The 141,648-nt window shown below is 48.1% G+C and overlaps 3 protein-coding genes across 6 annotated transcripts in view; 2 read left to right on the top strand and 1 right to left on the bottom strand.

Moving 5' to 3' along the window:
* The first annotated feature begins 45,662 nt into the window (after positions 1 to 45,662).
* Epn2 (epsin 2) lies at positions 45,663 to 111,717 on the top strand. Its single transcript, XM_059270848.1, has 11 exons — positions 45,663 to 45,804; positions 84,942 to 85,700; positions 87,546 to 87,716; positions 95,752 to 95,864; positions 96,502 to 96,537; positions 97,447 to 97,557; positions 98,477 to 98,651; positions 105,580 to 105,744; positions 106,214 to 106,300; positions 107,250 to 107,465; positions 109,246 to 111,717. Exons 2-11 carry the CDS (start codon positions 85,106 to 85,108, stop codon positions 109,533 to 109,535), a joined length of 1,959 nt encoding a protein of 652 aa, XP_059126831.1. The 5' UTR covers positions 45,663 to 45,804; positions 84,942 to 85,105; the 3' UTR covers positions 109,536 to 111,717.
* A 5,733-nt stretch (positions 111,718 to 117,450) lies between these two features.
* B9d1 (B9 domain containing 1) lies at positions 117,451 to 125,784 on the bottom strand. Its single transcript, XM_059270847.1, has 7 exons — positions 125,662 to 125,784; positions 124,483 to 124,551; positions 122,322 to 122,433; positions 120,887 to 120,983; positions 120,470 to 120,532; positions 117,956 to 118,023; positions 117,451 to 117,730 (listed from the first exon to the last, which is right to left on the bottom strand). Exons 1-7 carry the CDS (start codon positions 125,722 to 125,724, stop codon positions 117,588 to 117,590), a joined length of 615 nt encoding a protein of 204 aa, XP_059126830.1. The 5' UTR covers positions 125,725 to 125,784; the 3' UTR covers positions 117,451 to 117,587.
* An 11,908-nt stretch (positions 125,785 to 137,692) lies between these two features.
* Positions 137,693 to 141,648, top strand: part of Mapk7 (mitogen-activated protein kinase 7) — a 5,329-nt gene continuing 1,373 nt past the window's right edge. The window contains exons 1-5 of one of the 4 annotated variants that reach the window (XM_059270845.1): positions 137,693 to 137,882; positions 138,369 to 138,447; positions 138,899 to 139,064; positions 140,147 to 141,225; positions 141,329 to 141,648. The exon at positions 141,329 to 141,648 is cut by the window's right edge and continues 336 nt beyond it. In XM_059270845.1, the coding sequence (XP_059126828.1) occupies positions 140,166 to 141,225; positions 141,329 to 141,648 (1,380 nt within the window). In that variant the 5' untranslated portion in view covers positions 137,693 to 137,882; positions 138,369 to 138,447; positions 138,899 to 139,064; positions 140,147 to 140,165. Of the gene's footprint in view, positions 138,448 to 138,898; positions 139,065 to 140,146; positions 141,226 to 141,328 lie in introns of all 4 variants that reach the window. The other 3 variants (XM_059270842.1, XM_059270843.1, XM_059270844.1) reach the window with 3 other exon arrangements.

The raw sequence follows: 141,648 nt of genomic DNA, 5'->3' as shown, positions 1-141,648 counted from the left end.
GCTAGCCACCTTTGAAAGAAAAAGGAAAACTTTCTCATAATTTCCTTCTCGTCGTTATACATTTTCATTTTTTACCCCCTTTGAACTTAGCCAGCATGTGCCCACTTTCTGATGTCTGTAGTAACACTAAGTGACGAGAGTTTATTTGGTGAAAGCACATTCCGTGATCCCTCGGAGTAGACCTGAATGCCGGGATTAATTACCTCACCTACCTCTTTAGCATGACTTAAGGAGAGCCTGCCTTTCTATTGGTGGCCCCTTGGCCAGGCGATGGACCTTCCCCAACTGGAAAGTTAAGTCTCCACCCAGGCCAGGGTTCTATTCTCTTGACCAGAAGTTTTCTCTTAATAGCCCTTCATTGCTACTTTATCATCTCTAAAGAGGTAACCCTGGAATCATTTAGGAGGCAGATCAGACATCAGAGCCCCCCTCCCCCCAACAACACTTTTGGCATCTCTGGCTTCTAGTAAGACCAAGCTGCCAAGAAGCTTTTACCCACGAGAGAAACTGATACTTTTCTTTGGAGGTTTTTTTTTTTTTTTTTTTTTTTTGTGTGTGTGTGTGTGTGTGTGTGTGTGTGTGTGTGGTTTTTTGTGTGTGTTTTTGTGGTTTGTTTTGTTTTGTTTTTGCCCCAGGCTGCCTATCCAAATCTTTACTTCCTTCCTGTTTCCCCAGATGTCATTACTCATCTGGCATCTTCCAGCTGAATAGGGCATTGGGTCTGGTAGTCAGGGTAGTGCTCCAGTGGACCTATCTAAAAGACCCAGAAGTACGTCAATAGTTCCATTTATTGTAGCCATGTGTAGAGGTGAACGGAAGTCCTTGACTGATGCCTGGAAAGAGGTAAGAGAGAGGGACAAAGGTTGAGAGTCATTGGCATTATGAGCCCTAGACAGGGAGCCAGACAGAGGACACTTTTATTCATTTATGTATTTTGTTTTTACTTACTTTATTTTATGTGTATGGGTATGTTGCCTGCATGCATATATATGTGTACCATATGCATACCATGGATCCCATGGGACTGGAGTTATAGACAGTGGGAATTGAACCTGGGTCCTCTAGAGGAGCAGCCAGTGCTCCCAGCTGCTGAGTCATCTCTCCAGTCCTGAATCCATGGTTTTTTTTTTTTTTTGTTTTTTCGAGACAGGGTTTATCTGTGTAGTTTGCGCCTTTCCTGGAACTAGCTTTGCAGACCAGGCTAGCCTCAGACTCACAGAGATCCGCCTGCCTCTGCCTCCCGAGTACTGGGATTAAAAGCATGTGCCACCACCACCCAGCTTGAATCCATGTTTTTAAAAAACTTTTAAAATTGAAAACGAAGTCTCTGGTCGTTGTTGGTGGTGGTACATGCCTTAAATCCCAGCACTTGGGAGGTGGAAGCAGGCAGATCTCTGAGTTCCAGAGCTACACAGAGAAACCCAATCTCAAAAGGAAAAAAAAAAAGAAGAAGAAAAACAAATCATGCAATATATTTTGCATTTTGATCATGTTTTCCCCTTCCTCAATTCCTCACAGATCCTACCCACCTCTCTCTTCACTCTCTCTCTAAAATAAATAAAAAACAACAAATACCCAGAAACACAATACAGCCATAAAAGCAAAAAACAAAATAAACAAGCTAAAGATAAAACAAAACAAAACAAAAAATGCCTGAACAAAGCAAGATGAAACAATCTACAAAAACACAATTGCGTTTGTTTTATGTTGGCTAACTACTCCTGGGCATGGGGCTTGCCCTGAGGTGTGGATAATATATCATTGGAGAAGACTGATAGCTTCTTGGTTAGGGGTGGGAGCCCGTGTCCACCTCCCTTCTCAGCTCAGGGACCTCGTCCGGCTTGAACAGCCCTGTGCATGCTGCCACAGTCTTTGTGGGTTCGTATGTGCATCAGTCCTGTTGGGTCTAAATGACACCGCTTCCTTGGTCATCTGACGGCCTCTGACTCTTACATTCTTTCCACCTCTTCTGCATAGCTTCCTGAGCCTTGGGGGAAGGGTTTGATGAGGGCATCCCATTTAGGACTGAGTGCTCCAAAATCTCACTCTGCACGTTGTCCAGTCGTTGGTCTCTGTGTTAGTTCCCGTCTACTGTAAGAAGCAGCTTCTCTGATGAGGGCTGAGTGATGCACTGATCTAAGGATATAGCACTATGTCATTAGGAGTCATTTCATGGCTGTGTTCCGGTCCTTTATGTCAGCTTGACACAGCTAGAGTTATCTGAAGGGAGGGAACCTCAACTGAGAAAATTCCTCCATAAGATCCGGCTGTAAGGCATTTTCTTAATTAGTGATCAATGGGGGAGTGCCCAGCTCCATGTGGGTGGCGCCATCCCTGCCTGGGCTGGTGGTCCTGGGTTAGCAGGCTGAGCAAGCCATGTGGAGTAAGCCAGTAAGCAGCATCCTCCTCTCCCACGGCCTCTGCATCAGCTCCTGCCTCTAGGTTCCTGATCTGTTTGAATTCTTGTCATGACTACCTTTGATGACGAACAGTGATAGAGAAGGGTAAACCAAATAAACCCTTTCCTCCCCAACTTGTTTTTTGGTCATGGAGTTTCATCACAGCAATAGAAACCCTAACTAAGACCTTTAGCAGAATAATAGTATTAGGTTTTCCCCTAGGTCTATGACTTAGTTATCTGTTCTTGACCACGTTCACAGTGTCGGGTTATGGGTTCCATCTTGTAGAGTGGTCCTCAAATCCAAGCAGAAAGTGGTGGATTACTCCTTAAACGTTTGTGCCACTATTACACCAGTATATCTTGCAGGCAGTAGAGAATGTCCAAAACAAAGTCTGTAAGACTCTCTTGATGGTCTCACAGGAATATTAATTCTTCTATTCATTCTTCTTCCTTTTTCCTTTGGCCTCCAAGTCCAGTCTGCTTTCAGGCATTTTCAAAGCTATTAGAGTGGCTAAAGTCAGTGTGAGGTCCCTTCCAGACGGCTTCTAGAGAGAGAGAAAAGAAAGTTAGCCATCATTTAATTTTTAGGTCAAAACAGTAGTGGGTTTGTCCAGCTTGGCTGTAGGTAGGTGCTGCAGTGAGCCAAGACCTGAAGTCTTCATCTGTGTAGCATTTTTTTTTTTTTTAATCAAGACAGAAATCATTTGTGAGAAATAGTTGGCAAAATAGCATCAAACATGGGTTTGTTTTGTTTTGTTTTGTTTTGTTTGAGACAGGGTTTCTCTGTGTTGTTTTGGTGCCTGTCCTGGATCTCACTCTGTAGACCAGTCTGGCCTCGAACTCAAAGAGATCCACCTGGCTCTGCCTCCCAAGTGCTGGGATTAAAGGCATGCGCCACCACTGCCCAGATCAAACATGGATTTAAGACTCATGTCTGGGGAGTCTGATCCCTTGTACTTCTAGAGAAACATACCAATCATCTTCATCTTTGGTATACTTTCCTGATATGTGTTTAAGACTTACACAGTTTTGCACTGTCAAGACCAGTTGAAAATCTAGTTTTCTGGGGTCCCTTGACTAGAGAGGAACCTCTGGCTCCTCTCTCCTCCTTTTACCTGTTGTTCCAGCTGTGTGGGGATAAGTCAAAAGCCTTCTTTGACCATGGCTTCATTTGGAAGTCGTGAGCAAAGTTCTTCCTCTGTATTGACTTTCCTCTTAGTGGACTGGATGCTGGTTAGCATTCTCTGGGTGGAGTCTCCATAATTTCCCTGAAAAGAGAACCAGTGATTCCCCACAGTGACAGGCCATTTTTGAGAGAGATGCAACAGTCACCAGGAACCTAGCTGACCTTAGAAAAAGTCAACTTTTTAAATTCCTGTCCTTTTTAAGTTCCTTTGGCCACATCAGTATAAGCCTCCATGTACGGTTATTGAACACCCAGAATGTCAGCTCCACGACTCGGGTGCTTTTCGTTGCTTTGTAATATTCCAATAAATAAGATGAGGCAAAAGCCAACCAAATAACCAAAAACCCCAAAATGAAACAACAAAAAACCACATTAAAATAAACTTTGATTAGCCACACATTTTTGTCCTTGTGATTGTTATGAAGAGCAAACCTATAATAACTCCATTGGTTTAAGCAGAAGTTTGACACCAATGTGTTGACCTTTGACCTTAGAAAGTTTAACTTCATATGTACAAGGTCTCATCTTTTACGTACTTTATACAGCTTGCTCAGACCTTTGTAACTTGCTTACGTTTTCCAGCTTTCTTTTCCATTGTGGAAAAATATCTACTCATCTTAATATTCATATAGAAGCCCTCTTTTCCTAAAAATATTCTTACTTTTCTTGCTCACAGGGCATGGGTGAGGGGTTATTGAAGGAGTGCAGGTGCCCTTAAAGTAGCTGTTCTGGGAAGTCTTCTTCCGGCATGGATGATGGCTTCCCCAGTATGGATGATGTTCTCCCCAGTATGGATGATGGCTTCCCCAGTATGGATGATGGCTTCCCCAGTATAAATGATGGCTTCCTCAGTATGGATCATGGCTTCCCTGTAGCTGCTTGGGTGGCCTTCCCTTTTCCTAGTCTTCCCCAGCCTGGAGGAATGTAATCATGTGTAATCATGGTAGACTTTCACACAACTGATTGGGAAGAGCGGCTGGATACACCAGTGAGCGTCCTTACTCTGTCCTTCTATACAACCAACAAGCCCAACAGACCAGCTGGTCTTATGCAGATGGCCGTTGTTTGGCTTAAAGGATAGTTTTCTTCAATACCACATTAATAAAAGAAGGCTAAATCCAAGGTAAATACACAGGATAATGTCTCAAGTTAATATCACCTGTGCACATACTTAAACTCTGTAAGTGTCAGCCGCGTGGTAGTGTCTCGTGCCTTTAATCCTAGCAACTTTCGAGACAGAGGCAGGTGAATCTCTGTGAGTTCGAGGCCAGCCTGGTCTACAGAGTGGGTTCCAGGATAGCTAGGGGTGTTACACAGAGAAACTCTGTCTAAAAAAAAACCAAACCAAAACAAAACAAAACTTTGCAAGTGTCAAGGTATATCACAAGGCAGTCAAAATCCTTTTGGGGGCATGGATTACTGGAGAAACTGCATACTGCTCTTGAGAGAACTTGACCATCCATATCCAATGACTCACAATTGCCTGTAACTCCAGATCCAGAGGATCTGACACCCTCTTCTGGACTCTGAAGGCACCTACACTCACACATGCACATCCCCCACACAAACCACACATATACACATACTTTAAAATAAAATAAATCTTTCCAAAGTCTTTTCCCCCATTTGTACAACCCAGAGAATGATCTACTGTAGCTGTGCTTTTGGTTTTGAATGAATATAAGTCACTCATAGGAAAGAAAGAAAGCACCAGCACACTGTAGGACATTATCAGATTGGTGTTAAAAGATCCTGTGGAACTCAACTAAGAAAGCCCTGTTAAAACTATGATGCCGGAGTTACTATTGAGATACTTTCAGTCAGAGGACCCTCTCTATCCTCTCAATGGACTGGCAACAGTCTTTTACTTCATCATCAACAACATCATCGTCATCGTCATCATCATCGTCATCATCAGCAGCAGCAGCAGCACTAATTTACTACCTGTAATCCAGAGAATATGAAACACAGAACAGAGTAACATCCAAAAGAACCCGGGAAAGGATAACATCGGCCTGCTCTTGTTCTCATCTATCTGTGTCACTGTAACTGCAAAGTGGTACCCAGGGCTGAGTGTGGCAGGGACAAAAACAGACAAGACTGGAGCAAAGGCGTGTCAAGAAGGGAGAGGACTTTCTACCGCAATTAGAGAAAAAATGGTCTCGGAGACACTGGGCAGAAAGCGCTGCTCTTCGGACCCAGCGGAGCCTGGGTCCCCAGCCTCCCACACAACACAGGCAGGCGGATTTCTCTTTGCCTCTGGCTGTCGTAGCTGCCTATTGGCAGCAACTTGTCTAGCCCTTGGCTGCTGCCGCTGTGTGACTGGGTCCTGGAAACCTGACTGGGAGTGCCGGGCGGTTAGGAAAGACAGACACAAATAAGGTAAAGCTGGGTTGAATGCTCAGTGAATTTGTTATAAAATATCATTAATGAGGAGGCAAGTTACTCATTCAGTAGGGCGTCTCTGTAGGGGGTTAACCTGGGGTGAAGGCCTGATCATGCAGTCATCTGAAACAGCTGTGGTCCAAATACTTTGTGCAAGAACTGTTTTTAGCTAAAGGTCAACCTGTAGTCAACATCCATACTGGACCAGAGGAAGCCCTTGCCCTTCTCCTGAGCCTGACCCAGGGAAAACCTTGCCCATTTCCTTAAGTGCCAGACATTGGCATTCATTTGTTTGTTTGTTTGTTTTTTTGTATTTTCCAGACACGGTTTCTCTGTATATCCTTGGCTGTCCTGGAACTTGCTCTGTAGACCAGGCTGGCCTTGAACTCACAGAGATCTGCCTGCCTTTGCCTCCCGAGTGCTGGGACTAAAGGTATGTGCCACCTCGCTCTGTAGACCAGGCTCCAAAGCTACACAGAGAAACCCTGTCTCAAAAAAACAGAAACAAAAACAAAAACAAAAGAAACCAATGCACATAAAATAAAAATAAATAAATTATTTTATTTTTGGTTGTGAGCCCAGCTTTTAATGGCTGAGCCATCTCTCCAGCCCTAAATAAATGAAAAAAAAAAATTCACTCAGGACTGTTTTTCATACCTAGTAATCAATCCTTTGGGTCTCAGTTCAGGTCTGTGCTTTCCCAGATCTGTGCTTATCCTGGCCCACTGTAAGCTCACACAAACTTCCCAGGTCTCCCATCTCAAAGTGTTAGCAGCTCCTACTAACACTTTGTAGCCCCCACTCTGGCCAGTGCTGGAGGCCCATGGCTGGGAAAACTCTTTACTCCACTCTAGAAACCAGTAAATATATTATGCAAAACAAAACGTCAAAAGTCCAAAAAGCCAATGAAGGTCGGGTATTACCTCTTAGTTTGGTATAGAAAATATATCAAGTTGCTGGGTGGTGGTGGAAGCAGGCAGATCTCCGTGAGTTCAAAGTCAGCCTGGTCTACAGAGCTAGTTCCAGGACAACCAAGGCTACAGGAAAAAAAAAAAAATCCCTATCTGGAAAAAATAAGACAAAGGGGAAAAAAAAGCATCAGGTTGATTACAAGACAATATAACTCATGCTGGAGTTTCCTCTGGGTCTCCCATTTCCATGATCCCATTAGACACCCAGGAAGGTGAAAACTCAAAAGGAGAGAGTTGGGGGATGTAACTGAATGCCTGTGGTGCTGGAAATTCTAGGGTTATGGTGATCTTCTGGGGGCTCGATGGTTTTGGAAAGTTTTACGGATGCTGCAATTTTGATACCATGATCCACAGTGATGGTAAAGTCACAAGGCTCTCAATGTCTTGATGATGTCATTGGTAACAAAATGTCAACAAACCACATAAGAACTTTGTGTATGGTGAACTCAGCCCAACAATAAAATGAGGCCATCCCCCAACAGGGCATGAGTTGACGTGGGATCCACACATCATACAGATTAAATGTGGACAATCACTATTTTTTTTCCAAACAAGCATTCATACTAGATTAGTTTGAATATAACAGAAGAAATTACCCTTGTGTATGTAGGCACAAAATAGACAAGTCAAGAAACAGAGGAAGGAATTCCATGGTCTCAAACCAAGGAAGTAGAGAGTCCATATGCCTTACATAGTTGTAACTGTGAGCACCTGGGATGTTATCTGGAACTTATTGCGATCTCCTCTGGGCTCCTCAGTACAAGCTCTTGTTGGGAACAGGAACCCATGAGAGAAGCAGAAGGAATGGGGAGGTGTGCCCACCTCCTATACATGGTGCTGTTACTCTGAGAACATAGCTTGGACTGAGGTCAGATTGATCTGTGACCCTCCGTGTTGGCTGGATTCTAAGTTCCTTAGAAACCAACTTGTTAAAAATAGCCCTTTGGGATGAGGTACCTGGGGGCAGGGCTTCTGCCCAGACAATTTCCTCTTCCATAGTCACTGCTGCCCCCGCATACCTGGTGCCATCCTTGATGAAGCTATTGCCATCCATGTACCGGGCCTCCTTTAAAGGTGAGTCACCGAGGTCATGTTCCTTGTAGGTGGCTAAAGATTTCCTGGCAGTCATGTAGAGGGCCACCCAGGTCTGGGTCTGGGAGCAGGATGGCTGGGTTGAGAGCACTATTGGAGGTAAATTGGACTCAAGGGGGAATTTAAGAGCAAAGCCTGGTAGTGAGTCAGACTGGTGTTGGTCAGCCATGTATCAGATGGATGTTTGAGGACTCCTTCTATAGCATGTAGAGTGGTTACTATGAGGGATTAGACAAGGGTCAGTTTGTCTGAGTCTTTGACCAGCAAGGCTGTGGCCGCTATTATGTGGAGACATGGGGGCCATCCCATTGCCACTGGATCTAGCCTCTTTGACAAATAGGCCACTGGCCTCTTCTAGGATCCGAAAGTCTGAGTTATGACTCCTTTGGCTATCCCTTTCTGTTCGTCCACGTATAGGTGAAGCGGCTTCATGACATCTGGCAAGGCCAACACTGGGGCCTCTAGCAAGGCTGTTTGACTTTGTCAAAAGCCCCTTCCATATGCTCAGTCCATTCTAGGGGAGTCCTTCGCCCCCTGGTTGCTTGGTGTAATGGTCTAGCCAATTCAGCAAACCCAAGTATCCAAAGCCTACAGAATCCAGCTGACACCAAGAATTCTCTCAACTTCAAGCAGTTGGTGGGCTGGGGGATTCCTAAAACGGTCTCTTTTCTTGCCCTTGACAGCCATCTTTTTTTTTTTTTTTTTTTTTTTTTTGAGACAAGGTTTCTCTGTGTAGCTTTGCAACTTTCCTGGAACTCACTCTGTAGCCCAGGCTGACCTTGAACTCACAGAGATCTGCCTGCCTCTGCCTCCCAAGTGCTGGGATTAAAGGAGTCTGCCACCACTGCCCGGACAGTCATCTTTTACCCTCCTTGAGTATGTACCCCAGGTAGGCTACCTCAGTCTGGCAGAGTTGAGCTTTCCTTGCAGATACATGGTAACCCAGAGTCCCCAGAGTTTTAAGCAATCCCTCAGTAGCTGTCTCAAGGCCTCTAGAGAGTCTACACAATCAGCAAGTCATCTACGTACTGTAACAGACTGACATTTGGGTGGGCCTGTCTGTACTCACCCAAATCTTCATGAAGGGCTTCACTGAAGATAATGGGGAATTCTTGAATCCTTGGGGAAGCCTTGTCCAGGTCAGTTGTCCATTTAATCCATTGTTCAGATCTGACCATTCAAAGGTAAACAGGTGCTGACTGGCTGGCACCAAAGGCAAGCTGAAGAAGGCATCCTTGAGGTGTAGCACTGTATAGACAACCCGTTCAGGTAGCAGGGTGCTAAGAAGGGTATATGGGTTGAAGACAGTGGGATAAATGCTTGTTTACTTCTCTGAGGTCCCATACAGGCCTATAGTCAGTGAAGTTGGGCTTTTTGACCAATGCATTCCAGGTGGACTGGCAGGGGACAAGTATGCCTAGGTCCCTCAGGCATCTGATGTGGGCGACAATCCCTTGCTTAGCATCTGTGGGCATTGGGTATTGTCTGATGCGGGCTGGCATAGCATTGGCCTTCAGTTGTACCACCACAGGGGCCAGTATTTGGCCAGTCTTGACCCTCCAATCTCTGCCCAGGCTTGGGGAGTTTCCTGGATCCATTGTTATAGCAAGTTTCTTGCCTCTTTATCTCTTTTCCACTCTGGGAGCTCTGTGAACAGTTTGTATTCATCTACGAGGACCATAGTGAGGACATGTAGGGGTTCCCCCTTTTGGTCAGTCACCATCATCCCAGCCTGGGCAAAGTGGATGTGGGCCCGCATTTTGGTCAGGAGATCCCTCCCCAGCAAGGGGTATGGGCATCCAGGAATGACCATGAAGGAGTGGGTTACCCGTCCCTTCCCTATGTCTACCAATCTTTGGGTAATCCATGAATATCGGCTCATTCCTGTGGCTCCTTGTAACCAGGATTGCTTTTGGGACATTTGGCCCAGATGTTGTTGTAGGATGGAGTGTTGTGCTTCTGTGACCACCAGGAAGTCAGGGCCTCCCCTCCACTTTTAGGGTTACCCAAGGCTCAGGGAGGGGTACCAAGCCTTGTCCTCTTCAATCATTCAGTTCTCCTAACTCCAGTACCTCTGTCTCCAAGCCCTATTGTTCAGGGCATTTATTTTTCTAGTGTCCCAGCTTTTTGCAGTAGATGCATTGGTCTTTTTGTAGACGGGGCGTATTGACCATCTCTGCTTCACATCCTTCCCCCTATATGCTGAATCCTCAAAAGCCAGTTTCCTTAGATCCTGTCTTTTTGCTTCAGGGTTGACTGAAGCTGCTGGCAGGATCTTAACCAGCCCCCAAGTCTGCCTATCTTCAGGAGTCTCCCTATTGTTGTATACTTTCTCAGCCATGACTATGAATTCTGCCCGTCTCTTACCTCCGAATCCCTCCAGCCTTTGTAACTTATGGCAGATGTCCAGAGTGGACTGGTTGACAAACACCAGACTAACTATGGACCGGTTCTTCATTGCCTCTGGGTCCAAGGGCATATAGGTCTGATAAGCCTCCATGAGTCTCTCCAGAAAGGCCCCTGGCGATTCCTCTGGTTCCTGACACACCTGAGTTACTTTGGATAAATTTTTAAGCCACCTTGTAGTTGCCCAGAGATCCCTCATTAGAGTCTGGTGGTAGACCTTCAACCTCTCCCTACCTTCCTCGGTGTTGAAGTTCCATTCAGGCCGGATCAGGGGAAACTCAGCATTGATGAATTCCAGGTTTGTGGTAAGTCTCTCGTTGGTGCCCAGGACCAATTTCCAGGCCTCGGCCAGGATTCATTCCCTTTCCTCCATGGTAAAGAGGACCTGGAGTAACTGAAAATAATCATACCACGTTGGCTGATGGGTAAAGAGAACAGAATCTAACAGGTCAATTAGTTTGGTAGACTTGTCAGAGAACTTAGGGTTCTTCCAATTGTAGAGGATTCTAGTGGTGACGGGCCAGTGGACCAGCTGCTGCCTGCCATCGGCATTGGGGGGAGCACCGCTCACAGTGGAAGTGCTGTTGAATCAACTTGCCCTGGTGGCTCCTCCCTCCATGCATGGGTGTGCATGTGAGGAGGACTCCTGACCCCTCTGGGGGGGTCTCCCCTGGCCTCCCCCTCATGCTCCTCAAGTTGATAGGGGGTGGTGTTTAGAAAATTTCTTCTTCCAGGTCTCCTCCTGAGGTGGGTAAGATAGGGTAAAGAGGGCCGAGGATTGGGATTCCCTGTCTGGTTTCAGTTTCTTTTCTGTCTCTACTGCAGCTATTGTCCAGGTGGCAGCAGAAAGGGTTTTAGTCATTTAGGGGACTTCTCTACCAACATTTGCCAGCTAGTGATATAAGGAACCTGATCCAGGTGCCCTCACGACCCACAGACTATGTCCTTCACCCAATAGATAGTGGGGAGATTGAACATCCCCTCCTCAGGCCATCTTACATTGAGAGGAAGTACATTGGCCATTCATTTCTGCAAAAGATAGAGAGAGCCAGGTGGTGGTGGTGTGTAGCTAGAGTTTTCCTGCCTGACCCACAGTCAGAACAAATCTCTCTCACCTGCCAGTCCCACAGCCTCTCAGACCCAACCAAGTAAACACAGAGACTTATATTGCTTACAAACTGTATGGCCGTGGCAGGCTTCTTGCTAACTGTTTTTACAGCTTAAATTAATCCATTTCTATTAATCTATACCTTGCCACGTGGCTCGTGGCTTACCGGCATCTTCACACACAGCTTGTCATCGTGGTGGCTGGCAGTGTCTCTCTGACTCAGCCTTCCACTTCCCAGCTTTATTCTCCTCCTTGTCCCGCCTACACTTCCTGCCTAGCCAATGGCCAATCAGTGTTTTATTTATCGACTAATTAGCAACACATTTGCCATACAGAACTTCCCACAGTACTTCCCCCTTTTTTTTTTCAAAAAGGAAGGTTTTAACCTTAACAAAGTAAAATTACATATAATTTGGGAATTTGGGCGTAGCTTCTCTTACTACTTCCTGCTGGAGGGGGGCGCTGCATCTTATGGGGATACAAAGAAAATTTTAGAATTATGGAATAGTCCGTGAGGGTGTATTATCTGAGCCAGTTGCCTTCAAACCATTCTGGATGTTGGATCATCTGGGCCATGGTGTCATCGGAGATCTTTCAGGGGGTCTTGGCTGGTCAAACCTGATGTATCTTAATCTGGAACAATTCCATAGCCTTTGGCTTTCTGTGGAAACAAAAGAGACTCTTTTCCAAAGCAACATATCCTTATATCCAAATTTTGAAGTCAAGGTATCTTTAAAATATACATTTTGGCATAACTCAACAGCTTTTACAATCAAATGTTTTTCTGCAGTTAAAAGTCCCAAAGACAACACAATCCAGATTCTCTGTGTAATATTCATCTTCACGTGGCTTATTTTTTATATTAATTTTACTGTCTCTTTAAAGACTTTATTTTTTAAAACTATGTATTTGTTTCTATAACTGTATACATCACCTTTTTTTGTCTCTTTCAAGCCTACGTATCTTTTACACACATTGTAAACTATTACATCTGAATCTGTCTTATTGTAAATCTATTGCTTTAAACTGCAGCAGCTGTGGCTGCTGGCTCCACCCACCTCAGCTTCCCAACATGGCGGTGGTATGTACGTTTACCTCCAGCTCTGGGAGCTATCGTGGGTCTATGCTTTTATCCAAGCAGTGTGTAGTCCAGAAACCTTTTTTTTGTTTGTTTGTTTTGTACCTGCAAAGTCTAAATCCACCATGCAGCTTAATGTGCCACTTGCAGAGGCCTCATTTCCGCCCTACTGCAGATCAAGCACACACGCTAGGAACCCGCCAATAGCTCAAACCAGCAGCTGCCGCTCATTTGAGAGAGACAATTAGGAAGCTGTTTTTAGCTCCATTTTAGAATCTTTTTTCAGGTTTTAGGTGGAAACTCTTGCCACCACGTTGGACGCCATTTGTAGCTAGAGTTTTCCTGCCTGGCCCACAGTCAGAACAAATCTCTCTCACCTGCCAGTCCCACAGCCTCTCAGACCCAACCAAGTAAACACAGAGACTTATATTGGTTACAAACTGTATGGCCGTGGCAGGCTTCTTGCTAACTGTTCTTATAGCTTAAATTAATCCATTTCTATTAATCTAAACCTTGCCACATGGCTCGTGGCTTACCGGCATCTTCACACGCAGCTTGTCATCGTGGTGGCTGGCAGTGTCTCTCTGACTCAGCCTTCCACTTCCCAGCTTTATTCTCCTCCTTGTCCCGCCTACACTTCCTGCCTAGCCAATGGCCAATCAGTGTTTTATTTATCAACTAATTAGCAACACATTTGCCATACAGAACTTCCCACAGCAGTGGTGCACACCTTTAATCCCAGCACTCGGGAGGCAGAGGCAGGCAGATTTCTGTGAGTTCGAGGCCAGCCTGGTCTACAGAGTGAGATCCAGGAAAAGTGCAAAGCTACACAGAGACATCCTGCCTCGAAAAACCAAAAAAAAAAAAAAAGATAGAGTTCCTTTCTAGGCAACAAGTCCCAGGTTAGTGGCCTGAGGTCTGGAAGTTCTTATAATGGTTCAGCAAAAGGCTCAAAGGGGTCAAGGTTGTCTATCCCATCTCTTCTAGAAGATAAAAGTAGTTAAAAGACAAAAATACAGAAAGACAACACAACATACCAGACAATGTACTGGTACGGTGCACAAAAAAAAGAACCAAAATTGGGATGATGGTCTCTCTTGCTATAAGTGAGCCCTGGCTGACAGGAACAACCTGCTCTGTCCCACCTCAGTTTCCAACAGGACCCAGTCCCACTCTGGTGGGTCCAAGACATCTCTTGACCCACCTGGCGTGGGAGTCACTAGTGTCTGCCTGGCTCACCCGGGCCTCCAGGATCAGCTCAAGCCTTACAAAGTCACATATAACAGAGACAAACAAAGACAGAGAGCTCTCACTTACCAGCTGGGTTCCTTAAATGTCCAACATGTGTGTGTGTGTGTGTGTGTGTGTGTGTGTGTGTGTGTGTGTGTGTGTGTTTTGGGGGGCTATCCTGGATGAGCCCCCAAATGTTAGGGTCTGTAGATTACCCCACAATTCATGTGTGCAAAGACAAGAGCATTTATTTCTTGAGAGAAGAATTCCTGCATGCAGGGGTCAGCCACACAACAAAATGGCGATGACCCCCAGAGATGCTCGCAGGCTCCTTTTATAGACAGCCAGGAGGGGATTAGGTCATCCTAAACATGATTGGCCGAGTGAGCAGCAGCCACACTGGATGGTGTGGATAATGTGGAGTGCTGAGAATAAAGCTTACAGTGAATATAGTACACAACCCCTCTATGCTGGACTTAAGTCAACTGACTGACTTTGGTCAACGAATGGTAACAGAAGACGTGATGGAACTACAAGCTCCAGTATGCTGACTTGGCAGGTACCTTCTTGAAGAAGGATGTCCCTCTACCCAGCCATCAGCTATTTATCCAGGCTCTAGAGTAAGACATGTGGGACATCCACACCCCTGCATACAGTCTGTATCAAAGTACTCCCTGAAGCAGAGGTACCCAGACACACCAGTCAAGACCAGTGACTCTCAGTCCCCCTACAGTGCATCGGAGAGAATTAAGTATCTGTGTATTAAGCTGCTGAACTAGCATGGTGTGTGTGTGTGTGTGTGTGTGTGTGTGTGTGTGTGTGTGTGTAGGTCCTGTTACATAACAACATGGTAGCCATAGTGGGTGCAAATTCTGTATCACTTGAGCTCTTTTTTTCTTTTTTTTAGCCAGTGTCTTACCTGGTCTAAAATGTACTGTGTAGTCCAAACTGGCCTCAAACACATAGCAATCCCTCTGCTTGGTCCTCTTAAGTGCTAGTCATACAGGTATGCATGACCATGGCCACACTCTTGAGCTCTTAGGTCTTGAAACCTATTGCAACATTGAGTCTTGCTCATTTTCTTTTCTTTCTTTCTTTTTTTTTCCTTCCTTCTTTTTCTGTTTTTTAAGACAGGTTATGGTGGTTTGAATGAGAAATGTCCCCCACTGGCTCATAGACTTGAATACTTGATCCCCAGTTGGTGGCACTGTTTGGATAGGATTAGGAGTACAGGGAAAGGGGACCAGGGAGAGAACACTCTGCCCCTAACTTGACCCCAAGCCCAAAACTAGGGCCAAGGGAAAAACACCCTGCCCCTGGCTTGACCTGGAGCTCCTGAGACTTGGAAATCCCCTTTCCTGTGACTCAGTGTTATTAGCCAGACAAGACTCCCAGCCCCTAGCCATGCTGTTTTTCCAATAGCTCACTCACTGCACTGCACATGCTTCAAAAAAAAAAAAAAAACTATAAAAGCCCTCCCCTTCACCTGACCCCCCATTCAGAGGCAGCTGCCATTCTGTTCTTCTCTCCAATAAATCTCTTTTTGTGAGGTTTGTTGTGTGGTGTGACTTTGTGGTATTCCTTGGCTCCTGGCTGCCAAGATGCTCTTGCTCAGGAAAAACCCTTACAAGGAGGTAGAATCTTGATGGAGAAGGTGTGTTGCTGGGGGTGGACTTTGAGGTTTTAATCCACATGTCATTCCCAGTTCTGCTCTCTGCCTCATGCTGTGGATCAAGATGTGGTCAGATCTCAGCTGTTCCTGCCACCATGCCTTTGCCCACCAAAGCCCGCTATGGACTCTAACCCTTTGAAACTGTAATGTCAATTAAACGTTTTCTTTCTTTTCTTTTTCTATTCCTCTTTTTTGTACTTTTTGTTTGTTTGTTTGTGGGTTGTTTTTTTTTTGAGACAGAGTTTCTCTGTGTAGTCCTGACCATCTTGGAACTCCTTCTGTGGACCAGGCTGGCTTCAAACTCAGAGATCAGCCTGCCTCTGCCTCTCAAGTGCTAGGATTAATGGCGTGAGCCACCACTGCCTGGTGGATGTTTTCTTTTATATGTTGCCTTGGTCAAGCTGTTTTGTCACAATAGAAAAGAAAAATAGAAGTTGGCCAGACGGTGGTGGCGCACGCCTTTAATCCCAGCACTTGGGAGGCAGAGGCAGGTGGATCTTTGTGAGTTTGAGGCCAGCCTGGTCTACAGAGCGAGATCCAGGAAAGGCTCCAAAGCTACACAGAGAAACCCTGTCTCGAAAAAACAAAAAAGAAGTTGATACTAAGAAGTGGGTTATTGTATGACAGACCTGACCATGTGTTTGTTTGTTTGTTATTTTATTTTTTAGGAATGTGGAAGGCTTTGGAACTTTCGACTAGGAATGTGGTCAAATGTTATAAACAGAATTTAATGGACCATCATTCTAGGAACTTAGAAGATGGTGCTAAGAGCAACATGAACTATGGGGGCCCAACTCAAAAAGCTTCAGAGGACAATGATATTAGCAAATTGGCTAGAGACTGTTCTCGTGATATTTTGGCAAAGAATGTGGCTGTCTTCTGCCCCTGTCTTAAGAATTTGCCTGACACTAAACTGAAAAGTAATGCACTAATTTCCTTAGTGGGGGAGATTTTAAGACAGCCTAATGTTAACTATGTTGTGTGGTTATTAGTAACCACTCATATGCAGGTCTACAATGAAAAACAGCAGGTAGGACAAAAAGAAATACAAAATGAAGGGGAAAAAAATAGCACCAGGAAATTGAATGTTGGAGCCAAGGCTTGTGCTGAGAGTGTTAAGACCGTCAAGGAGAGGCTTGACACTCAGTGGAATATAAGGGAGGGGTGCCCTCAGGTCAACTTCACCCAGCTAAGCTTCCAACTTGTGAAAGGAAAAGGCCTGAGGAATTTTCTGCTCCTAAAAAGCAACAACAAAGGAAAGCTGATAAAAATGTGGGTAGATGGTGGGGGGCAGTCTCCAGCCCAAGCAGACAGCTGAACACGGCAATTTCACCCATGTGGTTCTAGGTTTAGAGCTATGAAGTGTACAGGAGAAAGGGAGTTGTGAAATCTTCCTCTGCAGTTAAGGAGAGCCACTGAGGCCAGGCATGTGGCAGGAGAGTCCCTGAAGGCCATTGAGTGAAGCTGTGAAGGTGAAGCCTGGACTGCATTGGAGACCCTAAAATGTTGGAGATGCCAGAGCCGTGAGACATCTGCCAAGGAGAGCTGAGCACAGGGAGTGGAACCAGCGAAGGGGAAGAGCCATCTAAACTTTGACTTCTGTCGTGGAGCTAGAGGAGTTTGCGTTGCTGGGTTTCAATCTTGCTATGGCCCAATATTTCCTCACCATATCCCCACCCCCCAAACCCCCAACCCCGCTTTGGAATGGTAATGTATATTCTATGCCATTGTATGTTGGAAGTATGTATTTTTTTCAGTTATTATAATTATGAGGTTGCCTTGAGTCTCAGAAGAGATTTTGACTGTTGGACTCTTTTTAAATTAATTTATTTAGGGCTGGAGAGATGGCTCAGAGGTCAAGAGCACTGACTGCTCTTCCAGAGGTCCCCAGTTTGATTCCCAGTAACCACATGGTGGCTCACAACCATCTATAATGAGATCTGGTGCCCTCTTCTGGTGTGCAGACATACATACAAACAGAACACTGTATACATAATAAATAAATAAATCTTTAAAAAAATTAATTTATTTATTTTATGTACATTGGTGTCTTGCCTAGATGTATGTCTGTATGAGGACGTTGGATTCCTTGTAACTGGAGTCATAGATGGTTGTGAACTGCTATGTGGGTACTGAAAACCTAGGTCCTCTGGAAGAGCAGCCAGTGCCCCCAACCACTGAGCTATCTCTCCAGCACCTGAATGTTAGTTATTGTTATGCAGCTCTGTGTTATTCATTAAGCAGCGCTGTTTACCATGTGAGAAAAGTCATGAGGCACAAAAAAACCCACTATAAGAGTTTATTAGCCGGGCGGTGGTGGCGCACGCCTTTAATCCCAGCACTCGGGAGGCAGAGCCAGGCGGATCTCTGTGAGTTCAAGGCCAGCCTGGTCTCCAAAGCGAGTTCCAGGAAAGGCGCAAAGCTATACAGAGAAACCCTGTCTCGAAAAACCACAAAAAAAAAAAAAAAAAGAGTTTATTAGGAGAAGGAACAGAGGGGAATGTGCTTAGGCCTATGGAAGATTGTGCATGGAGTCTGTGACCCACTTTTTATGCATTCCCCTGCACATGCGCATATGGGTTTACATAGCTACACCACGCATGTGCATAGATTACATGACCATGCTGCGTGAAAATTATATGATCATGCAGTGCACAGATTACGTAGGACATAAAGCCCTGGAATGACTAAACATCTTGCTTGGCTATTGGACAGTGCATGTGTGGTCATGTAGCAGCACTGAATGTTGTACTTTTAAACAGTGTTGAGACTAAAAGACTATGGGGACTTTTGAAATTGAACTAAATGCATTTTGCATTATCATGTGGCCAAGAACCTATGGGGGCAGGGAATAGAATGTGGTGGATTGAATGAGAATGTCCTCCAATAGGTTTAGATACTTGGTTCTAGTTGGTGAAATTGGGAAAGATGAGGAATTGTGGCATTGCTGGAAGAGGTGTGTCACTGCGGGGGTGGGGGGGGTGGGGGGGTGGACTCTGAGGTTTCAAAGGACTCACTTTATTCCTTGTGTGCCTCTCTCTGCTTTTGTGTCAGGATGTGAGGTCTCAGCTGCTCCAGTGCCTGCCTGCCTGCTGCCTGCTGCCTGCCTGCTGCCTGCTGCCTGCTGCCTGCCTGCTGCCTGCTGCCTGCTGCCTGCTGCCTGCCTGCTGCCTGCTGCCTGCTGCCTGCTGCCTGCCTGCTGCCTGCTGCCTGCCTGCCTGCCTGCCTGCTGCCTGCTGCCTGCTGCCTGCCTGCCTGCTGCCTGCCTGCCTGCTGCCTGCTGTCTGCCTGCTGCCTGCTGCCTGCCTGCTGCATGCCTGCTGCATGCCTGCTGCCTGCTGCCTGCTGCCTGCCTGCTGCATGCCTGCTGCCTGCCTGCTGCCTGCCTGCTGCCTGCTGCCTGCCTGCCTGCCGCCTGCTGTCTGCCTGCTGCCTGCTGCCTGCCTGCTGCCTGCTGCCTGCTGCCTGCCTGCCTGCCTGCTGCCTGCTGCCTGCTGCCTGCTGCCTGCCGCCTGCTGTCTGCCTGCTGCCTGCTGCCTGCCTGCTGCCTGCTGCCTGCTGCCTGCCTGCCTGCCTGCTGCCTGCTGCCTGCTGCCTGCCTGCTGCCTGCTGCCTGCTGCCTGCTGCCTGCTGCCTGCCTGCCTGCCTGCTGCCTGCTGCCTGCTGCCTGCTGCCTGCCTGCCTGCCTGCTGCCTGCTGCCTGCTGCCTGCCTGCTGCCTGCTGCCTGCTGCCTGCTGCCTGCTGCCTGCTGCCTGCTGCCTGCCTGCCTGCCGCCTGCTGTCTGCCTGCTGCCTGCTGCCTGCCTGCTGCCTGCTGCCTGCTGCCTGCCTGCCTGCCTGCTGCCTGCTGCCTGCTGCCTGCTGCCTGCCGCCTGCTGTCTGCCTGCTGCCTGCTGCCTGCCTGCTGCCTGCTGCCTGCTGCCTGCTGCCTGCCTGCCTGCCTGCTGCCTGCTGCCTGCTGCCTGCTGCCTGCCTGCCTGCCTGCTGCCTGCTGCCTGCTGCCTGCTGCCTGCTGCCTGCTGCCTGCCTGCCTGCTGCCTGCTGCCTGCTGCCTGCTGCCTGCCTGCTGCCTGCTGCATACTATATGCCTGCCTGCTGCTTGCTGCCTGATGCCTGCCTGCCTGATGCCTGCCTGCCTGCTGCCTGCTGCATGCCTGCTGCATGCCTGCCGCTGTGTTCCCTGACATGATGGTGACGGACTCCTAGCCCTCCGGAACTGTAATCCCCAATAGAGTCTTCCTTCTATAAGTTGCCTTGGTCATCAAGTTTTGTCACAGCCATAGACAAGTAACCAAGACATAGGGTCTCACTATGTAGCCGTGGCTGCTGGGGGGAAAATTATTTGTTTATTTATTTATTTATTTACTTACTTACTTATTTTATTAAGAGATTTTCTATTCAGTTTACATATCAACCTCAGATTCCCCTGTCCTCCCACCTCCCACGCCCCCTCCCCCGAAAAATTCTTAATGTCACACACAAAGTGAAAGTAACCCAGAAAGGCAATATTTTTTTTTTTTTTAAAGCATGAGCATGACCCAAACAGGGGTTACTCCTGAGTGGGAAGTTTACTTAGTTTTTACTCTAGCTCAGAGTAATGACTCTGTTTCACCCCACTGGTGGGAGCTCAACCTCAAATCTGGTACCACTGGCTAATTATTCATTGATACCCAAGGGAAGGGTGTGATAGAGAGTCAAGTCTCAAGATTGTTCAGAGCCGGGCGGTGGTGGTGCACATCTTTAATCCCAGCACTCAGGAGGCAGAGGCAAGCAGATCTGTGAGTCTGAGGCCAGCCTGGTCTACAAAGCAAGCTCCAGGGCAGCTAGGGCTGTTAAACAGAGAAACCTTGTCTTGAAAAACCAAATAAATAAATAAGTAAATAAAATAAAAACAAAACAAAGCTGTTTCTAACAAGCTTGGCCTGACACTCACTTTGTAGACCTCTTGCTCCTCCTAGAATTAAGGGTATGGACCTCTATATCTGGCTTGAGTCAACTCTTTATGAATACAACTGTCATCGTTTTACTAACAGCCTAGTATGTGACGCATACCTATAATTCCAGCCCTCAAGAGACTGAGGAAGGAGAATTGCTGTTTGAGGCCCATCTTGGCTGCAGAGTGAGTTCCAGGCTGGCCTAGGCTACGGATGAAACCATGTCAAAACCAAACAAACAAACAAGGAGCCAGGAAGGTGGCTCCCCTGGTAAAGCACTTACGGTCAAGCCTGATAACCTAAATTCAGTCCCCTGACCCCACATGATGGAAGAAGAGAACCAAATCCAGCAAATGTCTTCTGATCTACCCACATAGGCACACAGACACAGAACACACACATACACACACACACATGCACACAGAGGAAGAGAGGGGAAGAGGGGGGAGGGATGGAGGGAGAGGGAGGGAGGGAGGGAGGAATCACCCCCTTCAAGACAGGGCTTCTTTCTGTAACAGCCTTGACTGTCCTGGAACTTGCTTCGTAGACCAGGTTGGCCTTGAACTCAGCGATCCACCTACCTCTGAGTGCTGGGATTGAAGATGGGTGCCACTATGCCTGGCTCCAAGATAGAATTTTTTAAATGAGAGCCAGAGAGCGTAAGAGCCAAGGATTTTAAGCCACACAACACGGGCAACTGCTGAGCCACTGGTCAAGAACAATTCCAAGTGCCGTCCACCAAGCTGAGCTTTGAATTTCTTAGCAGCCAGAACAGAGAAAGATGAGCTAGCTGCTCACGTGCTGGGAGCAGGAGGGCTGCATGGGCTTTATCCCACAGGCCCCCTCACACCTCCGTTGATCCTAGCACACACTTCTCCACTTTCCTCTTCCTAGGTCACATTGCCTCCAACAGACAACCTTCCTGACTGCTACATGCTCAGCACCTTGCCTCAGCTGCTCACGGTCATAGAAGTAGCCATTCTTTCCACATCACTGTTAGGTGAATGAATGAGGAAATGAATTAACAGATGAACAAATGACTCAATGAATTTCAAAGTAAGTAAAGGAATCAATGGAATCAAAGGAGAATGGGCTTGGGCACGGCTCAGTGGTGGAGCCGTCGCTCAGCATGCATAAAGGGCCTGGTTCTACCCCGGCACTGCAAAGCAAAACAAAGCTGTAACACAAAGAAGTGGACAGAGAGGGTGAAGGGAAAGCATTACATCAAAATCTCGCTGTGTGCTGGGCCCTAAAGACTGTAGATATGGTCCCTGCTTATGAGGAGCGTGGCTCTAACAGGGAAGGCAGATCCACACCTGCCTAGTCATGGCCCAAGATAATCAATGCTCTAAAAAGTCCTAAAAGGTGGGGCTGCAGAGATGGCTTAGTAGTTAAGAGCGCTGACTGCTCTTCCAGAGGACCTGAGTTTGATTCCTAACACCTACATGGCCGTGGCAGCTAACAACCACGTGTAACTGCAGTATCAGATAATCTGATGCCCTCTTCTGGCCACTGTTGGCACTGCATACATGTGGTGCACAGACAAGCATGCAGGCAAACAACCATACACACAAAATAAAAGTACTGAAGAAAAAAAAAAAGTCCAAAAGGCCAGAAAGAGAGAAACCTAAGGGGGCTCCTAGTACAAGAGGTCAGGGGAAGATTCCTGGAGGTTAAAATAAATGGGCAGCAAAGGGATTAGCAGGGAAGAAACTGGCACCTGAAGGGGGACCAATTGAACCAACTGGAACAAAAACATAGTAGAACATCTAGAAAGCGAGCACACAGCAATCGAAACCAGCACAATGGACAGTTTTAGTAGCAGATTGGACAAAGCCAGGCTGGGCATAGTGGCCCAGGCCTGTGATCCTAACTCTCAGGAGGCTGAGGCACCAAGACCCTCAATTTGAAGGTATCTAGCCCAGGCTATGTGAAACCCTGTCTCAAAGAAAGAAAAGAAGGGGCCGGAGAGATGGCTCAGCAGTTAGGAGCATACTGCTCTTACAGAGGACCCACGTTCAGTTCCCAGCACCCACCTTGGGTAGCTCAAGACTGCTATAACTCTAGCTCCAGGAAATCTCTGGGCCTATGTGGGTACCTGCTCTCATGTGCACAACGTATACATAGACACAATCACACACATAACCAAAACAAACAAATACTTAAAAGGGGGCTGGAGAGAGGGCTCAATGGTTAAGAGCACTGACTGTTCTTTTAGAGGACCCAGGTTCGATTCCCAGCAGCCACATGGTGGCTCACTACCTTCTGTAACTCAAGTCTGAAGAGATCCAGTGTCTTCTTCTGGCCTCTTCCAGCACCAGGCACCTACAGGTAGACAGAACTCGCTTTGTTGTTGTTGTTTTGTTTTTTGTTTGTTTTTCATTTTTCTTTATTAAGAAATTTTCTACTCACTCCACATACCATCCACAGATCCCCCCTCTTCCTTCCTCCCATCCCCCAGCCCTCTTTCCCAAGCCACCCCGCATCCCCACATCCCCCAAATCGAGGTCTCCCATGGGGAGTCAGCAGAGCCCAGCACACTGAGCCTAGGCAGGCCCAAGCTCCTTCCCACTGCACCAAGGCTGTGCAAAGCGTCACACCACAGGCACTGGATTCCCAGAAGCCTACCCATAGACCAGGGACAGATCTGATCCCCCTGCCTGGGTGCCCTCCAAACAGTTCGAGCCAAAACAACTGTCTTCCATATCCAGAGGGCCTAGTCCAGTCCCATGGGGGCTCCACAGCCACCAGACCACAGTTCATGGGCTTCCACTAGTGTGGCCAGTCAATCCCTCCTCTCTCTCATCAATTGGATTCCTGGAGCTCAGCCTGGTGCCTGGCCATGGATCTCTGCATCTGCCTCCATCAGTCACTGGACAAAGGCTCTATGATGACAGCTAGGTTATTTGCTAGGCTAGTCACCAGAGTAGACCAGTCCAGGCACCCTCAGGACCACTGCCAGCAGACCAAGGTGGGGTCATCCTTGTGAATTCCTGAGAGCCTCCCCAGCACCCTGCCTCTTCCTATTCCCATGATGTCCTCATCTATCATGGTACCTTCCTCCCTCCCCTCCCACTCTGTCCCTGTTCCAGGTTGACCCTCCCATCTCCCTATGTTCTCGTGCCCCACTCCTCGCCCTCTGCCACCCCCCCCCCCCCGACAGAACTCTCATACATAAGATAATCAACAACAGCAGCAGCAACAATAAAGACACTTGGGAGGAACAATCCATAGCACTCAAACTAGCTCTGAGGACTGGGGCAGAAGGGGTGATATGCAAATGAAATCCTGAATTTGTCCTGCAGAGCTTGGTCCATAGTCACCAATTACACTCAGCAAGGTTCTCCATTAGACACCTGTGTGTTGGAAAACAGTCTAACTACAGTGACAGGGGGTGGTGGGGAGACACTGCATGGTGAAATCCCTCCATGGACAGGAAAAGGAGCAGTCTCTGTGTACAGATAAGAAATAACCTCCAGCTGGGCGGTGGTGGCGCACGCCTTTAATCCCAGCACTCGGGAGGCAGAGCCAGGCGGATCTCTGTGAGTTCGAGGCCAGCCTGGGCTACCAAGTGAGTTCCAGGAAAACGCGCAAAGCTACACAGAGAAACCCTGTCTTGAAAAAACAAAAACAAAAACAAAAACAAAAAACAAAAAAAAAAAAAAAAAAAAAAGAAATAACCTCCAGCCTGGTGGTGATGGCGTATGCCTTTAATCCCAGCACTCAGGAGGCAGAGGCAGGCAGATCTCTGTGGATTTTGCAGTGGAGGAAGGGGAAGATGGGCATGGGATTAGGCTATCGGGAAAGAGTTTCAGGTGTGAGGGAAGGGTTATGTTGTCCCAGTGTGACTAGTCAGGGCTTCCTTTCCCTAAGAGCAACTGGAACAACCAAAGAGGTGTTGCTCAAGCAGAAAGGGAAGGGCTGGAAGGAGATCCTGGAGCAGCAGGTACCGGGGTCTGAATGGGGAGGGATGCAGGATGTGCAGTTGTTGGTCGACTGAGTGCTAGCCTAAGATCACAAATGACACAGGGATTTGTCTCTGTAATACAGGAGTGTGCTCTAAGAACCACAGGAACAGGAGCCCGCGTGGCTTTCGAGCGGAACGGGGAACAGCCTCCGCTGACAGCCACAGGGGTACATCAGCGAGGCAGTCTGTGGAGACCTTTGCCTGGGAGAGGCAGCAGCGGAAGTCTCTGTGGGCGGGTGGGGCTGTGGTGGCCCTGATGTGGTTTCTGTAGGGCTCCTGTGGTTCTCCTCTGGGCACTGAGCCTGACTTCTGTGGCTTCTTCACCCACATAGTGCTCACTGGCCCGTGTTCTGCTTCCTGTGGATGGGCTGGGGCTGAAAGTGTCACCCTTCTCATTTCTGGGCCCCACCCTTTGTCTCTTGTGAGGGTAGGGCTAGCATTCTGCTTTACTGAAGAAGAAATATGGTTCACAGAGGGATGATGACTGCTCCAGCGTCACACAATTAGAAGGGCTGGGTCTGCCCAATGCTTGGAGATGCCTGGATTGTTCATAATACTCCGTATTGTCATTCATTCATTCATGCATTCATTCATTAATTCATTCATTTATTCACCATGAGAAGCTCACTTATCCAGGTACATTGACCCAAAGACTTCCAGCCACGAGCCTGGGGGCTTTAGCAAGAAGCTGGCTGGAGTCCCCTGCCCCAAAATTTGGCCCTGCTTTCCCAGCACTCCCACAACTAAGAGTGACCTTCAGCTCAGGCCTCTGTCATCCTGAGTGCCAAAGCTGAGTGCCAGGTGCCTGAAGTTTGTTTAAGACGACCCTGCATACTCCATCATGGACTCCTTCCCTTTTCTAAGTTCTTCCCGAGATCATATCCAGGAGCTGGCACTGAGGCCATTGTTTCAAGGTAGGCTCCCAAGGGCACCAGTGAAGACTGTCGTTCATTCAGCCAGGCTTTGCTCCCCTGAGCCTGGCCTGGGGAGGCCGTGGGGGCCTCAGTCCTAGGCTGCTGTAGCCTCCAGACCCCTTTGCTGGTGGAGGAGGCAGGAGCAGCAGAAGCTTGGAACCTAGCGTGGTTGGTGTGGAGCAGATACCTGGTGGTAGAAAGGAAGAATAATTTTGGTGTCCACAAAGGAACATGTAAAGTTGTTTGGCAAGGAACTTCCTTTTTGTATAAAAGGCAGCACCAGAATTGGAACAGTGCTAGTGAGCACCAGAATTCGAACAGTGCTAGGGAGCACCAGAATTTGAACAGTGCTAGGGAGCACCAGAATTCGAACGGTGCTAGGGAGCACCAGAATTCGAACGGTGCTAGGGAGCACCAGAATTCGAACGGTGCTAGGGAGCACCAGGAGCGAGACGTTCACTCGGTTTGTTGTTGTGGCTTGTTTGTCACTAATGAAGGTGGTGACTGTGTCTTCACCAGCTGGGTCTCACCGCACAGTCTTTGAGGCCTGGCTGGTTTAAAAAGAGTCAGGGCACAGACAATGGAGGAAAGGGGGAAGGGGCCTGTGCTACAGACCATCAAGTTTCAGGAATGCCGCGGGGGCCTTTACTTGAACAAAAATCTTACCAGGTGGGGGGATTTATGGCATATTGGCCCTTAGTGGGCTAGGTACCTTTGCCAGAACAACAGCAACAGAAACCATTTCTCACACTGAAATCTGCCTCCTTTGGGGGGATGTTGCACTTCTTTGACTTTGAAGACTCTGTAGGCATTTCCCAGCAGGATGGTGGCTAGGGTAAGGTCTCCTCTTTGGCACACACAACAGCCTGGGAAGACCTGGGGTGGAAATAAGGAAGGACTGATGGATGGCGGCCCTAGGGATATGGGTGGGATCCTATGCCTTGACCTTGAACTTGAGGTGAGGGTGGGGTGACCCTCAAAGTGTCGTGTAGCCACTGAACCTTTTTGAACAAGAGCAGAATTTGATTTGAGGGAACATGCTTCAGAGGCTTAATATTCTTCCCTCTCAGGCTGGAGAGATGGCTCAGAGGTTAAGAGCACTGGCTGTTCTTCCAGAGGTCCTGAGTTCAATTTCTGGCACCCACATGGATGGCTCACAACCATCTATAGTGAGATCTGATGCCTTCTTCTGGCCTGCAGACATACATGCAGGCAGATCACTGTATACATAATGAATAAATAAATCTTTTAAAAAAATATTCTCCCCTCCCTTGCCAGAGCCCCCAGAAAATGGGGCTAGCCCACCCTGGACAGCTAGAACAGTAGCCCTTGGTGGCATGGAGCTTGCTTGTCCTCCACAGATTGCCGCGCCCTGAAGACCTCTGTAAACAGAGACATGGGTCTCCGTACAGCTAGTAGGTAATGGCACTGGAGTTAGAGGCTAAGTTTCTTCAGTTGCCAAGTCTAGTCTCTAAATTGCTCTTCTAGAACAGGGCCTCAGAATCTGCTTTTGCTAAGAAACACTGGCTTCTCACTTGGGCCCCCAGGGTAACAAAACACGGAGGAAAGCCTGGGTCTCCGTCTTGGCTTCGGGCTCCTTTACTTGAGCTCAGACTCCCACTCGACCCCGCGGAGGTGCGCTCGTCACCGACAGACGCCTCTCTAACCCTGTCTTCCATGTCCGCCTTTTCAGCCTGAAAGCAAGGAGATAAGTCATTGCCATAAATTGGTGCTCACTTGGGATTCCAAACACAGCAGGGTCACTCAGGACAGACTGTCCTCCGTCCTCTGGATGAGGAGGATGACCTAGGATGGAGAGGCTGCACCCTGGACAAGATCACCCTGAACCGGGTTAGTCCCATCAAGGGATGACAGTGATGAGCAGACTAACAATTCACTGGATCACCTTGCAGGACCACAGCGCTGAGATGATAGACCAGACCACACCTTGAGCAGGCTGTTTAGTTATGCATACCTTTTGCCCTCCCAATTCCTTCTCTGCTTTAACACAAGTCAGTACACTGAGGATGAACTGGGGCGGGGGAGGTCACTGGACCCCTTTATTTATTCCCAACACATCTCTCTCCCCTCTCTCTCTCTCTCTCTCTCTCTCTCTCTCTCTCTCTCTCTCTCTCTCGGTTTTTTGAGACAGGGTTTCTCTGTCTCTGTGTAGTTTTGGTGCCTGTCCTGGATCTCACTCTGTAGACCAGGCTGGCCTCGATCTCACAGAGATCCGCATATCTCTGCTTCTCGAGTGCTGGGATTAAAGGTGTGCGCCACCAACACCCAGCCATAACATGTCTCTTTAACTGGCCTATTGGGACAGATGGCCGAGCCCAGGCTTTTGCCCTAACACTGTGGTTGTACCCTGGCCTGGCCCTGCTCCTTGGAGTCTGGGATGCTCCAAGTGATACCTCTCTTCCCTAACACAGCCAGGGGCTGAGGCAGAGAACACCCCAAATCATAACTAGGGACAGAGCCAAGTATATGGCTTCTCTGAGGGATTAAGAGCTGTCCTTCTGGGTCAGGGTGGAAGATGAGAAGGAATTCTGATTGTGACAGTAGCCACGTAACCTGTGACATGTCAGGTCCTCTACATTCTGCTTCCTGTTGATACAGCAGGACATCAGAGACTGGGAAGCTATGAAGAACATAGATGCATTGGCTCATGGTTCTGGGGACTGGGAAGTTCACGGTCAACAGTGCCTGGTGCTGCCTCAGCCAGTGCCAAGAGGTAGAGGACCAGGGTTTAAGGTAGAAGAGGCAAAGTGGCCTCACTCACTCAATGACAACTCTCTCCCTCCCTCCCCCTCCTTTTATCTCCCTCTCCTCCTCCCCCTCCCCTCTACTGTTGAGGAAGGATTCTATGGCTCCCTGAGGATTAACCCCATCCGTTGATAGGCACCGTTCCCCTTAGTGACCAAAGCCCACCTTAGATACTTTACCCCTGACAGGGCCACACGGCAGTCAGATTTTAGCACGGAGGGACCACGGTGGTTCACACAGGTGGGTACCCTTGTGTAAAGTGGGTCCATCATCATCTTCCCCTCTCTGGGCTGATCCGAAGATCAGGTAAAAAGCTGAGGACAGGGTTCCCAGTGTCTTGGGTGCGAGCTCTGAGGAATGTGGAGGGTGTGAATGGAACATGGCCTCTAGTTTCTATCTTTAGTTTATCGGCCGTCTTGTGACCAGTGGTGAGTGACTTCACTTTCCTGTGACTCAGTTTCTCCTGTATTGCTCTGAAGCATGATGGCATTGTCAAGTCCAACAAAAGCTAACTGCGGTTGGCGCCTGTTCGCATACCAAAGTGTCTGCTGGCCTCCAGGCTCACCGGGTACCTGTGGCTCCCCTCAGCAGTTCTCACTCAGCTCCCTGCCTTAACCTCCAGCTCATGGATTTCCCTTCTCCCAGCTTCATATTCCTATATAATCCTGCCATTTTGACCGTGCACTCTCTTGGTCCCCTTGCCTCCCTCCCTCCCTCCCTCCCCCCCCCCTCTCTCTCTCTCTCTCTCTCTCTCTCTCTCTCTCTCTCTCTCTCTCTCGTTTCCTCTCTCACTCTCCCCCTCTCTCCTCTCATGGCCTGATTCAGTCTACTGGTCATGTTTAGTCTACTACTTTCTCCCCCTGCTCTGGAATCTTCCAGATGCCTCTGGCTGTCCTCTCCCTCATATTTAAAATGAAAACCTTCCCCTCAACCATACCTTGGAGCAGTCATGTTTTCACTCTATACAGGCATGGGAGTGCTAAGGAGCAGGGCTGCCGCAGTGGCCTCTGAGTGGACAATGTTGTTGGTCCTGGTTGCCATGCTGTGACTCTATGTGGGGGAGTGGGACCCCTCCCCCTTCACTGTCATTGGGTCACTCCATGAGGCTGGCACTTTTGCATCTACATGTCATTCATGAACAGAGGTGGAAAGCAGTTTGGAGACTTCCTCTGGGTACAGGGTGTGGTAGCTTTAGGGGTGGGATTGAGACTGGAACCCTAGCCAGACTGACTCAGACAGGGTAGCTGTGACTCAGGTTTTCAAGAACAGAACATGGTGTGTGGGGTGAGCTGAGGGGAAGCCCTGGCTCTGTTTCTCAGGAACAGAAGTCAGATCTGCATCCCTCGTGGCTGGTGGCCAGGACTGGCAGAGTGAGAAGTTGGATGTGGCCCATTCCACAAAGCCCAGGGGAGCGACTCTCCACATAGGCAGCTGGATTTCCGCCTGCACTTCTCACCATTGCTTCGCCATATCCTCCTGACTGAGTATCCCTGATCTGGTTCTGGGGACACTGCCTGTCTTAGTTAGGGTTTCTGATGCTGTGAAGCGACACCATGACCGCAGCAATTCCTATAAAGGAAAACATTGAATTGAGGCTGGCTTACAGTTCAGAGGTTTAGTCCATTGTCTTCATGGCAGGTGGCATGCAGACAGACATGAAGCTAGAGACGAAGCTGAGAGTTTGACGTCTTGATCTGCAGGCAACAGGAAGTGAACTGAGTGCCACGCTGTGTGTAGCTTGAGCATAGGAGACCTCAAAGCCCACCCCCACAGTGACGCACTTCCTCCAACCACACCTCCTAGTGGTGCCACATCCTATAGGGGCCATTTTCTTTCAAACCACCACACTGCCCTCAGCGACCCGGAATGTACCTAGTCTCAGGGACTAAGCAGGGTCAGGCCTGGTTAGTGCTCAGATGGCAGAGTGAGCCTGTGACATGCTGCCAGGGATAATGGATTCTGTAAAGCTAAGGTCAGGCCAGGGCACTGTTTTAGTGAGCCTGTGTCCTGAGGTTGGCCGAAAGGGAACGGAGGCTGGGTGGCAGGAATCTGAGGGCAGGGCAGAGGGAACAGCAAGGGACAGCAGAGTCATGGAGTCAAGTCATGGATCAAGTAGCGGGGGAGAGTGAAGCTTTTTTGCTATGAAAACAGGTGGTGGGAATTTTTCAAAAGATGTATTTGGGGCTGGAGAGATGGTTCAGCAGTTAAGAGCACTTGTTGCTCTGGCAGAGGACCTGGGTTCTCATGGTGATTCACAAACATCCTAAACTCCAGCTCAAGGGATCTGATGACCTCTTCTGACTTTTAGACACTGAGCATACATATGGTACATATACATGCATACAGGCAAAACACCCACAATATATAAATTAAAATCAATACATCTAATATTTTTTGAAATTAAGAAATACGTGTTTACTTTTATGGACATGTGGGTGTCGGAACCTAGAAGAGGGAGTGAGACCTCTGGAGCTAGAGTTATGGGTGGTTGTGACTGTCGGATGTGGGGGCTGAAGACTAAAATTCTCCAGTCTTCTGCAAGAATAGCAGCTTTAGGGGCTGGGGAGATGGCTCAGTGGTTATGAGCACTCTCTGCTGTTCCAAAGGTCCTTAGTTCAATTCCCAGCACCCACATGGCAACTCACAACTGCCTGATGCTCTCTTCTGGTGTGCAGATGTATATGCTGACAAAGTACCCATATGAATGAATGAATAAATGAATAAATCTTTAAAAAAATAGCAGCTCTAGGCCGAGGTGGTGCCACGCCTTTAATCTCAGTACTTGGGAGGCAGAGGCAGGCAGATCTCTGAGTTTGAGGCCAGCCTGGTCTACAGAGTGAGTTCCAGGACAGCCAAAGTTTTTTTTGTTTTTATTTTTGTTTTTGGTTTTTGTTTTGTTTTGTTTTGAGACAGGGTTTCTCTATGTAGTTTTGCGCCTTTCCTGGATCTCTCTCTGTAGACCAGGCTGCCTCGACTCATAAAGATCCGCCTGCTCTTGCCTCCCAAGTGCTCGGATTAAAGGCGTGCGCCACCACTGACTGCCCGGCAACAGCCCGAAGTTGTTATACAGAGAAACCCTGTCTTGAAAAACTAAACTAAGCTGAGGGAGAGAGAGAGAGAGAGAGAGAGAGAAGAGAGAGAGAGAGAGAGAGAGAGAGAGAGAATAGCAGCTCTTATATTCTTACGTGCAGAGCTGTGGCCCCCACCATCTGTTGCTGTTTTTGAGACAGGATCTTGCTACTACATAGGTGTTGTTCTAACGTTTCCTTCAAAGATTGAAATGTTCCAGTGGGAAGGGGAGGCACAGGGGGAGGACTGGGGGGGGGGGGAACAGGGCTGGAGAGATGGCTTGGCAGTTAAGAGCACTGACTGCTCTTCTAAGAGTACCTGGGTTCAATTCCCAGCACCGACCATGGCAGCTCACAGCTGTCTGTAACTTCAGCTCCAGGGGACCCGACACCCATGGCAAAATACCAATGCACATGAAAATTAAAAAAAAAAAAAAATTGAAATGTTTGGTTCTGCAGGGAAGCTCTTTTAATAGAAAGGTAAACACCTCAAATCTCTTCAGGAAGTCCCCTGTAACTGACCAAATTCACTAGGCCCCTCCCTGCCAGAGTAAACAGTAAAAGCTAAGAGTCCCTCAAAGACAAGATAAGCTGCAAAGATTCTCAGTCTAGCAAAGCTATACAAAAGACAAGCCCGGCTTCCTGAAGATGTTCAGACCAACTGAGGCCCCTGGGAAGGACACTCTCCAGCCTGGTGAGCTGCCTGCAGGCTGTGCCTCGTGCTCCAGGTTCCCAGCTTTGTGAGCCGTCACCGTCCTGGGGTGGACCTTGGTGATGCAGCTGTCTTTGAGTCATTTCTGCTCCTGAAAGTGACCGCAATAAAACTCATTGGTTCACCAAATGGGACTTTGGTGGTATCTGTACTCTGGTCTGTGTGGGTTCTTTATCTGGGATGAGTAGATGTGTATGCCGCCGCATTTCCCCAGGAAAAGTTCTGTCACACAACACCAATGCCAATAAAACTTGTTGGTTTACTAAGTTGGATTTTGGTGATATCTGTCCTTTGGTCTGTTGTGAGCTCTCTATCTGAGGTGAGTAGATGTTTGTGTTGCGTCTTTCTAGGAAAAGTTTGTCAAACAATAGTGGGCTAGGCTCCATCCTCCTGCCTCAGCCTCTCAAGCACTGGGGTTGTGGGCATGTACAAGCCTACTCAGCCCCAGGCAGCAGATTTGATTCTTACTGCCATGGCCCTTGTGGAGCAGGCTGTGTAGAGCCATTTCCAGTACGTGGTCTGAACTTCTCAGCTCTACCACCCCTAGCCACGCATGCGCAGACCTTGCTTCCATTTCTGGGAAACAGAGCCAAAGGCTTTCTCTCAGTCCAGACATGTGTGTAAATGCACTCTGAGCTTCAGTTTCCTTACACATTTGGGGGCTCTGTCCCCGGCTGACAGGGGATCACAAGAAGACCAACTGCCACCCCCTTCCAAACCTATCACCAACCTGACAGAGAACTCAGTTTATAATGTCTCACTAGACAGCAGAAGTAGTCCCAGCCTCCCCACATCCAGACACAACTCATGGACCAGCTTCACTGGGGCATCTGGTCTCTTCTCTCTTGGCCCAACAAATCTACCCAGGCATTGAGGCCTGTGACCAGGACCTCACACAAGTCAGAACCACAAGTAAACAAGAACTGTCCCACAGATTACAACCTAAACAGGATGTCACCATCTGGAGGACTTGTGAAAGCAGGATGAACAGCAGGAGAAGGACCCCAGGGCAGGGTGACCCCTGACCCCCCAACCCTGCTAGCATTGGCCAGACCAAACATGAGAAGGGTGTGCGTGGGGTGGACCATACACATTTGTGGTTGGAAGTGGTGGGGTAGACATCTCAGGGTCCACAGATGCTTAAGAAACCGTGGTGTGAGATGCCTGAAGAACAGGGCCAGGGGATGAGCAGAAGGCAGTCCTGTCCCATGCGCGAGCTTAGTGTCCCCATCTGTGCAATGGGTAGCCACAGAGATGTGGAAACAGGGCTGGGTGGGGGCTGACAGGTGCCAGCTGGTTAACCTGCCCCTCTGCCTTTGCCTGGGGTGTGTGTGGGAGGCTTGTGCTTAGCAGCCCAGATGGAGAGAATGGGAGTGCAATTTATCATGTTTCTGTTCAGAGCCTCTCAGCTAAGTGCCTTCATAAAAAAGTGTTAATTATTAGTGATCGTTGTCGTATATTTTCAATTTACCTTTCTTTCTTTTTTTAAAGAAATGGAGTATGTAGCCAAGGATAACCTTGAACTCCTGATTCCTGATTCTCCTGCTTCACCTCCCCAACCCCTACCTTTTTTTTTTTTTGGAGACAGAGTCTCTAGTTCCAGCTGTCCTGACCCTCCCTATGTGGACAGCTTCTGGAGTGTTGGGATCAGAGGCGCCTCCTCCTGCCCCCTCCCACCTGGTTCACCTTCCCCTCAAGAGACAGGGTTACAGCATGTGCCACCACTCCAGATTTCAACTTGAACTTCTTTTGGATTAAAGGAGAGAAGAAAGGAAGAGGGAATGAGCTAAGGAAGGAAGGAGAGAGAGGAAAAAAAACCCTAGAATTGAGAAAGAGGCAAAAGAAAAAAAAGTTGGGGGAGAGGTGGGGATGTGGCTCAGCTAAGGAGTGCTTCCCAGCAGGCATGGTGGCTTGGGTTTTGTCTCCTGCACTTCATAAGCTGGTTCTGAAGCAATAATCACAGCGCTCAGGAGGTAGAGGCAAGCAGATTTCTGTGAGTTTGAGGCCAGCTTGGTTTCTATGGTGAGACCCTGTCTCAAAAAGGCAAAAATGGATTAAACAAAGAGCCATCAATCTGGAATATTCTAGTTTAATCCCTGGCACCCATGTGGTAGACAGAAATGACTTCCACACATTGTCCTCTGGCTTCCACTCCGGCACCCTGGCATGTGTAAACACATGCACGCACGCACGCACGCCGGGGGATATGTTTGTGTGTGTGGCTAAGTTTGCATTTTCCTGCTCTATGGGGCCCTGATCTTCCGTCCTCTTTCTGGACTGTCACATCTTGACTTTTCATTGGTCTGTGTCTGTGTCACTTTCCTCCCTGAAGGCCTGGGGACAGACCTTCCGCCTCCCTCGTACTGCAAAGGAGAAGCTAGGCAGGGCCAAGACGGCAGGAGAGCTGCCCTGCAGCTTTCGGAGGTTTCTAGATCACCTCTGTCAGCCTGACTTTGAGCTGCTTCCTGTACATAGTCTAGCCCTCTGGCCAGTTCTCTGAGTTGGCAGAGGCAAGAGGCAGTTCAAAGCTCAGAAAGCAACAATGACCTATTCCCAGCCACGCAGCATCGGTGGGACTGGGCCTCCTCGTGGCCAGGAACTGTGTTTTCAGCAGATGCTTATGGAACCAGGGTGGTGTCTAGACAGGTTGTGTCTAGATATGGGGGACAGTTTCCACATGGTAAGGCTGGAGAGATGGAATAGTCCCTCCATCCTACTCCATAGCTTTCGCTTTTCCCACCAGTGACAAGGTACAGCCACCCACCTGGCCCCGTCCTGCTTGGTCTGTGTGATAACATTTTGGGTAAGGTTTGGTCTCAGGGTGGGGGTGGCTTCTCATGCTTTTCTGGGGATCAGGATTGGGGGCTCTTCTCAAAGCAGCACTGTCTAGTTGGGGCAGTCCCAAATGACGTACATTTCCTTGTATTCTCAGCACTTCAGATCTTAGGTGTAATACGAGTCTCCTGTCCAACAGGTAATGCAAATGAAGCAGGGGTTCGTCTGTCCGTTTTACAGCTGAGCAAAATGAAGTTGAGACAGGAAACTGAGAAAGCAGAGTGTGGAAGCATTCTGACCTGACCCCCTCAGGGGACCCTGGCAGAAATCTCAGGATGGTAACATCGTGGCTGTTAGCGCTCTCGAACAGGTTGAAAAGTGTAGGCAATGGGGGGGGGGGGGCAACATTAGCTCTTTAGAGGCAGAGCTAGGCTTTGGACCATGGCATTGGAGGAGACCACACATCCAGAGAACTCATCTCAGTCTTGATTTGGACGTTTTGTTCCAAATGATCAGCTGATGCTGGCATAGACTGTGGTACAGGCTAGGAGCCATCAGACTACTGGGGACAGTTCCCAGCTTGGTGACAAGTCTTTTCTCTTTACAATGTTTTCTGAATACAAGCAGGAAGTGATTTGTTACTGCGTATAAAACACGGTTGGAAGGGCCTGGGGTAAAAACCAACTAGATTTAAGCACGAACTCAGTGAGTATTCTGAGCCGATTCAATCTTAAGAAGTAAGGGAGGCATGAGCGGGAGCAGAGGATTAGCACAGCTCATGGTCTTTCATGAATGTTGTAAATGAGCCACGGCACTGGGACAGCTGCTTATTAATTTTTGTGCATGATTAACCCACAGTTGGAGAAGGAAGGCGTCAAGTAAAGTTCTTTGGTCTGGAGGAACAGAAATTGATTTTAGTTAGGCAATGGGAGAGAGGAATATGTACTATGCAATGCACACCCCTGTCCAAACAGTGCATCTGGTCCTCAGAGCCCCACCTATGTGGGGCTGCACATGCACCTCTCTCTAAACAACAGTATACGAGAGGAAGAGAAAGAGAGGAGTTTGTAGAAAGAAATAGAACAGCTCAGAGACTCTCAGGCAAGGCAGGGAAAGATCATCAGCCCAGACCGCTCCTGTACCTCAGAAATGAAACTTGACAGGCAAGTACTTTTTTGCTTGTTTGTTTTGAAAAAGGATCGATCTATTACTTAGAGCTAACCTGGAACTCACTATGTAAACCAGGCTAGCCTTAAGCATGCAGAGACCCACCTGCTTCTGCCTCCCACACCTGACTGGCAAGCATCTTGACACGATGGACAGATGTCACAGTTAACCCAATGAAGGACACCCACATGGGTAGGTTGTCTGAAAGCACACGAGCTGCCGTTGGTGCCTGGCACAAATCCTACCTTTGAGTCTGAGAATTCAGTGTAAGTTCCTGCCTAGCAGGAACCTAGAGATAACTATGAAATTGCTCCTTTCTGCTCCTCAGCAGGAGTTTCCAGGCCCTTGGCCGCTCACACCGATCTACAAAAGAAGCAAGTTCAGAAATGATCCTACAGATTAAAAGAGGAATCTACTGATGGAGGATCACGTGAGTGAGCGTAGTGAGTGAGTGTAGAAGGGGCTTCCTCTTCCGGAGTTCAAGAGAAGGAGGAGTAAGGTGGCCAAAGGCTGTAGTTTGTGTTTCCCTTTTGTTGTTCCTACTGAGCATGTTCCTTTCCATGCTAGTTTTTTTCCAAGCTGGTTTACCTGCTTAGGCATGTGCAAGACTCTAGGTTCCATACCCAGGACTAAAGAAAAAAACAAAAAGGCAAGGCCAGAAATTGAGGTGATGCTTACACTGATGCACCGGTGCAGAAAAGCTCTGAGATGCACTTTTTTTTTTTTTGGTTTTTCAAGACAGGGTTTCTCTGTGTAGTTTTGGTGCCTGTCCTGGAACTCACTCTATAGCCCAGGCTGGCCTCGAACTCACAGAGATCCGCCTGGCTCTGCCTCCCGAGTGCTGGGATTAAAGGCATGTGCCACCACCGCCTGGCGAGATGCACTTTCAGAAGCAGGAGGCTGCACCCACAGAGCACTGCTCCAAATGTGTGGAGGGCAGACCATGCAGTCATCCTGACTCCAGCCACACCACATATAGGACCGTGGCCTTGTAGGATTGTTGCACCAGGTGACATATTAGTCTCACACCCTTCCTAGCTTATATGAGCATGTGCTGTGATGTTTATACCGGCTTGACCAGACAGAGTATTGCTTATCTGTGTGAGGCCTGTGTTCAAATCCCAGCAAACAAACAAAATGAGAGGGGGTGGGAAACACACACACACACACACACACACACACACACACACACACACACAGAGGCGGGCGTGGGGTGGGGATGGGGGTGGGCAGGCAGGCTCTCCTAGAGTCGCTGGGAAGAGGGTTCCAGGAGGAAGACTGTTTCTCAATTACATGCTGATGCACTGTTGGCAACTTTTTCTGGGCGGGAGTTGTTTTTGTTTATTTTATTTGCCCTTGTTTTCTTTTTGAGACAAACTCTTATTACCTCATCCAAGATAGCCTGAAACTCCTGGGTTTAGGTATCCTCGTACCACAATTTCCACAGTAGTTAAGGCCAAAGGCATAACATGCCACTGTGTCCAGCTTTGTGTGTATATATTTTAAAAACCCTTTGGCTTGGAATGATTTGATGTTTACAGGAAAGTCACAAGCAGCACAGGGAGCCTTTCTTACCCTCGTCTCCCCCATAATGGCCTTATATCACTAGTGTCCTTTTGCTGTGTGGTGCAGGAGACCAAACCTGTGCCTCAAGCATGTGAGACAAGTGTTCTACCCCTGAGCCCCAACCCCACCCTACTATGGTAACCTTTGGTGGGATAACACTGCCCCAAACGTAGAAATCATCTGGGTTATGGGTGTCTTTGTTTTTCTGTGCTGGGATCCGACCACCATACCACCCAGCAGAGTGTCACCCTATTTTCTTAGACTCTTCCCGTCTATGGGACTTTCTTAGTCTTGTGTTTTGTGATCTACATAATTCTTGTTTTGTTTGTTTGTGACAGGGTCTCAGTACCCCTGGCTACCCTGGATGCCCTGGAATTCACTCTGTAGACCAGGCTGGCCTCAGGCTCACAGAGATCCTCCTGCTTCTGTCTTCTGAGTGCTGGATTAAAGGTTATGAGCCACCACTCCTGGCTATGTTTTTGAATCAAGGTTTTGATGTTCAGCTCAGGCTGACCTTGAACTTGTGATTCTCCTGCCTCATTGTCCCAGTGTTGGGATGATGGCATGCACCACCACACCTGGAGACCTAGACAGGTTGAAGATGTGAGCACAAATCATTACAGTGTCTCAGGCCTGTAATCCCAGCACTCGAGAAGCTCCTTGGGCCTCTGCAGGGCCTAGTCTTTCCCTGCTTAGTAAGAGCCATGGATAGCCTCTCAGATTTAGTTTCCAAAGTACTTCCTCCTCTGCTTTTGACCCTGATGCAGAATGCAATCTCCATGACAGGAAAGATTTTATTTTGCCTGAAGTTCTTTTGGGGGGACATTTTTTTAAAAATTTTTTGTTATTTCCAAAAAGATTTATTTTTATTTTATTTGTGAGTGTTTCTCTGTCTATACCACATGTATGCCCTTGGAGCCCAGAAGAGGACATTGGGCAGGGTGGCAGTGCCACACGCCTTTAATCCCAGCACTAGGGAGGCAGGGCCGGGCGGATCTCTGTGAGTTTGAGGCCAGCCTGGGCTACAGAGCACCAAAAACTACACAGAGAAACCCTGTAATGAAAAACAAAAACAAAAAAGGACATTGGATCCCTGGATCTAGAGTTTTAGGCTGTTGTGGGCTGCCGAGCTGCTGAAGTGGGTGCTAGGAACCAAACTGTGGTCCCCTGGAAGAACAGGAAGTGCTCTTAACTGCTAAGCCGTTTTTCCAGCCCTTTCTTCAGTTATTTTAGTGGTTCTGGGTAGAGCCCAGAGCACTCAGTACTTTAGGCAGGTACTCCAGGGTTGAGCTTTGCCCACTAGGCCCGGAACAATGATTTTAAGCGTAGTGTTCCAATCTTTGGAAACTGGGAATGGTGACTTTCACTTGTAATCCCAGCACCTAAGAGGCTGAGGCAGGAGGACCGCCACAAGTTTGAGCTGAGCCTGATCTATATGGTGAGTTCAATGTGGGCTATAGAGTGAGGCCCTTTTCCAAAAACAGTAACCACAGACCCTTTGGTGAAGTCACTGAGTTTACAGCATTCCCTGTCCGCAGGCTCTCAATCTTTCCCTTACTCCCAGAGTAATCTGGGGTCATGGTGCTCGTGATCCTGGTTTTCCTCTTCTGCAAAGCAGGAATGCCACTGCTGACCCCAAAGTATTGTCACGAAGATGACTTTAGGAAAGAAACTTGAAGGAGGGTGGTCTGCTTCCAAATGGGGTTGGGCAGGAAGAATGGCATGGACTTATACAATACCTTGTATATGATAGGGAGGGCCTCCCCCATCTCCTCAACACTTCCCGATCTCCTGCAGGGTAGCAGGTCACATCTTTATCTGTGTCCAGTTCTCTTTCCAAGCCTGCCTCAGGCCAGCAGGATGGCCCATCAGGTAATGGTGCTTGCTGCCAAGTGTAACAAGCTGCGTTCCTTCCCTGGTCCCACAGAGTGGAAGGGAGAGAGCTGACTCCCATAAGTTGTCCTTTGACCTCCAAGTACAGACCTACACACACAAATAAACGTAATTAAAAAAAAAAAAAAAAGGATGTGGAAAATGTCAAACTCTTCTAAGGTGTCAGGGCTACAGCTGCTCAGTGTTGTGGCATCTGACTGTAGCTAATTCCTTTATTAAGTCTCAGCACATAACTCAGGCTGGCCATGAATTTAAGATGTTCCAGTCTCAGCTTCCCAGTGGTATGATTACAGGTCTGGGCCATCATTCCTGGCTTCCTAATTAAAAATAAAAAAAAAAATAGTTTTTTAAAAGATTTATGTATTTGAGCTGGGTGGTGGTGGCACATGCCTTTAATCCCAGCACTTGGGAGGCAGAGGCAGGTAGATCTCTGTGAGTTCGAGGCCAACTTGGTCTACAAATCGAGTTCCAGGACAGCTAAGAGCTGTTACACAGAGAAACCCTGTCTCGAAAAACAAAACAAAACAACAAAAAGATTTATTTGAATGTTTTGCTTGTATATATGTAAGCAAAATGTACCACATGCATACCTAATTTAGAGGAAAGTGCTAGATTCCCTGGAACTGGAGTTACGGATGGTTGTGAGTCAACAAGTGAGTGCTGGGAACTGAACCTGGGTCCTCTGCTGAAGCAGCAAGTGGTCTTAACCATTGAGCCATCTCTTCATCCTCAGAAAGGTAAAATTTAATAACTTTATTATTTATCTTTCATTCATGTAAATGTAGGGGCTTCAGAGATGGCTAAGGGCACTTGCTGCTCTTGCAGTGGCCTGGGTTTGATTCTCGGCAACTGCATGATGGCTCACAACAGTCTATAACTCAGGTTCCACGTGATCTGATGCCTTCTTCTGACCTCTGTAGATACCAGCCACACTTATGGCACATGCACATACATGAGGCCAAAATCTCATACAAATAATTTTTTTTTTAAAATTTACCTTCTTAGTTATAATTGATGCCTGTCTGGTGTGTCCTGAAGAAGACTCCTGGGCTTTTCAGAGGTGGTGGTATAATTCTTTTTTTTTTTTTTAATTCAAAGGTAGCTTAGCCTACCAAGGACCAAAATTCCATAAATCTCTCCCACCTTATTAAACTTTTATACAAAGGAATGCAAATCTGTTAGTGTCCCTTACCTGGTAAAAATTGTATGCAAACCTCCTACCTCCATTCCAGGAACTTGATGACTCTTTTCCTCCTTTCTTCCTTTCCTTTGTCCTTTTAAAATTAAAATCTGAAATATTGTGATGCTGGGCGCCAGCCAATGGGGGAAAGGTCACAGCCACCACTCGAATAAAGACTAAAGCCTGGTTTGGACTCTGTCGTACTCCTCTTTTAAGAATGAAATTGTCTTGCTGAGTCATTTTTGCCCCGAGAATATTTGTTTCTAACAGCAGGGACAGAAGCACAGCTCCACTCGGTCACCATATAAGGCAGCAACAGAAAGCTGGGAAGTGGTGGTGCACACCTTTAATCCCAGCACCTGGGAGGCAGAGGCAGGAGGATCTTGAGGAGCTCAAGGCTAGCCTGGTCTACAGAACGATTTCCAGGATAGCCAGGGATACACAGAGAAACCCTGTCTTGGAAAACAAAACAAAACAAAACAAAACAAAACAAAACAAAACAAAACAAAACAAAACAAAACAGAGCACAGATAGGGACATTCCCCTCATTGAAAAAAAAAAATTCCAGGATGGAGGGAACGTTCCCATTGTTGAAGAAAATTCTTGGATGGAGGATGGAGCTGGGGGAGCATTTGCCTAGCATCTACAAGAGCCTGGGCTCGATCTCCAGCATTTCCCCAGACTTCCAAAAATCAGAAGATTTAGACAGTAATGTCGTCTATGCCTGGGTAATGATGTTACAGTTCATCCTGAGACAGGATAGAAAGACAGGAGAAATGAGCCCCTCACTCAAGAGTCTGGTAGATATCCGTCACCAGGACAGGCTACTTGCTAGACTTGGTGGCACAGGCTTTTAATCTCAGTACTTGGGAGGCAGAGGCAAAAGCAGGCAGATCTCCGAGTTTGAGGTCAGCCTGGTCTACATAGCTGAATGAAAACATGAGATAAAAGGAAGCCATGACTGCTCTCAAAGGGTGGAGAAGATTTTTATTGTAGCTGTAAGGGAGAAAGCAGGCAGAGGGGAGAGTCCAGGCTGAACATGGCTGGCAGGCTAAACCCGACCATGAGAGGGGAGACGGGGAGGAGGAGCAAGAGAGGAGCTGTTGACCCAGAGAGGTGGCCAAGGCCAAAAGGCCCGGCCAGAGACCATAGGAAAAAATGGCTGGGTTGTATAGGACTCAGGCTGGCGAGGGGAGGGGGGGGAGGGGAGAAGCCCAGTTCCTGGGAGGGAGAGGTTTAGGGTAGGGGGCGGGGTGAGAAGTGCTAGGAGGAGACACAGATACTGAAGGATGCTGGGCGAGCCAGCCAGCATCTGATTTGATATGTTAATAGACAACTCAGCCTTTTGTCCTGGGCTTCTGAGACCTAATAACAGTGAGTTCCAGGCCAGCCACAACTCTGTAGTGAGAATCTGTCTTAAAACAAGCCAACTTCTTCATAAACTCCAACTCTGCTTCACACTGGCTCACCCTCAAATTATTTTCTGCTGGGAAGAATCCTGGCTTCAGAGTTAGCAGGGATGGAGGCACAGCTCTGTTCTGTCACCTACAGCAACTGCAGATATTCCCTCATCATCATCATCATCATCATCATCCCCCCACCACCACCCGTGTAGCCTTGGCTATCCTGTTGACCAGGCTGGCCTCAAATTTACAGAGATCCTCCTGCTTCTTGTCCCCTGAGTGCTGGGATCCAAGGCGTGTACCACCACAGCCTGGTCATTCTCTCAGTCTTTTAGGATGCTTGACTCAGATAAACCAGTCCCTTGGCTGGGTGTGGTGACACACACCTTTAATCCCAGCTCTTGGTAGGCAGAGGCAGGGGGATCTCTGTGAGTTCCAGGCAAGTCTGGTCTACAGAGTGAGTTCAGGGACAGCCAGAGCTACATAGTGTATCCAAAACAAAGTATATCCAAAACAAACGAAAACCCAATCAACCAACGAAACAAACCAAAACCCCCCAAACCAAAACCAGACCCTTGGCTTTGGACCAGAAAAGAATTTCTCGACAAGTCAGCATGAAGTCTAGGTTAGAGATCACCCCCCCACACACACACACACACAGGGTTTCTGTGTGCAGCCTTAACTGTCCTGGAACTCACTCTGTAGATCTTGCTGGCCTCGAACTCACAGAGATCCACCTACTTTTGCTTCCCAAGTGCTGGGATTACAGGCATGGGCCACCACTCCTAGTCTTATTTGACATTTGTGTTTGCCTATATTTCTTTTTTTTTTATTTGTTTATTTTTTTTCTATTATCAGCTTGATACAGTACAAATTCTTATCCTAATAGTGAAATGTTTCACTGAGGCATGCCCAGTGATTGAGTAAAACCAAAACTTATTATAAGCCACAGTCATCCTAGGGTCCCCCCTGCTATATAGCCTCCCTGGTTCTGTGGGTTGCAGTCTGATTGTTCTTTGCTTTATATCTAGAATCCACATGTGAGTGAGTACATACCATGTTTGTCCTTCTGGGTTTGGGTTACCTCACTCAGGATGATATTTTCTAGTTCCATCCATTTGCCTGCAAATTTCATGCTGTCATTGTTTTTCTCTGCTGAGTAGTACTCCATTGTGTATATGTACCACATTTTCTTAATCCATTCTTCAGTTGACGGGCATCTAGGCTGTTTCCAGGTTCTGGCTATTACCAATAGTGCTGCTATGAACATAGTTGAGCATGTATCTTTGTGGTATGATTGAGCATTCCTTGGGTATATGCCCAAGAGTGGTAAGGCCTATATTTCTTTATAAAATAAATACTATGTAGCGAACCTTCACAACAAATGTTATTATTAATTGTGGTGGAATTCTTGGTTCTCAGCTGGCAAAAGGTTTCATCCAGACTCTGGAGTGAGGGCCTCTTCTTTCCCCTTTGTTCCAGAACTTTCGCTTTCTCACATGTCTCAGCTTCACCTTGATGGAAACCCATGAAGAGAATCCCCCCACCCCACCCCAGACAGAGTGCTGGGATTACAGGTGTGCATCACACCGCCCAGGCCCCTGAAGAGAATCTTTTAGGTTGTCTCAGAGTGTGGAGCTGTCTCCATCCTTGTCCACTGCCCCTGTCAGTCTGGGGTTGTAATCATTTTAATGTCGAGTTCTTTTGTCCTCTAAGCTCCTTTCTCCATAATAAAGTTTTTGGGATTGAGAAAACTGACACCCACAGTGTGGCATTTGACATGCCCAGTACTTTGAAGAGAGGGACATTAGAAAGTTGTCAGGGCAAAGCGTCTTTCTGATCCTTTTCTAGCCTGCTTTCTCCTACTCCCTGCTACCCTCCAAGGCAAGCCATAGAGACTAGAATTCCTCTTCACCAACGCCATAAATCCCAGACAAATCTCATCCTGAGAGCTGGTCATGGAGAACTTCTCTGACCTAGCCTGTAGGTCCTGAGACCTTACATTCAAATGCAAGCACAGAGGCAGACAATTTTCTCTGGGTTCTTTGAGTCTTCAATGCTGAAGAGAGCCTGCCACACACATGATCAAATATGCTTTTTTCCCCTCCACCTCTGGTTAATTGGCCTTTTGTTAGAGGGCAGTTGGCTGTTACCTTGTGATAGGGAGGGAAGGAATCACAGACACATCTTTCTCTACCAGATGGACCAGTTCAAAATGGAACTGTAGTTCTCATGGCAAGGCAGGCACATAATATATGATTCATTCATCAATCCAGGGAGACACAGTAGCAGTAAATTATGGGGAGGGGCTTCCAGCATCCAGAACTTTCTCAAGTTAGACTTTCAGGAGAAAAGTGACCATGTGAGCTTGCAAATGTGTTGGGGTGGTCCCCAGCTTTATTATATTTTGGGAAATGGAGAAAAGGACTCTAGATTCTCCGCTTTTTTTTTTTTTTTTTTTGAGACAGTGTCTCTGTGTAACTCCAGCTGTTCTGGAATTTGCTCTGTAGACTAGACTGACCTTGACTTTAGGGATCATTCTGCCTCTGCCTCCCTCCCAAGTACTCCCAAGGTGTGGCCACCACTGCCCAGTGATTCCCTGCTTTTGAGGCCCGTGAGATTTTTTTTTTTTTTTTAATTTCCACATGGGTTCTTTATGGGGAAAATGAATTTATGGCTCAGAGGAGTACAATGACCTGTGAACTGTCCTTCAGTGAACAAAAGCAGAATAAGGTTTCTGGGCACAGACTGGCACCACTGATTGGGCGGTGGTCCACAAGCCCTTAATCCAGCACTGGGGAGGTAGAGGTGGAATGACCCCTGAGTCTGAGGCCAATCCTGTCTAGAGAGTGAGTTCCAGGACAGTCGGGCTACACAGAGAAACCCTGTCTCGAAAAACAAAATAAAACAAAAAAGTAGTGCCCTCTGCCCTCCTCTTGAGCTCTGATTTATCCTAGGCCCTGTTATGAGTGCTATCTGCTTATCTGCTTTGAGGTCTAGCCTCTAGTTCTGGCCTTCCCAGAACCTCCCTCAGGGAAGGCGGGGCCCTGCTTGCCTCCTTGTGGTAGGCTCTCCTCTCCTCTCCGGCCTGTAGGCCTGTCTCTGTGTGAAGCTCATAGCTTTCCTTACCAAGAAGTGCTTCACGTTGCTTTGCTGGGTGCTTAAGAGTGAGCCTGCAGGCCTGCACTTGGGGTTGCTAAGTCTCAGGGTCCTGGTGAGCCGTGGGCGACTCAGGGGGCCGTAGATTCTACTTGTTCAGAGTGTTCAGTCACCTGGGCTGCCTACTGAAGGTTCTGGACTCAATATTTTTATTGAAATACAACGTACACACGGAAAAGCACACAAATCCGAAGTATGTGTAAGTGAATCCTCATGAACACATTTGTAGCTAAATAAATCAACCCTGTCAGGCGCCTGGCCTTCTTCCGGTCGTTGCTTCACAACAATATTTTCCACATGCTAGTGGAAAGACTAAGAGGCCTTGGTTCTGAGCAGGCTAGGCGGGGTTCAGTGCTTGCGGACTCAAGGAAGGAGTGTGGATTGAGGGTTAGGATAGTATGTATGCCCTGGGGAATTGCTGAGGTGGGGGTGTGTGTGCAGGGCTCTGATTTAGGGCTGCATAAATTTGCTTGGGTTTGTGTGATAGCAGGAGCTATTTAGAGGAGGCCTTAGGGGCACATGTGGGCGGGGCGGACAGGGTTGGAGGCGGGGCCTAGGGCTTAGGAAGGGCGGGGCCAATGATTACGGGGCGGAGCCTCGGAGCTCGGAGGGGAGGGGCTTGCGCGCGCGCGCTCGCCGCCGGCGCGCCCCCTCTCGGCCGCCATGTTGGCTGGCGTGTGGGTGTCAAACGCTGCACGGGCTCGGGTCGCTCCCGCCTCTCCAGCGTTGCCGGCGGCTGCAGCCTTGCACTCGCGCGGGCCGGGAACGGAGGTGAGCCGAGACTCGCGGGGCTTGGGGGAGGGGGTAGCTCGGGAGCCGGGGTGGGGCGGGGCGCGGACCTTCCTTCTCTCCAGTGCGTGGACGCCCCTAGAGCACCGGCTTCCCGGTCGCCGGCCGGGGCGTGCACCGTGCGGCCAGCCGGACCCCACCCGACTGGACTGCTCCACCAGGCTCCGCCCCACCTGAGCCCGCTCTGGGCTGGGAGGACGTCAGCCTCTCTCCCGGCTTGGCCGCCTGTCCTTGCCTCACACCTCAGCTCCGGAGCCTTCAGTTTGGGGCAACCCCGCCCCTCCCCAGAGTGTGATCGTCCCCCGGCTCTCCCCTCGCCCGGGACTGGCCCCCTTCAGGGGGTCGAGGGAGGGCTCCCCTTATCCACGTCCTTCTCGCCCCGGGGACTGGGTTCCCCTCCCCGGCCCCCACTCCACAGCACAGCGGGGACGGGGGCGGCGGAGCCAGGCTCCAGCTGCCTTTTGTTCCGCGTGGGATGGCAGAGACCCGGCGGCCCTGTTGGGCGAGTCCGGGTGGGCGAACCGCGCGTGGGGCCGGCCTCTTCCGGGAGACCCTCGTTCTCCTGTGTGCCGGCTCCCTCGGAGCGCGAGCCGAGCGCGTTGGGAGAGGCAGGCCATTCCTAGAGGAGTCCCGGCCAACAGGTTTTTGTTTGCAACCTGAAGTTGGCCCAGTGGCTTTGCAGGGGGGCTGGCCGCCGGAGCTCCCTAGAAACCCCAGCACCGAAGGTGTAAGTCCGTTCCTCCGTCTCGGCCCTCAGTCTCTCCCGGCAGCCTCTTCACTTTAGTACTGCCTTGGGGCGCATTTGAAGTCTGTTTCAGAAAGGATAGGGTTTAACCATTCCTATGATTTTTGACAAGGGGAACTGAGGCCCAAAGGTGCGTTAGTTTGCCCAAGGTCATCCAGTGATAGGGTGTCAGCGTCATAGATGGAAGTCCCATCTCCAGGACACTCCACAGCACTTAAGAATTTCTTTAAAGATACGATGAGAATTCCAAATTGCTTGCCTGTTATTTTTAACATTCACACAAGAAAATGGGCAGGGACAGATGAGGAAGACGTGTGAATTCTTTTGCACACTCGAGAAAATACCCTGTGAAATGATTAAGTAAGGTGAATCGACGTCCCCATTATTATGTAATATAATAAAGACTTAGCAGGAACTTTGTGGTCTTGTAACTCTGGATAGTGATAGCGGTAGATTCTGGATCCAGAAGGCAGTGATAGGCTGTGCGGTAGATTCTGGATCCACAAGGCAGTGATAGGCTGTGCGTTGGTAATTAAGCTTTCCATCTATATTTCCTTGGTAATGAAGCTCTCATCTGTATTTAAATGAGCATGGGAGGAACTGCAGTTTGCTTCTGAAGGGTGTTTGTGACTAATGATTGTTGGGGAAGCACCTGTAGGTCTCATCTTTTATTTGTATGTTTGCTTGCTTTTGTTATAGTTTGTGACGGGGTCTCCCTAGATAGTCCAGTCTGGCCTTGAACCCACAGAGACCCACCTGCCTCTGTCTCCTGGGTGGAGGGATTAAAGGTGTGGGCCACCACACCCAGGCTGCTTTTACGTCTTTAAAGTTTGTTTTCCTAGCTTTAAAATTAGGCTAATTATCTGTAACTGCCTGACTGGACTCTTGTTTTGTAAACATGAGTTGCAAAGTACTATACCACATGGGTTGCTGGATCAGGAGCAACTTTGAGTCATTTTGTGGGGTATTTGGATTTCTGAGCCCTGAGATGGAAGGATTGGGGGGGGGGGGACTCTTTTGAGATCTCTCTTCCCTAAAGGGTATGTGGTGCCAAACATCTGAGTTACAAAGAAATGTGAAACTTAAAAAATTGTGTGTGTGTGTGTGTGTGTGTGTGCACCTGTTAAGTGTAGGTGCCCCCTGAGTGCAGAAGAGGCCGTCAGATCCTCTGGAGCTGGAGTTACATTTGGTTGTGAGCTGTATTTCTGGTTCTTTGGGAAAAAACAAAAACAAAAACAAAAAAAACAAACAAACTGTATGTGCTCTTAATCGTTGAGCATTCTTTCCAGCCTATATATTTGAAAGTTTGAAGTGACTATACCTGGCATGGTGTTTAGAGTCTTAAAAAATGGCCCATCCTTTGTAGAAACCCTCTGTTGAAATATGGCCGCCTCTTATGTAATCTTTCATCATGAGTGGATTTCCCAAGAGTGGAGATTCTGATAAGAGTCCTGTGAAAGTAGTTGAAAAGTTTTGGAGACTCTGATTTATTTGAATGGCTTGTTTTTCTGGAAATTAAAGGAACTTTGTGGTAACTTTCAGTTCCTTGTGGATTAAAGCATGAAAAGAATGAATTTCATTCAACTGCACACTGGTGGTGGTAGAGCTTCCTGTCTTGTTGATAGGGTGTGATTGACTTGAGTGAGCCCTAGCTGACCCTGAGTGCTGAATTCGGAGGATTCCCCACCACCACCACCACCAAAAGGGTCTCACTGTGTAATCCAGGTTGGCCTGGAATTTAATTCTCCTGCTTCACCCTTCGCCAGTGATGGGCTACCATGCTTGGTCCTTGGTCTGGTGGTCTTTGAACTTAAGTGTATTTGGGTTTAAGCAAACTTCTCTGTCAAGCCTTGGCCAGCTACCAATGTTTGGGCCTGTCTTCCTCTGCTCTCCCAGCCTCCCCACCACACACAGTCTGTGAGAGTACTCTGGGCATTTTGAGACTGTGATACTTTGAGGCTAGTAGTTACCCTGTCTTTCTTTACTTTTCCAAGGCCCAGTTCAGTCTGTGACATACAATAGTGTTCAGTAAAGGTCTTTAATAAGTAGTCCTTCGGCCAGGACAGAGTTTTTATGATTCTGTACCACAGGCTCCACTGTTTAGCCTTGCTCTGCATAAACCACTACTGTTGGCCCAGCTGTATCATGAAATGACTGTCCAGCTGATTTCTTTTTTCTTTGTTTTTCCCTGCAGTGTTGGGAATTGAACTTAAGGCCTTACACATGCCAGACAAAGTACTCTGCCACTGAGTCATATTCCCAGCCCTCCAGCTGATTGAGTTTTTGAAAATTGATAAACTTGCTGATAAGTCAGTCAGTGGATATGTAGCTTTGGCTGGCCTGGAATGCAATATGTAAACCGGGTTGGCTTGGTGCTGGGATTAAAGACATTTGCCACCATGACCAGCTTTCTTAGTTTAAAAAGAGAGATTTATTTCTTTTTTTTATTTTTTATTTTTATTTTTTGGTTTTTTCGAGACAGGGTTTCTCTGTGTAGCTTTGCGCCTTTCCTGGAACTCACTTGGTAGCCCAGGCTGGCCTCGAACTCACAGAGATCCACCTGGCTCTGCCTCCCGAGTGCTGGGATTAAAGGCGTGCGCCACCACCGCCCGGCTGAGAGATTTATTTCATTGTTTATTATGTTATTACTTGTGTGTGTTTCTATGTATGTGCATGTGGGTGCAGTGCTCTCAGAGGCTAGAGGGAGTGTGGGATACTCTGGAGCTGGAGTAAGGGGCAGCCATGAGCTTCTGGACATGGGTACTAGGGACTGGTCTTGGATCCTCCGAAAGAGCAACACATGCTCTTAATTTAGCCATATCCTCAACCCCAAAATTTTATTTTCTTTTTTTGGGGGCGGGGACTTGGTCTCTATGTAGCCCTCAGGCTGGGCCTGAAATCACAAATCTCTGCCTCCCAAGTATGGAGATTAAAGGTATGTGCCACCATGCCTGGCCTAGAATTTTCTGTCTTAGTTTGTTTATAGTGCCTAAAAATAAAAACTTAGAAAAACAAGTGTAGAGAAACAAATGTCTGCCGTTAAGTGTGTATCCAGCCACTTTATCTAAAGGTATGTTTGACCATACCTGTTTTCAGTCTGATGATTGAGGAAGCTCAGGTCCCAAAGTCTTGAATAGCCACTTTCATTAGAGCCTAGGACTGGGATTAACACCTCTGTGTCAGTGGAAACCCTGAGATCTACTAGGTTAAGCTGCAGGACTCAGGTAGTTGGTATTTACACTGGTTTGAGTCCCAGTCCTGGGTTCGTTCCATTTACTCTAGCTACTCTAGTAAAACATCCTGTAGAGGAGGTTACCTTCCTGATTCCTTGAAAGGCTGAGAATTGTGAATGAGTTAAAGTTCCTGGCTTTCTTTCTCCAAACCTTAGGATCTGTGGAAGTACTGTGATGTCAGTATTTGATGGGCTACTTTATATGATAGATGTTTTATTTAGGTTTGATTAAAAAAAAAGCATGCTTTTTTTGAGCTAGAGCTCTACTTCCCTAGAGTGTATTGGATTCTTCTGGTGACTCTCCCCGCACTGTTGGGTATTCGATTGGGCTTTGTTCCTGGATTTGGAAAGGCCTTTTCCTGATTCCTCTTCCTGTGGATCTTAGTCCAGGCAGTGTGCATTTAAGGGTGTTCTAAAGAGAGAACAGGTAACTCAAGCTCTCTCTCTTTGTTCAAAGCAGTGCAAGGAGCTGGTCCTTAGGGACTCTAGCTTTTGGTCATGTAACTCAGCTGACAAATGGAATTGGGAGAAACAAGCTCTTCCTAAGGGATGGCTGGCCATCTAGGGCTAATGCATGATGTGAATTTAAAAGCATTTATAATTAATCACTTCTGAATGCAGGCTGCATCCTTCTCTGCTCTCACCCTTCTTTGATAATGTCATTGTCACATTGCTCTCATAGTGGCTGAGAGAACCTAATGGCATAGTTTGGCTGCCACAGCCTGGTGGCAGATTGCTTTGAAGTTGGGCATGGGGTCTAGTGGGCCTTCTGGCTGGTTGGGGTAGGGCCCGTCCATTATTGAGCTTTGATTTGCTCTACCCCTAAAGGGAGACCAACAAGGAATACTTCATGGAAAAGATGCTCATCGACTCTCTAATTTGCTGTGCATCACTATTCCCTAGAGGGTTGGTTTCAGCTGGTTGCCAGACTCCACCCCGGAGTTTCCAATTCAGTAGATAAAGCCTAACAACACTTTGTGTGTGTGTGTGTGTGTGTGTGTGTGTGTGTGTGTGTGTGTGTGTTTTTCTTTGATAGGGTCCTGTGTAGCCTAGGGTGGCTTGAATTTGCTGTGTAGTTAAGGATGACTTTGAAATTAGTCTGGAGTTACAGGTGGTTGTGAGCTACCAGACATGGGTACTGGGATCCAAACTCACATCCTCTAGGAGAGCATCAAGTGGTGCCCTTAACTGCTAAGGCATCTCTGCAGCCTCTGTCTTGTCTGTCTGTCTGTCTATCATCTATCATCTATCTGTTTGTGTGCACATACCATAGTGTGTGTGTGTGTGTGTGTGTGTGTGTGTGTGTGTGTGTGTAGGTCAGAGGACAACTTGGGAGTCAGTTCTCTTCCACCATGTGGGTTCTAGGGCTACAACTCAGGTTGTCAGGCTTCGTGGCAAGTGTCTTTACCTCCTGAGTCATCTCGTTAGCTCAGAGAATGTACATTTTTAACCAGTTTCTATATGTTACTGGTGCTGGCAGTTCGGGGACTAGTCTTTGGAATCCTGGCCTGAGGACTCAGAGAGAAGGCGTGTGAGGTGTCTAGCACCAGCTGGCGGTGCAGAGGAAACTCAGAATGTTTCTAAATATTGCTCTGAAGATGGCGGTGTGGTATTTGGAAAGGAATTTGGGTTCACTGAGCACTGTTCTTTGTTTTTTCTGATTATGATTTGGACTATGGTCACAGGCATTTTTCTTCTGTGAGTTAGTTGGATCATTTTCTTTAAAAAGACAGTTATGTGAGATGGCGGTAAATCCCAGATCCTGTTGGAAAAGCAGGTTCACCATCCTTACATGGCTGGCATGGTGCTGTTTAGGCCTTTTAGGAATGCACCTTGGAGAGGTTGTGGTTGGTCTTTGTGGGCAGAAGCCCTCAGGGTCATTAGCCATCAGTCCCCGTGTTAATGAAAGAAAGTCACTTCTCCATTCAGATTGATTTAATATTCTTTGGTGTTTAGAGTTTGAGGAAAAAAATTAATTTTTCCTCCTATCACCATTTCTCTTGCATTTTGAAAAAAAAAAAACCAAAACTGTGACTCGGAAGGGTTTGGCAACCTGTACCAGGCCTCTCAGTGAGTGTATTTTGTTGTGTGTGTGGAGTGTGTGTTGTCTATGGTGTGTGTGGGGGGTGACTGTGGTATGTATGGTGGTGTGGTGTGGCACATGCATGTGATATACTCCTGGGAGTGCATATAGAGGCCAGAGCAGGACTTTTCAAGTGTCTCTTGCTCTACACTTTGTCTTGAGAAAGAGTCTTTGAACTGAACTCACAGCTTATCATTTTGGCTGGGCTGGCTGGCCAGGGAATTCTTGGGATCTGCCTGTCTTCTCCCACCCGTGCTGGGGTTCCAGGCCTGTGCTGCTGTGCTCAGCTTTTTACATGGCTTCTGGGATTCGAGTTCTCATCCTAGAGTAGAGCTTGTGTTCTTACCCACTGAGCCATCCCTCCAGCGACTATCTTACAGCCACTTGAGTCAAACTGAGAACCATATTGTTTGCTCTCCCTCACCCTGAGGTGTGCTGTGTGTTTCTGTGGCCTGGCTGTCCCCTCATGGCAGTCCTAAGCGTGGCTTTTTCACAGATTAAGTGCTCTCAGTCTGGGAGAGGGAGCTTGGCAATGTGCTTGAATTCAGTCTGACACTAGTCTGATTTTGAAATTTTATGAAGTCATTTCTGTGACAATAGCTCACCTCATCACACCACTCAGGAAAAACAAAAACAAAAAAACTATACTACCTCTGAGTAGCAACCAGGCGGTGCAGAGGTATGAATATTTGAAAGTTTGTGACAGTAGGCAGGATATTTGAGGTCTGGGGTCAGATTGATGAGTGTAAATGATATGTTTTTTGCTGACACACTTCGTCTGACCAGGAGGACAAAGTTAACAAATGTGAGAAAGTTAGAAGCCAGCAGTGTGTGAACTGTGGTTTTTATTTTTGTCGGGAGGCTAAGACTATAGAATAAGGGGCTGGAGAGATGGCTCAGTGGTTAAGAGCACTGACTTCTCTTCAAGAGGACCTGGGTTCAATTCCCAGCATCCATATGGGAGCTCACAACTGTTTGTAACTCCTCTTCCAGGGGATCCAACATCCTCACACGTATTTTCATGCATGCAGGCAAAACATCAATTAACATAAAATAAAAATAAATTGTTATTTTTAAAGATGTTTATTTATTTATTTATTTATTATGAATACAGTATCCTACCTGCATATACACCTGCAGACCAGAAGAGGACACCAGATCTCATTATAGATAGTTGTGAACCACCACGTGGTTGCTGGGAATTGAACTCAGGACCTCTGGAAGAGCAAGCAGCCAGTGCTTTCTAAATCTCTGAGCCATTTCTCCAGCCCCCAAATAAATAAATTAAAAAAAAAAAAAAGAAGGAATAAAAAAAATCTAGAAGTGTCAGAGAGAAGGTAGGGTTGAGCTGGACCTTGAAGGACAAGGAACATTATGAAGTAAATAGGAAGACATTTCCCATGGGGGCAGCAGGATTGGATTCCTGAGGTGAGGTTGAGTGTGGTGCCCTGTGTATGCATCTTGGTTGTGTGCTCTGTTACATCTGTGTTGCTGTGGAAGGAGGGCGCTTTGTGGCTAAAGAGTTTGGATTTGATGTCCCAGGAGATCTTATTCCTGGTACACCTACAAGTCATGAAGTCTGGGGAGCTTTTTTCTCTCTCTTTAAAAAATGTATCTGATGGGGCTTCTTCCCAGACCAATCATGGAGGGACCATTGATTTTTAGAAGTGCTCGGACAGTTCTAATTGTGTGGATAGAGAGCTGAGCTCTGTCTGTGTTCAGGGCATCCTCTGGGAGTATCAGGGCCTGGGAGATTCCAGGAAGTGGGAGCTAGAGAGAAGAGGAAGCCTGTGTGTTAAAGGAGGTGTGAGTAGTGAGCCCTGAGCTCTCTTAGTCCCAGGCTACAGAGAGGTGGTGGAGCAGATGGAGAAGGAAGATGGTCTCTACCTCGGAGAAGTGGGTAGTTTAGCAAAGGGTAAAGAAAGTAAGTGCCAGAGGAGGGAGAGGGTGTGATTTGTTGTGTAATCCTTACCACCCAGCCCCAGGCAAGGAGCAGGTAGAGCAGGTTCTTATCTCCCCATCAAGGGTTCTTTCTCATACTCCAGATTTTTTTTTTTAACGATTTCAGTAGGCAATATTTGCAAAATTTGTTATTTTATATATTATGGGTGTTTTGCCTGCTTCCGTATTTATGTACCTTGTGCCTGCCTGGTGCCCCTGGAGGCCAGAAGAGGTCATCAGATCCCTGGAGCTGTCTGTAGCTAGAAGTTGTGAGCTGTCATGTGAGTGGTGGGATTGAACCTGGGTCCTCTGGAAGCGCAGCCAGTTCTCTTAATCACTGAGCCACCTCTCCAGGCCCAGTATTTGCAAAACGTAAACTGCAATTCTTTTAATCCACCCCCCACCCCCGCTTTTTTTTGAGATAAAGTCTTACTATATTATATATAGCTTAGATTGGCCTAAAACTTGTGAGCTTGTGATCCTCTTGCTTCAGTCTTGAAAGTGCAGAGTTTAGAGGTGTGTGCTATCATTCTCAGCAAAATCACATGTATTTTTAAAATTTATGTGCATTGGTGTTTTTGCCTGCATGTGTGTCTGTATGAGGGTGTTAGGTACCCTTAGAACTGGAGTTACAGACAGTTGGGAACTGCTGTGTGGGTGCTGGGAATTGAACCCTGGTCCTCTGGGAGAGTGGCCAGTGCTCTTAACCTCTGAGCCATCTCTCCAGCTTCCAAATCATGTATTTTTAAAAGTAAGTTTGTTCAAGACAGTTGTGCTAAAGAGTTTATAACTCTGACATTTAAAGTTACTAGTCAAAAATAACAAGTTTTTACCTAATGTATTTAATGAATGTCATATCACTTACGATGTTTTGGAGAAGAAGTTTATGCCCTTATTTGATGCTTATTACACACATGTACTATGTTTCCTGGTCTGGGATACATGACTGAGTGACTCAAATTTAAGTCCCTGCCTCCATATCTTTGGATCTAAGATGTTGGCTCCTGACAGGGAGAAGTAATGTTGACTCTGGGCATATCAGCAGGTAGAGGAGTAAAAAGTGGTGGTAGTCATTGGTGGAATCCGAGGGTCAGAGCAGGCGTCAGAGGAAGCCATCTGGAAGTTGAATCTTAAAAGTATGGCATTATGGGGAGAGAGGAGAGGAGCAGAGCCCATGGTGCTGTGTTGTGCAGAGGGCTGGTGACCTGGTGTCCAGTTGTGGAGAATGGAAGAGGAAGGCCTAGGCAGGCCTGGCAAAAACTGGATGAGATTGGACTGGTATGGTTTTCAGTCTTTGGGTGTGGTGAGTGGGCAGTGCTGTAGGCCCTCCACCCCATTCCTTACCCGAACAGCCCTCTCTGCTGAAAGCAACAGAGCTTATTTGAAATGGGTTGCTGTGTTATTAAGATCAGCCAGAGTGCCATCTTTTTACAAGTGCTGGGGAGCCAGGTGGCAACAGGGACAGGGCCCAAGGACCTGACAGTGACACTCTGTTCAGTGGCAGTGGGAAGGGTGGGGCTGAAAGAGTTCCTGTCCCACCCTGTTTTCCAGGCCAAAATGGTAGTTTTATCATAGGCTGGTGCTGACATGACATGAATGGTCCTTTGGGACTAGAATGCCTGCCGGAGAATTTTATGGCCATGTGGTGAAGATAAGGAACTTTCTGGTAAGCTTGAGACAAGTGTCAGAGAGATACTATTCCTGACTGGGTACAGGGTATCAGGGAGATGAGATGATCCTGGCCTGCAGTTCTTGGTATGGACAAGAGGAAAGCTGTTGGGGAGGATTGAACCACAGGACAATCTGGCTTGACTTCTATGTATGGTGTTTTTTTTGGGTGCTACCTCAGTTTGTTGGCTGTCTTGGGGGTTTAGGCCACAGTGTTGATGGTTCTGATGTGAACTGGGCAGCCAAGGAGGAGAACCCACTTCCTTCCTTTTACTGGCTTTTTAGACCTTCCATATTTCTTTGCTCATGGCCTGCTCTCAGCCAGCTGTGATGGTTCTGACCATCTCACAGCATCAGTGTGACATTGCCTCACCTGCCTCTCACCTCCACTCTAAAGGACCCTTGTGTTTCTATTTGACCCGCTGGGTGATTCAGTGTCTTTCCCTCTCTAGAGTTAGGGGAGAATGCTGCTCTTTGCCCTGTAGTCTGGCATGTTCACAGGTTCTTGGACTAGGCTGTGGATGTCTTTGGGATTAGGCCTTAGGGAGGCCATTCATTGTCCACTATACTTGCCAACATCAAAATCAGATCCTGTGCAGCTTTCCACACTTGCAGCCTCATGGACAAATCAGAACACTTAGCAGTTGGAGGCTGCACTGTTGCTTGGCAACAATGGGTCAGAGCCAGTGTGGGCGCCATCTCTAGATGGGGCTTGTGAGTGCCAGTTCTCTGTAGGCTCCAGCTCTCCCCTGGTGCCCACTCCTTTTCTTCCTCTGCTTGCTCTCCCACTCTGGGAGCACTAGGACTTACCAGGTCCAGTTAGGACAGTGTTCTCTGGTCGGGGTGGATGAGCTGCCACCACCTCGTTTCAGCTCTTCTCTTCACCTCCCACACTTTACCTCATTTCCTGTCCCTAGACTCTTGTCCCAAAGTCTCTCCTTCTGTTTCTACCTGGCACCCACTGTTCCACATCCTCCTGACCCAAGGCCCTGTGTTCTGTACTATCTCTGATGCTATTTTAGGGGTTATTGTTTGTGCTGTGACTCTTGGTTTCCCATCCCCTCCTTTTTTTGGCATCCAGTTGTAGTCTGTAGTATATTCTGGTACCTTCCTCTGGGTATCATGCTTAGAGTTCATGAAAAGCGAGTCCTTATAAGGTCCTTTTGGAGCCGTTTCCATCAGAAGTCAAAATTACACAACAAGCCTGTGGTCAGGCATCTTGATGCCAAGCACTCTCCGAGATCCTGGGAATGCGACAGGAATCTAGTAGACTGCCCTCCATGTAAGACCAGTTCTAAAAGAGGAAGGAAGATAACCAAGAGAAGGGGCAATGACAGTATCAGGGTGCTACTGCCTGTGGGGGTGGGGTCTGCTTCCTGCAGTCCCGAGGCTGGAGGTCCCATCTGTTTACATTGTTTTTAAAGGGTTGTTTCTGGAGCTCTTGTTAAAGGCATTTCCGGCAAAGATCCCCTTGTGTCCAGACATTGCCTGGACCTAGCTGATAACTGAAATTTCAACAGGCCTCTAGAGGGTTTAAGCTAGCCACTTCCTTGTACTCCTGTTTGGCAATCTGAACTGGGACTCAGATTTTCTTTTGAAGGGTCTTCTGTAGAGGGACATGTGTTAAGTAACTCTGAACTCTTGGTTCAGGGTGGGGACATTTGGCAAGAGCTCTTGGCATTTGACAGCTAAGGGCACTTGATGCTTTTATCTATTTAGAGTATAATCCAGAAACTTGGTTATAAATTTGATTTCATTATGGAGGATTCAACAAATAAAAACAGCATAATTTAGTGAAACTCATTAATCAGCTTCAATATTTTATTTTTAAACCCCCTCACCCCCCCAAGACCGGGTTTCTCTGTGAAACAGTCCTGGCTGTCCTGGAACTCAATCTGTAGACCAGGCTGGCCTTGAACTCACAGAGATCTGCCTGCCTCTACCTTCCAAGTGCTGGGATTAAAGGCGTGCGCCACCAATGCCAGGCTTCGAATTCTTGCTTATTCATTTATTTCGTTTTATTTTTTTTTTTCTCTATGTAGTTCTGGCTGTTAGAACTCAATATGTACATCAGATTGGCCTCAAATTCATAGAGATTCACCTTTCTTGGTGTCTATAGTCCTGAGATTAAAGGCATATGCTCATGGCCAGTTCTATTTATTTATTTATTATTATTATTTTAGATTTTTATTTTATTATTTTGTGTGTATGGGTATTTTGCTTGCATATATGTCTGTGCATCACGCGTGCAGTGCCCCTGGAAGTCAGAAGAGGTGTCAGATCTTGGACTCCAGTCCCAGATGATTGTGAGCTGACTGAACCAGGGTCCTCTGGAAGAAAAGCTAACGTTCTTAGTCACTACGCCATCACTCCAGCCACTTTTTTTTTTTTTAATTTAATTTTGAGACAGGGTCTTACTGTGGTAGCTCCTCTGGCTGGCCTGGAACTCACAGAAATTCATTGGTGTGCCTCTGCCTCTGGTTTGGCAAATGCCTTTAATCCCAGCACTCAGGAAGCAGAGGTAGACAAATCTCTGAGAGTTTTGGGCTAGCTTGGTATACATAGTGAGACCTAGATGTACAGAGCCTAGGACAGCCAGGGCTCTGTAGAGAAATCCTGTCTCAAAATAATCATAAAGAAATAAAACAAAAATTTAAAAAGTTATATGCCACCATGCCTAGCTAACGCTGGGTTTTTTGTTTTTTGAGACAGTGTTTCATTGTATAGCCCTGGCATTGCTGGTGCTTACAAAACTTAGACCAGAGTTGGTAGACCTCAAACTCAGAGATCCTTGCAGTGATTAAAGGCATGTGCCACCACACCTGGCTCTAATGTAGGTTTTTATATGCTTCGTGTTCAAAGATGACCTTTTCCAGTTGTGAAATAATGATTATCTCTATACAAAAATAATTGATTTGGGTTGATTTTTTTTTTTTTCATTTTGGTTTTTTGAGACAAGGTTTCTCTGTAGTTTTGGAGCCTGTCCTGGACTAGCCCTATAGACCAGGCTGGCCTCGAACTCACAGAGATCCACCTGCCTCTGCCTCTGCCTCCCGAGTGCAGGATTACAGGCTTGCGCCACCACCACCCAGCTTGGGTTGAATTTTGTTATCACTTCTATTAAGGCAAAACATTAATAAGAATATTGCTGTTTTAATTTTGTTACTGCAAAGTATGTATAAAATTTACCATTGTAACCATATTTGACTGGGGATAGAGGCTTGCACCATCCTGCCTAATCACTGAGCTGTTTTCTAACTCTGGTTTGCCTGATTCAGACATTCCCTGTGCCTGGCATCTTACATCATGTGGCCTTTTGGTTGGCCTCTTTCCAGTTTTCTTCGTATTGTAGCATGGATCAGCACTTTATTTCTTATTATTATTAATTTATGTATGGGTAGCTCTGACAACTTGTTTACCTTCCTATTGATAGTCACTTGAGGTTTTAATTTTGGTTATTGTAAATAGTTGCTATTTTAATTGAACTACATGTTTCTTCATTTGAAATGTGTTGATAGGATGCATGATCAAGAAGAAGGTGTCACATATGAAAGAGTGGGGAGTGGTTTGTTGCTGTTTGTTTCAACAAATACATTTTGGAGGAACTCATGTCTGAAGTGCAGTGTGCATAAAAATGCATGACCGTGCGTGGGGCTCAGGCTTCCTTGGGCTGTCCTTTGTAGATGAGGACTACTGAAGATGCTGCTCTTCTGCCGTAGCTGTGGGGTTAGGATGCGTAAAGGACCTTCTCAGCACTGGGTGGAGAACATGCTATGCAGTCTGAGACTTTGCTCTGCTCTTGAGTTTTCATGAGATCCTGTGAAAGAAAGATTTGCTTTCCTAGGTACCAAGACAGTGCTTTTATTTATATATCTCACAAGGTTTTAGGCTTGTGTTTTTCTGGTCTGTATACTGGGTCCTAGAGATAGGTCAGATCTGTCCTTGTCAACTCAGTGTGGGCTGAGTGGGTGTGATGGGATGGTCTGCATGCTGGGCACTTGTTTCTCATAGGAGGTATTGGGCAGCAGTGTGCTGATAGTAGGCACCCTTCTCAAGGGCTGCTTCTGAGTACTGTCTCTGGGGACTCAGCTCCATTCATAAAGTTGGGGAGCACATCAGACCATGTGTCTAGTTTTGGAGAGTTCAATGGATCATTTATCTCAGGTCCCAGGATAAGGAAAGTCACCCGTGAATCTAACTGGTTTTTCACTTGTCCGTAGAGTGAATCCACTTGACTTGAGGCTTCTAGGAAGCTCATTTTGGAGTCAGTCATTTGTCATTTGGCCTTCACTTTGATTTCTAACCTGTCTTTTTGGTACAGTCTGTCTTTCCCTTCCATTTTTGTTAGCCTGTTTTTTCCTTTGCTCGTTTCTTCTGTTCTATAGTATTCTTTTACCTTTTGGTTAGTGCTTCTGTTGGATTTAGTCAGAGAAGCTGGGCTGGGGAGATTGTGTTTTGTAAGTGCTAATGCTCATCCTCAACTTTAAAAAAACAAAAAAGTATATATTTTACTTTTTGGCTTTTCAAGGTAGCTATTTTGTAGTCCAGGATAACTTTGAACTTGTAGCTGAGACTGGCCTTGAACTTCTAATTCTCTTGCTTCTGCTTTCCAAGTGCTGGGATTATAGATTTGTGCCACCATGCCTTGTTGTGTGTGTGTGGTTTTTTTTTTTGTTTTGTTTTTGTTTTGTTTTTTTTTTGGTTTTTCGAGACAAGGTTTCCCTGTGTAGCTTTGTGCCTTTCCTGGAACTCACTTGGTAGCCCAGGCTGGCCTCGAACTCACAGAGATCCGCCTGCCTCTGCCTCCCGAGTGCTGGGATTAAAGGCATGCGCCACCACCGCCCGGCGTTGTGTGTGTTTTGAGACAGGAACTCATTATGTAGCTGGCTTGAATTCATTGTGTTGATCAGGTTGGACTTGAACTTGTTGCAATTCTCCTGCCTCAGATTCCTGAGTGTTAGGATTAGACTGGAGCCACTTCCCAGCTGCCATATCCTGTTTCAGTGTTCCTGAGGTGGGTCTGAGCAGCAGTGTTTCCAGAGCTCCCCAGAGACATATGCCAGCCTGATTGAGATCTGCTCCTTATGCCAGCAAGGCCCCTTGCTGCTTCTCAGGGACAGAGATAAACAAATTAAGAGTGGCTTTGGGGGACAGTGATGGGACTGGAGGACAGTGGTCTGAGCTGAGAAGCTGGGGAAAGAGGATTGTAATTTCCAGGCTGTGGCTCAGTGGGGCTGCTCTAAGAGTTGTCTGCTTGACAGCATAGGAGGCCCAGCTCCTTCTCAGTGGTTGGCTGCATGTCATTTCTGAGGTCCTTGGGTCCTTGCTGAGTGGTAGCATGCTTTTGTGCCAAGACCTTCCTGCTCATTCAGGACCCATGAGTTGTACTTGGAGCCTAATTTGTGCTTAGTAGAGAATTGCTGGTATGTAAAGGACATTTAAAACACGGCGGCACACCATCTGTAACCTTCACACCTGTAATCTCAGCAGGATGAGGCAGGAGACCAGTTAAAGGTCATTTTTCATTACTAATTTTTGAGGCTCGTCTGCATCTTTTTTTTTTTAATTAAAAGATTTATCTACTTTTGCTTCATATGTATGGATGTTTTGCCTGTGTGTTTGTCTGTGTACTGCACGTGTATCTGGTACCCAAGGAGGCCAGAAGAGGATGTTGGATCTGCAGGAACTGGAGTCAAGGACAGTTGTGAGCTGCCATGTGGGTGCTGGGGCCCTCTGTAAGAGCAGCCAGAGCTCTTAACTGCAGAGCCATCTCTCCAGCCCCACCCCCTTTGGGGGGGGTAGGGGAGACACAAGGTTCTAGCTGGCCTGAAACTCACTATGTAGACCAGGTTGGCCAGAAATCTGCCTGCCTATGCTGGATTAAAAGCATGTGCCACCACACCCAGCTTCATATCAATTCTGAGACCTGTCTAGGCCACAGAAGATCAAGTCTCAAAAAAAAAAAAACAAAATAAAACGACCTTTTAAACAGAACAAGAACAAAAATCCCTTTAGAAACTCATGATGTTTGCAACTAATTGGATCCCTTTTGTGCAGAGGGAAAACAAAAAACAAAAAAACTCAGAAATCCCTCATTTTCTTTTATTTCCTTTTTCTTTTCTTTTTTCTTTTTTCTTTTTTTTTTTTTCCCCCAGCTTTTTCAAGACAGGGTTTCCTTGTGTAACAGCTCTGGCTGTTCTGGAACTGCTCTGTAGACCAGGCTGGTCTCAAACTCAGAGAAATCTACCTGCCTCTGCCTCCCAAGTGCTGAGATTAAAGGTGTGTGCCACCACTGCCCAGGTCATTTTCTTTTCTTTAAAGAAAAATAAATTATTAAAGAAAACACTTTGTTGGTTAAAAAAAATTATATTGGTATAAGAGAAAGCAAGAAACATAATTAACTGTAACCTGACTATAATGTAGATGTTAAACTTTAAAGAAAGAGAAGTAAATATATGTTTAAACCAATACCCCCCACATTCTTTCTCTTCCTGCCAAAACCCAGATTATTGTTTTCATTTAGTTCTTTTTATTATTTATTTATTTATTTATTTATTCCTCTTTCTCTGTGAGACAGGGTCTCTTTTTGTAGCCCTGGCTGTCCTGGAACTCACTGTATAGACCATGTGGCCTTGAACTCAGATCTGCCTGCCTCCCAAGCACTGGGATTAAAGGCATGCGCCACCACACCAGGCCTTAATTTATTTCCTTTGCCTTTGAACAGATATCTTGCTTTATTCCTTCTCTGCTGTCTGATGATGACCAGTTGTTTCCGAAGACCAATTAAAGTCAGCAGTGCTGAAGTAGGCTTTATTCATTCTATACTCAATATGTTTTTTCCAGTCCCCTCTCCCTCACCTCTGTCTCTCCCTTTGCCTCGCTTCTCTCCCCCTAGCCCCACCTTGTCCTACCCTTTCCATTACTATACTAGAGATTGAACCCAGGGCCTTGTGCATGGCAGATGGCCACTCTCCCACTGAGCTATATCCCTAGCTCAAGGTACTGTTGTTTTGTACAAAGTCCCCTAAGATTATTAAGGGTGTAGGGGCCAAGTCTTCCTATATAGGGCTATAACTGACATCCCCATAATGAGACATACAAGAGAAAAGTGTAGCTGACTTCTGCAGTCATCATTTTAAGTGCCAAAGAGCTTTCAGAATGACTGGGGTGTGTCTGTTTTAGCAGACCTGGGGGTCAGATAGAAAGGGTATGGACTTTGTAGTAAAGACCTAGGTGAAGACAATGAGACCCGTCTCTGCTTTCCCTTGGTCTCTCAGTCATGGTGTTTCTTGGTCCAAGGTTTGGGACAGGACTCTGATTTTACATGTCTTAGGACCCTCTGTTGAATAAGGTAAATCAGATTGACTGTGGCTAGCTCCTTGACAGAATAGGGAGTGGGTCAGAGCAGTTGTGGCCTCCTGGTTGATGTATGGCTGATTGGGAAGAAGGGATCTATCTGTTTTGTGACCTGACTTGGGAAAGAGGATCCTAGTTTCCATAACCTGCTCTGGGAAAGAGACAACAGACAGGAGGGTAGGAGAAAGTCAGACGGCTCTTGGTTCTGAGGTCATCCACTGCTCTTCAATTCAAAGTGCTCTGCATGCCAAAGCACCATATTTTGTGGTATCATTTTATGACCTCCAACAGTGATCATTAGAGAAATTTGGAAGTACATACTGTAAGGAAGGCTGAAGTAGAACCTGACCTGAAGGCCTGTCAGCTATGACAGCTGTCAGCTGTGACTACTGTTAACTGAGTTCTGGCTTATTCTGTCAGTCTATTTATTATCACCACCCTCCCACTCTCTTACCCTTGGTCCTGGTGGCTCACTGTCTGTGAGGAGGCCTTCATTGCTTTTCTTCTTTCCTGGGGAGCTGACGTGTGCCCCATTGCTCCCTTGTAGTGGGGTTAGCAAGCCCTGAGAGGCCTGGGGCAGACGGGAGAAAGGTTTTGTGAGACACAGAGGACTTGGTAGCCACCTTTTTAAGAGTTGTGGTAGGAATGAACAGCAATTTGGGGTACTGTGGTACTGTTGCTAGTTGTAGGGTGTGCAGAAAGAGCAGCAGGGTAGGAAGATTAAGGAAGAGTTGTAGAACCAAACTGTTGGCACTGCTGCATGCTTTTTGGAGGCTTCCAAAGGCACACTGGCTCTTTGGGCAAGGTGACTGATGGTCAGTGAGTGTCACTTTTTCTGTCTCCATGGTGTGAAGGAAAGGGTTACTTGCCACGTACTTCCTAGTGCATCCAAAGACTTCCAGTCCCAAGTAAGAGCAGCACTGGGTCAGAAATATCTCCTGGGTATGTCTTCTCCCTTCAGTAGGGTGGATTGGCTTAATGATGGGTCAGCCCTTTCTACTCAATTCTGTTGCCTTTGGTCTTGTTTTTTAAAACAGGAGTCCCCAGAAGAAAACAGGCCTGTTCTTTAGGAAATGTGTTTGCCGGAGGCTAACTCTGGTGCAAGCAGGGAGCTGGAGCAGGCTCTGGGCTAACCAGGCCTCTCCATGACATGCTGTGCCTAGTCATTTCCTTCTGGGGTCCTTGGCATTCATTCTGCATGTGGATAGACAGAATTTTGTGAATTCCTGTGAATAGCCTTTGTGGTGGGAAAATCCTGGGTTTACCATGCAGTGGTGCTAGACTCACTGGAGTCACAGAACCGCCTCCAGTGTAGAGATGCTGATCTTCCCCAAGACTGACCACCAGGAAGCCAGCAGGCACCCGTGGACAGTGTAGTGTGTCCAGCAAAAGGTGCATTTGGAAGCCACATTACCTATTTAAAAACTCTTTTGTTAGACATATAAAAGCTATAATAAAATGTTTATGAAAGTTTATTTAGAAGAAAAACATTCAGTTTAGAGCCCAGAAAGGGGAAGTAAATATCCTCTGTAGCAGGAAAGTTCAGCCTGTGGTTACTCTGTGCCCTCTGAGGCCCTCGGAAACAGTTTGGAATAGTTTGGTCTGAGGTTTTCTCCTTCTGGTGGGTGATGTGGAGACATGATTTTTGTTGTGGCTTATGGTGACTAGGAACAGTAGCTTGATGACGGGCCATCCTGTAAGCCTTAGGCCACTGAGGTCTGTGTGCTGATCTAGGGAAAGCTAAAGGGTGCCTGAGGTGGGGATGGCTTTGTATCCACAGATAAGCCCTTGGGGTAGCAGCCCCTCCCCAGGGTCTGCACAAAGGAAGGATAAGCTGGTTGTCCCGTCTGCTCCCTGTGTATTGTGTCTACAGAGCTCTTGGAGAGGGAGGCAGTGTCTGTTTGGTCTGCATCCTCCAGTTTTGTGCCCAGGCCTGATAGGTGCTAGGTAAGGCCTGGTACACGAATGGCTAAGCCTGATGTGACCTTGTGACATAGACCTGCTTAGGATACACACTGGGTAGAGTTTATACATGGGCTGCAGGTGGGCCCACCCGAGGGAGGGCTTGGCCTATAGTGGACTTCGAGGAAGCCACTGAATTCAGTGAGGCTGGAAGGGCTTGGAGGGGAGCCTCACCGAGGGAGGACAGGCTTAGGAAGGCCTGGGTTCCTTGCTCTAGCTGGTCATTGTCGGTGTCTAGCTCCCTCCTCCCAACAGACTACAGAGGTCACAGTGGGGTCTGGGCTGGCATCTAGGTTTGTTAGCTGGAGGGTTTGGTGTAAATTAAAAAAAAAAATGGAGTGGCGCACGCCTTTAATCCCAGCACTGAGGAGGCAGAGGCAGGCGGATCTCTTGAGTTCATGACCAGCCTGGTCTACAGAGCCAGTTCCAGGACAACCAGGGCTACACAAAGAAACCCTGTCCCAAAAACAAACAAACAAAAAAAAGGATAGAGCTTTTAATTTTTTTTTTAATGAAATGCTCAGTTCTAAAATGAAAGGTTATTAAAATGTCAGGAGGCTGGTAAGATGGCTGAGTGGGTGAAAGCACGTGTAAGTGGTACTGTGACTTCTGCATATGCACTGTGGCATGTGTGCCTGCCAAATGAGTAAATAAATGTCATAAAAAAGTATATTTTAAAAAGTATTTCCCTTCACTCCCGATCACCTGTGTTCTGCCTGCCTACCATTTTCCTTGGTAACTATTTGGTAGTGTAGTATTCTTCCAATAGTGTCCATGTAACTATAACACGATTGTGTGGGTTCCCTCTTCCTTATTCTTTTCTCTTTTTTGGAGACAGGATCTCACTAAGTAGCCCTGGCTGCCTCAATCTCACAGAGATCTTCTTGCCTCTCTGCCTCCTGAGTGTTAGGGTTAAAGGTGTGTGCCACTAAGTCCAGCTCTTTCCCTCCTTTTATTAAATAAAGGTGGTATATTGTTTATAAACCTCCGCATTCTCATTTTCTCTCTAGCCCTGGATAGCCTGGAACTCACAGAGATGAGATAGAACCAAAGGGTGGGTGTAGTTTTGTGTGCGTGCGTGCGTGCGTGCGTGCGTGCGTGCGTGCACGCCTGTGCATTCGTGGAATTTGCTGATGTACTTTCTCACGTGCTTAGGAAGGCTAGAGATCAACACCTGGTATTTTTCTCTCACTCTCCATCTTTATTTCTTTTATTATTATTAATGTTATTATTTTATTTATTTATTTTTACACTTATTGATTGTATCTCTGGAGGTCAGAAGACAGCTTGGGAGTTGCTTCTCTTCTTGAACTGTATGGGTTCTAGGAATTTAATTCAGAGAAAATCAAGCCTGGTGGCAGGCATCTTTACCTACTGAGTCATTGGACAGATTGCCCCGTTTTTCTCCAGAGTGTCCACATTGCCTTCCCACCAGCAGCGTGGCTGTTCATTTCCCCACAGCCTTGCCATCCTCGGTGTAGTCACCTGTTGAGATTCCTACTTACAACAGTGTAAACAGTAGCCCAAGATCGTTTTAATTCGAGTTTTTCTGAAATTGAGCTGATATACCATCACATGTTGAAGGACTATGTGTGTATATATTTTTAATTTTTAAAGATTTATTTATTTTTTCCTTTTGTTCTTTTTGGAGACGGGCTCACTATATAGCTCTGGCTGTCCTGGAACTCACTACATAAACTAGACTGGCTCAATCTCACAAAGATCTGTTTGTCTCTGTTTCCCAAGTGCTGGGATTAAAGGAGTAAGCCACCACTATGCCAGGCTAAGATCTATCTATCTATCTATCTATCTTTCTATCTATTCATTAATTCTTTGGTGTTTTTTTTTTTTGAAGCAGGGTTTCTTTGTGTAGTCTTGGCTGACCTGGATCTCACTCTGTAGACGAGGCTGGCCTCAAACTCAGATATCTGCCTGCCCCTGCCTCCCAAGTGCTGGAAGGCATGCTCCACCACCGCCTGGCAAGATTTATTTTTTTGTGTATATGTGTGTGTGTCTGTGGAGTCCAGAAGAGGCCATTGGGCATTAGAGTTCCTTGGAGGTGGAGTTAAATGTGGTTGTGGGTCACCCAATGTGGGTGTAGAGAATTGAATCTGGGTCCCCTAGAAGAAAAACCATTTTTTCTACTGCTGAGGCGTTTCTCCAGACCCTTGGATTTCTGATCCTAACACTTTTACCGTACCCAGTTTATGCTTCATGCGTGCTAGGTACCAATTAAGCCATATCTGCAGCCTTTAGTTTTCCCTCTCCACTGTGGCTGGCTGTGTTATGAGTTGCAGATCTTGATCAACACTGGACTGGAGTTGAGGACTGGTGGTCCCATATGTAGCTCATTAGTGAGAGCACAGAGCCTCGTCCAGCTCAGTGGCTCCATTTAGTCCACGAAGTGCTTCCCCAGCAGAGTTTCAGACTCAGTGCTGTGGGCTGCTTGAGTCAGCTCCGGGCACATGGTGCTTAGCACTCAGACAGGTAAGTGCGTGAGAACAGAGGGGCTGTGGCTTTGCTGCAGACCGTGGAGGCCTTGGGCTTGGGTTTTCGTAGGAGGCATATGAAGATACATCAGGACAGCCCAGTTCTCAGGGCCCTGTTCTCCCAGCAAGCTGCAAGGGGAGAGGGAGCTGGAGTGAGAGGCGGGTGTGCAGCTGTCCACATTTTGAGGATAAGTCGCCGTTCTTGGTTGGCTTCACTGCTGGAGTTTCTAAAGCAGAGTGTTTTTTTGTTTTTTTCTGGGCATGGGTAGAAGCCACTGAGCATGGAGATCTGAGTAACTTGCAGTTGTCAGTGCTGGAAATGCACCCTAGATTATTACTTTTCCAAACAAAGCCGGACAGTAGCAGTGTAAACACTGAATAGAAACATTTGGCCAATGGATATAAAACCAAAAGGAAAATAACAATTTTCATTTCCTTCTGGTACTTTTGTTTTGACATTTGGCAGCATACTTCTAATCTTTTAAGAATTAAAAAAAATTACAGTATGCAAACTTCTGTTTGTTTATGCTTGTTAAATTTAGTGTGAAATAGACTAAAAAATTCTCCTCCTGTTCCATGTTAGCCTGCTCTGTTTTGCTTTTCCTCTGGAGGAGGTGTGGTCAAGTGACAGAAGAGGCCAATCAGAATCCTTCAGGGTGCTGGGGATCCCTGTAGCTGAAGCAGATGCTGTTAGCCTTTCCCCCCATAGCACCCAAGCCCCTTAACCTTGCTGATGCTTGAGGACTGGTCCCATTTTATAAATTAGGTTCCTGTTGTTGACTAGTGGTGTGTAGACAGTAATCCTGAGTTGTTTTAAAACTGCAACAATATCCGTATACCATGGTAGACTTTTTTGTTTTGTTTTTGAGACAAGATCTGTATCTTAGACTAGACTGGCCTGGAGTTGCATATGTAGAGCAGACTGGCCTCACACTCATGACAATAGTACATAAGCCTCCTGAGTGATGGGATTATAGATGTGCACATCCCCCCCCCCTTTTTTTTTTAAAATAGACACTGCTTTATACTCGGTGTGGGCTTTTAATGGGCCTTGCTTTGGATGTTTGGTGAGGGTTTGGAGGATTAGTAAGCTCATAGGAGGGAGGATGGGAAGCATGTAAGTAGGTAGGCTGGATCCATTGCCTTGAGGTGTCATTCATTCTTGTAGCAGATGTGTGCCAGACACTTTGACAGGCCTGGTTTGAATCAGTGTGGAGGTTGTCCCCTAAGAGTCTCAGTTCTGAGTTGCAGGGGGAAAGAGGGAGGGTGCAGTGCTGGACGTCTAGGCAAGTTCCTGGGCTTCTCAAGCCTTGGCTCAGACTAAATGGGCAGCAGGTGGTAGATTCCAGGCTGAGAATCTCTGGTGGTATTGGTGCTGTCAGGGAGGGATAATGGCTACAGTTTTGCTGTGGGGTGGGTGTGCATGTGTACAGGGCACCTGCACTGTTTTGGGGGGTCCTTAATAGAAGGCAGGTCTTCTCATCCATGTTTTGCTGTGTGTAAGCATAAAGTGTGTCCCTCTGCACTCCACATCCTGGTGCCTTACTCTCTTGGTCCTCCCCTGTTTCTCCCAGGTGAACATGCTGTCCCCAGGCTCCTCTCTCACCTCTTCCAGTGCCAACTGCCACTTGCTACCTCTGTTTTCAGACCTGCCATTGCTAGCAGGTCTGATGTGAAAACTAAGCTTCTGCTTCCTCTGAAACCTGTTAGGGGACTTGGACCTTACTATGTATGGTTGTCAGGAGTCTTTCCTCACCATCTTGATACCTTCCCTGCCTTTTCTCACTTTTTGCCCCATCCAGTTATTTTCATTGTGGTGTTCGAGTGGCGTCCTGTCTTCATCCTCCCCACCTGGTCTCTGTCTACACCCTGATGAAAATTTCAGAAATACCATTCTGACTAAACCAAACAAACCCAGCTTTAGTAGCTCTGTCTTTGGCAGTATTTCCTAAAATACTTTTTAGTGTTGTGCAGTTCAGTGTAGTTTTAATAGTTCTCTTATTTTATTTTATTTTATTTTTTTTTGGTTTTTCCAGAAGGATAGTTTTGTGCCTTTTCTGGAACTCTCTCTGTAGCACAGGCTGGCCTTGAACTCACAGAGATCCTCCTGCCTCTGCCCCCTAGTGCTGGGATTAAAGGTGTGTGCCACCACCACCCAGCTAGTTTTGTATCTTAAAAATGCATTAGTACTTCGGTATTTCTCAGAGGTAAATAGTAAACATGGGGACCCAGCAGTTCTGCCCTTTAGAATATACTCAGAAGGGAGAAAATGTAGATGTTCATAGCAGCATTATTCATAGTAGCCCCAAATGATTATCAGCTGGTGGTACATCCATGCAGTGGCAAATCATTTAGCCATAATATAGAATGACTCACTGATGCAGCATGGATGAGTATTAATTAATTTATTTTTTGTGGGGGATGAGGTCTCTGTAGTCCTGGCTGTACTGGAACTTGTGGACCAGGCTGGCCTCAAAGGCACAGAGATCCTGCTGCCTCTGTCTCCCAAGTTCTGAGATTAAAGGTGTGTACCACCACACCTGACTGCATGAGTCTTGGAAAATAGGATGCTAAGTGAAAAAAGCCAGACATAAAAGGCCATATATTGTCTGATTCCATTTATATATATGAAATAAAGAACCAGAATAAATAAATCTATAGAGACAGGAAATAGAATTGTAGTTGCTAGGGATTCTAGAGGGAGCAGCGGGCAATGGCTAGTAATGATTATAGGAGATTTGAGGAAGATGAAAATTATCTGAAATTAGATAGTGTTGCTTGCACAAAGTTGTGAATAATCTAGAAACAAATATGAATTGTGTGCTTTAGGGTTGTGAGTTTTCTGCTATGTGAGTAATATCTCAATAAACACACCACCTCCCTATACCATAGTGATGATAACCGATTTGTTATAGTGATGATAACATGTATGTTGTTATTCAAAATGGGCATCTGAATTTAAAAGCAAGTTATTTAATAAAGAAAACCACAATTGGAAAGATAGCTTGGTGATTAAGAACACTTTGCTGCAGAGGACCTGGCTTCAGTTCCTAGCATCCACATGGCGGCTCAGAACTGTCTGTAACTTTAGTTTCAGATTACCTGATGTTTTCTCTGGCCCTTGAGAGCACTGTGTTTGTGATACATGTATGTACATGTATTATGTACATGTAGGCAAGCACTTCTACATATAAAAGAAATCTTTTTTAAAAAATCCCTCGAATATTAAGCAGTAATGGGTTTTCATTCCTAAGAAGGTCTAGTGCTGAGTAAGACTGACATTGTTAGCCATTGGCACCATTAGAGGAGAAAATGGCAAGTGTCTTGAAGGTGAATAGCAGGCTGGTAAGCCCTCACTGGTTAGCCTGCTTGGTGGGACCCTGGTGTGCCAGGACCATCGTGTTACAAGAAAGCATCGGCAAAGGTCAGTTTGGAAAAGTTTGGCAAGACAAATGGTGGAGAGAAATTGCTGTGAAGATTTTCTGTTCTAGGGAAGAATGTTCATGGTTCCGAGAGACAGACATTTATCAGACTGCGATTGCTCCAAACCACAGAGGAGCCACAAAAAAAAAAAAAAAAAAAAAAAAAAAAAATCTGCAGGGAACTATGACCACGCCTAACAGTGACTTTAAAATCTTCAAAAAGGTGACAGGACTCCACAAAGATGATTCCACATGGACTATGGTAAAGCCATTAAGCTGATTAACACCAAGGAAAGATCGACTTTGGACTACAAATTGGTCAGGACAATTTCGAGGTAACTAGCTGAGATGATCCAGCCTGACAGACTACTTGAGCAAGGACTTATGACAAGCCCTGAACTTTCCTATTATGCAGAGACTGGACAAATGATACAGGACTTGACAATTAACCCAAAAATTTTCTTTTCAAGATTCCCTAAAGATACCTTCACCCCTAGAAAGCAAAAAGAAAAAGAGAATAAGATATGAGATAGATAATTGAATCTACTCTGAGAGAAAAGATAAAGAAATAATAGGATAAATAGGTAGATCACTGAATCTACAATGAAGAAAAAGGGGAAGATATAAAAATGACAAAAGGTAGACTACTGAATGTATTATGAAAAGAAAAAAGAGAATATGGTTATGATAAGATAAAAAGGGAGATTATGGAATCTACTTTTAAAAAGGAGCTACTTGTTTTAAATAAGATAAGTAATGAAAAAATTTTGGTCTGAGTTTATCAGATGTTACTGGACTGGACATTGTTAATATATATAATGGAGTTTTTATCTGAATTTGTCAAATGTTACTGGACTGGACATTGTTATATATAATGGCATGCTTGACCTGCAGTATGGCGGGAATGAGGCCTCTGCAAGTGGCACATTAAGCTGTGTGGTGGATTTAGCCTTTGCTAGTACAAAAAAAAAAAAAGATGTTTCTGGGCTACACGCTGCTTTGATAGAAGCATAGACCCACTATTTCTGAGAGTTGATGGCTCCCAGGGCTGGCGGAAAACGTACCACCGCCATGTTGGGAAGCTGAAGTGGGCAGATCCAACAGCCATAGCGCCAGCGCCATTTCAGGCTTAGAAGGCTGCAGTTTAAAGCAATAGGCGCAAGCTAATATAAAATAATAAGCCACGTAAAGATGGCTACCACACAGAGAATCTGGATTATGTTCTCTTTGATATTCGTAACTGAAGAAAAACATTTGATTACAAAAGCTGTTGAGTTATGCCAAAATGTATATTTTATAGGTACCTTGACTTCAAAATTTGGATGTAAGGATATGTTGCTTTGGAAAGGAGGCTCTGCTTTTGTTTCCACAGAAAGCCAGAGGCTATGGATTCGTTCCAGATTAAGATACATCAGGTTTGACCAGCCAAGACCACCTGAAAGGTCTCCGATGACACCATGGCCCAGATGATCCAACATCCAGAACCATTTCAAGGCAACTGGCTCAGATGATACACCCTCATGGACTACTCCATAATCCTAAAATATTCTTTGTGTCCCCATAAGATACAGCGCCCCCCTCCAGCAGGAAGTAGTAAGAGAAGCTATGCCCAAATTCCCAAATATACCAAGCTGACTTTGGAGATGTGTAAAGGTTAAAACCTTCCTTTTTAAGAAAATAAAAGGGGAAGTGCTGTGGGATGGTCTGTATGTCAAATGTGTTGCTGATTGGTCAATAAATAAATCACTGATTGGCCAGTGGCCAGGCAGGAAGTATAGGCGGGACTAACAGAGGAGAATTGAGAACAGGAAGCTGGGTGAGGGAGACACTGCCAGCCGCCCCCATGACAAGCCGCATGTGAAGATCCCGGTAAGCCACAAGCCATGTGGCAAGGTATAGATTTATGGAAATGGATTAATTTAAGCTGTAAGAACAGTTAGCAAGAAGCCTGCCACGGCCATACAGTTTGTAACCAATATAAGTCTCTGTGCTTACTTGGTTGGGTCTGAGCAGCTGTGGGACTGGCGGGTGACAAAGATTTGTCCTGACTGTGGGCAAGGCAGGAAAACTCTAGCTACACTAGTGTACAGCCTCTGCCTGTTTCCTGGTGTGCTAGTCTGCTGCCTGGCCAGCCTGCTTCCTCCACTACTGTCTCCATGCATTGCCAAGGCTCCTTTCTCCTTGGCAGGATCAGGGGGTACTTGAAGCCCTGCCTGCTTGTCTGCTTACCAGGTGTCTGGGGTACCCACTTGAGTCTGTTGTCTTATGTGGGGTGCTGCCCTCAACCCAGAAAACAGACATATCTTACATGTCCTGAAATCTCTTGTATTTAGTGGCCTTGCCTTCCACTGTGGAAGGTGTTTGTCATCTACTATCAACTCCAACTGTCAATATATCTATGTGATGACATCATGTTGTAAAATGGGATGGCAAAAATAGTTTAAAATAGAGTGCAAAAAGCACTTGTACCTTAGGAATGAACAGTTCTGGGAACATGTCCCTGTAAAGGTTCAGCATAGATGTGCCTTAAGACACACATGTACACTACAGTGCTGTACTGACAGCAGAGATCCGGAAGTAACTCAGGTATTATCCACAGACAGAAGTGGAGTGTGTGTGTGTGTGTGTGTGTGTGTGTGTGTGTGCGTGTGTGCGCGCGCGCGTCATGATATTAGACTTACAAATTACTTGCTTGAAGGTGGTTGAGCTGTACTTGGTATAGAGTGACAGGGATGAAGCTCAGATACAAACAAGTGGTTGTTTAGGCTTGCAATGTGAGTTATGTAGTCCCAGCTCCTGAGGAATCTAGCTTGAACACAGGCATTTGAGATTAGCCTGGGTGACATAGTGTGAGCACTCTCCCCCTCTTTCCCCCCAAGATAAGGTTTCTCTGTGTAGCTCTGGCTGTCCTGTAACTCAACTCTGTACACCAGACTGGCTTCGAACTCAGAGATTAAAGGCGTGGGCCACCACCACCAGGCTCTTTGTTTGTCAAGATAGTTCAGCCAGTAAAGGCTACACAAGCATGATAACTGGAGGCTGTGTTATGGTAGAAGGAGAGAATCAACTCCAAAAACTTACCTTTTGACCTCCGTGCGTGTCTTGTACATGTGTCCATACACTCACACATAAAAAATAAATAAATAAATAAATAGGGGAAGACCCAGACCCCAAGCTGTTTGCTTCAAGGTGGAGAAGTAAGTGGGTAGGGAAGCAGATCTTCTTTTGATCTGTTCTTCAGGCATTGAGGGCCATGGTGCCCCTGGGCTCACTTGCTTCACGTTGTATATCTGGTTTGCCCATAATACCTTGTGTGTACCCAGCATACCTAATAAATAGAACATTATGTAACCAGAAAAGCAGCAAGAAGACACGAGTTGTTGTTCTCTCCTTTCCTGGGGCTTCCAGTACTGGTGTTTGAGAGTAAGGAAGAGGAGCTGTGCAAGGTGTCACAAACCTTGAATTCTGGCACTCCGGAGGCAGAGGCGGATCTCTTCAGTTTGAGGCTGTCCTGTTCTACATAGGAAGACTGTTTCCAGGAGAATAAAAGAAGGGAGGACCAATGAGATGGCTGAGCAAGTAAAATGCACTTGTGGCCAACTCTGACAATCTGAAATCTTGGAACATACTTGGTGGTAGGTGAGAGAACTGACTCTTACAAGTTGTCCTCTGACTTAGACACAAACAGACACACGCGGCACATGCATGCACGCACACACTCATGCCAGCGTACCAGTAAGTGCTGAATGGTAATAATTGGGTACCAGAAAGGGAAGTTTACCTTCCAGTATGTGTGCTGTTTAGATGACAAAGGCCACTTCACAAGAGCCATGTGGACTTTCGGGTCGTCAGTCCAGGTGGGTGCTTTAGCAGAAGAAAATCACAACAGCCAAAAAGAATCCTTTCCTAAGGATGTAAGTTTAGGAAAACAAATATCTATGTATTTTAAAAACATGATCTCAGTAGATAGCCTAGGTGGTCTCAAACTCAGGTTTGCTGGTGCTACCATGACTGACTTGGAGAAAAAAAAAAAAAAAAAAAAAAACATGTTCTTAATTGTTTTTAGAGTCTGTGTGGTGGTCTGAGACCCCACTGTGTAGTCTGACCTGATCTGCTTCAGGAGAAGGCGTTCTCAAAAGAGGGGCAGAGCTTTTCCAGTGCTGGCTGCATTGGATGGATCTGGAAATTCCAGGTCCTGATCCTGGCTAGGCAGGAAACAGTTGCTTACCAGCCACAGCCTCCAAACACCCTGACATAGGACTGTCTTTCCTAAGCCTGCAGTTCAGATTCAGCCAGGAGAAATTAGTTCTTAATGACTCTGAATGGTGGATTTGTCTAAAACCATAAAGAATAAGATGTGACCAGAAAGCCGGGCATGGTGGGGAGGCAGAGGCAGGTGGATCTCTTGAGTTCGAGGACAGCCAGGGCTACACAGAGAAACGCTGGGGAGAGAGAGGGAGAAGGCGAGGGAAGGAGGGAAGGAAGGTGGGTGTGTACGAGCTCAGAAACCTGAGGTTGGAGGTCATGCTGGCCCTGCCACTGCTGGCGGTGTAGTTTGGGGCTAATTATTTACCCTTTTTATGCCTTGGCTTCCTTTCCATTTTTATGGAGATGAGGTAATTCCCTCATAGGATTATGAAGATTAAAGGGTAGATATCTTCAGTGCCTTGGAACAGCACCTGGTGGGTAGTAAGTGTGCAGTCAGTACTTATAGCTTCTGCTTAGTCCTCCTGCTTTCTAGAACTCTTCTGGTTTTGTTGACTGTCCTTTAGAGCAGTCAGGACCAGGATGAAGAGAGTGTTCCATACTGGGTCTGGGAGGAGATATCTCCAGGCTGCCTCCCTCTGCCTTGTTTGGGGGAGAAATTTCCATGTCTCCTGCCTAGTGTCCTCAGGATCTGCTGAATGCCTCCTTGTGACATGCATATGGGCCAAGGGAGGGAAGAGTTCTTTGGATACCTGTCATTTGCTAGTCCTGATACCAGCTGTTTTTTGGTTAGCCAGAGAAGCTAGAACTTCACTACCCTCAGGCCACATATCAAGATGTAGATTCTGATGTGGGAGGAAGAACTGTCTGGCTGAGCCTGTGCACGTTGCCCAGGCTGACCAGCCAGCAGGACTGCCAAGCATAGGCTAGGAGGGTACAAAGTGACCCAGGTCCAGACCCTGGGCACAGGCTCTAGCAGGTGTTTGTTTTGTAGTACGTCCTTATTCCACAGATGTGTTCCTGTCTCTAAGCCGTTTATCTTTGGGCATTACAGCAGTTCAGGGGGCCAAATTGAGTGAGGGAGAAGCAGGAAGTGGGAGCACAGTGTCAGTGTTAACTCAGGGCAACTGAGTCTGCAGAATGTAGACATTCTAGACTTTCTTTTGGCTTCTGTGTTGTTCACTTACTGAGATTGAGGTACCGTGCTGTACTAGGAGGAACTAAGAGACAGTGTTGAAGAGACAGGTGGGGCTCTGTTGTCACTGAGTGTGGAGGGAGGGTATGGGGTCAGTAGTCTGGGAGCAAGAAAATGTCAAGTGATGCTGGGCATGGTGGAGCATGCACTGGAACAGGCGGATCTCTGAGTTCGAGGCCAGCCTGGTCTACAAATCAAGTTCCAGGACAGCCAGGGTTACGAGAAACCCTGTCTCAAAACCAAAAAAAGGGGAGGGTGGTCGGTGGAGAGGAAATATCAAGTGGAAGAGGGGCCTGCAGAATGCCTTTTGGTTTTTGAGGGGGCCCTATTCAACTAACATCTAAACAACGAGGAGCCAGCCTGGTGGGAATTGAGAAGGATGAAGATAGTTGGGGAAGCAACTGATGGATAGGACTCTAGGCAGGAGCCTGTCTGTCAGGGAGGTCTCTTTGGATGACAGTGTATTGTTTAGTAATCGAGGAAAGGGTCGGAGGAAGAGGGAGGGAGTGTTAAACACAGGTGGCACCGGAGGAGCTACCTTCAGACCTGACCATTCCCCAGAGCACCTAGTTTGAATGGTTTCTTTAGGTCATTTAAACTTGGTGAGGAGAGCCCAGACCCTGTCTCTTGCTCTAGTGCTGCTGAAGTGGGGCACATAGCCAGCTGTAGGCTTGGGTTGCCAGCCACCAATGCCAGCAGTCTGTGGAAGTAACTCCCTTGGCACCCACAGGAATCCATCCCCTCCTCACAGCATTGTAGGCAGAGGCTAAGCTGACCCAAAGAAGTGCTAGTTTCAGGGCAGCAGGGAGCCAGGCACTCATTTCCCCAATTGGGCAGGTACCCACCATCTGCTACCTCTGGGGAAAGTGTGAAATCACTGTAGGGCCAGAAGCCTAGAAGCTGTGGCATGTGGCTGAGAGTTCCACTTCTTACCCATATTGTTTCTTCGATCTTACTCCTCAGGAGATGCCAAGAGCTAAAGAGTAGCACCGCCCAGTCACCAGCCAGGTCTAAATTAAGCACAAAATCATGGGAACTTGAGATTTTCCCAGGCTGCTCTACATTTCCTCAAGTGTCTTGAGTTGGGATAATTGTGGAAGTATGAGTAGTGGTCATCTACAACCTACTCCTAGGTGGAGAGGCTGGTCTAGGTGTGTATGGTATAGGCATTTGTCCCTCCTGGCTGTTGGTAGGATCAGTCATAGCATGCTACAAATGGAGTCTGTGATCACATTGGAGGAGGAATGAGGTGATCCCATCCCGCCTTCCTATCCATCCCTCTTCCTCTCCCCACAGGGTTTCTCTGTGTAGCTGTGCCCATCGTGGAATCTACTTGGTAGACTAGGCTGGCCTGGGAATGAGGTTTTGAGGGCTGCTCTTTGTACTTGCAGAAGGCAGAAGTCCTCCCTTTGCCCCACGGAGAGCCTATGGGCTGACGGAAAGATCCATTGTCTGGTCCAAGGTTTGGCAGAGAGTGTCTGGTCTAATCCCATTGTTTTGGAGTCAAGAACTCTTGGTCCTTGGCCTTCTTGGAGCTGCTGGGCCAGCACAGCCTGTAGCTAGAGTTTTCCTGCCTGGCCCACAGTCAGGACAAATCTCTGTCACCCGCCAGTCCCACAGCCACTCAGACTCAACCAAGTAAACACAGAGACTTATATTGCTTACAAACTGTATGGCCGTGGCAGGCCTCTTGCTAACTGTTCTTATATCTTAAATTAACCCATTTCTGTAAATCTGTACCTTGCCACGTGGCTCGTGGCTTACTGGCATCTTCACATGCGGCTTGTCATGGGGGCGGCTGGCAGTGTCTCCTTCCGCCTTCCTGTTCTTTCTTTTTTCCTCTCTGTTAGTCCCGCCTATACTTTCTGCCTACCCACTGGCCAAGCAGTGTTTTATTTATTGACCAATCAGAGCAATTTGACATACAGACCATCCCACAGCACTTCCCCTTTTCTTTTTTAAAAGAGGAAGGTTTTAACTTTTACACATCTCCAAAGTCAGCTTGGTATATTTGGGAATTTGGGCGTAGCTTCTCTTACTACTTTCTCCTGGAGGGGGGGTGCTGTATCTTATGGGGACACAAAGAAAATTTTAGGATTATGGAGTAGTCCGTGAGGGTGTATCGTCTGAGCCAGTTGCCTTGAAATGGTTCTGGATGTTGGATCATCTGGTCCTTGGTGTCATCGGGGACCTTTCAGGGGGTCTTGGCTGGTCAAATCTGGAACAAATCCATAGCCTCTTGCTTTCTGTGGAAACAAAAGCAGAGCCTCCTTTCCAAAGCAACATATCCTTACATCCAAATTTTGAAGTCAAGGTACCTTTAAAATACACATTTTGGCATAACTCAACAGCTTTTGCAATCAAATGTTGTTCTTCAGTTACAAATATCAAAGAGAACGTAATCCAGATTCTCTGTGTGGTAGCCATCTATTGGTCCTTGGCCTTCTCGGAGCTGCTGGGCCAGCACAGCCTTCAACCTTGGTCTCTTGTTTTTCTGCTTCTTCTCCTGGCTCTCCACCATGCCACCTGGCATGCCTTTTTACATGATTTTAATAACACTGCCCATGATTTGATTATTTACAAAACTACTCTTGAATCTAGGGAGGTGGGTAGGCGTGAGATAAAAGAAGTTGTTTCTTGTTACGGCTTGTTTATGGGGCCCTTTTGTGCAGGGGTCAGGGTGTTTATCCTCTACTCTAGTGGGAGGCGTAGCTCATCATATTCTCATTCTCTGGATCAACAGCAACAGCTCCAGCCAGGTCTCTGGACCCAGTTCATGATTGTGTCTCACTACAGTGTGTAAGCTCTGTCTACTGACTGTTCTTCCTAAAGGCAAACATTTGGAGCCTGTGAGTGAAGAGGGGGAAAATGCCTTATGTATAGGTTTGTTTTGGATTTCTGCTTTTAGAAGAGATATGGGCATGGGAGTCACAGGAGGCTGTGTGGAGCCTGTCAGCTCCCCTGAGCTTGTTGCAGTGTTTGCCAGACCCTCAGGGATGCTGTCTGGTTCTCTTTGTGAGAGGACCTCCTGCCTGCCTGAAGGACGGTGGTGAGCACATGGGACTTGGTTCTTCCTGTTCAGTCAGCTCTCAGTCTCCATGCTAGTGTAGGTGGACCGACACCCTCTGGTGCTGTGAAGGAAAATGTGAAAGTATGACTTCATCTGCCCTACCGCCGACCAGCCCAGACATGTTGGTCTTCCCTCTGGATCCTTTAAGGTTGAGTGTAAAGGTTTTCTGAAGCCCACTTTCTTGACCTTTTCAGCCAGTCAGAAATGACTGGAATGAAGGTGGCTAGGTTCTGTTAGGGAAGAGGACATATCTCTGTGGCTGAATTCCACTGGTTTTTGTGTTGTGAGGAATAAAGAACGTTCCCTTTTCACTTGTCCTCTCTGTGTGAGCAGCAGATTATGAGCCTTTAAGTTAAAGCTGGCCTGGCTGAGGCAGAGCCACAATAGCCTTTTCTCTTCAGACTAAAATGATCACTGTTGAAAAGAATGTGGCACTGTCCATATTGTTCTGACTGGGCTGTTGTCCTCTGGAGGGCCTGCTTGGCTCCGTCACATGAACTGTGTGGTCTCAGCACCCTCCTTGTAGGGACACCATAGTACTTGTCTCTGAAGAAGACATAGGTCTTTCCTCTTGCGGACTCCCCTATACAGGAGATAGCCAGTTAATTAAGGATCACCGAGTTACTCCACTGTCCCATTCCTGCACCTCACATGGCCATTGGCACTGTCTTCTCTTCAGTGTGCCTTCTTCTACTCCCCAACTTCTGCTTTTGGATTTTGAATAGGCTTCCAGGAACTTCTGGTAAATAGGGTATGTGGACCACATTGGCATGATACTGGTGGAAATGTAGGCATACCCACTTCACAGACTGTCAGCTGCTTTTAGAAAGATGAAGTATGTGTAAAGTCACAGGAGGCTGCTAGGCCTCTCTTTGAGTTTTCATCTGAGGCAAGGATGCTCAATCTAGAAATTAATTGATTGGGCCTGGATTGCCAGGGTATCTGTGGAATGACCTGTATCTGTTAGGTTTGGGGAGGGAGTGTAGACAGACAGGTGTTGCTGTGTCCTTCAAAGTAGATATTGGTCCTTGATAGTAACCCACAAAGTTGCTTTGATGTCAGCTGATGGTTGAGGGTCTCCTCACTGTTATTTGTTTATTTAATGTGTATGGGTGTTTTGTCTGCATGTATGTATGTGCAATGTGTATGGTGTCCACAGAGGCCAGAAGGGGTTATTTAAGCTCCTGGAATTGGAGTTTCAGGGTGGTTTTGGGCTACTTATGGGTACAGGACCTGAACCCCAATCCTCTGGAACAGCTAGCACTCTTAACTGCTGAGCCATCTCTCCAGCCCCTATTTTTGACACACCCCTTGGTGGGCTGCTCAGAGCTGTGCAGTTCTAGGTTGGAAGGCATTTCCTTTCCCAGCTGCACAAATAAAACACATTTTTATGGGGTTAATTTTCGCTTCCAGGTATATCACCCTAGCCTTGGAGTTTTTATTGAAGTTTTTTTGTTGTCTCTTTTTAGTCCCCACTGTCACTTGAATTCTGATTAGTTTTCAAGTGTGTCAGACTCCACCTCCCCAGATGTTGTGATGTAGTGGTTACTTTGTACCCATCATGTCACTTGCAAAAGAGTATGTAGCCCCCACTTTTGCTGGCTGCGTTCTTGAGGAGCACTGAGTTCTCCTGGTGTCAGCCTGGCATTATGGGCTGAGAGTCTCATGTGGTTCGAAGCTAGGCTTCTATTTGCAATCCCGCTGAGGCTCAAGGAGCTCTAGACCCTACCTCTTGGCTGTTGCCAGCTTCCCACTTTGTGTGTTCTCAGGTGTTGCTCACAACAGCATGCCTTACCGTCGTATACAAGGTACTTGCGGTGCAGCTGAACAGTCGGCATGGTAGACCCAGAGGTTCACACGATGGGATGTCTTGACTTGTGCCCTCCTTTCCATAAAGAATAATGGCATTTGTTTCAGACTCTAAAATTTGCTTTCCTTTGATTTGACACAGTTCAACAAAACAAAAAAGTGCTTTTTGTGAATTTCCTAGATGATGACTGAGTATTTAAAAAATAAAAAACCAACAATGCCTCCTTGTTTTCTACTGTGTCTTGCTTCTGTTTTTAATAGCCTCTGGTTCTGGCCCTGTCATGGCTTCCAGAAGTTTAGTAACATTCTTGATTTTTCTACTAGTTTGAAGTCCTATTCAGAGATCTCCAGGTAGTCTGTTGTGGTTTCCAGTGCTCTGATTGGCCCTACCTCTGTCCCTGTCCTCCTTCTGTCCACTTCCCAAAGAAGACTGATAGACTCTTTCCAAGATAGTTGGGGATGATTACTTTACATGTAAAGCTTGCATATTTCAGTACCAGGCTGGAAAATAAGTATTCATCAGCCAAGTGTGGTGGCATACATAATTTGGGAGGCTGAGGCAGGAGAATTGTGAGTTTGAGGCCAATTTGGGCTTTACAAGATTGCCTGTGTAGAAAAAGGTATACTTACCCTTCCATTACTCAAAAGATAGTTCTGGATCCTTTAAAACTCTCACAGCCTGAACATTTTTTTCTCCCTTTCTGGTTTCCCTCCCCCAATAGTGTTTAACTTACTGTGTGGCCTAGGCTGGTCTCAGACACTCAAATCTCCCTTCCTTAGCTTCCTTAGTAGCTGCAATTCTACCATGTCTGCCCCGCCCCCATTTCTTTCTTTCTTTTATTGAATGGGAGATAGAATCCAGGATGGGTTAAGTAACCCGTGCCACTAAACTGTAGCCTCAGGCCTGAAGTTCATATTGCTTGTGGTGTGGCTCTCCAGACCAGCTGGTGAGTTCAGCTTTGCTGTTGGTTGGAGTTTTATCTCTTTGTTTTGGTTGTAATAGTGGTTATTTCACATGCTTTAGAAACTTTTATTCTCTTTAAAGATTTATCGTTGGTTTTTTGTTTGTTTATCTATATCTATCTATCTATCTATCTATCTATCTATCTATCTATCTATCTATCTATATCTATCTATCTATCTATTTTGAGATAGGGGCTCACTATGCAGGTCTGGCTGTCCTGGAACTCACTCTGTAGAACAGGCTGGTCTCTAGCTCAGAAATCCTCCTGCCTTTGCCTCCCAAGTGCTGGGATTAAAAGTGTATGCCGCCACCACCCGGCTTTTAAAGATTTGTTTTTATTTTATGTGTATTAATGTTTTGCCTACATCTATATATATCTATATATCTATATCTATACGTATACCTATATCTATGCCTGGTAATTGCAGAGACTAGAAGAGGCCTTCAAGTTCCCTGGGTTCATGTGGGTCCTGGGAATTAAACCTGGGCCTTCTAAGTGTAGACCAGGCATATTTTCGGGGTCCCAAATCAAGTGACACATTCCAGAGCTCTGAGCATTAGGTGAATCTGAACAGGACTACTGACTTTGACACATCTGGTTAAGCTGGGAAATGCTCACTGAAAATCAGAGGTCTCTTTTTTCCTTTTGTGAGTCCTGTCCTCTCCTGCAGTGAATGTCACATTGTGAGTGAAAAATCTAATTAAATCAGATGTACAGTCACTTTGATTTTTACAGTCTCAGAGATTTTATCTGTCTTCTGACAGGTTTTGGGGATTCATGAGAGCTGACCAGATAGGTAGAGAGGCAGAACATGCTGGCCATCACATGCAGCCAGTGCTGTGGCCTCAGGCAAAGACAGACTACTCAGCATATTTGAGTGAGCAGAGAAGGCACCTGAAGCTTTATGAGTTGTCTCCTTCTTACCCTATGTGGCTGCATGTGATGTATGACTACTGTATTCTCTGCATCCTTTTCATTTGCTTATTTTTGATGCACCCATTGCCTGTTTGAATAAGTCTTGGAGAAGGAAGCTAGGGATGTCTGGTGCTTCTCTGGTGCTCAGAAACACCACAGCAATCCAGGGAGAGGAAGATCCACTGCAGATGCCAGGTTCTGGGCTGCATGAGGATGTGTAGGAAGGAGGGTCTCAGCCTGTTTTAGTAGCCAGTCAATTCCAGACAACTGTAAGACTCCATAGTTCATGCTTTACATCTGTAATGGGAGGAACCATCTTCACTTTCAGAGACTGAGCAACTCTAGCAGGTCTGGCTAGAGCCCTGGCTTTCTCACCAGCTTTCAGTTGTCCTGGGAATCCTCCCGGTTTTGGTTTCTTTATTGTTTTTGTTTGTTTTCTTTTATTCTAGCCCCATGTTGGGCACCAAAATATTGTTGGTTGTTTTTGCTCTTTTGGGGGCCCACCACCCAGCTCCCAAATAAATCACACGTGGAGGCTTATTCATAATTATACATGCCTGACCTTAGCTTGGCTTGTTTCTTTTTCAGCTTTCCTTAACTTATCCTGTCTACCTTTTGCCTCTGGGCTTTTCCTGTTCTCTTCTGCAAATCTTACTCTTACTCTGTATCTGGCTGGGTAGGTGGCCCCTGGAGTTGTCCTTCTCCTTCTCTGGCTACTTCTTTTTTCTTCCCAGATTTCTCTTCCTATATATTCTCTCTGCCTGCCAGCCCCACCTATCCTTTCTCCTGCCTTGCTATTGGCTGTTCAATTCCTTTTGTTGTTGTTGTTTTTTGTTTTTTTCGAGACAGGGTTTTTCTGTGTAGTTTTGGTGCCTGTCCTGGATCTCGCTCTGTAGACCAGGCTAGCCTCAAACTCACAGAGATCCGCCTAGCTCTGCCTCCCGAGTGCTCGGATTAAAGGTGTGTGCCACCACTGCCCAGCTGACTGTTCAGTTCTTTATTAGACCATCAGGTGTTCTAGACAGGCACTGTAACACAGCTTCTCAGAGTTAAACAAATGCAACATGAACAAAAGTAACACACCTTAAAATAATATTCCCCAACACTTTATCTTACAAATGAGGAAGATAATCTCTTGCTGAATTGTAGCCTTGAGAATGGGAATACTGTTTCCAAGTGTAGTATCATTCATTCAAGTGTTTATTCCATGTTGGGTTCAGTGCTAGATGCTGGGTGTTCACTGTGAATGGGTAAATGGTGGTCACCATACTCTAGACCAGAGCCCCATGCTGAAGATGTGGACCTTGCTCTAGCTCTTTCTCATCTTGAGGAAGAAAGGAGATGGGTGCACTTGGAGCCTGTGACTATAGCTCTGCGTCTCTGCTTCTCCTCTGTGAGATGAGAGGTTAGGGTTGACCCTGGTCACATGCTAGAGGCTCCTGAAAGCTGGGGTGGGTGGGGCAATGGGAGATGGTAGTAGTGTAGATTGTTAGCTTTGCTCTAGAAAAGCAGCCAAGACTTGACTAATTCGCATTCAGGGTGGGTCACAGAGAAATGGCCCTTAAGGAGAATTTTTCAGGCTGTTAGGGGCTTGTGAGCCAAACCCAATTTTAAAGGCATAGACAGGCACTTTAGGTTTAAGGTATTCTTGAAATGAAGCTTTCTTGCCCCCACATGTGAAACTCTCAGGACTGCATCTCAGTACCCAACACCAAAGGTAAGTATTTAAAATTTAAAATAAATTTATCAGGACATCTTCCTTAATACCCTGATTTTTCTCCGTTTGGCTTTTGGTTGGTAGTGAACATATAGTCTGCAAGCTAGCCACTCCAGCGAAAGCTTAGGAGATGGAACAATAGCTTGCTGTTTGCTTAAGGTTTAAACTTGAGTTTAAGGTTTATTCTTTAGTACATGGCATTTCTGATCTGACCCTACTTTTGAAAGCAGGATGGACATACTGCATCCATGGAACTGGGATGTGTTCTCTAACACAGCTTGCGTTGGGCTCTCCCTCCTCACTGGTGCTCTTACCAAAGCAATGTGTTTTCTTTTTCTTTCTAGGGCATGGCTTCCAGCTTCTGGGACCTGAGGCTTTGGAGGAGGAAATGACTGTTGAGTGTTTTTCTGTTCCATCTGCATCACCAACACTGAAACTTACTAGAGTGCAGGCTTATGGACAGGAAAGTTTCTCTTGAAGGGCTCTACAGTTCTAACAAAGGAGAAAAATGACAACTTCATCTATCAGACGGCAGATGAAAAACATTGTGAACAATTACTCAGAGGCTGAAATCAAAGTTCGGGAAGCCACGTCCAATGACCCTTGGGGTCCATCCAGCTCTCTGATGACTGAGATTGCTGACCTGACCTACAATGTAGTGGCCTTCTCGGAGATCATGAGCATGGTTTGGAAACGGCTTAATGACCATGGCAAGAACTGGCGGCACGTGTACAAGGCACTGACACTGCTGGACTACCTTATCAAGACGGGTTCCGAGCGGGTGGCCCAACAGTGCCGTGAGAACATCTTTGCCATTCAGACTCTGAAGGACTTCCAGTACATTGACCGTGATGGCAAAGACCAGGGCATCAACGTTCGAGAGAAATCAAAGCAACTGGTTGCCCTCCTCAAGGATGAGGAGCGGCTGAAGGCGGAGAGGGTCCAGGCCCTCAAAACCAAAGAGCGCATGGCTCAGGTGGCCACTGGCGTGGGCAGCAACCAGATTACCTTTGGCCGTGGCTCCAGCCAGCCAAACCTTTCTACCAGCTACTCGGAGCAGGAGTATGGCAAGGCTGGGGGCTCACCGGCCTCCTACCATGGCTGTGAGTAACTGAAATATCCAACTTTTGCTCAAGTATGGAGTAGCAGGTGCTGGGGCTTAGGAAATAGTGGCTGTCACAAGGTTGCATTCTGTCCTCATTTCTCAGCTTCTGACAACCCAGGTGACAGCTGCTTTGATCTGGATTGAGTGGTCACAAAGGGGTCTTTGGTCCCTAGGCTGCTCTGTGGGTCTCAGGCAGGGTCGTGCCCATGCTTCTCCAGTTCTTGGGAGAAAATGAGCTCTAAGGCCAGTCTCACCAGATTTTTTTTTTTTTTTTGTTCAAGATTGTCTGTCAGCAGAGCAATTGTCCTGCTGCCCAAACCTGCAGGGAGCCAAATACCTGGTAGCCAGGAGGAAACAAGTGTGCCTTGATCATCTGCTTCTGAATCTTTTACTCTATCTTTCTACTGACTGAGTTGCAGGTCTCTGGCATGGCTCAGTGCTTACCATTATAGTCCATTATTCAGGGTGTCAGGGTTGGATGTCTTTGTTTCACCTATAGAGGAACACTCCCTAGGTTAGCATCAGCAAGACCACCCCCCCCCCCCCATGTGGAAAAGAGTCTCTGGGATTTGATTTGGTTGCATGGCTGGGTCTGCACTGCACAGGACTGATCTATGTTCTGACTGTGTGTGATGGATCACTTTGGGTCTTTGTCCTACGTACATAGGAGGTTTCAGGGAGAGGAAGTGGTGTTTGGATCTTGTAGAAGCTGGTTTCTGGTCCAGCTGGCCTCCTGGGCTCTGCCAGGAAGTGATTCAAGGCACAGTGTTCATCCTCTGTTTTTAGGGCTGGGCAGCCACTGAGGGAGGATCCTGGACTCAAGAGAGAAAGGTGGTTCTGGTAGCCCCTGGATGCATACGTTTTCTCTTCTGGCAGCAGAAAGGTTTCCAAAGCAATAACTTTTGGAATTAGTACATAATGTCAGCATAACAGGAACCTTTTTGTTTGTTTTCTGAGAGTGGGTCTCCCTATGTAGCTAAGCTGGCTACAAATTTGCTGTCTTCCTTGTGCAACCTCCAGAGCACTGGGTGACAGGTGCGTGCTATCTGCATGACTACCATGGCAGAACACTTTCCATTCTTAATAGTTTTGCTCCTTGCCAGCATTTCCTGCTTTTGTATAATATGTTTCAGTCTGACTTTGGACCACTGTTAGAATTTTGAGAAATGTGTTTTCTGAGAGATTTGTATATCAAAGTCAGGCTTCCCGCCTTTAGGAATTCTAAGTTATTAGGGTTGGAGCAGATTAGCATTTTCTTGTGATTTTCTTTTTTGAGTTTGAGTTACTTTTCTTAAGTAATGATGATGACTTTTGTGAGATCACTTATACCCAAAGATAACCTGAAAGCTCCCTGGATTAAGGATTATTTATTTACCCCAAAGTAAATAAATAAATAAAAATTTAAAAGATCAGCCTACTAGAGAATTGTTTTATTTTCCTTGAGGACCCTCCTATGGAGGATACAAAGGAACTAGAACCTCCATAGTTGGTAGACAGGGTAGAACAAGGTGCAGGGGCAAGATGGGAGTGTGGGAGCCTAGTTGCTTCAGCAGGTTCTTCTTAGGCCATGCCTGAGCTCTTTAGCCATAGACCCTGCCTGGCATCTGAGGTTCTCCTGCTCTAGCTCTGATTGCTCCTGTTTCCTTGACTTTGATCCTGAGCTGCAATCCAAGGATAGAATATAGCAAGAAGTCTTCATGACTTCCACGCACAGGGGACTGACTGCAAGGTTAAGGCAGGATCCTGGGTGGCCTTGGCCTATGTCCCCTCATGCTGCTGCACATCCTCTAATGGTGTGTCTCTTTTTTGTGTATGTGTGTGTGTGTGTGTCCCCGCCCAACAGCGCCAGAGGTTTCGCTGTGTCCCCAGCACCGCACAGGGGCCATGCTGGGTCAGAGTGAGGAGCTGCAGCCACTGAGCCAGCGCCACCCCTGCCTGCCGCACCTGGGCCTAGCCTCCCGGCCAAATGGCGATTGGGCCCAGCCCTGCCTCACTTGTGACCGCGCAGCCCGAGGTGGGACAGCGGTTTGCTTTTCTTCCTAGAAATGCCATGCAGCTTGCTGAGGGTGGGGCTTGTCATGCCAGTACAGCCAACTCTCTCCCTGTCTCCTGCTAGACGTCCTGTCTAGCTTCCAGTGCCTGGACTCCTTTCTGCCTCTCTTTGCTGGAGCTTGCTGCCCTGTGCTCCCTGTCCCCAATCATCTCTCACCTGCTTAAGGGGGAGCTGCTCAGTGGGTAGGCGTGGACAATGACCCCATCTTCCCCATATCCCTTGTTCTACAGACTAGAGGAGGGTGCTGTGCTGCCTGCCAGGCCACCAGTGATAGTGAACCCAAGTGCTTGGCTTTTTGAGATGGAAATGTGTGCTTTCAGTTTCTGAAAGCTGGGCTAGTAGCAGACCCTCAGTGATGGCCACTGGAAGCTATCATTCCCAGTGTAGGAGTAGACACCTTGTTGGAGCATCCAATGGGATTATTTTTGCTTTCCAATGGACCGTTATCATTGCTGAAATCCCCATTGCCACAATAAACAGAGAGTTAGCTGTACTGTCAATTCTAGGTCACTGTGTTTGAAGAGACTGAATTCAATGGGTAACTAAAAATGGGGCTTCTCTTTTGCCTAATTAATAATGCATCCTGGTCAGAGCTACACTGTTGCAGGTTAAACTGGAAACAGATTTTCACTGTTGCTCACAAGAAAATGCTCTCAGTCTAATCTCCCTTTGGTCATAAATGGGTTCCCCACTTGAGAAGAAAGCTCTCTCTTCTACTCTTGCCCAAGAGGCACCAACAGCAAGCCTTTGTGCAGTTTCCCTGATAAGGTGGCTAGCCTCTATTCAGCCCTGGAGACAGTTCCTGCTCATTCATGCCTCATTAATATTACAGCTTGTTTGACTTGGGTGTTTGTGTGATCACTGTATTTAGTTCTAGGATATTTTCCATTGTGTCCTGTCATCTAAGAGTTTGTGTGGGGTGGTGGCTTCTGATGTTTGAAAAGGTCAGGAGGATCGGCTTCACACAGTAGCTGATATCAAGGTCAGAACTTGTCTGGAGGGGTTTCCCAGTGACATAGAAGCTACATACTCATGTCTTTGCCACCACTTACTTAGGGTCTGTTCTGGTAGGTTCTCCTAGAGCTCCAGGGAGCTTCCTCTCCTTTTTCTCTGTCCTAGGCTGTGACTCAGGTGAGTTTTTTGTGAGGGGTTACACTTAGGTCCCCAGACCTTGCAAGAGCAGGGGAAGATCTTGCACTGTTGTCCTAGTCTATGGTGGCATGATGGTGTTTGAGGCTAGTTTTCTTTCAGGAGCCAGATTTTCTTTGGTTCTACTTTTCTGCTCACTACCATCAAATCCGTAGATAAGACCTTGGAAATCTCTCAAATTCTGTTCTTTATCTCATTCATGACTTGTGTCCAGTGCTAGCTTCTGTTTGGTTTCCTTGCCCTCGGCCCCTTCATTTCTACCCACCCTTCATTCTTATAAACTGTGGTCCTGGGTTTTAAAGTCCTATAAGTACTGATTCCTTGTAGTATCATCCCCGAGCTTTTGACATCCTTGAGAGGTCCTGGAGGATTCTGGAGGGAGCAAAAGGAGTTGGCCTGGAGGGACTGTAGGACAGGGTCTTCCTAACTCCTGATAGGAAATTCTAAATACTGTCACTGTGCTGACCTTGTCATAGGTCCCATACTTGGCTCATCATCATCGTACAGTGGACTGGCATCAGTATGAAGAAAGGCTTTTAGCTTTTACACAGTGAGGAAGGGATCAGTGGTTGGGCTCCTTACCTGAGGCACTTGAGAAGGGTTGGGTAGGCAGAGCCTGTCGGGAGCATTTGTGCCTCACTTGGCAGGAGATGCTGGGACTGGTAGCTTGAATAGGTGGGAAGCAACCAGTCCTTGGTTTTGTTCTAGAGATGAACCAAGAAGACTTATTGGAGGCCTGAATCACACTGAGGTAGAGAGGAGATGAGGGCAGCTTTAAGGCCTCAGAACTCAGTGTCCAGGAAGCAGGGAATAGGATTATGGGTATAGCAGTCTAGGAACTGCTTGTCAAAGTGTAGTGCAAGCGTGGGTGGAATTCTGGATGAAGAGGAGGTTAGTTCTAGCCCAGATAGTGCTTTCAGCTGGGCATTATGAGCATCCCCTGGTGCTCATATTCATATAAAGGCTGTTCCCCAACAAAGGCTAGGCCTCTGCCTGTCTCTGCTGGCCACCTTCACCTGCCCAGGTATGCAGTTGGTGCTTGAGAAGTAGGTGCTTGAGAAGCTGTGTAGTCCAGAGGAGTCTCTCAGGCTCAGAGATATGTTCCAGATCAGAGATGACAGCCATCTTGGATTGGAGTACAGATGTGAGCAGCCCACGTCACCAACTGTTGGCTTACCTGAGGAACTAGCCACCATCTATCGTGGGTCTTGCCAAGCTACAGCTGTGAAGAGATTGAGCAAGTTGTTGGGGAGGGGTGAGAATCTGCACCAAAGGTAGCAGAGGGACGTGGGAGAATCCTTCTGGATTCAAGGCTAAGGCCTGGGGACGAAGATGGTTGTCCCCTGGTCTGACAGCGTCAGCTCAGTTACAGCCGGTGTTCCTCCCTCCTCTTGTCTTCTCTTGCCTGTTCTGGTGCCCAGTCCACTGGTGTCATGGGTTACTTTGCTCATCTCCTGAATCGGCCTCTGGAAGCAGAGCTGCTGCTGTATCCTGATAGAAGCCAGGAAGCACTTCCTTGGTGCTTGGTGTCTTGGGGAAAGTTTTAACTGCCAGAGTTCCTGTTCTTTAAAAGGAAGGGAGGAAGGAGGAGAGGAAAGCAGAGGAGGAGCTGCTGCCTCTGGTGTGCTCCAGTGCCTCAGAGTACTTTGTAATCCAGGAACCAAAGTGTTGATGGTGAGCTTCGTCCTAGCTGGGTGCTGTCACTCACCTCATCTCAGAATGATGGGATAGCTCCTCCTGTCTAGATGAGGCCTTTAGCACTCTAATTGTGACTTCCTAGGGAGTCCCAAGGAAATGTCAGGGATTCTTGAGCTTCAGTGATCTGTGCAGAGACTGATCTCCTATACTCTGGCAGGCTTACCAGTGATTATGGGAGATTATGACCATTTCATGTCTTTGCTGGGCTCGCTTCACAGATTATTTGAGTTGGCTTACAAAACACATGGAATGCCACAAGATTAGCTAGATACTAGAAGATGGGGACAAAAGGAAAATAAGGGTAAGACATACACAGTTGTTGGCTTCGAACATCCTAGACAGTGACACCAAATTGGGAATCACGTGGGTCCTCTGAAAGAGCTGCCTGTGTTTTTAACTGCTGCACTGTCTTTACCTCCACCCCTCACCTCTTTATAAACAGAGTCTCCTGTAGTCCAGACTGGCCTCAAACTCAGTATGTCGCCAAGGATAACCTTGAACTTCTGATCCTCCGCCTCTGCTTCTCAAGTGCTAGAGTTATCGTTATGTGCCACCCATGCTCGGTTTTTGTGGTGCTAGGGTTCAAACTGAGGGCTTCCTTTGTGCCAGGCAAGCACTCTACCTAACTGAGCCCCTGTCCAGGAACTTTAAATGGCCCCAAATGTCCCAAAGCCTGGGCCGTACCTGACCACACCTCACGTCAGAAACCCTGTCGGAGTGGTGTGTGAGGGTGCTGCCAGGCTGCAAAGTGCAGCTCTGGGTTGGAGTTCATGTCATGCTTCACTCAGCTGCACATGTTTTCCTCTGATGGCCTGTGGCAAGGGCCTTTGGAGAGTTAGAGGCAGCAGGTGGTCAGTCTCCTCCTTTATTGTTCAGGCCAGCTCCTTCCCATGGACTGTAGTAACTCTTACCTCTTCTGTAGTAACTAGTGGGTGTGGCTTGAGCCCGGGTAAGTCAGTCTGCTCAGTTCCCATTGTACAAGTGGTGATGTCTTTTTCTGATAGTGAGACAGAGTGAAGACAGGGTGTCTGCAACCCCGCTGCTGGCAGCTATGGGCTTTGTTGGTGTGTTCTTCCTGAGCATTTCAGTCTCTTCAAATCCTTTTATATATGCATCTTCCTGGCATCTTCCATCTTATGATGTCGTAACAGGAGCCTCTCTGGGGATCCTGCACAAGCCTGTAAGCATTTTAACAGCTGCACATACCATAGTTGCGCCTGGTTGTCCTTAGGATTGGATCCAGAACCACCCTCAACTGCAGTAGTTGTGTATCAGTTGACAATCATGCTGCTGTAAGACAGCCCAGCATTGTTTGCGATACCTCTGGGGATGAGAATGCCAGGAAACCATGGCTTTAATGTATGCACCAGGGAGCACATCTGCACATCTTTCCCTTCAAAATATTTTCAGTCTAAGGTTGGCATTCACAGATGTAAAAGCTGTAGACATAAGACTGACTTTGTCTGCCTCAGGATCCCTATTTTAAGCTGGTGTGGTAGCACAAACCTTTAATCCCAGCACTTGGGAGGCAGAAGCAGGCACAGGTGGATCTCTCTGACTGAGTTCTGGGCCATCTTGGTCTACATAGTGAGTTCCAGGCCAGCCAAGACTATATAGAGGCATGTCTCAGAACAAAACAGAAACATTCCTATCTTAGTCACCGTTCCCACCAGCTAAGTCAGCAGTTTTTCAGTGACAGGGTCCCAGTCTGGGAGTGGGTGGGGCTGTACCTAAGGACATTTTGGGAGTCTTGAGGTTGTGGAACTTTATCATGACTGGCAGCAAACAGGTCTTTGAACAGAATTGAAGGTCAGGGTCCACATCCACCAAGGGCAGCCAGACTGACCATCTGAACAGACCTGAATTCCATCACAGCATTGTGTATTATACAGATAATAGAGAATTATGGACAAACTGTTCATGAGCACACACTTTGGTTAGAGTGTTTGCTCATCTATTCTGTTTTTGTTGTTTTGAAACAGGGCAGGCCATACTGACCTGTAACTCAACATGCAGTCAAGGCTATCCTTGAGATGCTCTTCCTGTCTATAACCTTGCCCTTCCCTACCACCCGCCCCCAGTGCTGAGATTGCAGGTGTGTGACACTATGCAGAGCTTCGACTGCTCACTTTTGTTTTTATTGAGACAGGTTTCCAGTAACGCAGACTGGCATCTAACTTAAGATGTAGCCATTGAGGGCCTTGGATTCCTGATCTTGCTTCTGCCTTTCCAGGGCTTTGAGTACAGGTATGTCACCACACCTGGCTTCATCTGGAGCTCAAGTTGGGACACCCTGGTCTGCCCAAGTTCGGAAGAATTCCATGGCTTCCTGTGGGACCAACTTTTAGGGGTCAGAAAAGAATCTTTGAGTGTCCTGTTATCTATCACTCTATACTTTATTCTCTCGAGACAGGTGTCTCATTGAATCTGGAACTATGCTGGCAGCTAGCAAGTCCCAGTGAGCCTATCTCCTTTCCCTCCCCACCTCCAGTGTTGGGTTTACCTGAGGGCACAGCTACACCCATCTTTTTATGTGAGTGCTGAGGATTTGAACTCATATCCTCGTGTTTACTCAGCAAGCACTCTTGACCCATGTCCTAATCCCCAGGGACAGACTTTGAGGGAAATGTTTGCTCTTCCTTGGGTCTCTGTAAGTTGTGAGCCTTCAGATGCTGAGAGTAGGGCCAGGTTAGTTGGTTAGAAGGATCCATTCAGGCCTGGCTGACAGGAACATCTGTGTTCCCTGTCATGCGCCTGGGCACAAAAGTCTCTTTGTGGGGTTGAGATGCCATCACGAGGCCAGAGTTTCTGTGCTAGAATCGTTTCTCTAAGTAAGCCAAGGCCTGCTGTGCATACTCAGCTGATTGTGCGGATGGTGGCTGTGAATTCTGCCACCTGTGGAACTGAGAGCTATGCTTCCGTTTATGAAACCCCAATATCCTTTAACACCCTTTGTCCTGGAGCTCCACACAGATGTGGTAGGGCATATCTGTAGTGCTTGCTGGCTTTGCATCGGTCTTACTGTTCCATCCGCATTTGAGGCCACTCTGGCCGCACAGGTGTGTCCAAGGGCCCTGAAAACCCAAGAGGCCTCTTTGCTGCGTGCAGCAAGTCTGCCTGGAGCCCCAACCATTTGACCCAGTGGATCTCCTGTGCCTTGATGGCCAATGAGCAGCCTTCCCTGCAGAGCAGAGCACTCCATGCCAGTGTGGCCTTCATGTTTATTCCTTCCGGATTCCCATTTGGTTGTAAACAGGATGTCAGTGCTGTCTCTGATCTCAGCAGGGGTTTTGTGAGCCGTTTCCCCACTCTTCATCAGGAGGCTCCCGTTCTAGCTGTTTGTACAAAGAAGCCTCACCAAGTGGGCAGACTCCCCCAGGTCTGACCTGTAGAGCTGCTCTCTCTGTCTCACTGCCTTTGTCCCCTCCAGGCTGAGTGGGGATGATTTGATGTCTTCTTTTCTTCTTGAGCATGAGAAAGTAGAGACCTGAGTGTTCTGATTGGTATCAGTGAGTTTGGAAACAAATCAACCTAAAGGTGTATTTTAAAAAAGTATGTTGTTAGCCAGGCGGTGGTGGCGCACGCCTTTAATCCCGGCACTTGAGAGGCAGAGCCAGGTGGATCTCTGTGAGTTCGAGGCCAGCCTGAACTACAGAACGAGATCCAGGACAGGCACCAAAACTACACAAAGAAACCCTGTCTCAAAAAACCAAACCAAACAAACAAACAAAGTATATTGTTAAATCTAATCATGAAAATGGATTTGAGGTGGTTTCATTACCATACACTGTATTTCTAAAGAGGTCCTGTGAAAAGTGTAATTGGTGTAATGCTTTTAGAGTGGGATTAGGTCTGGTTTTATTTAGGAAGGACTTTGTCACTGCAGCTTTTGTTTTGCCTGCTTAGGACAGGAGATGTGAGCCAGTTGGGTGGCTTACACCACCACCACCACCACCACCACCACCACCACCACCACCACCATGAGTGATTCCAAATTAAATCATTCTGTCTGCTGTAACCTGGACCTGGCTGACCATCCAGAAACCATCTTTGTCAGGAGTTATTCCTGATCTCTTACTTCTGCCAAGGAGGCAACTTCTAGGAACAAAGCTTAGACTAAATATGCGGAGGCGTACTGTGGTGAACAGTCTCGGTAGTGACCTTTGCTAGAATGCATGAAAGAAGGAAGTTATTAATACAAATTAGAACATTTAAAACAATTAGCCCAAGCTATGAAATTGACTTGTCCATCTGTCTGTCTACTCACCCACTCATCCATCCATGAGTGCAGCTGTTCACTGAATAAATGTTTATTGGCCTGGGGGTGAGGGCAGGTTACTCTGTGGCTCCCAGTGCAGAAGGCTGAGCCGTGCAGCTGGCGAGCAGAGGGAGAAGGGTGTGCTAAGCTACCCAGAAACCCAGAGGAGACCTGAGCCAGGCACCATCAGATGCAGTGGCTCCCTCAGGAGGTAGGCCTCCATCTACAGATTTTATTGAAGCTGAGAGTGCAGAGGAGGGTACGAATTCAGGCTCCCACGCTCTCATACTCACGTGCATCTAATTCTGTTGCTTTTCAACTCCTGATCTGATCCCTGGGTTGTATGAATGTAGACTTCCTGCTTTGGGGTTTGTTATCTCAGCTAGGACTCGGCTTTTCACCCCTTCAATAAAAATAGTCTTTACAGGAGCCTCTCTTGTCAGTGTTAACTAGCTAGGTACTGAAGCAAAACATACCTGTGTACAGTATCACACAAGCACTCAGGGTCTACACAGAACCACCGGTGTGGGCTTCATTTTCTTAAGCATGCTTTCCAAATGTTGGTGTTTTGATTGGAGCCGTTGGTCCCTGGGCTCTTTTCTATGATTGAAGGCTCTTCCAGAACTCTTGTCTTAGGTCTCTGTGTGATGTGCTGTGAAGACTGAGATTTGATCCTCCTGAGGCATGACCTCCAGCCAAGGTTTCATGTGTCTTGTGTAGGCATGCAGCCATGTTTGACTGGCACTTGATTTTAATTCTGAAATACCTGTAGCTTGATCCTCTCCTCTTCCTGGGCCACGTAGGTTTGAGATGAGAATGGAGTACTTGTGCTGGCAGTGAGAGGGACAGACCTCTCTGTGCATGTGGTGACTTTCTCCCCCTACCCGACAGCTACTTCCCCACGAGTGTCCTCCGAGCTGGAGCAGGCCCGGCCACAGACGAGTGGAGAAGAGGAGCTGCAGTTGCAGCTGGCACTTGCCATGAGCAGAGAGGTGGCGGAACAGGTCAGTGCTTGTGTGGTCATGCCATGGGGTCTTCACCCTGGTACTCCCGGGGGAGGGGTATGGATCCCAGAGAGGATGACACACACAGCCCTGTCTTTAAGGCACTTACTTGATGTGTTTGCTCTTGTGGCCACAGTGTATTCTCATCCCCTAGACCAGGCAGAGCTATATCTAGGAAAGGTTTTTATGAAGGTCAGTGTCCAGAAAAGCAGCTAACCCTGAGTGCCTCCTGGAAGTTCCAGTGCAGACTTACCATCCAGGGACTCCTGAGCGAGCTGTGTGCCTCCTTGAGGTTCCAGCTTACAGGGCAATGGGCGGGACAGGCCTGGGTTAGGGGAGGGGGTAGGTGGAGTGGGCCTGGTCCCTGCCAAGGCAGTGTGCCCTGTGGCAGATGTGTGGGAGAAGGGAGGCTCCAGGGAAAAGTGCATGCGGGCATGGTAGAAACAGCATAGATTTTTTTTTTTAAAGTATGTGGTGTCAGATGGAACCCAGACCCTTTGTAAGGAAGTGCACTAATATTGAGCCTGTGTGTGGTTTTGTTCCCCTCTGTAACTTGTTTTTAAGCATGCATTACTTTAAAATGGAGGAGCGAAAGGGGCAATTCAAACACCTTTAGACAGTGTCCCTTTGCTTTCAGTCATCAGAAAGCGAGCAGACAGCCAGAGGCAGCAAGGTACACCCCTCGTATGGAGAGAAGAATGTTGGGTGTTAAATGTGAACACAGAGAGGTTTGGCCGCCATAGTTGGTATGTCTGTAACAGCAACAATGGGCAGCTTTGATCATGGCCTCTGCCCCCTGTAGAGAACCTGCAGCCATTAATTAAATCTGCCCATGTGGAAGCTCATGGCTTCAGGGGTCAAGGTGCCCAGGAGGTCTCACTGCAAGTTTCTGGGATGGGTGGATGGCTTTAGCCTTTTTAGCTAAAACCCAAGAGTGTGTTTTAATCACATAGATGTTAGGGCAGGCCTGTCTTTTGCAAGTGACTTTGCCTTAAATAAATAGGATGAATTGTTTCTACTAGAAATGATACAACTGGTCAGTTGTTCAGGGAGTGTCCACTGTGGGGATTGGAATGATGTGTGATTTTTCATCTTTTCTAATTCCTTTCCTGGTTGTCAGATTTGTGTTTTGTAAGGAGACACTGCTTTTGCTTTATGTGGATGAATGGTTTGCCTGCATGCATGTATGTGTACCACATGCGTGCCTGTTGGATCCCCTGGAACTGGAGTTACAGATGGTTGTGAGCCATTGTGTGGGTGCTGCATATTGATATTGGGTCCTCTGTAAGAGCAAGTGCTTTCTTAATTACTGAGCCATCTTTCCAGGCCCAAAGAACTATTTTAGATTAAGTGTTTTGTTTCCCCATTTTAATGGTGCCTGAGTGTTGCTGGTATGACCTCAGACAGCCTCTGAAGGAGGAACCTCTGGGAATGGAAAGCTATTGTTTCCAGCTGAACTATATTCTCCCTTGAAATGCCACATGATGCAGGGCCTTTCCTGTTGCTGGCCAGTGTGGCCTCGTGCCCTGCTGTGTTGCTGTCAACATTACCCTCAGCCTCAAGCTCCATTGTCCCACTCCAGGAAGAACGCCTCAGGCGGGGTGACGACCTCAGATTGCAGATGGCTCTGGAAGAAAGCCGGAGAGAGACAGTTCAAGTCCCCAAAAAGAAAGAGGTGAAGGCTTGCTGCAAGGTAAATGTTTGAAGTTGTTCCAGGTCCGCCTGGGATATACAGTGAAGGAGGGACACGTGGTTAGGGTGGGGCACGTGGTAGGATGGTAGGATGCCAACCTCGACACTGAACCCATGCTGCGGTGAACAGAACTCCAGTGAGAATACAGTAAAAAACACAGCAACCAAGAGAAGACACTTGATGCCACCTGTAAAAAAGGAGGATGGCAGCAGCCATGTCTGTCTCACTCACAGTGGCACTTGGGGATATTCCTTGGCCCAGAAAAGCCATTTGTCTCCATCCCTCCCAACCTGTCCTCCATCTCCCCTACTTTGCTAGGCTGTGATACAGAGGTGACCAGAATGTGGCTCTCTTCTGACAAACTTGTTACCATCCAGTCAGAGAGATTGCCCCCGGGCCAGAATTCCAGTGGCTTCACTAGCTATAATCCCCCCTGCCCCCCATCCTGATGACAGATGTTGTGGGAACAGGAAAGGGAGGGAGAGAGGGAGGGAGGGAGGAAGAGAGACAGAGAGAGAGAGAGAGAGAGAGGAGCCTCCCTCTCTCGGGGTGGGTACTGAGTGCTTGTAGTTAGGAAACCAAAGCAGGTGAAGAGGGGGATTATGGGCGATCACAGTCTGGGCCATCCCAGCATTATCCTGAGAGAGTTTGGGAGCCCTGAAAACTCCCTACAACTTATAGACATTTGGCAAATAGTAAGTACCTTGGTGTATTGGATTCCTGGCTTCTCTGGGAAGCAGGAACTCTAGTGGAGCCTTGGGGTTGCAGCAGCTCAGTTTCCAAGTCCTTCAGAACTTCCGCCCAGAAGGCCTGTGCTGTGGTAAGAACTAATATTTGTGCTTAATATGTGGATATTTGCTATGACTGTAACCAAGCGAAACCATTCCTTCTGGTTTGTTTTTTTTTTTTTTTTAAACAGCCAGGCTCCCACTCACAGCAGACTACTTTGTTGGATTTAATGGATGCCCTTCCCAGCTCATGCCCTGTTACCCAGAAAACTGAACCCTGGGGTCCAGGGGCCTCTGCTAACCAGACCAACCCCTGGAGTGGAACAGCGGCTCCTGTGAACATTTCTGACCCCTGGCCGTCATTTGGTAACTAAATAGCTTGTTGGTTTCCTAGGCTTGCCTTTCTGATGGAAAGGTGTTTTCTCCCCCCTCTCTCTGTCTCTTTCTCTTTCTCTCTCTCTCTCTCTCTCTCTCTCTCTCTCTCTCTCTCTCTCTCTCTCTCTCTCTCTCAGCTGGCTGGGTTCCTTGTGGGAGTTCAGGTTGGTCTGATCCTCAGCACTGACACTGAGCAGGAAGGAGCTCATCCTCCTGGGGACAGAACAGCAGTACCTGTTTTCTGTTCTGACTGGTTTTCTACTTTGGGAGAAGGAAAGCTGACTTCCTTACTGTTTCATCCATGCACCAGAAATGACTTGTCCCTGCTTTAAGGCACATTTCAGTTCTTAGAATTGTACCCAGCTCAAGCTCAGGTAGTCATAATACACACAGAGAGAAACCTCAAGTGAGCTGGAAATGAGCTGTGCTTACCACCGCTGCTACTGAAGAGCGGACACATTGGCTACTGTTCTTGTTAAATAAAGCAATAGTAAGTTCATTTAATGAGTTACATTTCTAAGTTTTGCTTATTGGTAAACATGAGAGATTTTTTTAGTCAGATTTGAAACACAAACATGGCAAAATTGGTTCACTATGGGTGACATTCCTGGCGCATGAAGTTTCTTAATTGCTGGTAGGGAGCTTGGCCTTTGGTATTTGTGCTTCTGGCCTGGTGCTCTGAGTCCTGTTGGACATGCCTGTGGTGTATGTGTTTTGTGGCATCTTGCCTGTGTCACTTGCAGTTCTTGTTTCCCTGAACTGGACCTTCTTTTGTACTCAGCTCAGTTCTCAGGACATTTGTTAATATAGAGCAAGTGCCAGGCTTTATTCTGCCACGTGAAGACCCTGGGACACACAGATAAGAAATGGTTTCTGTCCTTGGCAGGATGGGGATAGCTGGTAGCAGTGCTGTGTGAGCCAGGCTTTAGTGAGGGCCTCTTGAGGTCAGAGCAGTGAGGTGAGCATCTTAGAGGTGGGTGCCATCGTGAAGCACAGTGTTCTATAGAAGAGAGTGTCAGAAGGCATGGAATTCCTGCAGGGAGAGTGAATCCAGACACAGGGACCTGTGCATTGTGATGTGGCAGCAGGTAGGAAGGCGAGAGGACAAGAGTGGGGGTCAGATTATTCAGGGACTCACGTACACCTTGCAAATGCTTTCATTTGGTCCACAGGATAGTCAGCCTCAGATGCCCGTTGGCATCCTGCTGGTCACGGTGACTATGTGGAGCCTGCCCACTTAACTGGGCCAGGTGGTGTTAACCTAAGTTCTCATTTTCTGGAGATCAGGAAACCTGTGGTGGTTGTACTCTTGAGGAACAGAGTGTAGGCTGTAAGGCAGATACAGAAGTTACTGTGTTCCCCAAGGATAGTAGCCCTTCAGGGAATGACTTTGATATTTCCCCCCAAATCTGAAACACAGTCTCTTTGTCAAATGACCATTCTTGAAGTCCAGCTAGAGAATTCCTGGTGGGTGGGATCAGGGTCATTCCAGGAGCTGTGCCAGGAAGCATGAAGTAGGACATGGCCTGCTGAGGACAGGTACCTTATACTCTGTTGGGATGTGTCCTGTACCTAATCTTTAAACAGAGATGAAATTTACCATTCTGACAGTTTGAAGCTGGAGTATTTAAAAAATCAAAACAATAAATAATAAAAATAATAAAAGCAATAACAAAATAATAAAAACCCACACATTTGTAGAGCTACATAACTGTTACTATGAGATAGAACATTGCCATTACCCAGAAAGAACCTGCGCTCAGCTCCGCCGACCTGCTGTTCTGCTTTTGTTCCTAAAGACTTTGCTGTGGACAGATCATGTGAACAAAGCCACATCACTGGAGCCTTCATTTGTTAAAAGTTTTGTCTGCAGTGTGGCAACAGTTTAGTCCTTTCCGGGCCAGAAATATCTTCTGTGGATGTGGTACATCATTCACACATTCCCCTCCTGATGTACATTTGCATTGTGTTTAGTTTCTGGCCATTATGAATCCAACTTTCCTATTGTTTAAATATTGGTGAGGATTAAAACTATTCTGAACATAGGTGCTGCTCATGGATAGCTGTCTGAGGGCTGAGCCCTGTGGCTTTTCTTCTGTGTACTTGCTCACTCTCACGCATTTGACACTCTCCATTTGGCATTTAAAGCAATAGTAAGTATTTAATGAGTTGCATTTCTGAGTTTTATTTATGGGTAAATGTGAGAGAAATTTAGTCAGATTTGAAACATGAACATGACAGAATTGGTTTACTCGGGGTGACATTCCTAGCACATGAAGTTTCTTGGGCTGGAGGAATACACAGACCACCAAAGCCCAGAAAGGTTGTTCTTCTCCCCAGAGTCACAGAGCTAGTTAGGGAAGAACCAGCTCAGTTTATGATAGGACATCCTGGATTACTGGAAAGCTGTGCAGCCTGGTAAGTTCCAGAAGTGCATCCTTCCAGCTGTTGATAAAATCTTAGCTGTCTGTCCACTTGCGCTTCCCCCCCACACACATTTTTTTTTAACCTAATTTTTAACCTAATTCAGGTCACATTGTTCCAGCTTGTGCCGTGTATGTGCCCGGGTATCATTGGAAATCACCTCACATGGTACTCATTGGCACTGTGTGGCTGGGCCACTAGTTCTTGAGCAGCTGTGTCCTGTGAAGGTGCTTTTGAAAAATGATGTGAAGTTACCATGTTCTTGGAGCCTTAACCCAGCTACCTGACATAGTCAGGTGCTTTGCTTCTTGTACCTTTGAGCTGACTGACCGCAGAGCAAGCATGTGGTACATACAGGTTTACTGCTTAGCCTCTGCTAAAACCCAAGTGTAAGAGCCACCCCTCAGTCCCATGGTACTCATAATTATTAGAGCCTCTCCCACAGCACAGAGCTGCTCTCTGCATGAAAGGAATGCTTTGCTGAAAGCCACCATTTGTAGTGGTCCCCTTATTACCAGTTCTTTCCAAGTAGCACTGGGGACTGCTGAGCCAAGTGGCCTTGGGAGGAAATGCTAAGAGCCCAGAGGAGGGAAGTTGGAGCCTGCCAGGTCAGCAGGGCACTTCCTCCTCTGTTCTAGACACACAAAGCTGCCACCTGGTCTGAAGAGGCCTCACAGCCTGGCAATTCAGAAGGCCTTGGCTGGCTTGTCCCCTTTACTGTCTACCCACCCACCAGAGCCAAGGCCAGGACTGAGCCTAACTTCCGCCTGGCGGTAGCAGGTGTGCTCTGGCTTCTTGATGACCCCTGTGTGACTGTGACTGCCGGCTGTACACATGAATATTCATCTATCCACTGAACTCCTGTGAATGGATCTACAGAGGAAGCGGAAGCTGCTGTCTTTCTGAACTTGGTTCCCTTCTCCTTTCTCACTCATTTGAGCTTTAAATGAGCCTTTATTTATTGGGTGTGTGACATAGCAGGACCTACTGATGCCAGGCCCTGAAGGCATAGAAAGGCCTTGTAATGGCCTCATTGCCCTATCTATGCACAGAGGAGCCCCAACCTCCCTGAGGGCAGCTGGGCAGCTCCGTATCTGCTGTTTTCCTGTGGAGCAGAGGTCATGGGTGGCACTGTCTTTGCACAGTGATTGAAGCAATCTGTACTGGCTATATAGGACTGCCTGCTTGTGTCTATGGTGTCTACTCATTTGGCACTAAATTCAGCCCATCAGCTTGCAGAGTCCCAGATTCATATACCTAGGACCCCAGTGTCACTTGCAGAACGGAAACTCGTCTACTCATTTGGGCTCAACAGTCTGTCCCTGATGATCTATGTTGTTTGAGATTGGCAAGGGTTTGAGCTGAACATGCATTTCATTCCCTGTCCAGAGCTCTGAGCTTTGATTACTTTGTCCCTGCTGGCTGTGTATGCTGCTGGCTCAGGAGGAGAGTGTAGCAATGTTTCAGGGTTACAAAACCCGGGTAGCCAGGGAAAGCTTCAGGACTTGGACTGTGAGGTGTGTAGGCAGCCTGCCCCCTTACATACCAATGTTTGTATTGTGTCTTACTCTGCCTGTGAAACTTCTCCTCCTCCTCCAAAGATTTATTTCATTTTTATTTGTTTGTGTATGCCACAAATACAGGGGTACCTATGGAAGCCAGAAGAAAGCATTGGATCCCCTAGAGCTGGAAGTACAGGTTCTTGTGAGCCACCTGATATGGGTTTTGGGAACCAAACTCTCTGGAGGAGCATCAAGCACTCCTAACCACTGAGCTCTCTTTCCAGCCCCTCTCTTGTTTCTTCTTAAGGACATGGTTGGGTGTCTGCCTGTGGAGGTGTGGTCATCTTGTTCTCAGGACCCCCTCCTGCCCCGTGTTCTGCCTCTTGGCTGCCTGTTGTCCTCAGGTTGGTACAATGACTTGTTTCTTCGTACAGACAGGGACCGTCCTGGGGCTTGGCTGGAGGAATGCTGAGCAGATTGTTAGAGTAGAGTAATGCCACTATGGAGGAAGCCTGGGCTGTGTGCCCGGGTTAGGTCACTCTTGCATGGAGGGGTTTGGGCAAGGCTCTGAGTGCATCAGGAGCTCAGATTTGCATGCATCCTGGCTCCCTATTGGTCTCTACTATAGGGACCTACTAGATATCTGTACTAGGTCTTCCCCAGAATCTGTGTGCTTAGGGAGATAGTGTGATAAAGTCCCCCAGGGGCTTTCTAAAGATAGGTATAGTGGACAGCCAGGATCACATACCTTGTGTCCCAAGCTCCCCAGTGAGTCCAAGCCCTGGGATGCTCCCTGTGTCAGCTCTCAGTGCAGCAGTGAGAGTGGCTCAGGGTTAGGGTTAGAGGATCATAAATTCAGGGCCATCAGGGTGGTGGTGCACGCCGTTAGTCCCAGCACTTGGGAGGCAGAGGCGGGTGGATCTCTGAGTTCCAGGCCAGCCTTGTCTGCAGAGTGAGTTCCAGAGGCCAGCCAGGGCTCCACAGAGAAACCCTGTCTCGGACCCTCCCGCTCCCCACCAGAAAAGGTTCAAGGTCATCCTCAGCTACATAGCTTGAGGCTAGCCTGAGCTATATGAGACTGTCTTGGAGGGGAGGTCATTATCATAATATGTGTGAAGATAATTAAGATCATGCAGAGAAGGAAATCAGTAGGCCAATGCAACAGACTAGGGAGCCCTGTGATAAACACCTGAAGATCTGAGATCCCAAGAATGAATGGGTACTTTAATCCTTGCTGCTGAGGGATCTAGTCAGACAGGGATAACCCTAGAGGACACTTGAAAGACATGGACCTGGTAGGAAGAGGGGGTCATGAATGACCCATGAATATGTAAAAGGATGGACATGTTTATTAGAGAGCAAGAAAACATAAAACTATTGCAAAATAGACTTCATATGTACCACTTTTGGTACAAATTTAAAAAGTAGGTTATATCAGAAAGTTAGAAGCAACTCCCAGGGCAACAGGCCCTGCTCAGTGGATCATAAGCGGTGTGGAAGCAGGTCTGGAATTAGGTGCTGAAAGCGCAGGGACCTGTTACCCAGTAGCTGTCGTGTGTGCACAGAACAAAGGGATCTAAACAAGAGTAGGAGCGACACAAAGCACAGACAGGGTCCGCCCCAGTGATAGTCTGGGACATTTTGACAGATAAATTTCAGCTACAGATCAGCAAAGGCAAATTCCACAAATGAAATGTGTGGTAAACAAAGCCAGTCACCAAAGAATGACACCCCCCCCCCACACACACACACCTTATGTCTATAGTAAACTCAGAAGTGTGGTACAGCTATTCACTGCATTGTTTCAGCTGTGATCAACTCAAAGGCAAAGCAGGAGGTGGGTTACACAGCTTGGTTTGGTTCAGGGTGCTTTGTAGTGGACCTGGAAATGGTGCAGTATTTAAACATTTGTCTTCCACAAGAAAAGATGATTCGTTTCATATTTTCACAATAGTAATTGGAAAATCCACACACAGGCTTGACATTTAACATTAGATATTCACAGAAATATTCCCTATCCCCCCTTTAAAGGTTTTTTTTATAGTGTGTATGTGTGTGGTGTAGGGTGGTTCATGTGTAGAGGTCAGAAGTCAACTAGTAGAAGTTGGTTCTCCTCTTTACTGGCCGAGCTGTCCCACCAGGCCGTCCAACCCTTGTAAAGGCAGGTGTGACCCACTAAGTTGACCTTGTTTGTTCTCATAGTTTGGAAATGTTCTACTGCTGAACCTGGTGATAAGCACCCACCTATTCTGTTAGCCTCTTTCCTTGGTGCTCAACCATCCGAGAGCAGGGGCCACCCAACGCTGATGGGAGAGTGCCTCTGGGGAGCCGAGCAGAGTAGGAGGGGGTGCCAAGCTTCATGGCTGGGAAGGAGCCTGCATTTGTAGGGGAAGTAGACTTGTTCCTTACAGCTTCTTTGGACTTAGGGGACTCCTGTGAGCCCCGTGTGTAATGGGAAATGTTCAGAATGTCTTAGCTTTGCCCTCTGTGGACTTACTAGAGGACTGTCTCCAGTCGCTCTTGTCTGGCCGGCTTTGGACTTAGCTCTGCCCAGTCTTGTTGGCATGGTGTAGCACCCTCTGGGTAGCTGCCACCCTCAGTTGGCAGGGCACAGACTCGTGTGTCACTGTATCCTCTGCCCTCACCCCATTTATTTCGCACTTTCTGAAGTTACCTGTGAGTTTTTGTTTTTTTCTGGGCTGAGGGGGCTTATTTGGCTTACAATTTCAGGTTACAGTTCGTTATTGCATTTAACAGATTTTTTTTTTAAGTTTATGTGTACGTGTGTGAGGCTATGTGAGTTTATGTGTACCATTATTGTGCATGTGCCAGAGGAGGCCAGAGGATGTCAAATTCCCTGGAAATGGACTTACAGACTATTGTGAGCATGCTGTCGTAAGTGCTGGGAATCAAACCCTGGTCCTCTGCAAAAACATGGAAACTCTTTAACACTCTCCAGCCCCTATTCTGAATTTCGACTCTGACTTCTTCAGGTACCAAGCCGGCTGCCTCTGTGGACCCATGGGGAGTGCCTACCACAGCCAGCTCACAGTCTGTCCCCAAGAACCCAGACCCTTGGGCAGCCTCACAGCAGCCTGCCTCCAGTGCTGGGAAAGCAGCAGATGCCTGGGGAGCTGCCAAGCCCAGCTCCGCCTCAGGTGATCCCTTTGCTCAACCTGGTTTCTGGAGCTTCACTACTTCTCCCTCCTGGTGCACTGGCAGTAGCTAGCTGACTGACCATTTCTGTTCCCATGGGGCCCCAAACATGAGTTCTGGCCTTCTCCCTGGGTGGCAGGCTGATCTCGTGTCTCCCTGGGGACACTTCCCACAGACTCTATCCCAGTGTCCAGACCCTACACACATTTGCCCACACTGCTGGCTCTTATCATGTTTGGCGTAGGATGGTAGAAGCAGTGATAGGCATTCATGTTCCCTGATCCCACCTGTTGCCTTCTCTGTCCAAGTAATTGACTCTGGCTTGGCCCTGAGTTTACACTGTGAGATGTGGGATGCTTGGAAGAAGCCGCTATGGCCTGTTTTAACCCACTATCCCCATGAAATTGGGCACCTGTTGTGCTGGGGAGTGGAAAGAGATGCCCTCAGTCACTAGCTTGTATGTTCCCTCAGGGTCTTTTGAACTCTTCAATAATTTCAATGGTACAGCTAAAGATGACTTTTCTGAATTTGACAACCTTCGAACTTCAAAAAAACCAGGTAGGTTAAAGATGGTTTCTATATAGCATTCCCCCCCCCCCCCCCCAGACAGGCTTTCTCTGTGTAGCTTTGCCCCTTTCCTGAAACTCGCTTTGTAGACCAGGCTGGCCTCAAACTCACAGAGACCCACCTGCCTCTGCCTCCCAAGTGCTGGAATTAAAGGAGTGTGCCACCACTGCCCGGCATTTTGTGTATTTGGTGAAAATGAATCACCACCTGATTGATTTTAGAAGGAACAAGCTTTTCAGGGAGGTGTGTGTGTGTGTGTGTGTCTGTGTCTGTCTGTCTGTCTGTCTGTCTGTCGGTGGTTCTTTCCTGTCATCTCATGTGAGCTTCCAACAAATTCTGCTCTTTTCTGCCTCCTGTCTGCTGTTGGAATGCTGGGATTGTAGACTTGTGAGGCACTGCATCTGCCTCTTTTACTGGGCTCTGGTGATGGAACTCAGAGTCTCAGGCTTACGCAGCAGATGCTTTTACCTGTGGAGATATCCCACTGGCTCCTCAGTAGTCTGCTGCAGACATTTTACCTGTGGAGATATCTCACTGGCTCCTCAGTAGTCTGCTGCAGACATTTTACCTGTGGAGATATCCCACTGGCTCCTCAGTAGTCTGCTGCAGACATTTTACCTGTGGAGATATCCCACTGGGTCAGTAGTCTGCTTGCATCTTACTATCAAGAGTTCAGAAAGAAAATGTAGGAAATGAATGGAAACAAGGGTGTGTTTATGCTTTGCCGTGAACCTCCAATCATACCTTGATTTTTTTTTAAGGATTGTGCTATGTATACTTGTGTGAATCTTGCTTTTCCACTTACCGTTTTTTAATTACATTTGGTTTATTTATTCATTTATTTATTTAATGCTTGTGTGTGTGTGTGTGTGTGTGTACGTTGTTTACAATAGTTTACACGTGGGATGAGAAGACAGCTTGCTTTGTCTTTGTCTTGCAGCCGAGTCAGGGGCCTCAGTCCCAGCCCAGGACAGCAGAACCACAAGCCCTGACCTTTTCGAGTCTCAGCCCCTGACTTCTGCCTCAAGCAAGCCTAGCAGTGCCCGGAAAACGCCTGAGTCCTTCCTGGGCCCCAATGCGGCTCTGGTGAACCTGGACTCACTGGTGACCAAGCCTGCTCCACCAGCCCAGTCCCTCAATCCCTTCCTGGCACCAGGTAGGCATGTGCTGGACTTCATCAGTGGCTGTAGTGTCCATGCTGGCCTCTGCCTCTTTCGCCCCTCTCAGGGACTGCTTCCTGGAGGAGAGCCTGGCGTAGAAGCTGTCTGGAAACTGTGCCTGCAGGGATGTTCTTCTTAGTGCTAGCTTTGGGTCTCGTGGAGGCCTTTGCTGCCCTCTGTCTATCCCATGTGTAGAAGCAACGCCATAGCGCTTTAGCATGAGCTACTCCTGGAGGCTGAAGGGCCCTTGTCATAGTGCCTGGCACAGCATTCTGCACAGCGTGTTCCAGGCCCTCACAGCCAGAGAGAGGACAGGCCCAATAACTTGATCCAGTACTTGGGGTCCCCATGGCCTTGCTCTGGACTCTGACCTCCAACCTTTTAGCCCATTTCTACCCTCTTGCATTCCCATGTGGACCGCACTCTTGGCTATACTGAGCTAAATAACAGCCCTCCAGATTGAGCAGTCCCCTCTGCCTCCAGGCTGTGACACTCCCTACTCACTCTGCTTGCACATCCCCCCTTTCCACATCCCTTCAGCTGAGTCTTCATCTAGTCCATACTTCTGCCCTTACTCTGCACAGATTCTTCAAGACTTAGACCTCCCAAGAGTGTCAACCCTGACCTGACTCTGTGTGTCAGGGGCTGGAGGACTTTATTTCTCTGTCCCTACAGGAGGTCCTGGCAGAGGAGTGATATCTAGAAGCTGAGGTTTGGGGCCTGTGGGCAGAAATAGGATCTGTGGAATTTCTAGGTTCCATCCCACCCTGAGGTCCTAATGGTTGAAGGCATGATACCTTTAGAGGAAAGTTGCCCTGTGAGAGAACTGGACAGGACTTGAGTCCTCAGATAATCTGATGCCTGTTCCTGCCCAAGAGACTCTTCTCCCCAGTCCCAGAGTCCAAGAGCTGTGAGGGGCTCCCACACTGTGGTGGGCCGTGCCTACAAACCTATTATGGACTTTAGGGGCATAGCTAGATTAAGGAAGTTTTGGCAGATGTGGTGGACTCAGGGTCATTCTGGGCCTCACGGGTAGACCTGGATCTGCCATTCCTGATATGACTACAGATCACCTTTGTTTTCTGTGGACCTGGGGTCACATAACAGTCCTGGTAGAAGTGTGCCGCAGAGTGGGTCAGAGTACAACAGCTTCTTCTTATCATGGTGGCTCACGCTGCCCCTTGATGAGCAGGCCATGTTGGTGAGTGGGGCCTAATGAGCTCAGAGACTTAGTGACAGCAGTGTCACGTATCCCGGGAAGACAGACGCACCAGTTATTTCACTGACAGAAGAGAGAGGCCGGGTGAGAGTGGGCCACCTGACTTCTCAGCAGCAGGCCCTTCCTTCTCAAGCCTTCTTCCTGGTGCCAGTGTGTACATCCTAGGATGCTGCATGGCCTTTCCCAGGCACTTGTAGCCACAATGGCAGACAGACTGAGGGAGCAGAGCAACTGACAGCAGCCTGGGTACCCACCCTTCAGAATTACAGGACCCAAGCCTGTGTGCTCTTGGCTCTGCCTTGTTTAGCTCTGTAGCCCTGGACAGGTCCTACACTCCACAGACATAGTCTTCTTGGCCTCAGCAATCTGTAGATGTTTGCCAGTGTCTCCTGTGGATTCTGTCCTACCGATCAGTGTTGGAGTGCCAGATGTGGAAGGGTGTGTGTGTGTGTGTGTGTGTGTGTGTGTGTGTGTGTGTGTGTGTATGTATGTACACCTGTCCTGAGGGGGTCGTGCCTTCCAGTGACTCAGCTGTGTTCTCCTTGCTCTTTTATCAGGTGCTGCCACCCCAGCCCCTGTCAACCCCTTCCAGGTCAACCAGCCCCAGCCGCTGACACTGAACCAGCTTCGGGGGAGCCCTGTCCTTGGGAGCAGTGCATCTTTTGGATCTGGTCCAGGGGTAGAGCCTGTGGCCCCCGTGACCTCAGTAGCCCCACACTCAGCCTTGGGGGCCAGTGGCTCTTCATTGACCCCACTAGGCCCTACAGCAATGAAAATGGTAGGCAGTGTGGGCATTCCCCCGTCAGCAGCTCAGGCAACGGGCACAACCAACCCCTTCCTTCTCTAGTACCCAGGCTGGGACTTGCCTGAGTGAACACCCAGAGTGCCGAGCCCAAGGACGTCAAGTGGGGGCTCGCTCTGATTTGTGTAGTGGCTGAGAACATGGTGGTAGGGGTGTTAGAGCTTCAGGTCCAGCTTCCTGGTGAAAGGGTGGTTGCTATAGTCCAGACCTTCAGGCTGGAGTACAGGTGGGGTGGCCTCACTGTCCTAGCCGGGCCCCGTTTCTCTTCCTAAGTGCTCAGCTCTGACTGTGCTCCACTGAGGTCTTGAACAAGGAGGTGTTATCAGTGTTGTCTAAGATTCTGGGATGCTGTCTCGCCCAGGACTTGGGACAATCATATTGTGTGCCCCACCCCCAGTGATCCTCAGGGTGTGGACAAAGTGAAGCTCTGGCCCCACACCACACTGACCGTTGAGAAGTGGTTGTGCATATTTTATTTTCCTTTGACTCGTGGGAGTCCAAGGTAAACAGCACTAGTGTGGGCTTTGCGCTGACCAGAGCACAGCCTGCCCCGTGGCTCTGTGCTTGTGCACGTTTGCACATTTTGTTGAGTACAGTTTCATATTTGAGTTTGCAAAATTATCTAATAGTCTTTTTTTGGCTAATATTTTTATAATGTGGTTCTTATTTAACTGTCTACTTTTGATAGAATTGACCAAGTCTGGCTGAATTAAGGTCTTGGCACGTATTATTTTAGTGGTCTAATTTCTCTTATTTATGGTCTTAACTGTAAGAAAACTTTAAAAGAAGAGATATTTGGATGACAAAAATATGCCTTATGGAAAACTAAGCAAATTCTTTATAGGAAAAAAATTCCAGAATTTGATTACACAAAAACCATTTTATTAAAACAAAAACTTGCAACAGTAACAAACCCCTGCAGCCTCCAGTTGCCTTTTCCCTTCCTCAGCTCTCCTGATGAATTACCAAATCAACTGACTCTGGAGCCTTTTTGCTTAGATCCCGAGAGGCTTTTTTACTAGTATATTGACATCTTAATGTTAAAGGGAAAACAGACAACGCATGAGTGTGACTCGCAGTTTTTATCCACTCCTCCCTCCCTCCCTCTCTTTGTCCCTGGCACACAGGGATTGCCCAGAACTTCTGTTTACTGCACACCACAGGTGTGGCTGGCTGCGCCATCATCACGCTCAGGTTAATGAGACTGTGTGAAAGTGGGGGTGGCTGTGCACTTCTGGGCTCATGGGTCACCAAGGCTAGTCTCCAAGCTGAGTCAGGACAGGGACTGACCCTGATGTGTCCGCTGCCAGCTCCCGCTCGGGCTGTTGACCAGGAAGTGATCCTATCTTACTTTGGAGATGAAGAATCCTCACATGGCGTCGATTTTTAACAGACGCTCACTGATGCTATATTCCCTCCCAACCTTCCAAATCCTCACTCTACTCACTCTTAAGGAAAGTATTAAATCCTGAATTAGAGACCACTGACTTGACTTTTCTTCAGAGAAAGGACTGCCCCTTCTTGTGTGGCTGGCTTTTCTGCCTTGTCTTGCAGTATGAACTTCTTACCTTCAACTCCAAGGGCATCCAAGCACCTGCCAGCCCCTCTCTGCATCCAGAGAAAGTTTTGGTCCTCAGCACACACATGGTTGACTCAGTGGTTCCTGCTTGAAGGAGGACTGCACTCAACGCCCCTCATGAGTCTGAGAGCCCACCTGCTGCTCCTAGGCCCCACACACCAAGGGCCCTTCCTAACTACCTACTTCTCCCAGGACTAGCGGCCTAGGGGGAGGCGTGGGCTCTGCTCTTCAGGAAGGCTGGTGACTGGGCTCCTCCTGGAGAGGTGGAGACATCACGGGACAGGAGGTGGGCAGCGTTTCAGATGGCGCTTCCTTCCGATTGTACAGGCCAGGTCCAGTTCTGCCTGCTGGGGGCCAGTGATTCTGCTGCAGAAGATGAGGGCCCTTCCGACTGAGGCCCCGCCCCAGTAGCCCTCCTCCCTCCTCCCACAGCCACCCAGCGCACGTCCCTGTTGCCCACTGCACTGATCATGAAGGCACTGGCCACTGCCGTGTGTGCTGCGCACGTGCCACCATGCCCTCCTGACGGACACCCTAGGGAAGTCACCCAGCTGTTTCTCAGTCCCAGGGCTGGTGGTTGGGTTTGGATTTGTGTTGACTGTTGATACTTATTTACTGTATAAATATAATTTATCATTTGTATCATGATGTGGTTTCTGGCTGTGTCCTTTCCCTATTCCTGGCTTTACCCATCCAATATGACAAGATGGCAGGGCTGGCTAGGGAAGCAGCTTGGTCTGCAGTCAGGCCGCCACCCTTACCTAGTGTCTGAGTCTCTGGTGGACATTGCCATGGCCTGTCTGAAGGCTGTGCTGGGCAGATGGTGGCCCAAGTCCATTGCCCAGGTGGCTTTCAATTCTGAGGACAGTTCTCGTATGCTTTCGTGGTTTCCCACTCCCTCCTGTCTTAGGTTACTTTGCTGTGATGAAATACCGTGACCAAAAAGCAACTTGGGGGTTGAAAGGGTTTATTTGGTTTATGCTTCCACATTAAACGAGAAAGAGAAATAAAAAGGAAAGGAAGGGCATGACTACTCCTAGGTATGGTGGAAGAGAAAGTTTATTGTAGATATGTGGGAGAGCATAGTCAGAGGCAGGAACATCTGGTGGACATGACCAGCCTGAGCTAGGCCATGTGTGTGTGTGGGGGGGGAGATGGGAGAGAAGGGAACCGGGTACAGCAGCTAGGAGCCCAAAGGTACAAGAGGAGGAAGGTGAACAAAATGTCTGGATTATGTAGGGAAGAGCCTCTGGGGAAGGGCAGCCCAGCCCCTGGGCTGGAGAGTTCAGGGTGGAGGGTGGGTATGCTGCTATCCACACCCTTTAACAGGTAGGAACTGGGGGATGCTGGGAGAACCAGGGGGCCTGGTCTGCTTTGATATGTTAAATAGGCAGCTCAGCCTTTTGTCCTGGGTTTGAGGCTTACACACACCACTGTTCACCAATCTCACCCCCACCCCCCAGAGTTTCTCTGTGTAGCCCTGGCCATCCCGGAACTCACTCGGTAGACCAGGCTGGCCTCAAAAGCAATCAGACCCGCCTGCCTCACCTCCCAGGTGCTGGGATTGCCCAGTTTACACTGCTCATCATTAAAGGAAGTCCTAGCAGGAACCTGGAGGCAGGAGCTAATGCAGAGCTCATAGAGGAGTACTGATTACTGGCTTGCTCGGCCTGCTTTCTTATAGAACCCAGGACTGTCAGCCCAAGGATAGCACTACCCGTGATAAGCTGGGCCCTCCCACATCTATTACTAAGAAAACAGGCCTGCCCACAGCCTAACCTTATGGAGGTGTCTCCCCCCTCCCCCAGTTGAGGCCCCCTCCTCACAAGAGTCTCTTGTGTTAAACTGACATAAAACCAGCCAGCACACTTCCTTTCACATCTCTGCCCCAGAAATGCTGTGTCATGAGAAGCTTCAGGCTGTCAGATGGGCACAGATCCTCTGTGTCCCGCATAGTAGGAAACAGGCTCCGTTAGCAGGTTACCGGTTATTGTTACCTCTGGGCACCAAGGCCTGTCTTACCTCTCAGACCAAGAGCTTGCATGGGTTCAGCCAAGAATGTAGGGTTGATGAGGGCGGAGCCTTCTCCAATGCAGCAGGCTCCCAGCAGTGCAGGAGGGTGGGGACACCGCTGTTGATGATGTGTTGATGTGTGGGAGGTACCGACTCCAGCACTGAGGCCCTGTGAGGCCTTCCAGCACAGGAACAGGCCTGGGATGGCCTCGAGCTCTGCAGGTGGCCCGTCCTGTGAGCAGCTGGGAGCCAGCTTTCTGCCTGCACATGGATATTGCCAGCTGGGACTTGTTCTGGATCCTGTGGTGGTGTGCTGGCTGGTTTTGAATCAACTTGACACAAGCTAGAGTCACTGGGAGATGAGGGAGCCTCAGTTGAGAAAATGCCTCCATAGGATTGGGCTTTAGGCAGGCCTGTAGGGACATTTTCTTATTTGGTGATCAATGGGGACCACCTTTGTGGGTGACGCCATCACTGGGCTATTGGTCCTGGGTGCTATAACAAAGCAGACTGAACAAGCCAGTAAGCAGCACCCTTCCATGACCTCTGCCTCCAGGATCCTGCCAAGACATCTTTCAGTGGTGGACTGTGATGTGGAATTCTAAGCCAATAAACCCTTTCTCCCAACTTGCTTTTGGCCATGGTGTTTATTACAGCGGTAGAAAATCCTGACAGGCTGCTTCCCTCAGAACCTTAGAGGGCTTTTAGCTCTTTGCTTTTGCCATGGACACATACTGCTTCTCACTCACCCCCCACCTCCAAGACAGGGTCTCTCTGTGTAACAGCCCTGACTGTCCTGGAACTTACTCTGTAGACCAGGCTGGCCTTGAACTCAGATCTGCCCGCCTCTGCCTCCCAAGTGCTGGGATTGAAGGCGTGCACCGTTGTATCCAGCTTTTCATTTGTTCTTCACCACACGACTAGGCTTTTATGGTTTAATTTTCAGTCTTAGAATTTGAGTTTAGAGTCCTCTTACTAATCCTTTTTTTTTAAATTATTTTTATTGTGTATGGGCATTTGTTTGAATGTATGTCTACACTACGTACATGTCTGCTACCCTTGGGGGCCAGAAGATGGCGTCAGATCTCCTCAGACTGCAGTTACTGACATCTGTGAGCCACCAGGACGAATCCTGGTTTTCTAGAAGAGCACCCAGTGCTCTCTGCTGTCTTCCCAGTCCCTTCCTAATCTTATGATGCTAACTTTTTAGCTTTCTTTGTTCCTGTTCATTTCTGCTTTTGTAAACTGGCCTGTTCTTTCCCAGACTTCACTTTTCTGGCACATCCCCCCCTCCCCCAGAACCTGCCTGAGCTCTGCCAGCGGCTCTCTGCTGCCCGCTGTGTGCTTGCACTCTTCCTGCCTGCCGCCCTGCTGGTGGTCTGTGCCATACAGTAGTTTCTGGGTTTTAATCACGGCATGAACTCATTCCTTGTAAGAGTTTCTGGGTAAAGAGTCTGCAGGAATAAGTTCCCTGCCTGCCTTCTGTTCAGGGTAGAACACAATAAAATTCCCCCACAAAATGCCCAACAGGGCTGTCCTTGCAGCACCCTCCTGGCTGGAATCTTGACACCAGATTGTTCCCTCATCATGCTCCTGCCTTCAGTGTGGGCCTTCAGGGGCTTCATGGACAAGAGCAAGGAGGTGTAACGGGGCAGGCTTCCTATCTGGTGAACAGCCGCTTAGCATTTTGTAAGCTTACCAGTGGGACACGAGAGGCCCAGGAGATGGAGGAGTCTAATGGATTGACCATGACAAAGTGAACAATCTGGTCAACAACCATGACAGTGAGTGGAGGATAAACCTGGGTTTCATGTCTCTTAATAGTCACATATCGCTGGGTGGTGATGGTGCACACCTTTAATTCTAGCTTTTGGGAGGAAACGGCAGGCAGATCTCTTGAGTTCAAGGCCAGCCTGGTCTACAGAGCAAGTTGCAGGACAGCCAGGGCTACACAGTGAAACTGCCTCGGGGAGGAAAAAAAAAAAACACAAAGGTCTTATGGCTGGCACCCTCTCACATTTCAGACATGCTCCAGTCATTGGCCTCCAAAGTTCTCCACTGAATGCTTTCTCATCTTGACTGGCAGGCATGCCAGAGGCTCTTAGGTGATGGTACCTTTCTGTGCCTTGATTGGGGTTGGGGTATGCATTCATTGAAACTGTTCATACAGCACAGATGTGTATGCATCTTGTTGGATGTAAATGTTCACTTGAAAGATGAGTAGTACAGAACTCTGGTGAATGATACGCATACTGCAGTCCACAGCAGGTAATATGCTAAGCACTGGGTGGACTAGAGGAGAAGAAAGATTTCACCAATGTGAAAATGCAAATACAGTCTCTGTCCTTAAGTGTCCTGGGTGGTTAGAACCCCAACAGGGCACCAAAATGTGAGGACAAGCAAATGCCCTGTATAAATGGCGAAGTATTTGCATAGTGTTTACCCCATGTACTCCTGTACCTTACGTCATCTCTAGAGGACTAGTAATACCAAACACAATGAAAATGATACATGATTGTTAGGCTCAAGGGATGGGGACAAGAAGAGTCTGCACATGTCTGTAAATGTTTGTGACCCTGGAACCTTGGTTTGTGGAACCTGCAGACAGAATCCTGCCTGCAGGAAAAATGTCCACAGTTTGTAGATGGTGGATTTGTAGATGGTGGGTCTGTTACTCATCATAAAGTCACTTCAATTGTCCTGTGTTTAAATAGCTTCATAGTGTTGGCGAAAGGGACATTTTCACACAAGAGGCAGCCCACTGTGTCAAAGCTTTTGGCAGATGAACCCATGGTGTCTGAGGCCAGAGATGGACTGGAAAGAGACAGCTTCTGAGGTGGAAAAGGCCAGGTGGCATGGGTGTTGGGCAAAGGACCTGCAGTGAAGTAGGGTGAGATGCAGAGGGACATAAGAGGCTCCTGAACCAAGAGCTTGGTGAGCTCGAGGAAGGAAGGGACTGTTCCTTGTGAATGTGACATTGGGGAAAGACAGTGCAGTGGTATGGCCTCTGGAAGGAAGCATCTCCAGGGTAAGGGGAGGCACTTGAGATGGGAGGTACGGGTGTGCTGATGGTCTAAAGATAGGGTGGGCATGAGGGAGTAGTCTCAGGAACACAGAGGAACTATGGGCCGAGTGAGGCCCCCAGGATATGATGGTGAATGAAAAGATCACTATGGCAGGTGAGATTCTGTTGAGCTAGTATGAAGAAAGGAACACACAGAGTGTGTTTGTAAACATTTGGAGTGTTCACAAATGACAGCCATGAGTGCTAATGGCAGAAAGGACACTAGGGCTGCAGGAGGTCTTGGATGGCAAACAGAAGACCACATAAGGGAAGTACTGGTCTAAGAGATGCTTGGGTGATGCAGTTGCTGCAGCTGTGCATGGGGTGCAGATGTCAACCTCACTGCAGGTGTGGAGGCCTGAAGAGGTTATCCACAGGAACAGCTGAAGACTGAGTGTCAAGAGCAAGCTCTCTGCTGATGCTGGCAACTGTGGTGTGGTTGGATGGCTTAGGCCTCGGGAAGCAGTCTGGAAGTGTCGATCGGCAAAGAAACAAACTGGAAAACTGATGTGGGCCCTCTAGGAGGAAAGGCTGGAGCTGCAGAGACAGGGCAGCTTCAGAAGGCAAGAGGAGCTTGCCATTCAGGGAATTTTGCTGACCAATCAAAAGTTCCAAAAGCCGGGGTGGGGGGTGGGGTGTAAAAGGCAGCTTGGCCCAGGGATCTCTCAGAGAGATCCCAGTAGCTCAGGCTTGTGCAGCAGTGTGGCTGGTGGTTTGAAGACTTGAAGGCCTTGGTCAGCTTGTCTGCTGGGCAGAGGAGGCTAGATGCAGCTGCCTCAGTCCACGCTAGGTCATGTGCCACCAACATGCATGCATGGGGAAACTGGAGGCCCAACTGCTCTCCCACAGATACCAGGGTGCTGGTGCTGGGCTGGGGGGCTTGCCAGAAAGTTGCACTGTTGGCAAAGCCTCCTCCTGCCTGCCATGTTTCTTGCCTATCCTCAGGCTCCTAGCAGCACACTAGAGGTGTAGGGTGGGAATGGGGTAGGAATGGAAGCTGGAAGGCAGGTGCATCCCAGGACACTCCTTGCAGATTATGCTGACAATATGGTGGGCAGTCATAGTGTCAGCCATGAAGCAAGTGACTTTAACATCCTGATGTGGAAGAAGACAAGTTTTAGAGATGAGTACTGAGGACCTTGAAAAGGTCTCAGCTCTGAACAAGTTGGTTAGCAATCCTGGGGAGCCTAACTCCCCACTCCACTCCAGCCTGGCACCCTTCTAGGGCATGTCCTGGGAGGCTGAGCCCCAGGCCTGTTCCCGTTGGGGAGGTACTAACAAAGCAAGAAATCCAGGCCCCAGAATTTCTGAAAAAATGTGATGCTTTATTATAGAAAACTGTCTTCAGCTCTCCACTTCCCAGCCAGGCTGCTTGAGTCCTTGATTGTGTGTGGGCTGTGAGGCACCTGGGCCATAGTGGTGGGCAGAAAGGCTGATGCTTTCATTGTAGGTTACTCTGTGACAGGCTGGGACCCAGGACTCCTTGTGTGTCCACAGGCCCAGTGTCATAGCCCAGCTTCTTCATGTCCTTGGTCACCACATTGAAGAGGAGGGTGACAAAGCCCTGAGAGCGGACACGGGTCACTGGAGACATGAGGTGAGCATTAGGTGGTTTGTCGGGACAGACACAGCAAACCACCTGCTGAAGCCTGTGTAGGTGGTGTTCTAGAACATTCTTTGGGTGGCTTGTATATCACCAAGTCCCAGGTGTCTGGCAGCTCCCTAGCCTCCACCCATCTGTTTGCTGGGCTCCTGGGGCTTGGGGGCCCACCTCTTCCCTTCAACTGGGGTTGGGAATATCAGCTTTACCTTCCCGGCCTTCACCCTGGGCCACCACCTTGGGGTCTGTATACTCAGGCCGCCGTCCCATGAACCAGCTGAGGACATAGGAAAACACCAGTGAGGAGCACTCCTCCTGCTATCCCTCCTCCGGCCTGTCTGATAGGCCAGGTAAGGTGCCGGAGATGTCCCCTGTCTGGGTCTGTGGCCAACAGTCCCAGCAGCTGCCAGGTGCTCCAAGCCGTGTCCAGCCAAGGCTTTTGTGGGTTTGCATCACCAAGTACAACCTGAACCCATGGAAACCACCCCTCACCCCCACCCCAAGGAACAGATGGGTCAGGAGAAGAGAAGCAAGAAGGCAGTGTGATCCTTAAGCTGCCTCAGGAGGGAGAACCCAATTTCAAGTGCCAGATTCAGCTCCCCAAACTTTGCCTCCTTGTATGGGATCCAAAACAAGCCACACCCTGTCACTGAACCTGTTTGTCTACTGTAAAAGGTAATAGCACCTACCTCATGGGACTATATGAAGAAGGTACCCTGCCAGCTGCCACATAACATTACCCTTTCTAGGGAGACTCTGGCCCTGCAAGGCTCTGGGTAACAGGTCATCTGACTTTGAAAGTCTCACCTAGCTAAAGGTACCGTTCAGCCCCCAGGCTCTGGCTGGCAAACTCAGAAGCACTTCCTACAAATGTCCTGTGACTCATAGGCCACAATCGCACTGCACCCTAACTTCAGATCTTGGGCTCCACCCAGGGCTCTAAGGCACATGGACAGGATGTACAGGCCCAGCCAGCATCTTGCTGGAAACCATAGGCTTGGGGCAGACAGGATTAGCCTAAGCACAGAACCCAGGACCAACTCAGACTTTATGGAACAACCCCATCAGCATTCCTATTTGCCTGCAGCGGTGGGGCTTTGTCTTTTCCCTGGGCAGTTTGTGGCAGGCTCGAAAGGTAACCATGACTACACATCCACCACCCATAACTATGCTGAGGGCATGGCTGGATCCTTGGGCTCCCAGGCTAGACCTCCTCAGCTGCCCCATTGGACTGCTGGGCAGGAGGTCCTGAGGGAACAACTGTGAGGACTGCTGTTCAGACAACCTAAGGTGGGGGATAGGGAAACCAGGGTCCCCGCAGTTGTGCATTCCAGAAGAAACTGGACGTGTGTGTGTGTGTGTGTGTGTGTGAGTGTGCACGCACCTGTGCCTCTTCCTGTCTCCCCATCACAGAGCAAAGCTCTGGCTGTATTCACCTCAGCACTGAGGAGTCTCAGAGAGTGAGGCCTGGCAGTAAAGGCACCCTCAGCATGACCCCAGCTGTCTTCTAATCTACAGATGGTTTTCTCATGAGAAGAGACAGACAAGTTCAGGGAGCGTGCTCCAGGCAAGGGCTGAGGCAGGGCAGAACCTGTGGGCTCAGAAAGCCAAGGCCAGGCAAATGGGAAGCAAGAAAGAGGCCACTGGCACCCTGGCTCCTAGATGCAAGAGGGTGTGCCAGGCAGCTCCCAGCAGCGACACCACCCTAGGGCTCTGCAAAGACTAGGGTGGAGAGGCCGCAACAGGTCGAGTAACAGCTCTAGGGATACTGGGTAAGGACTGACACACCGAGAAGGTGGCTATCTGTGAAGAGAGTCTATGGAGGAGGTACCAGGATGCTGCAAAGTGGGAATTATCCTGGGTCATCCAGGTAGGCATAGGCAAGGTGCAGTCAGCGCTAAGTCTGTCCTACAGCCCAGAACCTTTCTTCAGCCCTCTCAAAACTGGGGTCCAGGCTCCCTTCTCCACATCCTCTCTGCCTGGTACTAGCTTGCAAGGGGATGCTCACTGGCTGCTGCCTGGGAACCTAGGGGCCCTTTACTTCCCTTTCATCCCTGTCAACGAGCTGGGGAGCAGAGGTGGCATGCAGCAGAGCTGGGCTAGCAGATCCCTCCAACTCCTATCTGGATGTGGCAGAGACCTCCCCTTTGGGCCATCTCCGAGATTTCTGTCCTGTTCTCTGGGACATTCTCACTGCCTCCTCCCTACACCCCTGCCCCCCAACTCTCTTCACACTTGCTGGCAGCAGCATCTTTCTGGCTGCTCCTAACTCTTAAGTTTTCCTCAAGAGAGCAAGAGCTCTTAGTGCCTGGTGTGTAGAACATGCTCCCAAGATTCTTCACGGCTGCTGCTTGACTCTGCTCTTGTTCCTACCTAAAGTGGCCTCCCTGAGGTACCATGTGGAAGGCATTTAGTAGATGCTCATAATATTGGGTCAATGTGGTTGTCATAAGGAGTTTGCCTCTTGCTGCTGCAGCCCGACAAATAGCGTTTCCATGTGACAGGCTCAAAGGGCACAGCAGAAAGCCTAGCAGCCTTAAGCTGCCAGAAAGTGGTCCAAGGAAGCCCGAGGACTCAGCAGTGTTCCTGTCTGCATACCTGTTTCCAGCTGTCTCTAGGTGCAGCCACGTGAAGACCTGTGTGGTTCCCAGGTCTCGGGAGGGTGGGAGGTGCTGGCCCGTTAGTTACCCATTAGATCAGGAGGCTGCAGACAGAAGACCCACCTTGTGAACTTCTGCAGCGTAGATGTGGACTCCGGCACAAACATGGGGATGGTCCTCTTGTGCCTGAAACAAACGTTTTTCACACAGAGATGTACTGAGGAACAGTACTGGCGCTGTGGAAACCTTTACAGGCCAGGGTGCAAACCTGTACAGATGAAGGTGTGTGGCTGCACATAGGACCTTTTCTATCTACACCCACTTCCATTCCTCTCCAGTAGCATGAGTCTCCTACGTAGGTGTGTCTCTTCCAAGGTGCAGACTATACCCAGGTCACCCTGGGCCCTGAATATATTTGCCCAAGTCCAAGGAAGGAGCAGTGGCCAGAAGGCCTGCTGTCTAAAAGTGCTGTCCCCAGGGTTTGCCTACCCAGTAAGGGGCAGACTGCAGGCCAGAGACTGGGTCAGAGTGGGCACCTACCGTCCGGGAGAGAAGGGTACATGCACCGCTCCGTAGCCTCGAACCACATCGTTCCCAAACACGTCTGGTCCATACACACTGAGCACGATCTGTGGCCCTTTGAAGGACAAGGTTGGCATGTGGGGAAAGAAGGGAAGGTGTGCAGTAGTACATGGTGTGCCCAGCTGAGGTCTGGAGCAGGGACTCAGGATGATGGCCAGAGCCCTGAGAATCCTGTCCACACCAGGGTTTCTGTCCCCTGCTGGTGCCCTGGGAGTGCTCTCCATACCTCTGCTCTAGCTGGGGAGACAGAGCCAAGACATTTAGTAGACACAGGAAGTCCTTTGGAGGCTCTGTGCCAACCTGGGCCCCTGCTTTCTTCTTCTCTGGTGGATATGGTCTCTCTAATCTATGACACCCTGTGGGAGGGGCCTGTCCTGAGGGTTCTGAGAGCAGTTAGGAAAATCATGGCCTTCCAGGTATTTTTCCTTAACATACTGATGTTTGCATATATTTCCTGATCACATCCAGTCAGGCCCGCCAGGCTTCCACCTCCTTAGTGTCTGACCTCTGGGTGTAACTGACAGATCTACTACTGTCTGCTGCAACTCCAGATGACAGGTGAGGCCTGGAAGCTGGCTCTGTGGTTACTGCTGAATGGCCTCAGTCAAGTTTCTCAACATTTTTGCCCTCAGCTTTCTCGTGTCTAAAAGCATTGGAATAGTACCAAACACAAGAGGTGCTCAGTAAAGGTTAATGAAATCTACCCTTCCCACTACTACTGTGCCACCAAAAGCAACCTGTGAGTCATTCAGATAGTTCCTATATGGTGGTTTGTTCATTCTCAACACTACCTGATCACTACAGATCACTCACATAGAGGCTCTTGACACACGTGTCCTCACCTCTGAGCACACTGCTGGGTGTGTGTGTGCTCAGGAAGCACTCACACAGACAGGCAGGTCTCTGTTCAGTTCTACAGCCTACATTACACTCCTCTCCACGGGTGCTTCCCCAGCAGTGCCCACTACCCTCCACACTTGCCAACCTTGGCAGACCAGGGTCAGCCCGGCCTGGCCAGCCTCCGCGGCTTTGTTAGCTTTACCAGGGCTCAGAATTAGAAGGGTGGCTGTGGGATGAGGGGAAGGTTTTGTACAGAGCATGAACAAAGCTCAGAAGAAGGTCCCGGGCAACCGGCACAGGATGAGCAGGTGCTGCAGCTAACTGCAACATTACGCAGTGGGAAGTTGAGCAACTCGGGGTCAGACCCTCCAGCCAGGTGGCTGCAGCCCTGCACACCAGGCTCTGTGTGCAGATGGCGGTCAACAGAACAGGCAGATGTTGAGCACATCAAAGGCTGGGGCAAACACCAAGACACTGGCAGTGTCCCCCTGAAGAAGGAGAGTGGGGGAGGTGCAGCAGTGGATCCCCCCTCCCATCATGGATGCAGACTCACAGCCATAGGGGTTGGTACTTTTAAAGGTGACATCGATGGGGAAGTTCCACACCAGAGCTTGTCGTACATCTTGGCTCTTGGATGCTATTTGTGAGATGCCCTCCTCCAGACCCTGTATAGACAGAGACAGCTGGTCTGAGCTCCAGGTACTCATGCCCCTTCCACTTACGTGGGCAGGTTAGGAAGGCCATTTGAGTTCTTTCCGTGTGGCTTGTCCCCACCCTTCTTTTACTAACTTTTTTTTTTTTTTTTTTGGTTTTTTGAGACAGGGTTTCTCTGTGTAGCTTTGGAGCCTGTCCTGGAACTCAATCTGTAGCCCAGGCTGGCCTCGAACTCACAGAGATCCGCCTGCCTCTGCCTCCCAAGTGCTGGGATTAAAGGCGTGCACCACTACCACCTGGCCCCAACCTTCTTTTAGGTATTTACCCCAAAGTGCCTTGGTCTAGACTCCGCCCTCCCGTTATCTGTGTTTACTCCTGATGCCCTGCCCTCCTCAGTCCACCCATCTTTGATGACAGACTAGAGCATGTCCGACTCACTGTGTTGGTCTCTGCTCTACGGAGGTGGGGACTTCTGTCAGGCACTGGTCACTCCCAGAGGACTCATAATAATTATCAAGACATGGAAGTGCTGACGCAGTGGGTAAAGGCACTTGCTGCACAAGCCTGACGACCCCAGTTCCACCCCTAGAACCCTATAAAATCAAACAGATAAACAACCCTGGTGTGGTGGTGTGAGCGGGGAGGCAGAGACAGCAGAATGCCAGATGCTCTTGGACTATCGAACTTGGAGTACGAAACATGGCAGCAAGAAAAAGACAGTCTCTGCCTCATAACAAGATGGGGGTGGTGGTGAGAACCAGCTCCAGAAAAGGTGTCCTCTGTCCCCAACATATCTAGCATGTGTGTGCATTGTACTTGTACACATAAAATAAAATCATTTTAAAAATTCATTTTATAGCTGGGCTGTTGTGGCACACGCCTTTAATCCCAGCACTTGGGAAGTAGAGGCAGAGACAGGTGGATCTCTGTGAGTTTGAGGCCAGCCTGGTCTACAGAGCAAGTTCCAGGACAACCAGAGCTACATAAAGAAACCCTGTCTCAGCGCCACCCTCCTCCCTTTTCATTTTATTGTGTTTTGCCTGCATGCATGTCTGTGTACTATATGTGTGCCTGGTGTCTATGGAGGCCAGAAGAGGGCATCAGATCCCCTGGGACTGGAGTTACAAATGGTTGTGAGGCACCGTTTGTGTGCTGGGTATCATTGGGGTCATCTGCAAGAGTATGCAGTCAACTGCTTAGTCATCTCTCTGGCCCCAAGGGCAGCTCACAACCACCTGTAACTCCAGCTCCAGGGGATCTGACCTCTGGCCTTCAGTCACTTGCATTCACAGCCATGCACAGATACACATCCACATAATTTAAAATAAAATAAATCCCTAATAAATACAGGCATCTTTTACAAAATGTAAATATCATAAGAAAAAAAAGAAAAAAGTACTAACATGTCTGTGGTACAAATAAACTCAGGCTCAAAGAAGTTGGGCTTCTATGTTACTTATTTTTTTCCATTTGTTTGGGTTTTATATATGTAGCCCAGGTTAACCTTGAACTCCCAGAGATGCTCCTGCCTCAGCCTTCTGTGCTGGATTACAGGCATATGTCACCATGTTTGGCTAGCTTTCACTTTTTAAACTGTTGTGAGGTTTAAGTGTGTGAGGTGCTACAAAAAAGCATGGTGTGGTGGTGGTCTGTACCACAGCCCCTTCCTGTGGTGAAAGACTGCCCTCCAAACCTGGAGAGGAGATCCTTCATTTTGTCCTGGCTTCTGGGTGTTCTCCACTGTCTGAGGAAAGGCCAGATTTTGGGGGGCGGGGGTAGGGGTTACTGGCTGATGGTGTTTACAGTCACTGGCGGGCAGTTTTCCAGGACTGCCAGCTTATGCTGCCACTTGTCCCTCTTGGTTGCCACCAGCACACACTCCAGGGATGCATCAGTGAACCCAGTGGTGGCTGTACTCTGTAGCTTTACCAGGAGCAAACTCATGTTTGGGTCCTCTCTGACCTTAGGGTCCACCTCTTGGGTCTGGAATAGAAGGTTATGACAGGTACCTCAGGAATCACCAAAGCTCTAAGCAGGGGAGGCTCACGGGTCAAACTCACCGCTGTGGGGGCCCAGTCCTGGCCGTACACGAAGCAGTACTTGCAGTAGAGGTCGTCATATTCTGGAAACTGGGAGAAAAGCACGCAGGATTCGGTTTAGGGAATGCAAACTGAGCCCACACATTAGCTAGGCAGGTGCAGTGGGTAGGAATTAGGAACATGAGGCACCTGGGATGGAAGGCATGGATTTCAGCAGGGGCAGGGGACAGAAATGAGGAAGTCGGGGTTAGTCCCAGACTGCCAATGCTTATAGGCTGTTTTGCTCAGGGTCTGCTTTCTGTCTGTCTTTCCCAGTCCATCGTCTGGCAAACCCCTTGCTCATCCTTCAGAATTCACCGTCGGGGAGCCTGTTCTTAACTCCTTAGCTGGTTAAGGATCACTGCTTGCCTCCTTTCGCCCTCTGCATTTCCACATCCAGGTACTCAATGTTTACGTCTGACAACCCTGTGTGACTGAGGAAGGAACAGGTTTTATGCCTCTGTGTGTCCCCAGTGCTGGGCACAAATTAGATCTACAGGAAACATGCTGACGCGAAACCCAGGAAGCTACAGTTCTATGGTTAGAACTGAGAGCCTGGGAGAAGGGAGGACCCAGAGCAGAAACCGGAGGGAGGTGGCTAGAGTACTCAGCCCAGCCGGGCATCCTTCTATTGGATAAAGAAAAACGGGAGGACGTAGTACCTGATGAATCAGGAAGGCAGGAACACCTACGGAACCTCGGGCCTGGCAGAACGTAAACCATCTAGCCAAACCTCAGTATAAGTAAGAATACGAGTATTTTCAACAAGCAGCCCAGAAAAAATGATGGTAGCAAAGTTCTGACTATTTGTCAGATAGATCTGGGTTCGAATCCCACTTGGCCACTGCCTTCTGGTAAGTTGTCCTAGCTGTTAAGTAGATCAGCTGAGCCTTCCTTCACTCCGATTAGTCCCAGCCCATCACTCCACCAAGTAGACAGGATCCAAGCTGGAGGCCATAGTGTGACTTTGGTACCAGCTCAAAGGTCTGTTTTCATGCCTGCTTGTCCGGGCCCAGCGACCTGGCGCCAAGGTTTTCAAACGCTGATTCTCCTTTCCAACTAATTGAGAGGCTCAGAGCAATGGCTTGGCTCTCTGGGAGCTGAGGGAAGAATCTGGGGAGGGGAACGGGCCGGCCCTGGGCAGGGTCCACGGCAGCTCACCTGGGCGCTCTCTACCTGCCCGTTGACCATGAGCAGGAAGACGCTGGGACTCGCTGCAGCCATCGCACGCACCGCTGGACCGGGAGACCCGCGCAGGCCGCGCGCCCTGCCGTTGCCAGGAGACTCCCGGGTTGCCTTGGAAACAGATGGCAAGCCATCTGGGACAAATTTCTCAGCGGTGCCGATTTCGTTCAAGAACTGGAGTGCGCAGGCGCAGTATTCTTGGCGGCCATAAAGACGGTCCTCTGTTCCAGTCGTGTGAAATTAACCTCCAAGGTTGGATCCTCAGACCCGCGGTAACTGTAACTGCACTAGCCTGGCCATGTTTGAAGAGAACTGGGTGATGAGAAGCCGCTGCCGGACTCAGGCCCGCGGAAAGTCACGTGCTAGAGTTACCTCTGGCCAGGAGGTGTCGCTGTGGCCGCACGCGGCGGCGGTGGTCGGAGGCACTGAGTGGTCCAGCAGGCATCGCCTTGCGCCCTGCCCCAGGGGAGGGGTATGCCCTTCAGGTCTTTGAGGCTCTTGTCCTTGAAACCCCTAGAATCCTCCAGTCCAAGCTCCCGCTCTCTCATGTGAAACTAGGGCCCACGGAGAGGCAGCGATCCACGTGCCAGTCACCCATTTTTGGAGAATCACTGGCTGCTCAGGGATGTTAGAGCTGGGTCCCAAGCCACCAACCAGCACCCTACCCAGTAGACGCAGCTGTCATCCCTTGGCTCCAACCTCTCATCACTGTCCAATCCAAGGTGGCTTAATGCTAGCCTCTGCCTCTAGATCCCCAAGTGCCTGTCCTTATTGGCAAGGCCATGGCGAACACTTGGGAACTACGTCTTGAATGAATAATTGAATGTATCTCCGTTTCTGGAGGAAGAAACTGAAATTCAGACCGGGGGGGGGGGCGTAATTTGGCCATATTCATTGCAGTAATTTAGGCTTCACATGCAGAATTTCACAAAGAAACATTAGAGACTACATTAAGTATTGGAGAGCCTGGAAACAAATGGATACAAAGGTGTATACTTGAGGGAGCTCAGTCTGTGGAGTCCAGGTCATCACATCAGCTGCCAACTGGGAAGTCAGTCGAGTGTTCCCACAGCCACTTGTGTGGAAGAGGGAAGCTGTGCGGTCATAGCCGCCCAGGTGGGCCAGTGTACTATATATATATATATATATATATATATATATATATATATATATATATATATATATATATGTATATGTATATGTATATGTATATGTATATATATGTATGTATGTATGTATATATGTATATATATATATCTTTAACGTAGAGCCAAGTCACATAAGCAGAGCCTCTAGGCACCGCTCCCCTAGGTAGTGGCTGCCACTTGCTGGTCTCAACTGGAAGAGCTGGAACGTTACAGGCTACTGATTGAGCCATGATCTGAGAAGGGGGCACTCTCAAACCCCGAATTATTCGTTAAGGCTTTTGCGTTCTAAACCAAAAGGATGAGAAATCTGAGGCTAGTTTTTGTCGACTTTGCACAAGTTACAGTCGTCTGAGAGGAGGGAACCTCTATTGAGAAAATGCCTCCATAAGATCTGGCTGTAGGCAAGCCTGTCCAGCATTTTCTTAACTAGTGATTGATGGGGGAGGGCCCAGCCCATTGTGGGTGGGGCCACCGCTGCTGGTGATTCTGAGTGATACAAGAAAGAAGATTGAGCAAGTCTGAGGAGCAAGCCAGTAAGCAGAACTTCTCCATGGCCTCTGCAACAGCTCCTACTTCCAGATTCTTGCCCTGTTTGAGTTCCTGTCTTGACTTCCTTTGATGATGAACCATGATATGGAAGTGTAAGCCAAATAAACTCTTTCTTCCTTAACTTGTCTGGTCGTGGTGTTTCATCACAGCAGTAGAAACCCTAACTAAGACAAGTGGGTACCAGTTAGTGGGGGTATTGCTGTGACAGACATGACTGTGTTATTTTGGGGAGGATTGTGGAAGGACTTTGGAACTTGGGCTAGAAAAGCCATTGAGTGTTGAGAGGTGAGTGAGCTGTTCTGTAGGAATTTGGTGGTAGATAAGAATGTTGAGAGCACTGGGCATTGGTGGCGCATGCCTTTACTTTAGTCTCAGCACTCAGGAGGCAGAGGCAGGTGGATATCTGAGTTGGATGCTAGCCTGGTCTACAGAGTGAGTTCCAGGACAGCCAGGCTACAAAAAGAAACCCTGTCTTGAAACACAACAAACAAACAAACAAAGAATGTTGGGAGCAGTACAGATGATGAAGGCCTGACTTGTGAAGTTTCAGAGGGCAGTAAAGACTCTAACAGACCTTTTGTGTGAAGAATCTGCGGTGTCTGGTCAGCTGGAGCTGAAGAATCAGCTCTGATTAACAGGGGTCCAGAACCACTAAGGTAAAACCTTTGCTTTGCTGCAACAATGGATGCTGGTCAGCAGGGGCTGAAGAATCAGCTGTGATTGAGACCAGCATCGTTGAGGTGGAATCTTCTGGGAAGTGTTTCCTGTGTTCCAGAGGTGGCCAAGGTTGTACCTTGTGCTGGCAGCCGAACTTGGTAGTGTAAGAGTCACCTGGATGGTGCTAGTTTTTGTTTTTTGTTTTTCATTTTGCTTTATATGCATTGGTGTTTTGCCTGCATGTATCCCAGATCTTGGAATTACAGACAGCTGTGAACTGCCACATGGGTGCTGGGAACTGAACCTGGGTCCTCTAGAAGAGCAGTCAGTACTCTTAACCACTGAGCCATGTCTCCAGCCCTGTCGCTAGTTTTGAAGGTAAGAAGGGGTCCTGGAAAGCAGCTGAGGCTTGACGCTTGGAGCTATGGCAAGGCTGAAGTCCCTAAAAAGGATCCAGGGGAGGCTATTAGTGAAAGTGCAGCCCGGCTGCAGCAAGGACCCCAGCGTACTTGGCTCCTCTCCACTGCTGCTGCTGTTCTTGGTGGTCATCCCATGGTATTGGCATCCCCAGATGTGTCTGGGTCAACAGTGATCAGCTGGAGACAGGACAGGTAGAGGGACGTGGGGAAAGGATGTGCCTCAGGGTTCTGTCACCATTCTTGAGAAAGGAAGACTGAGAAGAGGAAGACAGTGAGAAGCTGTCACCATGATGACCCTTGCTGTCTTATTCCTCACAGATTTGGGTCTTGAGGACAGACAACAGATACATCCCTCCATCCCCACACCCAGGGCAAGCAAGACCAGCCTCAGGGATGTTCTGGGGTGGAGAATATCAGCCTCAGAGCCAACTACAAAGGACTGTAGTCCTCCTCTGGTGTTGCTGTGACTTGTCCTCTAAAGGTGGAGTCTTCAAGGAGTGGGCACAGCATGAGGTAATCAATGGTGGCATTTTTGTTTTTGTTTGTTTTTGTGTTTGCGGGGGTGGATCTCCGTCCTGCATATGCTCAGCAGGACTGAGTGCTATCTTATAAAAAGGGAAATTTAGCACACGGTTTTGAAGGTCTTGAGAAGTGAGTTAGTTGTCTTGAAGATGGAAGCTGTGAAAGATTGAGTCTGGCCCCTGAATCACTGGCCACTGTGCCATGTGGCCACTTCTAAACGTGCTCCTCTCGTGATGCCATCCTCATGACATGATGAAGCTAGAGGCCTTGACCGACAGGGTCAACTATTGGTAACTTCCAGTCCCAATGTGGTGACTACATTAAACTCTGCTCTGTATAAAATGCCAGTCTTGGAGCTGGAGAGATGGCTCAGTGGTTAAGAGCATTGGCTGCTCTTCCAGAGGACCTGGGTTCAATTCCCAGCACGCATATGCTGCTTACAATTGTCTGTAACTCCAGTTCCAGGGGATCTGGCACTCTCACACAGACGTATATGCAGGCAAAACAGCAGTCAATGTATCTAAAATAAAATGAATAAACCATTAAAATAATGAAGTGCCAGTCTCAGTATGATACAGGCCCCACATATACAACACCAGGCGAGGTGATGATACATGTCCACAGCTGCCACCAGGTCTTCAGTGGGTCTCACTGTGCACAGTGCTAGAAACAAGATGAATCCTTTAGCTGTGTCTTCATTCTTCTGGCCACCCAGGCCACTGGAAGCTAGGGCAGCCACTTTCTATATGCTGCTGTTCTTGAACCAAAATATACTCCCCTGCTGGCCTCAGGGCTGACTCCTCCTATCCTGCAGGGAGGCTGAAGGTGGCCCTATGAATAAAGCCTCCATCAAGCCACATTGCCTTGGTGCAGACCCTGGGCAGCAGCCCCAGAGCCTCCACCCATCACCCTCCCACCAAGCTGGCCACAGGGTCCACTATGGACTCACATATGGAATTTTATAAGCGCAGCTTTTGCCTCCCTGTGAACCTCCTACCCACCCGATCCCCTGAATGTAAGATGCTTTTGGGCCCAAATCACTCCTTTAGTGGGGAGGAGGGCAGGTTATTATGGCCACCATGCTGGGGTGAGGACAGATCTTCAAGCAGAAGCCCTTGGGGAAGAGTGTGTATGCTGTGGAATATTACGTTAACTGAGCAAAGATGTGTTACATTTGCTTATGCTGCATTTGTTTAACTATGTAAAGACGTGTTGCTTTGCCTGCCTAAGATACCTCAGTGGTCTAATAAAAAGCTCAACAGCCAATAGCTAGGCAGTAGAGGGACAGGCAGGGCTGGCGGGCAGAGAGAATAAGCAGGAGGAAGAATCTAGGTTTGAAGGGAGAGAATGAGGGAGAAAGAGAGGAAGACGCCCAGGGTCAGCCAGCCAGGCAGCCACCAGCCAACCAGACACAGAGGAAGCAGCAAAGTAGGACATACAGGATGAAAGAAAGATAAAAAGCCCTGAGGCAAAACATAGATGAAGAGAAACAGGTTAAGTTGTAAGAGCTAGTGGGACAGGCATAAGATAAGGCTGAGCATTCATAATTAATAATGTCTCCATGTCATGGTTTGGGGGCTGGCTGGCGGCCCAACAGAAAGCCTGCTATAAGTGTATGTGTATGGGTCCATGTGTTCTACATATGGAGTCGTCTTTGGGGAGCTGTACAGGTGCCCATGTATGTCCTAGAAGTTTGTGTGTCTGTGTGCAGTCTCTGTGTGCGTTTATGCACTTCTGTTTATGAAAATCCTAGTTTGTGAATGTAAATGTACACTGGGTGTTGCCTGCCTATGCGAAGGTATGTGTTCCTGTGGGAGTGAAATCTGTGTACTGGGGGCATCCCTGTTGGAGTATAAGCAAGTAGATCTGTGACACATGGTTGGGGTGTGCAGTGTGTTACAGTGTGGCTATTTGTGGCCTGACACTAGTGTCAGGAGCAGTGTGTGTGTGTGTGTGTGTGTGTGTGTGTGTGTGTGTGTGTGTGTTGCTGATCATACTACTGCATACACACTTCTGGATCTATTGCTTGTCACCCAGTTCACACAAGGCTCTGGGCTAAAAGAGGCCTCTGCCCTCACACCAAAAGCACCCTTCAGGGAAGATGAGCAATTTAGTCCATACTGGAGAGACCAGGCACCTGAGAGGGAGATCAGCTCCCCTGCCCAGCCCAGTCTGCCAGGCTGCAAGCCTCCTTGGAAGCCTAATCTTTGTTTTGAACACCTGGGTGCCTCCTACCCATGTTCTTGGCTCACAGATCTCTTTGACCCGTTTGTTTGTGAGTTACCCACTCAGTGTCTGTTCTTGGCTGCTTCCTGCTATGTCCTGAGCAAAGTTTCTAAGGACTTGGTTTCTGAGCCCACCTAGAGAGAAAGGAGACCCTCTTGTAGTACTTTCCTTGGTGAGATGAGGTAAACATCTGAGACCCTCTTGTAGTACTTTCCTTGGTGAGGTGAGATAAACATCTGTCCACCCACACACACACAACACTGATGACAGGCAATGCAGCAATTCTTCCCAAGCCTAGCTTGGGGAACAACTGAGCTTGTTGGCCTTACAGGGGCATGGGTGTGAGGGTCCCTACAGGAATGTGGGTGACCCAAAACAGCTGGACCACTGTAAGGTCCAGCCCGCCATGAACCTTGTGGAAGCTGCATTAGAGAGTTTTTCTTTAACTTCCTGTATACTCCCACATCCCTCAAGATAACTTGCCGCTAGGGGTGGAGCAGGAGAGGGGAGCGCTAGCCTCCCAGGTGCACACAGTGATTCTCTTCCCCTGTCCTTTTACTGGGACTGTCAACAGCTCTGTTACTGTTCCTGCTGACCAAACTATTGTTCTTATTTCAATGTCGTGACTGCCGGGCCGAGGTTCCCTCTACTCCAGGTGAGGATGGGATGGCCGTGTTATAGGAGGGGAGAAAGAGGCCATGCTACAGCAGGTCATGTGACACAATCCTGAGATCTGCTCAGAGCTCCCAAGAAGGCGTTTGCACGTGATAACAGAGGTGGCTCCTTGCATCTGTATTCTGTCAGAAGCGCAAATGGGATGATGGCGAATGTGGCAGCCATGAGTTCAGACAGGCAGAATGGACAGCGACAGCCAAGTGGAAGACAGCCTCAGTCCCCGACAAGCTCTGTTGAGTGTGTTGGAGTTCTGAGGCAGGGTAAAGAGACAGAACCGCTGATTTCAAAGTGTTGGACACTCTCCCAAGGGAAAAGGATGCCTGCAGGGGAAGAACGCTGGCTGGGATGGGACCCTTTACAGGGGCTAGGTGAAGGGCTTGGGAATGGGGAAATGACTGCAGTTTCCTCTTCCCAAAATTGTTTGCCCATTGTAAGACAGAGTGTCCCACAGATACTCCTTTCTGGGCTGACTGATGATACCTGGGCAAGGCCATTGTGATCTTATAGGATCCTGGGCTGACTGATGATGTCTGGGTGAGGCCATTGTGATCTGACAGGATCCTGGGCTGACTGATGATGCCTGGGCGAGGCCATTGTGATCTTATAGGATCCTGGGCTGACTGATGATGTCTGGGTGAGGTCATTGTGATCTCACAGGATCCTGGGCTGACTGATGATGCCTGGGTGAGGCCATTGTGATCTCACAGGATCCTGGGCTGACTGATGATGCCTGGGCAAGGCCATTGTGATCTTATAGGATCCTGGGCTGACTGATGCCTGAGCAAGGCCATTGTGATCTCACAGGATCCTGGGCTGACTGATGATGTCTGGGTGAGGCCATTGTGATCTCACAGGATCCTGGGCTGACTGATGATGCCTGGGCGAGGTCATTGTGATCTCACAGAATCCTGGGCTGACTGATGATGCCTGGGTGAGGTCATTGTGATCTCACAGATCCTGTTTTATAACTGAGGCACTCTACCAGAGCAGCTGGTCCAGCAAAGTCCTTCACCTTTTTTTTTCTTTATATATTTCCATTGAAATTACTTATTTTTGTGTATGTGTATATGAGTACAGACATATGTATATCACATGTGGAAATCAGAGAGTGACTCTTGGAAATGGGTTCTCTCTTGCCACCTTATGGGACCAGAGGACAGAATTCAGGTTGTCAGGCCTATGCCTATGGGCAAGCCCCTCTACTGCTGAGCCATGCCATCATCAGTCTTGGGGTCTCTCTCTCTCTCTCTCTCTCCCCCCTTTTGTTTGTGTTTTGTTTTATTTATTCGAGATAGGGTCTCATTATGTAGCTGGAACTTACTGTGGAGGCAGACTGGCCTGAAACTTAAAAGACCTGCCTCTGCCTCCTGAGTACTGGAAGGCATGTGACATCATGGAGTGCTGGAAGGCATGTGACATCATGTTTGGCCCGGTCTTGAACTTCTTATGATGATCTTCCCATCTAGTGCGTGAATCATGGTTGGTGGGGTCCTGTTACTTGCAGCCAGATGCAGGGCTGGGAGAACTGCAGTCTTGGAAAGCCCCTCCCTTACAGCATCAATGAGGTCTGCACTCCTACTCTCCAGCATTTGCATGGTTAGCAGCAAGGCCCTTGTTTGGATTGCAGCTGGAGTCAGAACTTAGACCAAGTCCCCATTTCAGTCTTGAGTGATTCTTTCCCATAAGACAGGAAACAGGACATTTATGTAGCTAGTAAGAGCAAAGGGACGGGCCAAGAGCACCAGCTAAGAGGCTTATAGTTCAGGCCTTGCCTGTATGGCGAGGTCATGGTAGGGGGTGGTTCTTTTGGTCCTAAACTCTCCTCTCCAACCTGTTGTGAACTCAAGTTCCTAGAAAAGAAGCCACACCTGTATAAAGGTTCTACATGCTGGCTGATTGGTTAGAATGCCTGTGCCTATAGAGAGCTGGAAGGTGGGGCCTGAGCCAAGTTATCTCCGGCTAGCTTTGAATCTTACCAGCCATTCATGGTCCAGCTGTGTGACCTAACATCCATCCTTCTATCGGGGACATCCACCAACCCAAAGGTTAAGAGTGTTATCAGATGACACTTGAAGTCTACAGCCTTTCGCAGGGGGCGCATCTCAGATAGCCTGCATATCAGATATTTACGTTACCATAAAAACTTCAGGAAAGTGTTACTATATTAGAACACAGTATTTGGGGTGACCTAAATCTGTCCACCTGGGCCATAGTCACTCACATTTGGTTCTAGAATAAACACTTACTCTAAGGTGAGAGCTGTGTTTTTATACCCAACACAGGATCCCAAGGATCACCGGGGAAGTCACCTGGATCAGCACCAAGTGCAAGCACAGCCCCCCTGTGCTCAAACATTGGGTGTTGCCTTCTTGAATGGTGCTGGTGCATTCTTTGGTTTGTTTGATGGCTTGCTGATATCTATATCTATAGATATAGATATAGTTATGTGTATATGTGTATGTAGAAGGTTTTGTGCATGTATGAATACCCGTGGAAACCAGAAGAGGGTGTCAGATCCCCCGGATCTGGAGTTACAGGTAGCTGTGTGCTGAGAACAGAGCTCCAGTCTTCTGAAAGAGCAGCAAATGCTCTTAACTGCTGCATTATCTCTTGGACCTGTTCATTTTTAGCTGACTGAGGATTTTATTTGGATACTGTTTTTGGTTTCAGAGCATTTGGTTTTAAGGTATCCATTTTTACTTCAGTCATTCTATATATTTTGTTGTTTGTTTTCTGATGTTTGGTTTGTTAATTTCATTTCCGACTTACTGTGCAGTTACTTCTTTTAATTACTTTCCTTGTTGCTGTAACAAAAGTACCAGAGCAAAGCAATGTAAAGGGTTTATTCCACCACAGTAGCAGGTCCTGGTGGTCGGAGCTGGAAGCCGTTAGTCACACTGTATCCATAGTCAGAAAGCAGAGAATGATGACTATGCAGAAAAACAATCTTTCTCCTGTGTGTGGTCCAGACAGTAGCCCAGTCCAGGGAATGATGCTGCCATTTTGGGGGTGGATCTTCCCACTTCAGTGAATCTAGACAATCCTTCATAGATGGTCCGAGGCTAGTTTAATCTAGATAATCCCTCAGTGTGCCTGGAGGCTTGTCTCCTAGGTGACTGCAGGTCCTGTCATTGACAACATTAACCATCACACTGGCATGCCAACTTAAGGTGTGTAGAAGTATAAACATGTTAAAAATGATTTTGACTGCCATTGCCTCTTTTGAAAACAGGTTTTTAAAAAGTTATTTTCTTAGCCAAGCCTGGATAAGATTTAACTCTAAAGATTTGAGACTAGAAGAAACAAAACAGTCATTTAAAAATCTGATCTGTTTAAATGCCTACAGAGACAACTTATAGTTTACAGATGATCCCTGTGTATTAATTTCATCATAAATATAATTTAGATTTAGTTCCTCTTTTACAACGCATTTGGAACACCCTTTTATCTGAGGTTCCAGCTTTCCTATAGAGGTAAGCAGGCAAAGGAGCTCAAAGAAAGGGAGACAGACCCAAACTGAAGACACACATGCCAGACGTGTGTCCTGGCACTTGGGAAGCCCAGATGAAGTGCGGATGCTTTTAAACAACATTTGCAAATGCTCGTTACAGTAAGACTTAATTAACAAGTGGTTCAAATTTGTGGGTAAAAAATATGTCTCCCATGATTTGTAATGTCTTATGAAAATAATTAAGAGATCAATGACCCCCGGTGCCTTGTCTTAAATGGCCAGTCTTAGAAAGGACTAAATCTTATCCTTAAGATTGAAGCTACCCCCTTGAACTCTATTCAGAAGAGACCCCTCACAAGTGGCCCGGAAGACAATGTCTTGGTTACCTTTCTACTGTTGTGATAAAAACACCATGGCCAACGCAAATTATAAAAGAAAGCATTTAATTTGTAGGTCATGGTTGCAGAGTTAAAGAGTCCGTGACCATCCTGGTGGGTAGTATGGTGGCAGGCAGGTGCGTATGGCACTGGGAGCAGCAGCTAAGAGCTCACATCTCAATCCACAAAGAAAAGCAGAGAGAGAGAGAGAGAGAGAGAGAGAGAGAGAGAGAGAGAGAGAGAGAGAGAGAGAACTAGGAATGGCATGGACTTTTCAAACTTCAAAGCCCACCCCCAGTGACACACCTCCTCCAACAGGGCCACACCTCCAGATCCTTCCTAAACAGCCCACCAACTAGGGACCAAAAATTCAAATATATGAGCCTATGAGGGCCATTCTCATTTAAATCATCACAATAATTCCAAGTTCAACTCAAGAAGGTTCCCATTCTCCGTGTGTGTGTGTGTGTGTGTGTGTGTGTGTGTGTGTGTGTGTGTGTGTGATTCATATTTTCTCCACTGCCCTCTCTCAGAATTCACCTACTGTGTTTCTGTCCAGTGGCTGGTCTTTATTTAAAAACTTTTCACTAATTCTGTTTGATACACACTTTTGTGGGGCACTGGGAGCCCCGGAAGGAAGGCAGGTAAGTCAGGAAGCATACTGGTTTCAAGTCTCAGGAAAGCTGACAGGACAAACTCGGAGTAGGCTAGAGTCACTATCAGAGAGACCATAAGCAGCTCTGAAGCCTCCACTATGAAGTCAATTGCTCATTGATATCCTAGTGGGCTCCTCTTCCTGAGAATCTGTCTTGGGGACATTTCTGTCACCTAACTAGGAAGCGCAACAGTCCCCATCTATGTTTTTCCTGGAGGCATGCTCTGTCCTTATACTTTCCCTACCTACCCAGTCCACACTCCCACTGGGGTGGGCCTGTCATTGAGCGCTCTTCCTTGCCTCCAGCCTCTCCACACCACATGTACCCCCTGACTGCTAAGTGATAGGATTAAGGGTGTGCACTACCACTGCCTGACTTTTTGTGTTTACTTAAAATGGCTGGCTATGTCCTCTGATCTCCAGGCAAACTTTATTAACATACAAATAAAATATCACCACAAAGAGGGGGGGCAACATAAACACCTGTGTATGCTTACCAAAATTCATTTCTGGTCGGAACCCAACCTTCAGCTTTTAGTGGAGAACTCCGTAATAGTCAAGCGGGCACTCGGACTTTACTGAGTTTCATCCCAGTTTTCCCCTCCACACTTTCCTTGTCTCACTGGAAAACCCAGACCTCTTTGGAGTGGGCCCCACCGGAGCTGCCTACCGAGAACCTTTGCAGCTCTCGTTAACAGCGCTCACTTTTGCCTTCTCCAGTTGACCATAGCGGGATGGCAAGGAAACGAACGACAGGGTGCTAGCTCTGTCGCGGTCCATATGCCGTGCGCATCCAGACCACGGGCTGGGGCCCCGGTCAGCGACGCTCTAGAATCCGGAGGATTTGGGTCTCTGGGGTCACCACCCGGGAGCCAGACGTCCAGAACTTCCGGCGCTAAAAGAGTAAGATGCAAATCCCACAGGAGATGAGGCTGACAAGGAAGAGGAGGCGAAAGGAAAGGCGGGGGTACGGAGCCTGTTGCCTAGGTAACAGCCCCCCCCTCCCCAGTATCTCCGCCCCTTCGGGCCTAGGGAGCGGGTAGGCCCTGATGTGCAGACGAACATGGTGGTGCTCCGCCCGCCCTTCTCCCAGCTCCCGAGGCTGCTAGCACGCATGCGTCAGAACGATGCGGGGCTGCGCACGCACCCCTGAGGTGCGCGCATCACCCCTTGGGCGTCTCCCGCCGCGAGCTGGACGGCTGGGAACGCGCGCACGCGCGCGCGCGTGCGTGCAAGACAAGGGCGCGGCTTCCTCGTCCGGTGAATTCTGATTGGGTAGAGTAAAATGAAGGGGTGGGAACCTCCGCGGGGACCGCACAGCGATTGGCCAGGGATTGGAGGAGCGTGGTCCCGGGGCGGCCGCCGGCGGGGTGGTCTGGCCCGGCGCGCGCGGGGCTGAGGTGGTGCCTGCGTTCCTTGATAAGTGAGCGAGTCCGGGGGGACAGTCGTCGCCCGGTTGGCAAGACCCGGGCACCCCAAGTCCCCGAGGAGGCGTGGCGGCGAGGTGCCGGTGGGTTGGTGAGTGCGGTCCCGGGAGCCCCGGGGCCCCGCCCCTCCCTTTCTTCCGGGGCCGCGCCGCGCCCCCTTGAACCCCTATTCCCGGGCCACAGGGCCGTCCGCGCCAGCCGCCCCCTCTGGCCTGCTGCGCAGGTCTTGCCTCCTAGCCCACAGAGGGGAAACTGAGGCCCTCAGGGCGGTCCCCTCACCAGCGCCTCCACGCACACACCATGGCTGAACCGCTGAAGGAGGAGGACAGCGAAGACGGCTCTGGGGAGCCCCCGGGGCGGGTGAAGGCAGAACCCGTCCACACCACGGCCTCGGTCGTGGCCAAGAACCTGGCCCTGCTCAAAGCCCGCTCCTTCGACGTGACCTTTGACGTGGGGGACGAGTACGAGATCATCGAGACCATAGGCAATGGGGCCTATGGGGTGGTGTCCTCGGCGCGCCGCCGCCTCACGGGTGAGCTGGCTTCCTGAGGCTCAGCATGTGTGGACTGCTTTCCAGAGGCGGTGAGGAACCCGCACGGTCCCGGGAGGATCAGCTGCGCCGGGGATTCTGGTTCCACTCACCACTTACCGACTAGGTGCCAGCTCCCCGTTAGGTACCCTTCTCAGGAATCCTGCTTCTCCCAGTCAGCCTACTTCCTCCTTAGCAAAATGATATCCCTGTAAGCCAGAGTAGAGAGGTGCTCCTTGGTGTCCAAAAAGATAATCTTTTAGAGCCAGAGATTGGCACAATGGCTTGGTGATGGAATGGGGGAAGATCGGGGATGGAGAGAATATATGAGGAGGGAGAGTGAGCTCAGGGAGTACAGTCAAGACCACCACTAACGAGCTGTGTCTCCTCTGTATGTGAGCTCTTAGGACCTGCCTCATGAGGTAGTTGTGAAGTTAACATTTGGTATGTGTCACACACAGGGTCTTGCACATAGTAGGTACACACCTGTTGTTAGTTGAGTATGGAAGGGCAGTGTGAAAGGGGCCTGCCTTTGCTTCAAGGTGCTCTCTGGTATATGCCTTTTTCCTGCTCTCCAGGCCAGCAGGTGGCCATCAAGAAGATACCCAATGCTTTTGACGTGGTGACCAATGCCAAACGGACCCTCAGGGAACTGAAGATCCTCAAACACTTCAAACACGACAACATCATCGCCATCAAGGACATCCTGAGGCCCACTGTGCCCTATGGAGAGTTCAAATCTGTGTAAGGAGCGGGATAGGAGAAGGAGATACTGCTGGGACCAGAGGAGACGTTCAGGCTGCCCACTACAGCCAGCCATGCTGAAGTTTTGGGAGGGCAGTTGAACCTAATGTGAGACAGGTTGGGGAAAGTCCATGACTCCCAGGAGCCGTGTTCCTCTAGGACATAGGTGGAGACAGTTCTTGTTTCTCAAGAAGAATATAAGGGTTAGAGATATAGCTCAGTGGTAGGATGATGAGCATCTTTGAGGTTTTAGGTTGACTCTTCTGTATTGGGACAAAAAAAAAAAAGAGGATGTATTTTTTTATTTCAACTATATAGTAAGTTCAAGGCTAGCCTGGACTACATGACACCCTATCTCAAAAGATAAAACAAAAAACCCAAACAACAAGAGAGGGAGTGAAGCAGAACAGACCCAAGTTTTATAAGAGAACAGACACAGGCCATTATAGTGTTATGACACTTTCCTATTCTTATGGCAGACATAACTAATAGATGACAAAATACTTTCTTAAAAATAGAAAATTGACAAGCTTTCATCATTTCATTACACCTTTTCCAGTAACTGCTGGCAAACAAGAATTTGCTCCAAAATTAACCATACTGGCCAAGCCTGGTATAATTGAACACTTTTTTTTTTTTTTAAATCTGACAGGGAAACTTGATCCATGGAGATGATGATCTGTCAAAAAGTTGTGGAAAAGTTGGAGCTGGAAAAATGGTTCAGTGGTTAAGAGCACTTGCTGCTCTTGGAGAGGACCTGGGTTCAGTTCCCAGTGTCCGCGTGGAGGCTCACGGACGTCTGTAACTCCAGTTCTAGGGGATCAGACTCCCTCTTCTGGTCTCTGTGGGCGTCAGGTGCATATGCAGTACACATATATGTATGCAGAGAAACACATAAATTTAAAAAAAAATCTATACAAAGCTGTAGAAAAATGTAGAACCTGGTGCCATTCTCTCATATGCTGCTAGTCCTCTGGGGTCTCAGTGTAAGGCCATAAATTCTAGAATTGGGAGGCCAGTGAGCCTGGGGCTTGTCCCTGTAGTGTGAAGAGGCCAGCTTACACCTCTCTCACCGTTTCTAGCTATGTGGTACTGGACCTCATGGAGAGTGACCTGCACCAGATCATCCACTCCTCACAGCCGCTCACACTAGAGCACGTGCGATACTTCCTGTACCAGCTGCTTCGGGGCCTCAAGTACATGCACTCTGCCCAGGTCATCCACCGTGACCTTAAACCCTCTAACCTCTTGGTGAATGAGAACTGTGAGCTCAAGATTGGTGACTTTGGAATGGCCCGTGGCCTGTGCACATCCCCTGCCGAGCACCAGTACTTCATGACTGAGTATGTGGCCACTCGCTGGTACCGAGCGCCTGAGCTCATGCTCTCCCTGCATGAGTACACGCAGGCCATTGACCTCTGGTCTGTGGGCTGCATCTTCGGGGAGATGCTGGCCCGGCGACAGCTCTTCCCGGGCAAAAACTATGTGCACCAGTTACAGCTGATCATGATGGTGTTGGGAACCCCGTCACCAGCTGTGATCCAGGCTGTCGGGGCTGAAAGGGTGCGGGCCTATATCCAGAGCCTGCCACCGCGGCAGCCTGTGCCCTGGGAGACAGTATACCCAGGTGCTGACCGCCAGGCCCTCTCACTGCTGGGCCGCATGTTGCGATTTGAACCCAGTGCCCGGATCTCAGCTGCTGCTGCCCTTCGTCACCCCTTCCTGGCTAAGTACCATGACCCCGACGATGAGCCTGATTGTGCCCCACCTTTTGACTTTGCTTTTGACCGGGAAGCTCTTACCAGGGAGCGCATTAAGGAGGCCATTGTGGCTGAGATTGAGGACTTCCATGCCCGGCGGGAGGGCATCCGCCAGCAAATCCGCTTCCAGCCTTCTCTGCAGCCTGTGGCTGGTGAGCCTGTGTGTCCAGATGTTGAGATGCCCAGTCCCTGGGCTCCAAGTGGAGACTGTGCCATGGAGTCCCCTCCTCCAGCACCACCACCGTGCTCTGGCCCTGCTCCTGACACTGTTGATCTGACTCTGCAGCCCGCCCCCCCAGCCAGTGAGCTTGCCCCACCAAAAAGAGAGGGTGCCATCTCTGACAACACCAAAGCAGCCCTCAAAGCTGCCCTGCTCAAGTCCCTGAGGAGCCGGCTCAGAGGTGCTTTGTGGGTCTGGCAGCTGGCTGGGTAGTGGAGTGGTGGATAAGGATTCTCGAACAGAATTGTAGGCCCTTACCTTTCCCTTGTCCAACTGCCCTGCAGATGGCCCCAGTGCACCCTTGGAGGCACCTGAACCTCGAAAGCCTGTGACAGCTCAGGAACGCCAGCGAGAGCGAGAAGAGAAGCGTAGGAGGCGGCAAGAGAGAGCCAAGGAGCGGGAGAAGCGGCGACAAGAGCGGGAGCGCAAGGAGAGGGGGGCTGGTGCCTTGGGGGGGCCCTCTACCGACCCCCTGGCAGGACTGGTGCTTAGTGACAATGACCGAAGCCTGCTGGAGCGCTGGACTCGCATGGCTCGGCCTCCTGCCCCAACCCCGGCCCCGGCCCCAGCCCCGTCCCCTGCCCAACCCACTAGTCCTCCCACT

Source organism: Peromyscus eremicus, chromosome 8a (assembly GCF_949786415.1).
Source record: "Peromyscus eremicus chromosome 8a, PerEre_H2_v1, whole genome shotgun sequence".
Taxonomy (NCBI): Eukaryota; Metazoa; Chordata; class Mammalia; order Rodentia; family Cricetidae; genus Peromyscus; species Peromyscus eremicus.
Note: the sequence above shows the minus strand (reverse complement) of the source record. Positions and strands in the feature narration are given on the sequence as shown.

Excerpts from the sequence above, each read along its gene's own strand:
- Epn2 (XM_059270848.1), top strand. The coding sequence starts at position 85,106 with ATGACAACTTCATCTATCAGACGGCAGATGAAAAACATTGTGAACAAT. Across the intron at positions 85,701-87,545 it reads ACCGGCCTCCTACCATGGCT|CGCCAGAGGTTTCGCTGTGT; the intron begins GTGAGTAACTGA and ends CCCGCCCAACAG. Across the intron at positions 96,538-97,446 it reads AGACAGCCAGAGGCAGCAAG|GAAGAACGCCTCAGGCGGGG; the intron begins GTACACCCCTCG and ends GTCCCACTCCAG.
- B9d1 (XM_059270847.1), bottom strand. The coding sequence starts at position 125,724 with ATGGCTGCAGCGAGTCCCAGCGTCTTCCTGCTCATGGTCAACGGGCAG. Across the intron at positions 122,434-124,482 it reads AGGACTGGGCCCCCACAGCG|GGTCTGGAGGAGGGCATCTC; the intron begins GTGAGTTTGACC and ends CTGTCTATACAG. Across the intron at positions 118,024-120,469 it reads ACGCTGCAGAAGTTCACAAG|CTGGTTCATGGGACGGCGGC; the intron begins GTGGGTCTTCTG and ends CTATGTCCTCAG.